At 32.8% G+C, this 127207-nt stretch overlaps 3 protein-coding genes across 3 annotated transcripts; 1 reads left to right on the top strand and 2 right to left on the bottom strand.

Moving 5' to 3' along the window:
* Window positions 1-6121: 6121 nt before the first annotated feature.
* On the bottom strand, window positions 6122-58112 carry LOC145239800 (conserved oligomeric Golgi complex subunit 6-like). The gene is made up of 19 exons (XM_080103322.1): window positions 57942-58112; window positions 53178-53321; window positions 43803-43874; window positions 41274-41332; window positions 39270-39381; window positions 38667-38749; window positions 36351-36421; window positions 35300-35393; window positions 32762-32838; window positions 31458-31595; window positions 27187-27251; window positions 25461-25552; window positions 23388-23502; window positions 18008-18139; window positions 15897-16064; window positions 14270-14371; window positions 11507-11560; window positions 8417-8496; window positions 6122-7749 (listed from the first exon to the last, which is right to left on the bottom strand). The coding sequence occupies exons 1-19, from the start codon at window positions 58077-58079 to the stop codon at window positions 7602-7604; spliced, it is 1944 nt and encodes a 647-aa protein (XP_079959448.1). The 5' UTR covers window positions 58080-58112; the 3' UTR covers window positions 6122-7601.
* An 11633-nt stretch (window positions 58113-69745) lies between these two features.
* On the top strand, window positions 69746-91407 carry LOC145239803 (RNA-binding protein 8A-like). The gene is made up of 6 exons (XM_080103325.1): window positions 69746-69900; window positions 77248-77307; window positions 82341-82418; window positions 83176-83312; window positions 86891-87021; window positions 91290-91407. Exons 1-6 carry the CDS (start codon window positions 69837-69839, stop codon window positions 91345-91347), a joined length of 528 nt encoding a protein of 175 aa, XP_079959451.1. The 5' UTR covers window positions 69746-69836; the 3' UTR covers window positions 91348-91407.
* An 18916-nt stretch (window positions 91408-110323) lies between these two features.
* LOC145239798 (uncharacterized) lies at window positions 110324-126596 on the bottom strand. Its single transcript, XM_080103321.1, has 2 exons — window positions 126466-126596; window positions 110324-112068 (listed from the first exon to the last, which is right to left on the bottom strand). The coding sequence occupies exon 2, from the start codon at window positions 111459-111461 to the stop codon at window positions 110562-110564; it is 900 nt and encodes a 299-aa protein (XP_079959447.1). The 5' UTR covers window positions 111462-112068; window positions 126466-126596; the 3' UTR covers window positions 110324-110561.
* Between the last annotated feature and the right edge of the window lie 611 nt (window positions 126597-127207).

Raw genomic sequence — 127207 nt, 5'->3', positions numbered from 1 at the left:
TAAATGTTAATAAAAAATAGTTGTACTTATTACTTAGGTGAGTGCTAGCATATGAGATGCATGCAAGGAAGAGAAGCAAGTCTACCACACACACATATACAATATGGTAACTAAAAAGGGGCAAGATTATACACAATTAAAAATATTGAATGAACTTATTAAATGCTTAATATTTAAGTCTTAATGTAATAGAAAGGATGAATAAAAAAAATAAAATTGTAACCAACTAACCATGGAGACAGATGAGCAGCTAACAAAGATGAGTTAGGAGTAGGCAGAAAGAGAGGGTTGAGATAGCATAACCTAGCCTATGATACATGCACACAGAAAAACACTTTTTTTTGTTTTTTTGTGTAGCATGATTTTTGATATATCTCATAAAAATCCTATCTTAGGTGGTAAATATACACACAATGTATCATCGTATTTAAAAAAAATGTATCTTAGTACATCTGTATCTCCAAGTATTACTGTACACACTCTTCTCCAATTTAATCATTATTCTCAATTAGTTTTTAGCTTGTTTTTTTGTGGATGCCAAAACATGGATGTAATTTTTTTCACAAATGTGTTAAATTTGTGTCCAGTAAATCTGAATCCATTTGAACCAACATAGCATTCATGCATTACAAAGTTTGTTGGTGTTTGTAACCTAATCGGGCAAGTCTGTCTTAGAGTTGGTGTGCATTTGAAAATTTTACAAAAGTTAATATTTTGGAAAAAGGATATTTTTTTTTACTAATCAAGACTGTATGGCAACCAAGTTTAAACTCAAGTAGCATCATACAAGTAAATGAAAATCTTTCAATTTAACAATCATGTGAATGCGAGATTTGTTTTGAGAGGTTTCAAAAGAATCAGCATGGTCTGAAAATTGAATAACTTAGTTTTAGCATTAAAAAAAAAAAAGGGAATATCTTATATATAATCAGGTATGACATTTGAATCGTTTGACTGGTGATAGAATTGCATTAGCCATACTGGATGGACATCGTTAGTGAACATGAAACATATTGAGAACAAATATTTATTTCAAAATAATTATAAAACTCTTTGTGGTCCTTGCTTGAATTTGGTCTTTGACTCTTGGGTGACTCTATCTTTTCAACAGAGGATGACAACAAAAACATAAGCATGGTTCCACGGCTAAGGAATGAGTTGTATGTTTTGGTTTCAATTTTTAGCTGGTGGCACCCAAGTCATATATATATATTTTGTTTTTAATTTTGACCTCACTACTATGTATTAGGTTTAATATAATAATTGGTAGAGAATTCACTATAATAATAAATATGTAATCTGCATGAATTGCAATATCATATTTAAGCACGTCTTACGACTGGACAACCTGCTAGTGTGTGTGTATATCTTTTAGCACAAAATCAAATATAGAGGAGCCTGTATTATCAAGACTTTGTATGTTGTTTAGCAGTGTGCTATGTCTTCGAAAGCAACTGGCACTGTGACAGCAGACCAAACTTGTTAACCATTCCCAACATCTGTATCTGTTACACGTGAGCAAAGGCCTCATTGAACAGAAACACCTACTCAAATGTTCGCAGTGTCAGAATTATTTGAACTACAACTGTGAATGTGTGTCTGTGCATGTTTACTGCCCAGGTTGTGATCATCCACTTGTGCTGGTCTCAAAATGTTTGATTCAGACACTTGTTGCAACGTCAGTTGTGGCATTTCAGTCAGGGTTGCAAAAAAAGAATTTTCTCTCCACTTAAAATAATAATTCCTATTTAGAAATAAGTAACAAAGGATGACTTTCGAAAATATCGATGAAAAAAGCAACCTAGAAAAGTGCTCAGTTGAGGGTGAAGGAATTAATGTTTTTGGCCAATTTTTCGATATGTCGTCCGAAGGGTTGAGCTTCAAAATGATATTGATCTTGTAAAAATCTGTCGCCTCTGTCGAAAGTTTTTGCGATACATACATACATACATACATACATACATTTAGACGGGTGAGATTTTGTATATAGATGGACATGTGGCAAAATGGATCAAGTTATTAAGTATAATCAGTTTTAAAGGAGATTCTTCGGGGGGGGGGGGGTTAATCCTCACTAAAGGCACTCAGAATAAAAAAAATTAAAATTAAATAAATTCTCAACAAATAAAGCCAATGTAATGACTGGAAATCGAAACCTTAAGATCTTCAGTTTGACATTCAAAACTAACGTATTTAAACTTTTTTATAAGATAAAAACAGTTGTCCAAATCAAAATTTTGAATTTGCTTTTATCAATTTGATTCGTGTCCATATTCTGCTTGTAAACTGCATTATGCTTCAAACTTTTTGCTTAACCCATTAGCTTCCGTGGTCCTTTATTATGCCCCCTCCCAAAAAAAACCGAACCCTATTTCATCATCATCTGTATTATTTTTTTTTTTTTTGAGATATCTATAATTAGTCATAAAGTGTTAAAGTGTCTTTCAAATATTACATGTACTGTCTCATGTTTATTGGCAATATTAAGGTCTGTTTTCAGTAGACTATGAAATCTATGGTGGAAGGATACAATCAGTTTGATCAAAAATATTTGTACGTTAATTAGTCCTTATACGTGGCCTATATTTTAGATCTATTATAAATGAATGCTGTACCTTAGAAAATTAAATCTTTGAAAGTAATTTTACTTAAATATGATATCGTATTTACAAAAGAATTTTGGTAATGAATAAAAAAAATTTTTTAAATAGGGTAACAATGGTTGATTACACTTTTGCCTACTGTGTATTCCATGAAACTGCAGTAGAATGTTAGGATTGTTATACAAAAGTCATAATACATCATGCAACAATGCCATATGATGTATTCACCCTTGATATCAGATCTCCTCCAGAAACTCAAACGTGATTATCATAGAAAAATGGGTTCTTGTCTAGAATTTCCCCCATATTAAATAACAAAAATAAAGGAAAATCTGTATGTTATGAAATGAAAATATATTCCTAAATTTGATCAAGTATTTTTATAAAGAAAATCATTTTTAAGTGATTAGTCTCACAAGTTTGAATTATTGAGTTATCTCCTTTTGTTTTATTTATTTTTTTAAAATTGTTTTCAAAATACCCAACAAGACAGCAGCTCATCTGTTACTCAAAAAAATTTGATTTTCTTATTTAAAAATAAAACTACTTGATCAATTTGTGATTTTTGGAATATGATATTTTTGATCCATCATGGGTATGTGCATCATACATTTGTTTTTTGATATAGGGAAGGGAGAATTCTGAACAAGAACTGAAAAATACTTCCTCTTGGAGTTTACTGCTGTGCTCTGTACACTAAAAATTAAGTTAGATTTAAAGTTGACAGAAATTTGACAATCAACCGTTCAACACAACCCAATGAAAACATTCTATTTTCACTTTTAACTAATTTGAGTTATCTTTCCTAGGATATTTCAGCCATCATGCACGCATGTAATGACTTTTACTGTGTGACATATATAATTATCTCATATTAATAGAGATGTTGTCAGTCAGTTCAATTTTTTTAAATATAATATATTGCAGGACTTCTCGTTTCAAAATATAAGAAATCTTCATTTATTTTTTTTTTTTAAACGTCTATACATATAAAAGCAAAAATTTATGTATGTATGTATGTTTGTGTGTCTGCTAAAAACTTTTGACTGACGGAACAAAAATTCACAAACTTGGTCTCATATGAAAGCCCCACTTTCCGGACGACAAATATCGAAAAATTGGCCCAAAAGGACCATCAGAAGTGTGTCAACTGATCGATTTTCTGCAGGGGGGGGGGAGTGACATTTTAATGTTAAACATTACATGTTTTTAAATCGATTTATAACTGCCTCTTCTACATAAAGTGTACACTGGGCCGTTTATTTTGGATCAACTTGTATTTAAAACCCGCTGAGTCATGTCACATGATCTTGACGTCAGCAAGCTGTAATGGCAGTCTGAATTTAAAAACATTGTTGTTATCGGTAAAAACCTTTTTAACCCTCACACAAGCTAAACTATGAACTTCTACGCTATAACTTTACCAAAGTTATTAGCACGTTAAAAATAGTTAGATACGGTAGTTAAATGAAAAATAACAATCCAAAAATGTGAAGTAAAAAAAAAAAAATACGCTTACAAAAAATATTAACTGAAGTTTTTACAAAAAAAAACAGCCAGACACTATTTTCTTTTTTAGTAACACTCTTTAGAGTAAGGAAGACAAAGAGAGAGAGAAAAAAAACGTTAACTTTTTTCACCCTGAAATCGACAATTTTCGATGGGGGGGGGGGATCATTATCGCATGTGTCAGATGACGTTGTGACCTGATTTACTTTAAATAGTTGAAAAACCAAACAAATTTCATATAAGTCGCTTTAGCTCAGGTAGTTAAGGCCTTGGTTCATTATCTAAACGTTTTGGGTTCGAATCGTGGTGTGAGATGGGTTGTTTTTTTTTTTTGATTTTTTTTAAATTTAAATATTGAACCCTGTATTATTTAAGCCATTTTTCACGTAACGTTCGTTTTTCTGCTTTTTTTTTTTTTTTTTTTTTTTTTTTTTACTTCGCTTATTCTTAGCCAAAAACACCCGGGTACCCACCAATTTTTTAAATTTTAATATCGAAACAGGCTTATTTAAGCCATTTTTCACGTGTTCTTTTTTTTCTGTTTTCATCGTTCGTTTGCCTTACGTTAGTTTTTTTGTGTTTTTTTTTATTGTTTGATCGCCGCATAGCGGGGGAAAACAGAAACTGGCTTCCGCATATATATATATATATATATATAAAAGGCAAAATGTTTGTGACCATTTCATGTATGTCTTCAAAAGGCTTTTCTCGCACATGCTCCCGGGTTCGTTACAATCGCTTGCAACTGTTTATATAGGTCTTAGATAATAATATCTAAGATTTGGGAAAGTGTGTCGCGTCTAGATTTATTTACATCGACTTTTAGAAAATTATTGCTATTTTGGCTTCTCACGTGTTGATTCGGCTTTTTCGTATAAAAAGCGAAACTAATTCAAAGCTAAGTAAGGTTTCTCGACATCACGCCGGGAAACGTCCAGAAGCAATCAGCTTTGATCAATCTTGTATATCATACAATTGCTATTCAATCTGGACAATTGGGAGTTGCTTTCCCCCTCCCCAACATCTGTTGGGGGAAAAAACAGTCAAATTTGGGTAAACAAACCCAAACACTGCGTGACTTCTATTTGACCTTAATTAGGTCAAATGGAAGCAGCAGAGTTAACTTTTATTGCGCACGCCTGTTTTTATAGTTAAATAAATTCAAACCTGTCTACGTTGTATGTCGCGGTGGCCCAATGGTTAACGTCGCACTTTTTTTCTTTTTTTTTTTTCACACATTAATTTCCAACTCAAGAGTACGGGTTCGATCCTCATACTCACCTACCAAAACATTTTTTTTATTATTATTTAACACCCCCAGAGTTTTGATTTACCTCAAGACACCCAGGCATCGCCAGGTACCTCCTCCTCACATATCTGTTTAAATGTATGTATGTATGTCTGCCTAAAACTTTCAACAGAGGTGATGGATTTTCATGAGATTGGTATCTATTTGAAGCTCGACCCTTCGGATGACAAATATCGAAAAATTGGCTAAAAACAATAAATTCTTTCACCTTCAACTGTGCAGTTTTCTACATGGAGGATCTTTTTTCTTTTTGTCACCATTTTTGCAAGTTATTGTATCAAACTGTCGAATCATGGAGTATGGGTAAGGTTCGAGCCTGCCTGCTATATATATATATATATATATATATATTTTATTTTTTTGCTCAACACACACCTCCGAGCACCCAGGCTAGTAATAAATACAATACAGAATTTGTCTCCTTTCAAAATATCAACGATCTTAACTATTTTTAGAAATGGAGAATATTACAATAATAGTAAATAAATTCCCAACAAATAAAGTGGATGACATGACTGCAAATAAAAGCTGAAACATTAAAATATTAAATCTGAGTTTCTACCAACTGACTTATTTGAATTTTCTTATAAACAGAGATTAAAACATTACCTTAAAATAGCATGATGTCATAGATCTTTTCAAAACATAAGTTTAAACAAACAAAAAAAAAAAATGAATGAGTAAACAGCATTGGAACTTATTTGAATCATCTGAAACAATTTATTTTGCTTTATGTATTGTATACAGTTTTTTATTGGTTAATCTTCCCAGATGAGCAATGATGGACTAGTTCTTAAACAAAAACAGATTTGTAGCTTCACAAGTTGACAAAATTATTTGGAGTTAAAACAACAAAATAAATGTATAAAAATATTTTCTTTATTTCGAGAATTATTTACTTATTTATTTTTTTTTGTGCCAAAAAATAAATCCCACAAAATAAAACCCGTTATCTGACTGAAATTTGATCAAAGATTTGACTGTTTTCTATATCTAATTTATTCAAACCTAAAGTATCACCAGTATAAACAAAGAATTATGAAATGAAAAGAACAAATAAGATGTAGCAATATTAGACAAAATTATGGTGGCTTCTGAAAATAACAGGTTTAGCATGACACTATAGTCACACATGATGCCTTCCCAAATATAAGATTTATATTTACAACTGTTCCTTGGATTATGTTCTTTTCAGACAATTGGCCAAAGAACGAATACACTTCTTTACACCAAGAGACTGTGAAACCACAGGTATCGATGGCTGATCAAATAAATAGTGTTATTTGTAATACACATACGCATATTATGATTTCAGAAACTGTTTCTATGTTAGTAGACTTTGTCAGATAGACAAAACTAATATGGAAACAATTTGAAAATCACAGACTAACATTATTATTAGTACCAAAAAAAAAAAGCAAAGAAAGAAAATACGCTCAACCTAATTAAAATAGACTTTTTTTTTTTTTTTGTCTATTTATTATGCTGATTATCTTTTCCAAAATTTTAATAAATTTATATAAGTTAAACTAAGGTAGCAAAAAAAATTTTGTAAAAAGAACTTTTTAAATCACATTTTATGCATACATTTCTGATTCCTCCATGTGGTTCAGCCATAGTGACCAAACCAGCTGTTTGTTTCTTGGAAGTTGCAGTGATAATGTGGCAGCCAAAGTTTCTGTGTCTTTCTCACTCACTCGTGTTGAATAATAAAAGAAAGACAAAAAAACATTTTCTTACAGCACTGTGGTGTTATATGTAAGCTTCCGATCACTTGCTTCTCTGTGAGTGAACGATAAAAATACAGCTTTGGAAAAAGCGAACAAACCCAATCAGCTCAACTTCCAAGAAGAAAGACGTTTCTCTTCAGCTTCCTCCCATGATGTAACTTTCCGTATATGTACTTTTAAATGTATCCTTCACTTCTAAATTAAATTTTCCGTTCTCTGCTTAATTTTTAAATTTGTGAAAATTCCAAATTCTACACATTTTTATACATCCATATCTAAATATTGCTAAAGAAATATTTATTACTAAAGTTGAAAGCTAAAAAAAAAAAAACTATTGAAAAAAATTTATTTCCAATCAGATTTTAATGAATCTGTTTAAATAATCCACAGATTAAATAGAAATTTAATGAACTTGTGTGTATAGTCTCAAACAAGGAATGTTGCAAATGTTCATGATAAAAGTTTGACAACTTGATCAGGAGTCATTGGCACAATGCTCTGCGGCTCAGAGTATTCATTTTTTGCATCATAAATACATGCATAAATGTGTTGATATGCATTGCAAATCAGGTCCACAGACACTTTCTTGACTTTTTCCCTAGAAAATAAAATTGTAACATATTTCATTGATCAAATTTGTTTAAAACATTTTTTTTTTTAATTAAACAAAAATTAAAAAAGGATTCAACCAGACCTGAAGCTAAAGTTCAAAATTGCTGATATCTAGTCATCTTAAAAAACAAAAAAAAAAATTTTTTATTTTTATTTAATAAATGAATGATTTAACAAAAAAAAAAAAAGAATGTTTCACTTTTATTCCTATGGAATAATCCAAATTACATAGAAATTTTTGGGTGGATTAAAGTAATTACAATATTATAAAACTTGTGTACAATATTATTTTTACTATTAATGAAAATGCTCCCCAAATTGTTGCTCTTTTGCTTTCTCAATTACTTGCCTCACCACTAGGAAAAATTTGATATAAGGTCGGTTTTTAATATAGGAGCATCCAAAAACAGAATACTCTGGAAAGGAAGCAAAAATTTTAAATTGCCTAAGCGTAGGATCAAGGAAAAAAATAGACATTTTATCTTATATATATTTGGGAGGTGGGGTATTTCTGCATTTATTGACCTGGATTTTTCTGTAAATGTTATCTCAGGCTTGACAGGTAACAGAACTTTTCACAGAATTTTTGTTTAAAACTGCTTCAAGATATTTCTTTTCTTCAAGTTGTAAATAAGTGACTTTGTTTTTCTTACCTGACTGTGGTGCTAAGTAAGAGGCTGCACTGAGGAAGAGTGAGGGAATCAGGAGATGCCAAATAGTTGTCAAATTTACTCTACAAAGAAAAAAAATTCAGATTCATTATTTTCAAATGACAGGTTGAGAGAGGATAACCAATTAGTGCGCAACACATGTAAGACAATGCATGAAACTTCAGATATGGAGAAAATATATTTGGACGATAAAGCTATTGAGCTTGTTGGGAAATTTTGTTATAATTGGAGTACAGGGTAGAGTAAGTGCTAATGTGATTGCAAGAATTAGGGGTGGATGGAATAAGTTTGGGAAAATTATGCCATTAACCAGCAGAACATTATCACTTAATAGAAGAAAGGATCTATTAGGCATGTGTATGCAGTGTGATGATATATGGAAGGAAAACCTGACCAATAAGAGTTGAGGACATGCATTGCATGAAGAGAAATGAGATTGATATAACAGATGTGTAATAAGAGTGTTAAAGATGCGTTTGGATCTGATGAGTGCAGAGGAAGATTAAATCTGGACATTATAGGAAGATGTGCAAACAGCACTACGTTGGTTTGGTTATATTAAAAGAATAGATGAGAATGATTCGGTTAGGAGATGTAGGACAGTTGGGATAGCAGGGTCAGTTGGTAGGGGAAGGCCAAGAAAAAACATGAGATAAAGTGATAAAAATGGATCTGAGGGAAAGAGGGATAAATAAAGACCTGGCCAGAAATAGGTTAGTTTGGAATTCATTTGTCTCCATTATCGGTTATTATTTTCAGAACAACTTAATATGAAAAAGATTACTCTATTCCTCTATGTATTTAGAAAATGATCTTAGGAGTAATGGACTCTATTCTTAAGTACAAGTGATGAGAGCGTCCACATTTTTGTGTTTATTTTTATTCACGCTCAAGTGAAACATGGCAGTTCAAAATAAAATAGCAAAATATATGAATGTATTTATTGGTGAAAAATATTTGAGTGCACCAAAAATTACGGAAAATAAGCGAGTAGAATTCTATGAAAAATTCAAGTAAAATTTATTATTCAGAGTCCACGAATTTCAAATGACAAGACCACATGGCAGCTTCATATTAAAAGAAGGAAGATAATCTATGATGTGTTGGCTTGATACGAACGTCGATCAGAATTTGTGGACTCCAAATAGTCGATTAATTTTATTTTTTATTAAAATTCTACTCAATAATTTTTCATAATTTTTGGTGTACACAAATATTTTTCACCATAAGTTTTCCGGGTATTTTATTTTGAAATGACATATTTCACATTAAGTCTCAATAAAAATAAGCACTCATATTTTCTCTCAATCTATTTGTAAATAAAGTATTACTTTTAAAAAGATTTTTTATTGAGTTTGTAGTAACACGATTGGGTTCTTGTTCAGAATCTCCCCCCCCCCATATAAAAAAAAAAAAAAAATCAATGATGTACATACTGTAACAAAATGAAAATATATTCCAAAAATCACATAAATTAATCAAGTAGTTTTATGTTTAAATAAAAAAAATCAAACTTTGTGAGTGACAGAAGATCAGCTGTCTTGTCTGTCATTTTGAAAACAATCTAAAAAACAAAGGGAGATAAATCTCACAAGTTTGAATTGAGTTGTTGTAATTTCTACAAATTCCCAGTATTTGCTTAAAATAATTTTCTTTATAAAAATATTACATTATTATGCACGATAATTGGTCAAGTAGATTTACTTGATCGATTTATGTGATTTTTGGAATATGATATTTTTGTTTCATCACGAGTACATACATCTTACAGATTTTTCTTTTTTTTTTTTTTTTTTTTTTTTTTTTAAATATATTGGGGAAATTCTGGACAAGAACCCAAAATTGGAACCAGAATAACAATCTATATCATTCTTATATCGTGTATTTGATCTTTTTTCGTCATAATTCGTTATAGATTCTTCAGAAATTTTTTTATTTACACATTTAAAAAAAAATTTATTTTATTTACACATTTAAAAAAAAATTGTTTTCATAAATTATTTTTATAGCATTTTACAAAAAACTTTTTACATGCTTATTGATTTATACATACTCTTTAATAAATTTTCAATAATTGTTTTTGGAATCCAATTTTGAAGCACATATGCTCTCAATACTATGCTGCAAAGATACTTTTCTTGCAAGTGTTTTTCACCATTAATGAGTACTACACTCTTTAATCCTTATCCTCGAGTGGCCTTCTGCCCTTGATATGGGGTGACTCCCTTGTTAAACAAAAAAAGTGATACTTTGCTCTCCACTTAAGTGTTAAGAAGTAAAAAAAAAAAAAAAATCTATAACAAGAAAATACGTTTATCAGCAGAACAAGAACCTAAGATTAAAACAATGTCTATGTTGCAAATCAAGATTAGTAGAAAGACATTGGGGAGGAAGGTGTTCATCAACGCACACTAAAGGAAGCTGAAATAGGATTGTTAATCAAGGTGTGGCAGCAACTAGGACAAAAGATCAGACAAAGGTCGATATATTTAAAGTTATTTTACAAAGAGTTTTAGAAGTGACAGCAAGTTTTGTGACAATTTACGATAATTAAGAACAGTTCAGTTGTGACAGTTTCTAATTTGAACCAGATGAATACAGGTCGTAGCTCGGAGCAGATCGAGATGAGCTAACTTCAATTGACTAACACAACCTCAATAGAAGACTAAGATGTGAACATTAACATTTAAAGTGTTGTTTTCTGTGATGGTGTCACACATGCACCCAGAGCCCAATTGATATTTATGGAATTAATTTTCTCTTGTGTTGTTTGTGTTTTTTTTTTATCTTTGTGAATCCGTGCTCACCTCCTCAGCAGTCACCAATGTGAGAGACAATGACATGGCCAGAAAAGAAGATCACGGCACACAGCATTTGAGTTGGTGATTGTTGTTGAAAGGGGGAGGAGGTATGTGGTTGTGTGATAATGCTTCTGAAACAGCTGCCAACATCAACCGAACAATCCTGCCTCAAATATGACTCCTGCTTTTTGCGATAAAGTTTATCAGCTGCCAGATAAACTGCTACATTGTTAATTGCAAGAATTAGAAATCATTTTATATGAACACTTACCATTGCTGATTTCATAGTGGCACTATCCATACCTGGCATGGTTGACACTGGCGTCTAAAAGGAAAAAGTAATAAACAGATAAATTTCTTGAGCTGAATTTGTAAAAATGACCTCCTTTTAAAAATTACTACAATAGTTCTATAAAAGAACCGAAACAAAAAAAAGTTAGTAAAATTATATAATTCCACAGTTGTATTGCTGTACAAGTTTATAATATATTTCCATTCTATAAATGTTGGGTGCAGACACAAGCTCTACAATATTATTGTAACACTTTTGTTCACACTGAGACATACTTATCTAAGTACTGGTAAAAAAAAAAAAAAAAAAAAAAAAAAAAGTGTTCTAATCAAAGGGAAGTAACTCTGAATGGATAAATACAGAGTAACATCCTTTTTTTATGATGGCAATCATTTGAAAATAATTCTGATTCACACAAAGAAAGAAGCAAATTGAATTATAATTTATTCTTCATAAATCAAATATTGATTTTGTCGGAAGAAAGCTATCGAGGACAAAAATAAAAACATTATTTCATAGATTAGCTGTAATACTTATCCAGGATGAGTTCATAACGAGACACATACGAAACATGTAACACTAGTACAAAATCAGACGCCCAATATATTTCAAAGTAATCACAAACATACATCTATGATAAGCAATACAAATGAAGATTACATGACTGAAGTTATGGGATAAGTTTTAATCTTTCATACTTTATGTAAAATTATAACAGATTTCTTCAATTTCTGAGAAATAGCATCATTTTATCTCTGCTCTAAATCTAAATAAAATAAAAGCTTAACAAATTTTTAATGTGATTTCTTATTTCATGTCGTGCCATGCTTTGTATGTGCTATTGTATAAGATCCAGATATGTCTTCAGGTTGAGTACTGCTGTCCTATCTGGGAAGGTGCCACTTGGAACAATCTTTCTCAGCTTGACAAAGTATAAAATCGACTTCAAAATCTAGTGAGCGATGATCTCTTCTCGTCCCTACAGCCTCTTTCACACAGAAGAGATGTTTATAGCCTCTCTCTACTGTATCATTATGTTCATGATAGATCATCTACTAAGTTACAATCCTTAGTCCGTTCTCACCTCCTTGCAAAACATTCACAGCAAAAACTCGCCTTACTAGAATACCAGCAAACAACTTCGATAAACAAAGTCTCTTTTCTAGAATATTCTATCTGTGAAACAAGATATCACGGGTCTGCTTCCTAACCAACTACAGTAAGGTTATTTTCAAGTTTAATGCAAATAAATATTTGATTAGCTATCCTCTTGGATAATCAATTCATCTAAAGTAATTTTCTGCCCATCCCACCTATTGTTTCTAGTCAACTTGTGGTAGTGATCATCGTCTAACTAATGATCTCTTTAACCCTTATCCTCGAGTAGACCCCTGGCCTTGATAAGTGCTAACTCATTAATAGAAAAAGAATATATATAAACGCAATATTTATACATAGATTAAACATACAAATAAATATGTTGTTAAAAATCACAGTAGGATCTCAAGTATAATAGAAACCCTTTTAAAGAAAAAAACCCCTAAATTTTCCTTTTTGTTTTATACATTTTTTTTGATAAAATTGTTAGTCTGAAATTTGATTTTTAATCAAATTAATTTCAAAATATTATTGTTAAATCATTTTTTGAATTCATTCAAATAAAAGTAATATTTGCTCTTGCAGCAAAAATGATTGAAGTAATTAAATGTTAATAGACTACAAATGAACGGATATTTCTTACAAAACAGAATTAAATATGATTAAGTCATAAATAATCAAAACAGATAATTATCATGATTCAAAATTATTGAGATGAAGATCGATAATTTGAATTATTCAGACTTTTGTCAGCTGGATTTTTTATATTAACAATGTTTTATCTGATGTAAAAAAGAATAAGTTTTCAATTCCGTACAGATTTCCGAATCCAAGTACACATTTCTAAGTTCAAAAAGATGCATCGGATCAAGGTCAGAGGTTACATCAGTCGAAATAGGGTGAAAAAAAAAAATTGAAAATAATAGTGGAAATAATCAAGATAAATGTTATTTTCAAGAAAAGAAATAATAGTCAACCTAAAGGTTAAAACTGGAATTTCTGGTCTTGCATTCCCATTACTGTCAATTTAACTCCTTACAAGAATCTTAATAGATGCAGAACTAAAGTAAACCAATTCTTTGATTCTAACAAATATCTTTGGTTGGTGTCTTATAGTACACAACTGAAGTATCAATTTGTTGACAGTTGTTGCTCAGTGAATAGTGATGTCCTTTTTTTTGCCTTGTTACAATTGTTTCCTTAATAACAAGTGTAAAAGTTATTATAAATGACAATAACCATTCATTCTTTTTTCTTTTACAATATATGGTATACATAGATACATAATATCCCCAACCCATCCCCATAGGGAAAGGAAGCAGCTCTCCCAAAGAGAAAGATTTGATCAGCTTATCTGTCACATACTACTTCATACTTTCTGTCTATTATGCAATATCCTGACATGTAGCCCTAATTCTAAACTTTTAATTCTACTGGAAATTTTCACTTTTCTGCTTAACCAAACCTAATGTGAAAATTTTTGTTATTAATCTGATTTTTGTATGTCGACCTCTAATCTTTCTACATTGGCAGAGGATCATTTCTACCCAATTTAAAATTTGTAGGTCGTATAATATAAAAGTACTTATCAAGCACATACAAGCATATTTCATATTAGCATTATGTAATTAGATGACTACTAACCTGTTTGTCTGTTTGTATTGTGGCATATGCATGAGTTAAATTCACTTTATTCAAGATGAAGGCAGCCTGTTCACTGACTAACGTATCCACTTGAGCATCAATCTGCAAAGTTAGAAATCAAATTCAAACAAGATTTTTAGTGCACTCCATACTTTTGCTCCAAGCTCTGAACCCCTTATTAACAATTCTATTCATAAATAAATAAATTTTTTAATAATTTTAAAAATTACATTTCCCTTTTATGGTTGTCAATAATGAACACAGACCCCTATGCTAATGTCGTATCTGTTTGATCAAAATAAAATATACTTATCAAAGTACTTTCAGAATATGTATGGGTATGGGGTCCATCTACATAACACTAAGAGTTTATAAACCCCCAACCCCGAAAAACACAACTTCATCTATTGAAACAATGGAGGAAATCATTTATAAATATATATATATATATATAGTTTAAAATATAATTATTCACTGACATGTGTTTCATTGTCTACGACTCATCAGAGTGGCTGAATCTAGCAAGATTCGAAATTGGGACCCCATGGAAAGAAGTCTAAACCTCTACCACTGGCCTATTTCATGTGACTGCTGGATATCACAATTGATTTTTTTATGTAGATGTTATTTGTTTTTGTTCATAAAACTTTTTGAATGAATTCAATTATTTATATGTAGGTACATTTTTATCTGAATGCGAGTTGGGAATAATTTTCCCTTTTACTAATTTGGTACCTCCCAATTCGGTATATATAAATATATAAACATATATGTTTTCTTTTTTGTTATTCATTTAACATCCCTTTTCACTAAGTCAGGGTTCAGACGTTTTCTGATATTATGCAAGCTGACTTTCAAAGTGTCATGGTTCGTTGGGTCCCCTATCTCCAGATTTCATTCAACATGGTTTTGTCTAATCATTTGCTTCTTTTAATCAAAGTTTTTACTGATTTGATTAAAAAGAAAACTATATAATAAAGCAAATTTCTAATTATCATGAACCAAGGTTGATAACTTGATAAGTATACACCATTTCTTTCATTTTCACATTGTTTTTCATATTGTTGCCCTAGACTTTATTGTCAACCCCAGACTTGGGTTAATGAGGCCATGTTTTCTTTTTTGCTAAAAGCAAAACAAAGCACAGACTAAGTTCAGGCCAGCAATCTAGAAAAAAAGATAAAGTGTGAAATGTTCTAAAAAATAAAATTAAAAAAATAATTTCTTGTAACTCATAACTATGGCTATGACAAGAGAATATTCTTATCATTGTTTTGACTCTTGAGTACATATCCAACACATTTAGACACAGTTAATCAATCAAGAACTACATCACTCTATCTAAAAACATACAAGATATTAACTGATATATACTCGGGAGTCAAAATAATAAAAACAATATTCTCTTGTCATAGCCTTAATTATAACTCATCAGAAATTTTAGAAAAGTAATCCTGAAACTATTAGAGATTCGAGTAAACCTTTGCACATATGCACACTTAACAGAATCAATTGATCATCTTTGATTCGTGATAATAGATTTTTATCTAATAAAACTAATGTTGAAAAATAAAAAACAAAACATTTAGCCTAATTTTTTTCAGTAAAAAAATATAAATAAATGTACCTGCGCTTGTAACATTTCCAACCTGGTATCAGTGAATTGATAAAGGGCCAGCGCACTCTGTGTGAGGTAAATACAATTTACCATATAAGCAGCCATGTCAACTGTATTTAATCGACTGGCAGAAACAGAGCACATCTGCAGGACGGGGTCAACAACACAACAGACAACCTGGAAGAGAAACAAAATTCATTCATGGTGCATTTTCAAAAACAAATATTGGCGATACTTTGCAAATAATTAGGTTGTAGCAAATACCTTTAGCTTTTTAATAAGGAGGAATTTTGATCTCAGTATCAAGAAAGCTGTAGGCTCACTTTTTGTCGCTGCTATGTGATTTACATTTCAATTTTTTTGTTTACTATTAATTGAAATGACAAATATTGAGTTTTTTATGTTTACATTTTGTAAATATTTTGGTCAATTTTTACTTTGTTAAAAAGTTAAAAGAAAAAAAATTAAAAGTAGTCATTGTTTCTCAAAATATAAATAAACTTATAAGCTGCAAAAAAAAAAATGATGTTCTTTTAATAAGTTTTTGTTCAATGTCGACATGCATGCAGTCCTTGTTCAAGATGGCTGCCTGCAAGAACTCAGACCTAATACTATGAGAGAGTGATTATCATCATCCAATGTGTTTTTTTGGAGGCAGAACACTTCTGTTGCAGCATTAACTGAGACCACACGATTGACACTATGATCCAGCTCTGAATCTGGATTGACACCAAGGACAGTGCTGAAATCCAGCTCTAAATCCAGACAAAAATAACAAGCAGAGCATCACTGTCGATGCAGTGGACACACATAGATGCACACTGTATCATTTGAACCATTGTTCTGAATTTTGATGTTATTTTCATAACGTTTCATCCAATGTAACTGCCAAAATTCTTCAAACTTGAGAAATATTTATGTCAAACTCGGCAATCTGTATGCACCTGAAGATAGCCAGAGGCAACATTGGTTGAAACATATTGAAAGTAATATCCGAGATGAGAAGAGTAGTCCAAATAATAGGAATTATCAATCCTCATCTGAAAATTATGAAATATTTTTGAGGGCACTATTGAAAATCCCAATTCCAAATAAATTAACAGGAAAACTCTTTGATATTTTTTTTATTTATTTTTTTTTTATTACATTTTCACCCAAACAAGGCACATTGCCACTCAGGTGTAGGGGGCTACTATCAGGGTCAGCAACTACGGGGGCACTATGTAGGGATTTGGGCAGCAAGATGTCGGTTCACATTGCACTTGAACTTCTGCATGTCAGTACAGTTAGGGAAGCATGATCCTGGAATGGAATTCCAGAGTCTAGCGGTTCTGGGGAAGAAACTACTGGAGTAGAAAGATCTTTTACATCTAGGGATCTCTACTGTGTGGGGGTGGGATTTAGCTGCCTGTCGGGTTTGTCGAGGGTGTCTGCGTCGTGGGGGCACAAGTGTTTGCAGTTCGTCAGAGCATTCACCATTAAAATACTTGTAGAACAAGCAAAGGGATGCAACGTTTCGTCGATGGGACAGAGGCTGAAGCTTAGATGCCAGTTCAGGGCCTATCAGATTGGCGACTCTTTTTTGAACCTTGTCTAGGAGCGAGAGACTAGTAGTAGATGCACCAGCCCAGATGTGACAACAATACTCCATACATGGGCGAATGGTGGCCTTATAGAGATACAGGATACTTTCAGGTGTCAGTAATTTTCTAGCACGGTAGAGAGAGCCTACCTTTTTTGCAATATATATATATATATACTTACATACAAGGCAAAAATTCATATCTACACTAAAAGTTAGGAAAAATTATTGAGTAAAATTTGAATTAAAAATAAAAATCAATTTTATCGTACTTTGCTGACTCGCCATTGATAAGAGCGAAAATCTTGTAAAACAAGGGAAGATAAATGAGTCTGTCACTGAAGTAAATAATAATGAATGGTGGATTGACAAAATACCAAAACTTATCTTTATTTTTAATTAAAATTCTTGATAATTTTTCCTAATTTTTGGTGAGGGTACTTATGTTTGCATGATACGTAAACACATCAAAATGTTTTTACTTAGAATTCGATTTTTATTTGTGGCCCATACTGTAGAAGCACTCATTTTTTCTCACCTGTTTGAAATCTTGCTTCTTATTATCCAATGGCACAACAGAAGCATCTTGACAAGCTAGAACATCGCGAAGAAGCTGCAGGGACTCTTTTAATGATGATGTTGGACCCAAATCTGGAGGTGGTAGTTCCACCTAGAAAATGGAGAAATAGTAGATTAGGTAAATATTAAAAAACGAAAAATGTCAGAAAAATTATTTACAAAAGAACTAGCCTGGGTGCTCGGCATTGCCTGGATTTTTGGAAGTGTGTGTTGAGCAGGCAGGTTCAAACCCGTACCGCGAAGGAGAAAAAGAATGTGAAAAAAAAAAAAATGTAACATCTTTGCCGTTGTGTCCATCACCAAACTAGAAGTGGCAAAGGTTTTAGTTAAGGCTAGTCAATTGAAAAGAGGGGATAACTTTCGAAAATATCAGCAAAAAAAGCGACCCTTCCTTGTAGAAAAGTGCCCAGTTGAGGGTGAAGGAATTAATGTTTCTTAGCCAATTTTTCATCCGAAGGATTGAGCTTCAAAACGATACTGATCATGTGAAAATCTGTTGCCTCTGTCAAAAGTTTTAGGTGGACATACATACTTCTGGACGTTTCCCGGTGCGATTGCCGGGAACGCTGCCTTAGCTTTGAATTAGTTTCGCTTTTTATATGAAAAAGCTGAACGAACACAAGACGGGCTGAAATAGCAATAATTTTGTAAAAATCGACGTAAATAAATCTAGAGGCGACCCGCATTCCCAAATCGTAGATATTATTATATAGGGGGTATATAAACACTTGTAAGCGATCGTAACTCCCCCGGGAGCATGTGCAAGAAAAGCCTTTGCGAGACATACACGAAATGGTCACACACATTTTGCCTTTTATATATATAGATGATAATCATATCCGTCACTCGTGTAAGTTGTCCTTTAAATCGAAAGAATCAGTGAAAGCCTTTAGTGCTAAACCAGACTTGAAGTTTGTTACATTCCTGATGGTGTAAGGTGTTCTTTGTTATACTAAAATGATTACCTGTCCTTGCCCAATGGCATAAATAACAAAATGTAAGAGATACAAAAATAAATGTCTAACATTTTTCTTTTAAAGCTTCACTATCTACCTTTCATTTTGCTGTCCCTTTTCTGTCTGACAACTGGTTCAATAGGATTAAAAAAAAAAAAAAGAAAAAGAAATCTGAGTGATTATTTTTAACCTTGTTTCAGTATCTTTTTTTTTTTGAAAGGATGATCAGTAAAGAAATTTTTAACCCCATGTTTTACCTTCAAATTTTGGTTGAGTTTTTGCTTAAGCATAAAATTGGCCAGTTCCCAAGTGTTAGACACTAAAAATTCCATCTTCTTTTTTGTAAACATGTAGAGGCATATATTTTCTATGCTCCAGATTGGCTAAAATAAAATTTTTATATCAAGTAAAGAGTTGATATTTTTATAAAAATTCCTGCTCGAATAAGGTTCTACAATAGTACATTTTAAAATTAAGATACTATACTGTACACCTAGCCAAAAAAAAACAACAACTCCAAACTAAGAAAATTAAAATTAAGAAAAAGACACCCATGCATGTGAGAGGTAATAAGACAAGAAGTCATTCTTTGATGAAAAAAATCATCTAATTCCCCTACCTCCTTCGTATATCATTTGAAATTGCCTTTACAGCAAAATTACATTTTCAGTTTTCTGTGAAAAATGTTATAGAAGGAAAAAAAATAATCAAGATAAGCTGAAGAGAAAAAAATGAAAAGGGAATCATAAAATGAAAGAAAAGAGAAATAAAATCCAGCCAAATAGCAACAAAAAAGTAAGGAGGTAAAATATTAGTAATTTGACAGAAATCAAGTTTTTTTTGTCCAGAATTCCTTCTTTATTAAAAATCAAAAAATAAAGAAAAATATGTATGATATACGTACTTGCTATGGAAGGAAAAGATCATATTCCAAAAATTATGTAAATTGATCAAGTAGTTTTACTTTTAAATAAGAAAATTAAATTTTATGAGTATCCAAGCAGTGACTATGTGGCCTGCCATATTGAAAAAAAAATTAAAAAGAAAAAAAGAAAAACAATGGGAGATAACTCATTAATTAATACTTACTAGATTTATATTGTAATACTAATGAATTCCCATTAATTGCTTAAAATGATTTTCATTATAAAAATAAAACCACTTGATCAATTTTTGTGATATTTGGAATATCATATTTTCACTTTGTTATACATCATAAAGTGCTTTTTTTTATATAAAGGAGGTCACTTGAGAATAAGAGTTAATGAGTGTACGGTAGTTAATGGAATAAGATCGTAGTAGTGGAAATTTGGTAAATTGGATTACTTTAGGGGACAGCTCATCAAGAACTTGTTTACATTGAACTTAAAGATGACCAAATTGTAGTCAGCCGGAAAGTAGGTGAATGGAAGAGAGTTCCACAAGTGTACAGTTCTAAGAAAAAAGCTTTGTTCATGGAATCTACATTTAGGTTTAGGTACGGATAAAGAGTGGGGGAAATTATTGATAGTGTTTTCAGATAGATGAGTTTTTTTCGTGAAAGTTTGGCAAGGGGGGACCATAGATTAGACGAGTACTTGCTATGAAAATAACGATAGAGCAGAACAGGTTCGCAATGTTTCTTCCATGGGTTTTTAATATGGAGCAAATTCTGACCAAAAAGTAGAGAATTCACATCCATGGGGAGTTTTTTTTTTTTTTTTTTTTTTTTTATTCAATTTTCACTCCAAACAAGGCACAGTGCCACTTTGAAGCAGGGGGCTACTATTAGGGAATTAATTAGCGGGGTCATTATGAAGGGAGAAGAGTAGAAAGATGTTTGTTAACATTACACTTGAACTTCTGCATATCATTGCAGTTGGGAAAGCAGAATCCCGGAAGGGAGTTCCAAAGACCCGCAGTTCTGGGGAAGAAACTATTGGAGTAAAAGGCTTTCTTGCACCTAGGGATCTCCACTGTAAAGGGATGAGACTTAGTAGCTTGTCGGGTTTGTCGGGGGTAGTTACGTCGGGGAGGTACAAGTGTTTGCAGTTCGTCAGAGCATTCACCATTAAAGTATTTGTAGAACAGGCAGAGGGATGCAACATCTCGTCGATGGGACAGAGGTTGAAGCCCAGATGACAGTTCAGGACCTATCAGGTTTGCGACTCTTTTTTGAACCCTGTCCAGGAGCGAGAGACAAGCAGCAGATGCACCAGCCCAGATGTGACAACAGTACTCCATACATGGGCGAATGGTTGCCTTATAAAGGTATAGGATACTGGCAGGCGTAAGTAGTTTTCTAGCACGGTAGAGGGAGCCAACCTTCCTTGCAGCAGCCTTGGCAATGCTCTCAATGTATCTATTCCAGTTCATATTCCCTGTAAACGTTAGGCCGAGGAGTTTAAAAGAAGTACTTTCAGGCAATGTGTTCTTGGCCATTGCTATTGGTGGTAGAGAAGGTTTCTTGTAGTTATTGAAGGAAACAAGCTTAGTCTTAGCAGCATTGAATGAGACCAACCATTTTTGTCCCCATTCCACTACGGATTGGAGGTCATCCTCTAGTGTTTCTGCCATTTTCTTGGATATGTGTTCATTTGTTTTCCCCTCATATCTGTTATAGAGAGTGGTGTCATCGGCAAATATACCCATCTCCGAAACAATATTATCAGGGAGGTCGTTTATGAATATCAGGAACAATAGAGGTCCAAGGATAGACCCCTGAGGCACTCCCGCATTTATGTCATATTGTTTGGATGTACGTCCGTCGAGGACAACTTTGATTTTTCTATTACTTAAGAAGGATTTAATTACGTTATGAATTCTTCCAGTGATTCCATATGATCTAATTTTCCTTAGAAGACCATCGTGCCATACCCTGTCAAAAGCCTTAGATATATCAAGGGCCACCGCTCTACCCTCCCCTGTTTTATCCAATGAACGGTATATACGTTCAGAAACTACAGTTAAGATATCTGCTGTTGAACGGGCTTGCCTGAATCCATATTGTTTGTCAGTCAAGAGTTTAGCAGCTGTTAGGTGCTGGACTAGGGCTTTATTAACTAAGGACTCAAATATTTTGGCGAAAAGCGGGAGGAGGCTAATGGGGCGATAATTTAGTAGGTCAGTTCTTTCACCAGAATTCTTGAAGACTGGTACCACAGAGGCGGTTTTCCAGCAGTCGGGAAAACAAGATTCGTTAAGGCATTTATTGTAAAGTTTGGACAGAACTGGAGCAACCTCGGCAGAGCATTTTTTTAATAGCACAGCCGGGATGAGATCTGGTCCACATGCTTTAGAGGTGTCTAGGTTTTTTATAATAGCATGTACCTGAGAAGGGGTGATTTTCAAGTCGTCAAGTGTGGCGTCTGTTCGCAGAGGAAAATCAGGGAGTGAGTGGTGTACCGAGTTCAGTGTGGAGTTTGAGGCAAACCGACTGGCAAGCAGATTAGCCTTGTCAGTTGCCGTGCAAGCAACCTCATGATTGTTTGTTAGTGGGGGAATAATTGACTGTCCATTATTAACTACGCTGTTGTAGATTTTCCAAAAATCCCGGGTTCCTAATTTCTGTGCTTCGATGCGCTTTCTGGTGGTTTCAGAGTAATCTGACTTAGCTGTGTCTATCACTCTCTTACAATTATTTCTAGCTTCTATAAACTTCTGTTTATTTGAGCTGGACTTATGTCGGTTGAATCTGCGGAACGCATGCTGCCTTTGACAAATGGCAGCTGCACAAGCAGAAGTAAACCATTGGGGGGAGTGGGGCTTGCTATAGTATTTCCGTGCGGGAACATGTGCTTCAATAGCAGTTTTGAACCATTCAGTTGTCTCATTTGCACACTGTTCCGCTGGAAGAGTAAAGATATTTTGCCATGGGGCATCTCTGATGAGCTCCCTGATGGCTTCCCAATCAGCCTTTTTGTAATACCTCGTTGTTTTGAGTAGTGGGTCTTCAGTTTTAGGGCGAGAATTTAGGCTGATTTCTACCATTATCACAGCGTGATCAGCATTCCCGAGTGGGCTATGGGCATTTGTTGTACAGTCATTGGGAACTGTTGTCAGAAAGAGATCTAGAAGTGAGGCATGTTGATCGTGCTAGTCTGGGAAACGTGTCGGAAATGTAACCATCTGAGATAGGGAATGAGATATAGAGAAGCTATATGTGGCGCTACCAGCTACGTCTGTGTGATTTGAGAATCCTAGCCAGTTACTGTGGTGGACATTGAAGTCACCAAATACATGTATTTGTGCGCTAGTATCGAGGGAGAGTGCTATATCTACAATTCTAGCAATTCAAGCTGAATCCCTGGATTAAAAAAAAAAAAGGGAAATCTTGCTAAAAAAAAAAAAACCCTCACATTCTTGATTAGGTTAAAATGATGTTATCAATGTGATGGTTCTTACCTTATCGAGTAATTTACTCGCATGACAATTCAGACTATTGAAAAACATTTGATGACTGAGGACTTCCATTTCTTCGACAGTTGTTGTCAGCGTCTCTGATTCTCCAAGAATTTGTCTTTAAAAGAAGAAAGAGAATAACCAATGTTAAAAAAAATAATCCCGTTCTCATTTGTGGGCTGATCACGAAATAAAAATGATTCAATCTGAACATTTTAGTGTGAAAACTACAAATTCTTTTTTTTCTAAAGTTAAAAGAATCCATCTTAAAATAACAGAAAAAACACTTTAACAGTGCTTTACTATTATAACCGTAATTCACTGAATAAATTAGAAGACACAATAGACATTTCAGGTAATACAGGTAACAGTCGATGCTGCCAAAAACTAAGCTTCTTTCCTTAAATGATTACAAGAAACCTTCTCAACCACCGATACCCATGGCCAACGATACATTATCTGAAAGTATTTTATTCAAACTTCTCAGTTTAACATTCACAGAGAACACGAGTTGGAACAGATACATTGCGGACATTGCCAAAGCTGCTGCAAAAAAGGTAGGCTCTCTCTACTGTGCTAAGAAGTTACTTACATCTGAGAGTATCCTATACCTCTACAAGGCTACAATTTGTTCATGTATTGTATTGTTGCCATATTTGGGCTAGTGCATCTGCTACTAGTCTCTCACTTTTAGACATGGTTCAAAAGAGTTGCCAACCTAATACGTCCCACATTGTCAGTTAGGCTACAACCTTTGTCCCATTGACAAAATGTTGTCTCCCTCTTCTTGTTGTACAGGTATTTTGATGGTAGGTGCTGAGATGAACCTCCTCGACGTAAATACCCCCGACAAACCCGACAAGCAGCGAAATCCCACCCCTATACTGTAGAGATCCCTAGATGCCAGAAAGCCTTTTACCCTAATAGTTTCTTTCCTAAGACTGCTAGACTTTGGAATTCCATTCTGGGTTCCTGCTTCTTGGACTGCACTGACATGCAGAAGTTCAAGTGTTATGTAAACAAACATCTTACTGCTCAACTCTTTACATAGTATCTCTGCAAATTATATCCCAGATAGTAGCCCCCTATATCAAAGTGGCACTATGCCTTGTTTATGATGAAAAAAAAATACAAAAAAGAAAATATTTAGAACATTAAAATAGGATAATATTCTAAAAAGTTTTCAGCGTGCCAAAATATGTAAGTATTTTTAGTGTTTATATAGTACTAGCAGTTCAGCCCAACTTTGCTCGGGCCCCATGTACTGTTCATAACTTTATGTGCATATGACTTAATTTTGACCCCTTAACATTTATTATTTTGCTTTCAAATCAAAACACAAAGTTTTACCCATGTCCATGTTACCTACATCTAAAATTTCAAGTCTTTAAACCCAAAATTGGCAGAGGAATTTGGTAGAATCTGCAAAGGTTGACCTTTTGCCAGCCAAATTTTCGACCCAAAACTGATTAAATACTTGCCGCATGTTTGAATGCCTGTTATGTATAAATTTCAAATGTTTATACCCAAAATTGGCTGGGTAGTTTGCTAGACACCACAAAGGTCAAATTTTTTGAACTTTGACCTCTTGGCAGCTCAAATTTTCAAAAAGCTTGCCCTATCTCTGAATACCCTTTAAGTAAAATTTCAAATGTTCAGACCAGAAATTTGGTAGAGACTGCAGAGGTCAAATTTTTTAAAACGTTGACCCCAATTTTGACCCCTTAACATTTATTTTTCGGGACCCAATCAGATTAAAAAGTTTGATCCATGTTCAAGTAACCTACATTTAAAATTTCAAGTGTTTAGACCCAAAATTGGCAGAGGAGTTTGGTAGAGTTTTCAAAGGTCAAATCGTTCAACTATGAGCCCTTAACAGCCAAATTTCTGGCCAAAAACCGATTAAAAAGATTTTAGAGTCCTCAGCTGTTAACTATATTGAATGGATACAAAAAAAAGAAATTTCAACATGTCTGACAACTGCTTATGTTATTAGGTTTGCATTGTAATATAATACAAGGGAGACAACTATTTTCTGTAAACAAGCTCGGTTAAAAAATCTGAGCAAGAACTCACCCAATCGTGTTCCGATAAAATTTGAGTAAATTATTAAGTTTGTTCAGAATCACAGCATCTTGTTCTGCAGCCAAAACTTGATCCACTCTTACCTGTAAAAAAACAAATAAACAAATTAAATATTGCAGCAAATATAGAAAAAGAGAAAATAAATAAGTGAAGCATGTATGGTCCCCTGTGAGTGCCCTGTGAACGAGGCATAAAAAAATGACTACGTACGGCATTTGCCCCCCCCCTCATTTAGCACCAAAAGTCCCCAGGGGACGTCAAATCTTGGTGAAAATAAACAAACGGTGCAGTTTTAGATCTTAACATATGTAAATTTGAGTTCTGCACCACGCAAAAAAAAAAAAAAAAAAAAAAAAAAAAAGAAATGACTAAGTCCATCATTTGCCCTCCTTTCCACCATTTGGCCCCAAAAGTCCCCAAGGCCTTAACATATTTAAATTTGAGTTCAACACCATGCAAAACTACTAAATAGACATACACAGAGAATTTGGGACAAATATGGGAAAATAGTCCCAAAAATGGAGTGTTTTTAATTAGTTCTAAAAGAGCCCCTGGGGCAAACCCAAGAGTTATCACGAAGTATAGACAAACAAAATTATATAGAAATCAGTTAGTTACAACTTTTTAGAAAGTTTTATAAAAATCCAAAGCATCAATTTTTTTTAATAGTCAATTTTAGCCATTTTAACTCGAAAGGCACCACCAGTGGAGGGCAACTGGAGTTTTCTTGGAAAATCTGTTCTGTTACTTTTTTACTCATATCATGTTTAATGTTTGCACAAAATTTCAAAACATTCCAAGGCGTAGTTATTGAGAAAAGTGCGGACAGACGAACGGACAAGGGTGAATTTACAGGTCAACCCTACTTTTGTTGGGAGAACCCAAAAAATAATACATCAATAAACAAACGTGATATTATGTTATTTGGATCACTATTTTCATTTTGCTTGTTATTTAACATTTAGGCTAATATATTACGACACTGTTGCAAAAAAAAAAGTGGGTTCCCTCTACCAGGCTAGAAACCTTCTCACACCTACCAATACCCTATATCTTTACAAAGTTACCATTCGTCCAAACATGGAGTATTGTATCACATCGTGGCTGGTGTATGGATCACTAGTCTCTCCCTATTCCAGTCCAAGAAGAGGCTCTAAACTAATTGGCCCCAAACTGTTCTACCAATCTCCAGATTTTGTCTAATCACAATGTTGTATATAAGTGCTTGTTTTACAATTCTTCATTGGAATGTGATCCGACAAACTTGCTGTACTTTAATGCAAATATATCCAACCAACCCGACAATCAACAAAATCCCACCACTTCAATGTAGAGGTTCCTACAAGCCTGAAAGCTTTCTACTATTATAGCTTGTTATCTTGAATTATCTGACTTTGGAATTCCCTCCATGCTCCCAAATGGTACCAACATGCAGAAATTTAAATATAATCAGAAACAAACATCTCACAGCACAACTTTCCACTTAGGATACCCTTATAAATCTGACCCCTATTTCACAATAGCCCTTACGTCTTGTTTGGGATGAATAAAAGTAATAAAAAAATAAATAAATAAAGAAGTCCATATGAACATGTGGTGCAATGGATAAAGGTGTTGATTAACAATTACTTCAATCCTTACTACAGGTGATAAGAATAATATAATAATTAACATTTCTACGCTAGCAATAAAAATAAATGAAAATGGAAATGCTTACTTTAAAAGGTCGACAAACACCTTCACAAATGTGTCCTAAAATACTTTCAATTAGATTTTCTTCATCTGAAAAATAAACAAAATTCAATTTAACAAATTGTTTTTAAAACAAAGTACATGAAATTCATTAGTAAAAATAGGAACAAATAAAATAACCTGATTTATTTGGATTATTCAAACTATTGTTCGCATCTTGTGTGCTATTCTCATATTTCAGTCAATGTAACCTCTAACTTTCTTCGGGTCCACAAGGCCCTGTGGTGCAACAGATATAAGTACTAATTAATAATCAGTTCAAAGTGATAGTCTTCTGGAGGTTGAAGGTTCAATCCTCAGTACAGGCAATACTAAGAATACAATTATAAATTATTTAAAACTTTTACCCAATCATGGATGATAGAACAAAAATAAGTTCCTTCTGTGGATTAAATAAAGGGTTCAATTAAAAAAGCTTGACATTCCGGAGTTCAACAAGACAAGCCTGAATAAAGTCAAAGATTAAATCAGATGAAACATTGAGAAAACAACATCCAAGATGAGAATAGTAAGTTTTTTTTTTTGTTTTTTTACACAAGTTTCACCACTTATCAAGACCCGGAGGCCACTCAAGGATAAAGGTTAATGGGTTTACATTAGTCAATGTGATTATCGCGTAGTAGACATAAGAAGTGGAAATTTTGTAAATTGGATTACTTAGGGGGACGGTTCATTAAGAACTTGTTTACGTTGGACTTGAAGACAACCATATTGTAGTCAGCTGGAAAACTGGCAAACGGAAGAGAGTTCCACAAGTGTGCTGTTCTAAGAAAGAAACTTTGTTCATGGAATCTACGTTTAGGTTTAGGCACAGATAAAGAGTGTGGGAAATTATTGATAGTGGTTTTGGCTAGATGAGTGTTTTTCGTGAAAGTTTGGCGAGGGGGGACCATAGATTGAAGCTCAGGTGACATTTGCCATGAAAATAACGATAAAGCAGAGACAAGCTTGCAACATCTCTTCTGTGGGAAAGAGGTTGCAGGGAAGTGAAAAGGGCATCCCCCACTAAGTTACGAAGTCTATTTTGAACTCTGTCAAAGCAGAATAAGCTGATTCTAGCAGCTCCTGCCCAGATTTGGCAACAGTACTCCATCGTTCGCCGTGCCTGGCTTTTATATAGGTAGAGAATTTATATAGGAGGGAGATATCTACTGGAGCAGTAGAAGGATCCCACCATCTTTCCAGCGACCTTGGCAATGGATTTGATATATGTGTTCCATTTCAGATCGGGAGTAAAGGTCAAGCCAAGAAGCTTGTCAAAACATGAAGCCTCCCCAAGACGAGAGTCATTCATTTCAATTGATGCCAGATAGGCATCAGAGCGTTGATGATGTAAAGATAGAAGCTTGGTTTTAGATGCATTAAAAGTAACTAGCCACCTTTTTCCCTATTGTATCACATGCTCAAGATCAGAGGAAAGAGAATCAGAGAGAACTTGGTCGTTTACGATTTTTGATGTGCTACCATAGATTGTAGAAACAATCCAAATAATGCAAATTATCAATCATCATCTCAAAAAAAATAAAACATAAAATAACAAAAATCTGCAATATATTTATTATGTATCATTGTCATATTTGATTTAATGTCTATTTTACATGCTGGCAGGTATTGAACGGCTTTAAGAAATTGACTTCAAAACTAACCTATCTCTGACCAGGTCTTTAATTATCCTTCAGGTCCATTTTTATCAGTTCCTCCAATGTTCTCCTTGGTTTTTCCCTGTGAACTGAACCTACGACTTCAAAGTTCCATATCTACTAACCAAAGAACTTTTATCCATTCTTGCAACATAACCATATTATCAAAGTCTTCCATTTTGCATACAACTTCCTATACTATCCAGATTTGATATTCCTCAGAGGTCCTAAGAACTGAACCTGTATTTATGACTCACATTATGCATCCATTTTCATATCGTTTCTAGCCAATGAACCACAACACTCAGTAGCCACATTTTACTTCCATACATCATGCTGCATACATAGGCCCGATATCCCATGGGCAACAGTGGTAATGCTCTGCAAATTAGTAATGGCAGGTCCTCTGAACATCAACTCCTAGTTCTTACAATCACACTAACACCTGCTCCATACTATGATCCAATGGTATCACTAACTTCTCAACAACATCAATACTTTTGCCGTCTCAATATACTTTCTCTACATTTTGGACCTAAAATATTAACTGGACATCAAGTTGAATGATACACAGCCACAAGATTGACCGAACACATTTGCCTGGCTATGCGAGTTGTACACTAAGCTGGATACTCCACCAGACTAAATAAATTCTTGTCCTGAAATACAATAAAACAAAGAGACTAAAAGAAAGACAAATTATAGCATAGTTAACTAGTCAATAAGTGAGAGCAGAATTAATATTCATAACTTCTTTAATAACTCAACGTTTGAGAGATAAAGGAAAACTATAACAGAATATTCAAATGTATCTCATATAGAGATCCAATGTTAGCCCCAGGAAGTAGCCCATTGATTTTTGAAAACTTTGACTGAAATAAAACAAAACAAAAGTTGGAAGGTTCTGCTGAGGAACAGCTACTACACAATACAAAACAATGGAGTGTGATTATCTCCACTGAACGAGCTGTAAAAATGTGAACATCCAGTGTAGCAGCCAAGTCCTGGTAACATATATAAGAAAGAACTGTTGGAAATAAGTCAAACACCATCTATTATGACAATACTATCCCTACAACTACACATCTAGAAAATGGAACCGTTAAACCTGAAAAGGCGATTATGGGACAAGAGGGAGAAAGTAGCAACCCAAGTTGAAGTCAGTGTTCCTAATGATGCTGGCTTAAACAGAGCTGAGATAAAATACCAATGTCTTATGTACAACATGAAAAGAAACTGGAATCTTAGGAAGATCGTCATCATTCTCAGTAATTTATAGGAGCTACTGGGCTCATGAAAAAATATTTCAAAAACTACCTGGCAAATATACCCGGTGAACCAAGTGCAAGAGAGATCCGAATAATTGCACTTAAAGGATGGTTAAGATCTTAAAATTTCTCAGTTGAAGTCTTTGAAATAGTGAATGAATATTTGTCATTTGGTAGGATATCCCATCCCCATCAAAAACAAAAAAAAATTGGAAAAAGAAGATAGGAAGATATTAAATCAAAAAAAAAAAACAACAACATTGTTTGATTGTTTATTATCTATTATATAAAGGGTAGTTATCTGTTCCCTCCCTTTGTTTATTTTTTTTTTTTTCACTCAAAGTTGCCAAAAATCAAGGGACCCCACTTCTTGAGGTTAACACTTGATCATTATATGAGATACGTAGATATTCGAAACACGGAGTATCTAAAGAAGTTGGCAACATAATTTTCTTCTCCCCAATTGACTATTTAAATATGTTTTAGTATACCTTTTTTGTGGTTTCTTGGTCTTATTGGATTCCAAGGCAAGAATTCATCTTGTCTGGTCGAGTATCCAATATCGTGCTGTTACTTGAGGTAATATCACTTAAAGATGTACCATTCCTCATAAAAGCCAGTGTTGATTAGCCATGCCAAACTCTTATTTGGCCCACGAATTCTATGTGATTTTGAATATTTGATCAGGTTTTACTTCTAGGGAAAAATATCTTCATGCCAGGTTATCCTGATAAACCTGTGTATATAGAGAGCCATCTTAGACACTCGAGGATGGTGCCTTGTAGACATTTAAGTATTGTGTATGTGTGTATTTCCAACTAAAAGTAAAAAAAAACCTAAAAACCAAAGATTTTTTTATCAGCACTACCCTAGATAAATATTATCTAAAATGTACAAAAAATTATTCATTCTTTCGGTATAAACTGGACCAGGTTTTGTTGGGGTGAGATCATTTTATGTACTAATTTGGAAAGAAATTAGTAAATCTAGGATTACATATCTATTATATAAAGAAGAGTCGCCTGTATGAGTGTTCCCAGCTTGAGAGGAATGGGCTTTATGTCCAGTTAATATTTCAAGTCCAAAATGTAGAGCTGGGTTGGAGAGAGAAAGGAAGAACATGAGAAAGAGAGATGGATATAGAGAGAGAGGTTTCGATAGAAATATGTTACACTTTTGTACTGGGCAACGTCGGATAGCTTTGCTAGTTAAATTATGAAACACAAAACATATTTTGGACTTCAAATGTGAACATTCTGCTTGGTTGAGACACATGCAACCAAATTTCAGTTACTAAAAAGAAAGAAAAAAGTTTGATTAAAACTCACATTTGCACATTTTTATTAACGTTTGAAGATGTTCTTTCTCTGAAGCAGCAGCTTGATGTAACCAGGCCAACATGTCACCGACATAACGCAGAGGATCATGGGAATGTAATTCAATTGGCCGAGGAGTTCCACCAGGTCCTTAAATTCAGATAAAAAATATTTTAGAATTAAAAAAAAAATATAAAGAAATAAAATCCAAAATAATTTTTAAATTTGATGAAATTTTCTAGTATTTATTTCAATAGTGCTTAATACATTATTAGAGGTTTTTAATATAAAATACGGTGAATGACTACAGAAATATTTTGATCATAGATGTCATCAGACTTGAAAATTAGAATTCTTGATACTCTATTTCTAGGTTTTTATAGCGACCATATGTTTGGGTTTCTTTCCAAACAGGAAGTCACCATTTTGTTTTTAATTTACAATACAAAAAATGAATAAAATTGTAATGGTTTAAGTACAAATGAACTAAAATGCATTACAGTTGGAATTTAATAAAATTAGTGCATGTGAAGAGGTTTTATTCATGGATTCATTTACTTATCTCAATCCAATATGGTGATGTAAGACGTTTTCCACGTGTTTTGAATTCAAATTTTTTTGGAGGCAGGGGTGGGGGAAACTTATAAACACTATAATATATATATATATATATATATATATATATATATATATATATATATATATAGAGAGAGAGAGAGAGAGAGAGAGAGAGAGAGAGAGAGAAAGAGAGAGAGAGAGAGAGGAAGAGAGACGTAATAAGCAAAGAACAAGCTTAATAGAACAGGAAAAATTAACACAGAATCAAACTTGTTTTTCTTTATTTGATATTTTGTTTCAGTTATGAAATTTTGTCAAGAATAACATTTATTGAACAGAGTCAAATTAAACATAAAAAAAGTTAGAAATGCTGGCAAGAAGTACACAAATCCATGAAGGGGGTGGGGTAAATGTGTTAGGGTAGGAGAGAAGTTAGGCAGATAGTAGGTAAGGCATTGCGTATGTAAAAGATGATTGGTGGAAGATTTGGTCGTGAGTGTGTAAGTAGTTTATGACTAAATTATACTTTCATCACTTTATCATACTGTATTTGTTTTTATATTTGAAACCTTTTAATCATCTCATGAAACAAATTCGCAAAAACATTAATGTCTAATTATAAAGCATTTATGTTCTCTGTAATATAAAGATTAAGTTTAGTTATCCTACCATAATATCTGTGTTGTTAAAATATTGTGCAGAAAGAGAAAGAATTTGAATTAATGGCTCGATTTTTTTTTTTTTTTTTTGTGACCAACCTCCTCTTGTCAAGGCATCAATCAATCCTCGAACAACCGCTGTACGTCGGGCTGTACCAAATTCATCAAGTGAATATCTGGGAAAAAAAAATTTATAAAAAAGTTTTCATTTAAAAACAAGCATGAATCAGCATCATATGACTTTTAATTCAGTTGTTAACAATGTTTTCCTAAATTCCTTCTAGAATCACGTGCTCACAGGAGGGACAACATCAAAGTTGCCAACATCTGGAAGTGAAAGTGGTACTTAACACACTCTGGTCATAAGTCTACATTTTTATCCACTTTACCACTGCTAAATTCTATCTATTCCTCAAGGAAGCAGCATTTGAAGCTTATCGCAACCACAGGATGTAGATCTTAAAATATTGTGAAAAGAAGAAAGTACAACAAACGACTAATCCGTACCCCCCCCCCAAGTTGTGAATAACCAAGTTGGTTAGCACAAGAAATAGTTATCTTTTAACCATATTGTCTTTTTGCTTTGTGCTTTGTATTTTTATGGAAATAAATTTTGCAAGCAAGCAAAATTCTCTTTAAGTCCAACGTGAACAAGTTTCTGATGAGCCGTTCCACTGAAGTTAACAAATTTACCGAACTTCCAATACTATCGATTACTATATTGTCCCTTTTGACTACTCTACACGCTTTAACCCTTATCCTTGAGTGGCCTATCGGCCTTGATAAGTGGTGACGCCTATGTAAAAAAAAAAAAAAAAAAAAAAAAGCAAGCTGGCCAGGTGCAAAGAGTTTTAGTATAGTATATAAAGTAGAAGTGTACAAATCAACATGGCACAACTTTTTTGACCAACTTGATTTTGCTGTTGCATTTGTTTCCAAGATGGATCACATGATAGTTGCCAACACCCATAAATGAAAGTGGTGCTATGGAAGTGACAAGATACAAGCTTGATACACAAGGGTCATCACTGCACATTGGTGGCCACTTCACTGTTGCCACCATCCATTTTCATGAATAAACTTAGATAAACGTACCACTGTGACAATATCCCCATCAGGATCGCATCACAAACAACACAAAACGAGTATTGAATATAGATTTTGATATATATATATATATATATATATAGATAGACATAGGTTTTGGGTGGGTGCGTGGTACTGTTGTCTAATGTGGAAATAGAAACCCTGTCGTTGTCTGTGGGTATCTATCTAGTAGCTCAGTTCAACACTGACCTCGTCGAACTGATCACTTCCAAGACGAAATCTCAGACTGCCTCTGATTGTCCTAAAGACTGTCTCCTCATTAATAACACAGTGGTGTGTATATAAAGAATTCTACCAAATTTTCTAGACTCGAGTATCAAAATGTTATTTATACAATATGACTGTGATCTTTGAATTGCATAAACAATTCTGACATACAACTCACACAAATTGACTTTTGATTATCTCTGTATGAAAGGAAGCTATTTTTTAGAACTGACGTTAAATTTTAAACATCAAACTTTCTGTATTTTTGTCGTTTGATAAACATTCACCCTGCGCTTTCTCTCCTTCTGATCCATTTATAGTATCACATTGCGATATATTGTCTAAAATGAAACTGCATCAAAAAATTATTTTTTTCATTCATTATTTTGTTGTTTGAGGAACTTTAAATAAAACTAAATTGAACATATTCCAACTGTCCATTGCAAAAGAGAAACATGAGAGATATATTGTGACCACATTGACAATCCCTGCCCACAGGAGCAACTGGCAGTCATACCCCCCTCCTCCCAGTAGGATCCCAGGTCATCAGTCCACGTCAGTATCCACTTCACTATCACCCATTTTCATTAATAAACAAAGTCATGAATTAATGCGTTAAATTCTCTATGTGTTTACTCTTTCCATATAAATGGGTATGTGTTTTTGTGAACTTGGTCATCATGTGACTATAAGATTTCCCAGAATTCTCTGTCAAATGTAAAAATAGCCACTAAGTGATCCTGTGCGTTAAATAAAAATCAAACATGATGTAACTATGATTATGCAATTCCTACAACTACATATATAGAAAACAGAGCTGTTAAACCGAGCATGGTGGTATGGGACAGGGGGGAGGGGAAATATAGCAACCCTAGTTGAAGTCACTGTTCATAATGATGTTGGCTTAAACAGAGCTGAGAGGGTTTGGTTGTTTGACTGTTTCATTTTATGGCATACTATCCTTTGGGAGGGAGGGGGGGTATTTAATTTTGAATCCAGTAATTTTAGAAAAAGGTTTTGTGATTAAAGTTCTTTCTATCTCCAATTCAATATTTGGTTTGGTTGCTTTTTTTTGGAGGAAAACTGTTGTTTTTATGTTAAATTTTGCAGGATACAATTGAGTTTTGCAAAGGGACATACAAAAAAAAACAATAACATCAATGTTTGGTGCATTTAAGTCAGGATGCCGATATATTCTTGTCAATCCTAGTTCAGAGAAGTAAATATCATATATACAATAGTAAAGGAGTATGCAACAAGGTTTTAACCACGACTTACTTTGATTCAAAAAGAAAAACAAAAACGATAAGAATTTTAACTTACTTAAATAACACTGGTCGATCTTGAAGCGCTTCCATTGCCATACATATTAATGGGGAGATGTCTGGAGAATCTCCCGTCAATGTTCGGCATTCACCTTGAAGAAAATATTACAAAAAAATTGTTTATTCATATTTTCACATGTCATTGTTTTATAGTATTTGGAATACATTTTTTTTAGCGAAGGAAGTCTAATTAATTTACAAGCTGATGAAAAATATATAGTGTTAGGTATAAAAAAAAAACACCATTTTAAAATTAAAAAGAGTGCCGATAACTGTTAAAGTAAAAGTTTATTTAATTTATGTCCTCCCAATAGTTTTATATGGCCTTCAATGTATCACATGGACTAAACAACTAACCAATCGCATTGAGGTGTTTCAAAATCATGTAATGCGTTTCATTACAGGAAATTACTTGATTGAAAAAAACAACAAAATATCCACCCTCCATCAAACTACTTCCCTACCTCCTCTGTTTGATAAAATCAAAAGTAAAACTCTTAAACTTTTTGGCCATGTGAAACGATCAACCACTGGTCTGTCAAAGTTATAATTTGAGGATATGTTAGAAGGCAAAGGAGGCAGAGAAAAGCCAAGGAGAAGGTGGAGAGAAAATGTTTTTGATTGGACATCTCTCAACAGTTGGGCATCCATCAACCAACTTGTCTTGGATCAAAGGGAATGGCAAAAAATAAGTCACGTGGGTTCGCAATCTGCATCAAACAGAAGATGCAACTCATGATGATAAAAAAGAAATAAAGAATACTTATTTCCTTTGAAAGGAAAAAGGCAGTTATCGCCCTTGAATCGCGAGGAGTCGGCTATGACAGTTTGAGAGGTAAACGAAATGTAAACTTTAAATCATCATACATTTAGCAGTTTCACCATCATTTCATCTGTCAGTTCTTAAATATGTTAAAGGTTATGTTTCATCTGTTGATCATTTTTAAGTGATTATTAAACTGATAGCACTTATCAGACGTAGCATATATATATATATATATATATATATTAATCCAACTAAAAACAAATTAAATATAAAAATGGCTCACTTTGTGTCCAGCGATAAAGTCTCTCGTAGGCAGATTCTTGTTGAAGGGCCATCGATTCCATTATCTCTAACCTAAAACAAAAGCTCTTCATTTAAAAAGTAAAATTTGAAAAAACATTTTTTTTTAATTGTTAACATTATTTTTGAAACCAACCAAATTTATCAAATTTTACACAACATTAAAAACAAAACCAAAAAAATTACTAATCTTATTTAAAGCAAATTTACACTGTTTTTTAAAATTTGTAATCATTTATAAAAGTTGAATGAAAGAAAATTCATACAAAAAATCCCTTCAAACATGTGAAAATTTTCTAATATTTTAAAAGACTGTATTTAACCAAGTCCTTATTTACTTGCAGAGTTAGACATAAGTCAGTTTTTAATGTGAAGAAAACACAGTTCCCTAAAAAGAGGCACTGGATTGAAACAAAAATTACCTCAAGATTTCTTCTTCACTAACAGAAGACAGAAATGATGAAGTGTAGTATCAGAACAGATACTAAACATTTATTCTAGCAACAAATTAAATGTCATTAATGACCAGTTTAGCCTGCATCCCAAAAAAGAAACCTCAATTTATTTCTTCACACTGCAAGCATTTGCTAAAAGCATTCTTTCTCTTACTTCATATTAAGGTTTGTGTAGCAGAAGCAAAATTTAGAGTAAGTTATCGACCACAACTGATAGCTGTAGCAGTTTCATTGATGAAACCAACAATGTTTGATATGCAATGTTTTGTGTCAAATAAAAAGCAGACCATAACTAGTCTAGTGCCAGTAGTTGAGCTGAGAAAAAAAATCAGATCTTATTCTGAAGGATATGTTGTTTGAAGGGAAGTGATAATACGAAGGAGACAAATGTTTTATAGACAACAAATTATACAAATTTTCACTTGATCCCAGCACTTTTCTTTGATTTAAAACTTTTTGGCATTTATACAGTTTGGGGCAAAGATGAAAATCACATCCAAACTAAAAGTTCACTCAGAAATTATATCTTCATCAAACGTTAGGAAAAATTATTAATTAGAATCTCTACTATTATATAAAAGGAACTTTGTGTGTGAGTTTATTCTCTATGGACTCAAAAACGGCTGGGTCTATTCTTATGAAAGTTCACACAAAGGTACTTTATGTACCTGGCAGTGTTCTTAAATAGGTTGTGTATCAGAATGTCTTTAATAAGTATCAATAATCGATAATTGAATTAATCTGACAAAAGTTAACACCTTACACAGCCTAACATCAGAGGTGCATTTTAGAAGTTTTATTACAACATAAGTCGAAAGGCTCGACATATAAAATTAATAATAAGTTCTTTGATATGATAGAGATGCATTCAAAGTGAAGGTTTCTGTTTAAAGCACAATTGCACCATACTTGAGTTTTTCATTTTTCATTTAATTCAAGCTATTATCACCACACAATCAGTAAGGCCAGGTATATAAAAATCAACAATAAGTTCTTTGATATGACATGAACATGTTTGAAATGAATGCTTCTGTTTAGAGCATAGTTAAAGCATGATACTTGACTTTTGCATTTTAAACTTTAATGCAAACCATGATATATAAAAAATAATTATATAAAATGAACAGTAAGTTCTCTACAGTGCAATGTAGACTACAATGTATTGTGGACTAAGTCACTGTGGGGAGGCATATGAAGCTTTCTTCTGGTATACTGCCATGATTCCCCAATTAGAGCAGGCAATTAATCAATTTGATTGAAAAATGGATGATTTCATCAATTTTGATGACAATAAAAAATATGGGAGTGTGAAACATTCATTGATCATCATTCAATCCCAGGCAACATCCAGTTTTCTTGCTAGTTTTAATTAAAAATCAAAATCAGTTTTCACATTTTACCAATCAACCATTCATTATTACTTGATTAAATGATAGACTGACTTATCTGTCTCTGCTTTACGGGATTTCTGCTCTTATTAATAGCAGATCAGCAATAATGAATTTTATAACGATTTTTATTTTTAATTTAAATTCTACTCGATAATTTTCCTGATTTTTTGTGTAGATAAATATTTTTGCCTGATACATAAGTAAATGAAAGAATTTTTATGTGGAATAAAATTTCCATCTGTGTCCCATACCGTATTTCTTTTATTGCCTTTATTTTTAAGTTTTAAAGAAAAATATTTGTAAATGATTCTGAGGCTATTACCAAAATTTTCATAAGCTGATCAGGCAATGTTTTGGTATTGAAAATGAAAGCATAACACGAACATTATTTTAACAATTTAAGATTTTACTCTAAATAATTAAGATACAATTACAAGAAATTTCACAACTTACCCAGCTGTTTGTTGATTAGTTCGCAGTAAAACTTTGCAATCCGTATGAATTTGTTTGACTCTTGAAAGCACTTTAAAAAAATCCTAAATTAGAAAAAAGTTAAAAAAATATATTTTTTTAAACCACTGACATTATTAAATCATTTTATTTTTAATTTTATTTACAAATTCACATAAATAATTTAGATTATATATATATATATATAATAATTAATGTTGGGATGATTAATCAGAAATATTTTTGCTTATTTTCTGATGCCAAAAACGATTCTTTTAATTGTTTCATTTTTACCTTTGTTTAAAACTTAATTTTCCATTATTGGCATTACTAATAAAATAAATATTTATGTTGTTTGAATTACCAGTAAAATTAAAATCTATAGATTCCTACTACCCACGAGTGTATTTTTACGTTTAACAACTCTACAGCAAAATATTTAATGATTTAAAAAGAATTGGAATTGGTAGTTGTACCGGAATCAGTAATTAAAAATTCTGAAAAATAAGGAATTCAGCAAAATAATTAAACACCATTATGAATTAAAAAAAAAAAAAAATTATTTTAACATTTACGTGTTACGTGTTACAGAGAATCAAATCTTACTTTATGAAGACCTGCACTTTTCGATCCTCGAAGAATTTTACATTCTTCTGGTTTCAGTTGAAATTTATCCAAAAACGCATCAGCAACTTGGCCTTTCATCTGCAGCTTTAGGCTATAAATGAAAAAACCATTAAATAAATTTATCAATAAATTCTTTTCTTCAGGCAAAATTCTTGTTTCTATAAAGAAATTAATTTTCATTGTGATTTGTGTCATCCAGAAAAACAGCTCATATAATAACATATAATTGCATACTGCATAATATAAGATGCAGTATAATATTATATATACTATGCAGTATAATATTTATATAATAGCATTTCACCCCGGCTTTGCTCAGGCCCTATGTACTGTTCATAACTTTATGTTCATATGTATATATTAAAAAGTGTGTATATGTACAGTAATGCTTTTCTATATAATAGGCTTTCTTAACTACTAAAGAGAAAAGTTAGTATAGACTGCTGAGGTAAAAAGATTTTTAACTTGAACCCCAATTTTTACTCCTTAACATTTATTGTTTTGGGCTCAAATCAAATTAAAATATTTGACCCATGTCCAGGTAACCTACATCTTAAATTTCAAGTGTTTAGACCCAAAATTGGCGGAGGAGTTTGGGAGAGTCTGCAAAGGTCAACTACTTCAACCTCTTGGCGGCAAAACTTTCACCCAAAAACTGATTAAAAGCTTGCTACATGCCTGAGTACCCTTTATATAAAATTTTAAATGTTTAGACCCAAAATTGGCTTAGTAGTTCGCTAGAGACTGCAAATGTAAAATCTTTTGAACTTTGAACCCTTGGCAGCCAAATTTTCGTCCAAAAACCAATTAAAAAGCTTGCCCTATGTCTGAATACACTTTATGTAAAATTTCAAATATTTAGACCAAAAATTGGCTGAGTAATTTTGAAGAGACCGTAGAGGTCAATTTTTTAAGATTTTGACCCCTTAGCATTTATTGTTTTGGGCTCAAATCAAATTATAAAGTTAGATCCATGTCCAAAGAACCTATATCTAAAATTTCAAGTATTCAGACCTAAAATTGTCGGAGGAGTTTGGTAGAGTTCTCAAAGGTCAAATCGTTGAACTTTGACCTCTCAACAGCAAAATTTCTGCCCGAAAACCAATCAAAAAGATTTTCCCAAATCTCAATACCCCTTATGTCAAATCTCGAGTCTGTAAATCGAAAATTGACAGAGTTATTTGGTAGGGAAATGTAGACAGACATTTTCACTTTAATAGATATATTGATAATATGCAGTATATTATAATGCATAATATGCAGTATGATATTATCTATAATCTGCAGTATGATATTATAATATGCAGTATGATATTATATATAATATGCAGTATGATATTATATATAATATGCAGTATGATATTATATATAATATGCAGTATGATATTATCTATAATCTGCAATATGATATTATCTATAATCTGCAGTATGATATTATCTATAATCTGCAGTATGATATTATATATAATATGCAGTATGATATTATATATAATATGCAGTATGATATTATATATAATATGCAGTATGATATTATATATAATATGCAGTATGATATTATATATAATATGCAATATAATACTATAATATGCAGTATATTATTATATATAATATGCAGTATAATATTATATATAATATTCGCCTGGACGTAATTCCACGTGACCTATACAATGAAGAAACTGTGGCCTTTATAAAAATTCATAATCTATCATGCTTGGTAGAGTTCCACCACAAGTCATGAGTAACTAGTATGTATATTTTATGTTCTTTTATATTATGTTACATGCCCATGTGCAATTGTCAATATATAAATAGACACACAAAATTGTATTTTGCTGAAATTACCCTTCTTTGAGCTTAAATAGCATTAAGCTTAACGTATATTAGTGTCCTTTCTTGCGAAGTAGCAAAACTAACATACATTATTATTAACATGAAAAAATGAATTGAAAAATGAAAATTGTTTGAAATATTTACTTAACTGACCTTTCTGCTTGCAATCCAGTTGTTTGATTTAATAAATCTCTTGTTTGATCTTTTGCTGCCTGTAATAAGAACATTCAATAAGATTTATTCAAAGATTACAAGACTAATAGACAAAACCAAATAAGTGTTACATAGCGTGGATAACCGAGAGTTAGAAACTGAAAAAGTAAAAATTAAATTTAAATGTTTCGCAAAGTGTTAGCTGATAATTAGAAACTAAAAAAACTTTTTTTTAATTAATTTGGAGTCAAGAGTGTGAGTTCCATATAGAAACGCTGATTTAATTTGAATAAAATAGAATATGCATCAAGTGCGTTTGACAGCCAAATCACAACGTAATATTAGGAAAATAAACAAATATTTTACTTGTTTGAAATTTATAACATAAATATAGTTCGGAGCTATACTCCATCCTCAGTATGTTGCTTTTTTTTCTTTTTTCTTTTTTTGAAAGAAAAAAACATGGATGGAGTATAGCTCCGAAATATATTTATGTTATAAATTTCAAGCAAGTAAAATATTTGTTTATTTTCCTAATATTACGTTGTGATTTGGCTTTCAAGTGCACTTGATGTGTATTTTATTTTATTTTAATTTTGAGTGTTTCGAACTTTGCCTCACTTGGAAGATAAGATTCTATTTTTGTATTAAAAACTCTTTTAAATTTATTATTGCATTATGTTCTAACATCCACTTCATTTACAAGTATTGATGGTCAGGTTAGGCACTATTTGGTTTTCATTTCATTCTGATTTTACCCTTATTACAAAATTTAATGAGTGTTTTCATAGGGCTTGGAATGGATTAGACAATTTATGCCTTTCAGGATATGAAAATTTAAAGATACTAAAGCTAAGCCAGAACCAATTAATTTCATATCTAGAGGTTCCACTGTAATGTAGAGCTATGTCCTTGTTTTTTGAGATTTTTTTTTCAAAATGGCAGGCATGACAGTCACTCATCTAAAACTCAAAAGTTGATTTTCTTATTTAAAAATAAAACTACTTCATCAATTTACATGCTTTTTGGAATATGATATTTTCATTTTGTAACGGGTATATACAGCAAAGATTTTTCCGTATTTTTGCTTTTTAATTATAGGGAAATTATGTATAAGAACCATAAATTGCTTATTGTATCCATATCTATATGGTCATATTTCTTTTGTCAAGCATCTTATCCAGTGCGTTTCTACCTGCAAGACATCCTTGTAGAATTCAGGAAGCATACTCCAAGCTAAAATGAATTCCAGCAAAGATATAAACATTAATTTGTGACATTACCTGACTCTTAGCCTGCTGTCACAGTACGTCCTTATGACTTGCTTCCAAGTCAAATTCTAGTTTTCAAAAATTCTTTCTAACTTCCTTCACACTCCTCACTTTCATTTTGTAAACTTTGAATATATCTAAAGCCCCAACGTACTTGAACGTTTTTATACACATTTACATAGAAAGTAGCTGTGATATTAAGCTAACTAAAATACTGTACCTTAACTGTATAACACCATCTGTCAAAAATGATAGCAAATAATAAAATTTATTGGTTAAATTATAAAAAAATAAACAACTTATGTCATTTTGATTTCCACTTTCTATTTAGCAGAAGTCATGCCAGTGTATACCAAGGAAAATTTCCATTTTTATTAATGTTTATGTAATGCTTATGGTTTCATCATCACCATACACTGTAGCAGTTCTATTCTTAAAGATTCATTGAATCATGAATCACAATTAAAAAAACATGCTTATTTCCCTTTGTATCTTACACAATTGTATTTTTATTCTAGTTGTCAATTGAGAATTTTATGGGTTTTTTTTTTATTCGGGTCTTTTACTATAATAAATTGCTTTAGATGTGAAATATTTGAGATGTTTATTTTATATTACAAATAATTTGTTGAATTGAGATTTGGAATTCTAGAATTTTTTTTAATGCAACTTTAATTGAAGCGAGAGAAACTTTCATAGTCATCTGCAAGAGTTTCTCTGGTTCGAGCAAATTAAAGTCAATTTTGGGGGGAATATTCTTTATTGGATATATTTTTTATGATGTGTAATAAAAAGATACACCTTGATGTAAAGACTATTTTTTATGTAAACTTTTTAAAAATATTTATATGGTATATAAAACTATTCTAAAAAAAAAAAAATGTCAAAATAAAAACTAAAAAAAAATATATTTCGATTATAAGATATTTAATTAAAAATAAAACCATTCTAAAAAAAAAAGCATTTCAAAGTAAAGACTAATTTTTATGTAAGGTTTTAAAATTAAACTGAACATGAACATCAATCAGAAGGGACTAAACAGAAAACAGAAGTAAAAATGAAAAATATATTTAACAGGATCATTTGTTTTTATTTCTTCCAAATCTTCACTTAATGAATTTGGCACAGCTTGGCATACAGCAGCCGTTCTTTGGTATACACTAACATGACTTCCACTAAACGGAAAGCTGAAGTGAAAATGACGCAAGTTTTTTTAACTTAACTAAAATTATAAATAAGAAATGAAATGTGGGATTACCTTGAGTCTGCTTGTCATGTCAAGACAGCATTCATTCATGGCCTTCACATCGGTATAAACACCATTTAGTTGCTGAAAAATTAAAACAAATATTCAATGCAATCTTTTAGAAACATTATTTTCAATTAAACAGAATTTTGGTTTAAATTTAAAAACAATTTTCTTTTTTAGTTTTAAACACTTCTGAGCTAGGACTTTCACTTGGAAAACGTTTGCATTCATTAGTAATGATTTCAGTAGAGCGCTAGAGGCTTCCTTAATTTTATTTTGAGTTCTCCTAAAATGGTGTCAAAAATAATTATATAGACATTTTTTTATAGCAATAACATATTTAAAAAAAAAAATAATAATTTGTCTGGAACTTAAATTCTGTCAAGCTTCCATTCATTATTTTAGTTATATAGAATTTTGTTTAAAATTTTAAAAAGGTTTGGTTATTTTATTTTATGGCATATCAACTCTTTTTGGGTTATTTAATGCAGAATCTAGTAAGCCTTTGTTTCAAGTTCTTTATGTGTTCAAATATTTATTCATGGCATCTGGGTTAAGTTGTTCTGAAGAGGAAAATTGTTTTTGTTTTTGACTTTGCAGAACATGACTGAGTTTTGCAAATGGAAAGTGAAAAAAACAATAACATCAATGTTTGGTACATTTTATAGGTCATGAACCCAGTATCTTCAGACAGCCTATTCTGGTTGTGATGAGCATGCACAGAAGCACTCAAGAATTTTATACCAATGTCCAAGTCGGGCCTACCTACAGCGAAAATGAGTTTGTCCTAAAGCTATATAGAAAAAAGCAAATAACAGTCATTTGGAGAGTAACTCTCACGGTTGTTCTGATAACGTATCGTGTTGAGTCATTGCGTTTGGGATAGTGTCAAATTCTCTGAGGTGCTCGGGTTCAAATCGACAGAGTTGTTTCAGAATTGTGTTGTGTCAAATCGACAGAGTTGTTCGGGATCGTATTGTGTTGAATTGACAGAATTGTTCAGGATCGTGTTGTGTCAAATTGACAGTGTTATTCAGGATCGTGTTGTGTCGAATCGACAGTGTTGTTCAGGATCATCATATGTCGAATTACTAGAGGTGTTCAAGTTCGCATCGACGGAGTTGTTCAGGATCGTGTTGGGTCGGATGGATGAAATTATTTGGGACCGTGCTGCCACGTATGATATTTTTTTATTTTCTCTTACCTCATGAAGCAACACTGGTAGAACCAGTAGGAATGTAAAAAGAATTGTTTTCTAGTTTTAAACACTTAATAGGTGAGCTGACACTGCTGATTCTTAGCCTCCAATTTAGGAAGTGGTATGTTTAGGGGACAAGGTAGTGGATTTTTAGCAGAGCTTTGGATGCTTCAATAGTTTATTTTGTATCTTCTTAAAATTACAAGCGACTAGGAACAACCTGTGAATTTAACACTTGACACTTCCTAGGAGGAAGCTGGTTCAACCAGGCTAGAGTGAATGCTGTACAACCAACCAAAAAACAAAATAGTGTTGCAAAATATAATGCAGAATCATTTTTAACAGTAATAGCAAATTTTAAAAAACACACAAAAATAATGAGTATATGAACTGATTTGGTCAAAATTTAAATTTTGTCAAACTTTGAAAATTGTAATGATGTTAAATTTTATTATAATTTATTGAAATTGAATCATTCTGACTGAGTGATTAAAAAATGAACACAGTTTGTTTTCTAGTTGAAGAGAGGCTGTATTATAGATTGGTTAGCAGGGCATGAACACTTAGCTTTATCAGTTTTAACAAAATATAAAGTCAAAACCTATCTATATATTAATAGGATAGCGTGTGTGTTATTTATTTTGTGTGCCATGCTTACATCCGAGTGACTGTCGTTTAATTATTATGGACTTCCATTTCTTGTAATAAATAATTTTACCAAGAATTCTTCATAAGTTTTGGTTTCAGTTTTTTTTAGAACTGATGGCACTCAAATCATTTATTTTTTATAAATGATTTTACCAAGAATTCTCCATAAGTTTTGGTTTCAGTTTCGATTATAGCTGAATAAACTCAAGTTATATATGTATATATATTTTTTTCATAAGTTTTGGTTTTGGTTTTAGTTTCGATTCAAGCTAATGTATCCAAGTCATATGGATATATTTTTTTTTATTTTTGAAATCGCAACTTTATAATATAAAAATCAATAGAACATTAACTCTATAATAATATATACAAAATCTGCAAGATTTAAAATATCATATTTTTTTTTTTTTTTTTTTTTTTTTTTTTACAAAGGCGTCACCACATTATCAAGGCCCAGAGGCCACTCAAGGATAAGGGTTAAAGAGTGTACAGTAGAAATTGGTCAATATAGTAATCATTAGTAATGAAAATTTGGTAAATTTGATAACTTATATGGAACGGCTCATCAAGAACTTATTTACTTTAGACTTGAACACAACCATATTGTAGTCAGCCGGAAAGCAGGAAAGCGGAAGACAATTCCACAGGCGTGCAGTTCTAAGAAAGAAGCTTTGTTCATGGAATCTACGTTTAGGTTTAGGCACAGATAAAGAGTGGGGGAAATTATTGATAGTGTTTACAGCTAGACGAGTGTTTCTTGTGAAAGTTTGGCGAGGGGGGACCATAGATTGAAGCTCAGTTGAACACTTTCCATGAAAATAACGATACATCAGAGACAAACTCGCAACATCTCTTCTGTGAGATAGAGGTTGCAAGGAGGAGAAAAGGACATCTCCTACGAGGCTACGAAGTCTATTTTGAACTCTATCAAGGCAGGACAAGTCCTTTCTAGCAGCTCCTGCCCAGATGTGGCAACAGTATTCCATCCTTGGACGTACCTGGCTCTTATATAGGTAGAGAATAGCATCAGCAGTGAGATATCTACTGGATCGATAGAAAGATCCCACCATTTTTCCAGCGGCCTTGGCAACAGATTTGATATACGTGTTCCATTTAAGATCAGGAGTAATGGTCAAGCCCAGAAGCTTGTCAAAACTTGAGGCCTCATGAAGACGAGAGCCATTCATTTCAATTGATGACAAATGTGAATTAGAATGTTGATGATGTAAAGAGAGAAGCTTGGTTTTAGATGCATTAAAAGTAACCAGCCACTCATTTCCCCATTGTACTACGTGCTCAAGATCAGAGGAGAGAGAATTGGAGAGAACTTGGTCGTTTACTGTCTTAGATGTGCTACCATAAATGGTAGTGTCGTCAGCATAAATGTCTACAAATGATGTAAGGATATGATTTGGAAGATCATTAATGTAGATCAGGAAAAGAGTTGGGCCCAGGATGGATCCCTGAGGGACACCGGCATTAATACTGTGAGCTTCTAATTTTTGCCCCTCAACTACTACTCTTATGAACCTATCAGAGAGAAATGATTTAATAATTGAGAAGACTTTTCCAGCTATACCATAGCTAGCGATCTTATGAAGTAAACCTTTATGCCATACCCTATCAAAGGCTTTAGATATGTCAAGAGCAATTGCCCTAGAAAGATTGCCACCGTCGAGAGATTTGCTAATCCTATGCGATATAACTGTAAGGACATCTGCTGTAGATCTAGCAGAACGGAAACCATATTGAGTGTCACTAAGAAGGTCATTTTTGTTGAGATGTTTGATTACTTCTGTATTTAACACAGATTCTAGCAACTTACTCATGACGCACAGGAGACTTATTGGCCTGTACTGAGAGGGGGATGAGCGATCACCTGAATTCTTAAATACAGGGCATACTGATGAGATTTTCCAGGGAGATGGGAAACTATTCTCCTTAAGACAACGTTTAAACAGTTTTGTAAGTATGGGCGCTAATTCAGGTTGAAGTTTTTTGAGTACTATAATTGGAATACCATCAGGGCCAGTTGCTTTACTCGAATCAAGGTTTTTGATTAGCTTCGCAACATCACATACAGATATACGTATATCACATAGCGTGTTTTCTGATACAGGAGGAAATATTGGGGGTTGGCGGTCTTGGTCACAAAGGGTAGAATTAGCTGCAAAGTTCTTGACAAAGAGTTTGGCTTTGTCAGATGCTGAGGAGATTACCTCAGGTCCATTGATAATAGTTGGGATGGAGCACACGCTTCTGTTCAGGATTCTGTTTGCTATTTGCCAAAACTGGTGGGAACCAAGCCGCTGCTCAGCTACTTTGGACTTAACAGATTGAGCATACAACACTCTTGCGTTCCTTATTACTTTCTTACAATGGTTGCTGGCAGTCCTGAAAACGGCTTTAGTTTCCATACATCTATTACGTTTGAAGCAGTGGAAAAAGTGATTTCTGTGCGCAATGGCAGCAGCACATTCTGGAGAGAACCATGGCTGGCTGTTAGGTTTTTGCTGAAACTTTTTAGAGGGTATGAAATGGTCAATACCTACAATTAACCATTCAGTTAGGTCTAATACTATAGAGGACACATCCTTTTTAAACATGGAATGCAGAGGTAGATCAGATATAAATGTACGGAAGCTATCCCAGTCAGCCTTAGTGTATCGATATACTGTACGATGAAGAGGTACGTCTGGGGACTTATTATATTTCATTTTTATCTTGATTGATACAACAGAGTGGTCGGAAGATCCAAGAGGCGACAGAACAGAAACTGAACATAGTTCAGGGCAAGTTGTGAGAAAAAGGTCTAGTAGGCTCGCATACTGGCCGTCATTATCGGGCACACGGGTAGGTTCCTGAACAATCTGAGTGAGGTCATAGGCAATGGAGAAATCATGACAGAACCTCCCCTCATCATCGGTCTTGTTTGAGTGGGTCAACCATTCGACGTTGTGAACATTGAAGTCTCCACATATGTGAATGTTAGCTGAAGGATAAGTAGAAAGGACTTGGTCAATTTTCTCAGATATGCTTTGAAAGATAGTAACTCCGCTGTTGTGGGGGCGATAGAGAGTAAATATAAATGCAGTAGTGTGAGCTAAAGCAACCCGGAAGCACATATAGGGTAAGTTAGGATCTTCCCTGGAGATGTCCCTCCCACATGGAAAGCTATCTTTAATATAGGCACATATTCCATGCCCATGACGATCTTGGGGGTCAGTTTTAGAAGTTAAGTTAGAGTATCCTGAAATTGCAAACTCATCTAGGGAACTAGCCTGTCCAATGCCAGTTTCACTTAAAAAATAAAAGGTCTGGTTTAGTCTCCTGTAATTGGGTTTCAACCTCTGGAAGGTTAGAACGAAGACCCCTGATGTTGGAGAAGGAGACATGGTAGTAGGGGTCTACGTTGGAAGTTGGAGAACCGGGTTTAATCGTGTATTTTTTCTTGAAACTTGTCATGATGAAATTTTGGAATTTGTGGACTAGGTCGACCGATTTACTTAGAGCAGGACAGAGAGGGGAAATTAAGAGAGAAAAAGAAACGAAGAAATTTTTTTTTTATTTGTAGCTAATGATAAGGTAAAGCCGTAACAATTACCCACTAGTATGGCATCGAGAGGCCCCACCAGAAGCTACTGCATGGTCCAGAATCCATTCACCAAATGGCAATACAGCAGCCCCAGTACTTTGCACCTGCTGATAGGACAGCCTCCTTAGTGGTTAATCCAAGGTTCGGGTCCCTGACTATCAGGCGGATAACGTCAGCCCAGACAAAACGTTTACCTCCAGCACCCTTACTAGTGACATGGCTACAAGGATAGACATAGAAACAGAAAATTTCCGCCATCTCAGCAAACTGTTCGCAAAAATACTGCCAACCTAGAAAACAGCTTTTTCTTCTCCCTTTGTCCGAAAAATCACTCATTTAAAAAATGAAGACTGAGGGACAAATACTTTATAACTGGGCTATGCCCAATGTCCCTGCTAGCTTAGATAAAAACTTTTGCAGTTTTAACAAAAGAGCTACAATAATATCAGAGTGTCTCCATTTACACTGAACATCTACAGAATGCCAACATCAATATATTACATATAAACGAGTCCCCCGTGGAATTTCTACAGATCCCACTAGTTGCTTTATTATTTTAATTATACTGACTACAAAGATTTAAGAAATGTTAATTTTCTAGTTATGTTGAAGACAAGATAATAATGCAAAAAAAAACAAAAAACATAAAAGTAATAATCAAGTTAGATCATCAATTGATTTTAACTCTGGACAAATCTCTTCAAGCATATAAGAATGTATTTAAGGTAATTCAACAGCAATACAAGTTTTGAAATTTAACATCATTACCAAATTTTCTAGAACAACAAATTATTATAACTCTTTTCTTCAGCAAAAATAGAGTTGCTTACAGTAACAGGTTGACTAATAATTCCCTACACTGTCAAAGTGTGCAAATAAGTGTGTGTGTGTGTGTGCGTGTGTGTGTGTGTGTGTGTGTGTTTTAGTGATGGGACGATTCCAATATTTTTCCCAATTCCGATACAATTACTGATTTCGTACTAAATTCACAATTTCAATACAATTTCTAATTCGGATTCAGATTCTTAATAAATTTCTTAATATTATTTAACTATAAAGTGGCTATTTTTTTCTGATTATCATAAAAACACGTGTTAAATGTGCAGATATTTTCACAAACGTAAAAGCACACTTGTGGGGGATAATCTATAGATTTTAGTTTTACTGATAGTTTAAAATCAGTAAATATGTATAATTTTATCATTATTATCAGCAGTGGAATGTTTTGTTTTGAACAAAATCAAATTAAAAAAAAAAAGTATATTTAAAAGAATCGTTTTTCGCATTGGAAAATAGGCACAAATTTTTCTGATTTCATTATTCCGTTTTTTTCTCATTTCCGATTCCGATGAATCGTCCCAACACAAATATATATATATATATATATATATATATATATATATATATATATATATATATATGTATATGTATATTAGTAAAATAAACACAGGTCTCAATCAGACATATACAAGTGAAAATATTTTGTTGTTATACTTACAAATTCAATGTGTATAGGAATATGTTTTGTTTCTATGGCAAATACCATAATCTTAATCTTGGTAAAATAGGTATGTAATGATGTTTTTATTTCATTAGCAACCTGTTCCACTTTTGTTTAAACTCACAAATATTCATAATTTAATAATTGTTTTTTGTTGTCTACAAAAAAAAAAAAAAAAAATCAACCAACGTCTTGTCCGTCTTTCCATTAAACACACCTAACGCAGCACTACCTGACAATCGGTAGCATGGTAAATATATAAGCAAAGAAAATACATAAACGCTATAATTTCTCTATCAGCAGCAGCTGTGTAGCAGTCATCATATGAGTCCACGAAGGGAGGTGAGGGGCACACTGTGTGTTATTTATGCAGGATTGAACCCAAGATGTTCTGCTTTCAAGCTAGAATCTTGTCATTTTTATGTGATGACGAGAGTTCACACATATATATATTATTTGTTTTTACATAGAAGTTACCTCTTATCAAGACCTAAAGGCTACTCGTGGATAAGGGTCAATGGGTGCACAGTACTCAATAGGATAATATTGTAGTAATCGGTAGTAGTGGAAATTTGGTAAATTGGATTACTTAAGGGGACGGTTCATCAAGAATGTTTTTACTTTGGACTTGAAGACGACCATATTGTAGTCAGCTGGAAAGCCGACAAACAGAAGAGAGTTTCACAGGCATGTTCTAAGAAAGAAGCTTTGTTCATGGAATCTATGTTTAAGTTTAAGCACAGATAAAGAGTGTGGGAAATTATTGATAGTGGTTTTAGCTAGATGAGTGTTTTCCGTGAAAGTTTGGTGAGGGAGGATCATAGATTGGAGCTCAGATGAGCACTTATCATGAAAATAACAATAAAGCAGAGACAGGCTCGCAACGTCTCTTCTGTGGGAAAGAGGTTGCAAGGAAGAGAAAAAGGGCATCCCCCACTAAAATGAGCATTGTTTTGCATGGGCAGATTCTTGTTGAAATAAAGAGTAGAAACTTTCCTCCTAAGAAGAAAATGTAGTTAATGCAACATGTCGAGTGTTCAACAAGAAAAAAAGAAAAAAATGATTGAGTTGGAATCATTTTTGTCAGGTTATTCGATTAGCAAGATTCATATTTTGGATAATTGTTAATCAAAATTTTAGTGTCAAACTTTTTGAGAGTTGGCGTCGTCGTGTTTTGGAGAATTGTTAATACAATTTGAGTTGGATATTTTGATTTTTAGTGTTGCGTATGTGTTTTCACGTTTTACTACTACAAAGTGTGTGGGCACAAAGTTAAGACTCCTGACACTGCTGATCAAATCTGAAAATGATCTGTTGTTAGGGTTTTGAATCTTAGCATGAAAACACTTGCCATTTCTAACTACACTGAAGAGCCATGATATGACGAAGCAGCTGTTTGTGAATGGCTAGATATTTTTTTTAATTTTGTATTAATAGTAATTAAATGAACATTTTGATAAACAATAATTATTAGTCATAAATCAATGAATTATTTTTACCCCCCCCCCTCCAAAAAAAAAAGAAAGAAGAAAGTCTTGGTCATATTTCAAGTGTTTATATCTGCTGAACTGTGAATGATAGTAAGATGAAATTGGTATAATTTTAAAGATAAATGCACTAAGTGTTTTGGTAATGCTAATGATGTCTTTTCAGATTTTTTTTAGATCCAGTAATAATGGCATTCACTCAGCCAGAAAAGGCGTTTTTGCATTCTTGAATTTGCAGAAAAAAAAAAAAAAACAGACACTTGTTTAATGTGTATTTTGCAGAAAATTTGGAAAAGAGGAACCAGAAAAGAATCTATATATTAAGATTATATGGCAAATTTAGGATTGGTTGGTTGTTTTTGTTTTATGGCATATCAACCTTTTTCAGGTTATTTAATGCCGAATCTAGTTATTTTGAGGAACGATTTTTAATGGAGTATATTTGTTTTTTAAGTCGGATTCTATTTAACCCATAGTTGGGACCCTAACAGGTACTACCACTCCGGGTCAGAGTGGACCTGGGAGCAATGGCAATCAAAGGGTGGCTCCACACTCCCCAAGGCTCGCAAGGTGGGGCCTCACCATCGGATATAGTTTTAGGTCATATCCAGGACCGCAAATTCAGGAAGGATGAGTGTTTATGTCCAGCTAAAAGAACCAGGACACCTCTCAACTTCAGATGATATGGCTAAGCGAGTTTGAACTGCTTTTGAATGGAGCTCCTAAAAACTGATCAGAAGAGTCATTAGGGAACTTCAATTTCTTACAACAACTGTTTGGCGGGTCTTTAAAATACAACTACATGCAACACTTTACAAGCTACATAAGCCCATTAGTTGCAGGAAAATGATAAACGCTAAAATGTACCTACAACTTCTGGAACACTGTGTATAAATAAAAGCATAAAGAAATAGTGATGCTAATCAATAAAATAATATGTCAAAATTAAAGTTACCTCTTCGACAACTTGAAACGCCTGAACAAATTCTTCGTTGATCAACAAATTGCGTCTTTCAATGTCACTGCGCAAATTCCTGCGGGTCCTCAAACTATTCTCACCAAAGAATGTCGATAAGGCCTTGAGAGCTTCAAGCATTTCCTAAAAAAAATAAAAATTAAAATCCATCAGAATTAATCTGACAATCTCAGAGGAAACAAAAAGAAAAATCCAAGAGACGTTAAATCAAATCTCAACAAACATTATGCCTAATAAAAAGTTGAAGCAACTGAAAATGATAAGAAAGTTATCTTGCTTTTTGATTTAACCTGCAACTTTCACTCCTCTCTGAACTGTAAAATGCAATAAAATCAGGACAGTTGTTATTCATGTTAAATTTCATTGTTTTTCTTAGCTTGAATAATTTATATATATATATATATATATATATATATATATATATATATATATATATATAGAGAGAGAGAGAGAGAGAGAGAGAGAGAGACAGAGAGACAAATCTCACAGATAAGAAAAACATCTTTTTATAATATGAATAGGTTAGCCAAATTAATCATGAGCAGGTAACTAGATCCAATATCTGGAACATTTTTTGTTCTTGTGATTAAGGGAGGTGGTGTTTGATCAACACTGCTGGGAGCTATGATATAATATACTGTTTTTTTAAATGCTCGAAACAGTGTTTTATGGTAAACAACTGATGATCCCTTAAATTAACATTAAGACTATTGTGAATTCGAGAGAGAAAGTTTATGCAGTGATTGTAAGTGATTAAATGGCTTACTAAATAGTTTTCCAATGGATGATAAAATAATATAAAAATTAAATAAGTTTTTTTTATATAGTTTTAAAGGTTAAAAAACTTCCAAGACTATATATATATATATATATATATATATATATATATATATATATATATATATATATATATATATATATATATATATATAAGACACAGATTAAAGATCAGGTGAAATATTCTGATAGATATTACTTTGAGGTAATACTTTCAGGGTGATCTTAGCCAAAAAGGTAAAGTTCAATATTTAAAAATAGAGCAATGGTTTAGTGGTTAAAGTTAAATTCTGAAAATCAAAATACAAACACATATATTCGAATTAAGAATTTATTGTTTGACACAAGGAATATATAGAGGGGAGTTATGTTAATTTCCTTAATCCATGGATTTTCAATAATAGCACATATCATCAGAGGAAATGAAATGCGGTTAGCAAAATGTTCAGCTGTGAATAAACACGTATTTTGCTTTTCAGCACATATATTAAAAATGTTTTTTGGATGGTGAATAATAATTATAGGAAAATAATTATAGGAGAAGGAATTTCATACAACCTAGGCAGTCCATTATCGGAAGGAGTACAATATCTTCCAGGGTACTATTGCTAGGTTGGCAGAATAGTGGTCCAGGAGAGAAGGTAGTAATCCCATATAACAAGAATGTATGGTTGCTTCATATATATATATTTCTGTAGAAATATATTTTCTTATAATATGTACCAATCCTTATTTAAGAAGCTCAATGTAATTACAGAGCAATATAGTGAGTAAATGACAAAAAACTATATTCCAAATTTCATGATATTGACTATCTTATAGTTTATTCCTTTAATTCACTTGACATTTACAATTCTTGACAGTATCTGTTTTGTAGCACAAAATCAATCACTTAATTAATCAGTGAATCTATTATGCCCTTAACTCATCAGAAGAAATAGCAACAATCAATCCATCAAAAGAAAATAAAGTGTGATTTGACATGATTAATATCCAAAAATTGGAAGAGAAGCTGCAAATACCTTTAATATGTTTCCATTACGCCATATTGAATTTTAAAAATAAAGTCACTAAACCCAACTATTCATACTAACATTCTCTATTAATTTATGAATCTTCTACCAAAATGTTCTATTTGATAATTAGTAAATTTATTAATTCTAATTTGTGTATGCATACTTATGAAAATAACATCAATAATTATAAACTATTAGACATGTTTAGTGATTTTATTAAAAAAAAAAAAAAAAGAGAGAGAGGGGGGTATCCTATGTCAGAGTTGTAGTTTCTCTATTGTTTGGCACTTCCAGAGGTTTCTGGTGGGGAGTGGAGGCAAAAAGTAAGATAATTGAATGACATTTCCGGTTTCTGAAACTACAACTTTGACATGGACGCCATTTTTCTACAGTAAACCATAATTTATCCTGAAGAATTAACTAGCTATAAATTATTGATTTTAACTTTTCTTTTATTAAGTGCAATGAGGGACAAAACACTGGTTTTAAGTAACACTAAATTGTTTGAGAATTGTGCCGACAGCCATTTTCAGTTTAAATCATTTGCATGACTAAAATAGAGAATTTTCCTATTTTTAAATCCTGTCTTAATTCTTAGCTTTGTTTTTGATAAGTTTATAATTTTTAATACACATCTTTCCTATCTTCTCCAGGAAGAGGTGATGCAATACTTCCTTATATTTACACAGAAAGGGGACTGGCCAAAGGCTAATTGTTGAAACCTCCTCATGGTGCAAACAAGAGAGAGCGGGGTAATTTTACAGATCAAGTTCCATGGCTGCTATATTGGCTTAGTAAAATCTGGGAATGAGTAGAGCTAGAGCTATGACAACAATATTCTTTTTATTGTTTTAACTCGAGTATATATCTGACACAGTTAATCAACCGAGAACCACATCACTCTATATAAAAGCATATATCAACGGATACACACTCGAGAGTCAAAACAATGAAAAGAATATGCTGTTGTCCTAGTCCTAGTAATGAGTTACAACAGCTTAAAAACAACTACACAACATGAAACCAATGGGTAATAGTCAGATAACGTACTTCCTAACTTCTGGTGTGTCTCATGTGCAGTGTGCACGTAGTCATTTTTTTCTTTAAATTACATTTTCTGATTGGTCTCTTTTTATTTAATAATCATAGAAAAGTTTTTTTCGGTCTTATTTTAATTAAAAATTATTGAAATTAGTTTTATTTGAAAACACTTTTTGCGCTCTTAATTTTTAATTACATTTTTAAATGTGTTTTCAATAATTTATTAAAAAAAAAAAAAAAAAAACACAAATGCGCAAAAAGTGATTTGCCTTGTTACCGCTTCCAGTAGCAGATAGTGACAGTTAGGAAGTACGTTAGCTGGCTATTACCAACCAGAAAAACAAACACTTGTTGCTTTATTGGCATTGTCGCAGGTTTCGTAAATTTTTATCCATTATTTTTCTTGTCACTTTTGCATTTTAGGTGCTTGTACAAAGAGAGGCGACAGATCGATCTTTTATGCGTTCTTTTAAGCAAAAACAATATTACGTACTTAATTGACATGTCGAAAATAGTATTATATCAAAAAATCATGAAAATTTATCAAGTAGAAAGTTATTTATAGTTAAAAGTATTTTTTACGGAAAATTGCATCTTTCAGTCATGCTTTAGAGTAGACTGTGAAGATTGCAGAAATAGGGGACATAACTCAGATTGCTTTTACCATCGTAATGGCGGCCGTACTGTTTTAGCCCACATCGATAGATTTTTTTTTACTAAAATCACAATACGCGATTAATTTTCGTCATGTTTGGATATATTACTATTTTCGACATGACAAGTAGTCACTAAGTAATTTTTTGCTTAATGATTAATACTCCCTCCTCCCAAGTGTAGTACAAACACCTCCACCCCCACCCATGTTAAGAACAGCTTTTGTTCTTGAGGTTGGGAGTGTTTATACTATCGTAAAAAAAACAAAAAAAAAACTACTATTTTGTTAAGGTGATTACGTGTGAACACCCTAAAACACTTGATAGAAAGAAGAAAAATTATTTTAGAATTTAGAGTGAGAGATCGGTTTTGCAAATAAATTTAATGTAAAATGATCCCCTATTTCCGGGTCATTCTAACGTTTTTGGACTGGTAATTGTACAGTTTAATCAAGACATAAAAAAATGAAAAAAAAAAAAATGTTTGGCTAAATGTGATTGCCTTATATTATAGGTTAAAATAGCCCGGAAATTACTTTAAATCTATATGCGAAACATACCACTAGTCGTCCACTCACCCACACTAGAAAAAAAAAAAAAAAAAAAAAAAAAAAACGCTCATTTTCCGTAATTTTTTAGTGGTACACAAATATTTTTCGCTGAGAAGTTTCTTCCTATTATTTTATTTTGAACTGTCATATTCCCGCACATTTCAATGAAAATAAACACGAAATTATTCAACTCATTTTGTTGCGACGTGGTTTGTTGTGAAGTTCGTGTAAATCTAAATGAAGTTGATTGTTTTTATTTTTGTTTTTGTATATCGTTTTAGGAATCGTAGTTTAATTCTGTGTCGTGCACTTTCGATTGTTGTCATAACTTATCGAATTTTAAGGAGACGACATCGGCCGCCATGGGGACTGATCTATGACAGCACTAACAGTTAAATTCTTAACACGTTTACAATTTTCGGTATACCTAATTTTCTAACAGCATTGACAAACTTTTGACTTTTGCTTGTGTTGACAAATTAATATATTTAAATAGTTTTAAAGTTTTATAAAATAAACATTCAACTTCAAGTTTATTTCATAAAATCAAGTTAACTTATTCAATTGGAGTAAAAAAAAATTTAATATAGAAATTTAAAAACATTTTTTCATTAAAAAATAAAATAAAAAAAAAGGAAGTGAAAATAGCAGACAGCAATAGACACTGTCTCCTTAAAAATGTTTAAAATTATGCAAAGTTCAAACCTTATCATTATCGATCCTCGTTTCCAATATTTTATTTAATTTTCTAGCTAAAGGATTGTTATTATTTGTGCTTGGCAGCACAGGGAAACCGACATTACTCGAGTCCGCCGTTGGTGTACCGTCCTTGTTAAACGCCATGTTTATTTCTTCTGGGTGGGACTGGGAATACGGAATTCTGGTTATTATCGAAGCGTTAAAAGGGCAGATAACTCTCGACTCACACGATTATCGCCGATGGGATTTTATTTAGTTTTCTCCCACTGCAAGAACTTAGAAACCGGGGTCAGCAGTGGGAGTGAGAAGTCAGCGCCCCGGAGGAGTGGCACTTTAACCTGCAAAAAGTGTCTGGACAGGCCCGTCGGTATTCCCCGATAAGGGTGCCTCAGGCAATTATCAATAAACTAACTCCTTCTCAAAGAGAGAAGGCAAAGCCTGGAAGGGTGGATCTCCTAGAACTGCAGACTGCACAGAACTAAGCCTCCCCTGCAAAATCAACAAGGTCCGGATCGTATTGATTTTGGGGTCCCAGGATAAAAATCTCTAGTTGATAGGACTTTGGAAAAATATTACTTATCTTGTTTTTTTGGCTTCAATTAACCTCCAACAAAGCACACTGCCGCTGAGACAAAAGGAGCTAATATGAATTAGGGTTCTTATTTATAGTAACACCCTGTAAAAAGTTGTGATTCCAAAGACAAATAGTTTGAGGGAAAAAGTTACATGTATAAGAATATTAGGTTGGGAATATTAGGTTCTTGCAGAATTTTTAATTTTGATTTCAAATGATGTATTTTCTAATAATTTTTCGTTATAATACCTTTACTTTATATATCATTTTAAAGAGCGCTTTTCGTTATATCTGTTTGTTTAAATAACAATCGTTTTCAAACAAGTATGTCTTCTTTTCAGAACGTTGAATACAAGATGGAAAAAAAGTAAATTTTCACACTTTTCTTATTTCAATTAAAGCTAGGCCGAAAAACTGCTGAAACAGCTTGCAATATCAATGAAGCGTTTGGCCCAGCAACCACTATTCAACACACAGCACAATGGTGGTTTAAGAAATTTTGTGGTGGCAACAAGAATTTTGAAGATGATGAGTGTAGTGATCGGCCATCGGATGTCGACAACAATCAATTAAGAGCCTTAGTTGAAGCCAATCCATGTACAACTGTTTAAGAACTTGTTTTTGAATTAGATGTAATGTATACAACGATTTCCAACCACTGGAGAGAAAAAAACTTGATAAATGGGTGCCTCACGAACTGAATGACAACCAAAAGAAACGCTGTTATGAAGGGTTATCTTCTCTTCTTTTATGCAACAAGAATAACCTGTTTCTTGAGCGGGTTGTGACTTGCGATGAAAAGTGAGTTCTTTATGACAACAGGTGATGCACAGCTCAGTGGTTACACGCTGACGAAGCTTCTCGACACTTCTCAAAGACAGAGGTACACTAAGAGCAGGTCATACTGGCTGTTTGGTGGTCTGCAACTGGTCTCATCCGTTACAGTTTTTTGAATGCAAGCGAAGCCATTACGGTGGAGAAATATTGTTAACAAATGGATGAAATGCATCAGAAACTTCGACAACAACACCCAACATTAATCAACAGAAAAGGCTCAATTGTCTTCCATGACAATGTCCAACCGCACGTTGCTAAACCGACCCTGCAGAAGTTGAACAAATTGGGCTAAGAAACTTTGCCTCATCCGCCATACTCTCTAGACCTCTCACCTACTGACTACCACTTTTTCAAACATCTCAACAACTTTCTGTGTGAGAAATGCTTAAAATATCTAAGCAATATCGAATACACCAGTGACTTTATGATCATCAGAACACAAGATTTTTACGTTACTGGCATAAACACACTTGTTTACGTTGGCAAAAGTGGGTTGATTCTGATGGTGCTTATTTCGATGAATAAATTTTTGTTTGAGTGGAGATATGTTCATCTGAATTTAAAAGTTAAAAACTGCAAGAACTTTCTTGTCAACCTGATAGAAAGCCTTTCAACATCTAAAGACCATTACAGGGAATGCACAGGATTTTGCTGATTGTCAGGTTGGTTGCGAGTATTTATGGTATGGAGGCACATTCTTCAGAGCACATTCCATTGAAGTACTTCTAAAAAAAAGCACTAGGATGCAACATTGTAGCTATAAAACTAGAATCAGAATCTGGTAGATATTGGAGGACCTATTAGATTCATGATGTGGGAAGTTTTCCATCTTCTTTGTGGCAGATTTGGCAATATGTTTTATGTACGTTTTCCAATTCATGTAACCTGTGAGTGTTAGGCTAAGGAATTTGAATTTTGGACTCTCACAAAGGGTGCTATTAGCCATGGCAATTGGTGGTTGATAAGGTTTTTCATAACTGTTAAAGGAAAAAAGCTTTGTCTTTGTAGCATTAAATGTATGAGGTGCCTTCAATAAGTTTCCAAACTTTTTTTGTACAGACATTTAAAATTGTCATAGACCCTTGAAAATCCAGTATGTTATTGTTGTACATCTTATGAGATGAGTGACCAATTTCGATGCTTTCAGGTTCAAATGAACAACTACAACAGGAATTGAAATACACGCTACTAAAGCCTGATTGTCACAGCTGGTGATTTTCAAAAATGTAATCTGGACGTGAGGACACTTTAGAAGAATGATATGCAATAAAATTGTGTTTTAAACTTGAAAAAAAATGCCACAGAAACGTATGGAATGCTTCAGATTGCTTTTGGACCATTTGGCATGAATCGAGCATCAGTTTTTGAGTGACAAAAGAGATTGTCGGAACCGGACAATTAGCAAGAAGCTAAGTATTTATCAATTTTCATTCACTCCAATCTGCCCAACCCGCTCCCATGTCTCTATGCTAAAATATCATTCATGTTATGTATAAATTGACTTTTTGCCATGTGCAATGAAAGAAGAAATACGTGACTGCCTGATTCTAAATAATAACTGTGACTACATTTTTCTTTTCATTCAAAAAAAAAAAAAGAAAAGGAGGAGGAAAGAGACAATACATCCCCATGAACAAACTTCATTATCCCCCTCCGCCTCATCTTGACCCGTAATGTTGTCTGCACCCCCATTTGCATTATTGTTGTTTTATTTATTTATTTTTTGCATTCACCTGTATTACACTCATGTAAATAAATTAATGTATTTTTAGTACGTTGTGTCATCGTTGTTCTTATTGCCTTATTCTAATAATTAACCGTGAATGTCGTTAAGGTGTTTCATGACAATAATGCTGGTTCGAACATTGACAAGTGCCATTTGGTTGTAATATCGTCACAACCGGCACGCTGCATATTATTTTTTTATTTTTTTTATTTTATTTTACAATTTGCGTTTGGAAGGAGAATTTCACTTTGAAATTCCTAACCCCGGGCTATCGACACACGGGATTCCCATCCGAGATCCCAACACATGTCAAACCCCTGGGTTAGACCCAAAACCGTTACAAGAGATAATATGTGCACAGTTTGATGTCAGTGTGGAAACTGTACACACAATTATTCGTGAGGAACTGAAGATGCAGAAGATTTGCATAAAGTTTGTCCCAAGCGTGCTCGGAGAAGATCTGACTATTTAACCAAGATGAGCATCAAGACAGTTCCTTACCCTCCCTATAGTCCAGACCTTGCTCCCTGAGACTTTTAGTTATTCCCTAAGCTCAAGAAAAACTTTAGAGGCTGTTGTTATGAGCTAATTGAGATGAAAAAGGTTGTGACGAGGTCATTGACATGCTCACTCAAGAAGTGCATTGCAGTACAGAGGAGATTACTTTGAAAGTAACTAGAGTTTCATATGTGTACTATCAATAAAAGTGCCCAAACGAAAAAGTCTGGAAACTTATTGAAAGCACCTAATGGCTCCATTTCACTACATACTGTAGGTTATTTTCTAAGGATTCAGTATGCAGTCACTAGATCTGCTTTGTTGAGCATAGAGTCATCAGCCTGGTATCATCAGCAAATATACTTATCTCAAATGCGATTGAATCAGGGAGGTCGTTTATGAAAATCAGAAATAATAAAAGTGCAAGGATCTTTAGGGGGAAAGGTTTCTACTTTAGGGAATCCTCAGCTTTTGAAGGGTTTTCATTCGGAGTTTCAATTTAAGCAAGATAATTTTGGAATGAGCCGGTTTTGAAGAAATGTTTTCAGTGAAAAAGTTTTCTTTTTAGATTTATAATTGAATGTGAGAAAATGACATATGTTACACGATAAACAAAATAATCATTTCAGAAGCATACATTCACAAAAGAGATATTTTATACATGTTTAAAATGAAAGTTTACAGCAATAGGAAAGAAACATAGAATGTTCTTAAATATTTTTAGAGGTCTTGTAGAACAAGGGAATTCTTTAGCTGAAACATTAAATAAGTCTGAATCGATTAATTAAGAGCTGTGCGTTACATGGTGTAATCAAAACTTCTCTGCTTAAATTATATTCCATTAGATGTTATTGATAAGAGTTAATGTTCATTTGATTTCATATTAGAGAGTTCAGTGAGAAAATTTAGAATATTTAATTGAAAAGGTTGATTTTGATTGAGCAGACAAGAATGAAGGGATTCAAGCAGTTTGTGTAAATAATCTATAAATATAAAAGCGAAAATCTTTGTGTGTGTGTGTGTGTGTGTGTGTGTGTGTGTGTGTGTGTGCATTTTCGTGTATGTCCAAGAAAGGCTTTTTTCCGAGAACCGATCGGTCGACTCACAACTTCTTAAAACTTTTTATATCGCGTCTAAATGATAATATCTACAAGTTAACAACCGGGGTCGCCTGTCTATTTAATTCGCCCGACTTTGAAAAGATAAATATTCAACAATTTTCGATCACCGCATGTTCATTAAGCTTTTTCATTTAAAAAAAGAAGCGAACAGACTCGCGGTAAATAAAACACTGTCCCGCACTCAAAGTTGACGTCATTAACTCGTCAAAAACGGGCACCTGCCATTAAACATCGCATGTTTTTTTTCACACTTTATTATTTTCCAACTGCGCATCAAGGCTTCGTTTTTTTTTAAAACAAACACCCAGAACACCCGGCCAACGATTTTTCTTTTCATTTACCCAAAAACACACACACCTACAAACACCCGGGTAACGCCGGGTACCCCCCGCTAGTCTATAATATAAATCTCACCTGTCTGTTTAAATGTATGTAGGAATGTATGTATGTATGTATGTTTGTATGTCTTGCAATAACTTTCGACAGAGGCGACAAATTTTCACGAGATTGGTATCATCTTGAAACTCAAGCCTTTGGACGACAAATATCGAAAAATTGTCCAAAAATAATTATTCCTTCACCCTACCCTCGACTGGGCATTTTTCTAAAGAGGGGGGTCGCTTTTTTCGCCAATATTTTCGAAAGTCATCACCTCTTTTCGATTGTCAAACCTTAATTTAAACCTACGTCACTTCTGGCTTGGTGATAGGCGCAACAGCTAACGCGCCACTTTTTTTTTTTTTCACTTTCTTTTCCTCCTTTACAGTACAGGTTCGAGCCTGCCTGCCGATTACCACTTTTTTTTTACAACACCCTTACACACACCTCCACTTTCTTTTCTACCTTTGCGTCACGGGTTCAAGCCTGCCTGCCAACTACAACTTTACAAATTACAGGTGTTACAAAGGCAATATTCCAGCTCAGAAAACAAGCTTCACAAAGACATTTGATTGGCCAACTCAACAAAACATTTTTTTTATTACTACAGCAATAATAAGATCAGGTCAACATGCTTTGGAGGTGTCAAGGTTTTTTATGATGTTCATATCATGAGGAGTGATCAAATGTTGTTTCTGTCAGTAGTGGGAAACAGTTGTGGAATACAAAGTGGAGTGCAAAATGAACCACTCGGCAAAAAATTAAACCTTGTATGAGATTGTCCAAGTCCATACTGTTGATCAGTATATCTTACATTATGTTGAGTTGTGGTTCAGCTTGGCACATGTGCAGTGATGCCCAGACATGTAAAGGCACAGGATAGAGAACACTTTTCTACAAATTCAACTTTCAATTCTCACTTAGAGAGTTTGGTGCCAAAGATGATTCAGTTCGAAGATAAGATTTCATCTTGTTCTCATTCTTTGCCAGAGAGTCGCAAAACGAGATGGAACTCCATAGTTCCACAATTTGTTGCGATAAAGGCCTACCTATTGAGCAATTCTCTCTATATACCAATGTCTCCTTTGAATAAGTGGAAATGTCATGTTTTTCCTTGGACGAAGGTGACCATTTTCTTATTCAATATTCAATTGTAGTTAGATGCTTCCAGATACATCCAACGCGATCAAAATGGCGTCTTCATCTTAGCATTCTTCCAACATACAATCTTACCACTTAAAGTCTTATATGTTACCGTGCAAGTAAAACATTTTTGTTAATTTCTATTTCAATCAGCCATATTATTTCAAGTGAAATGGGTTTTAGCATTACTCCAAAACAACTTATTTCTACTTAAACCATCCATCTATATATATATATAAAATTTTATTATCTATATATATAAAATTTTATTATCTATATATATAAAATTTTATTATCTATATATATAAAAGGCAAATGCGCGCTCATTTTTTGTATGTCTCGGAAAGGCTTTTTTTGCCGACGGTCCCGGAGGGGGGGGGGGGTACTATCGCTTAGAAGTGTTTATATACCCCCTAGATAATAATATTTACGATTTGCATCTAGATTTATTTACGTCGACTTTTATGAGATTTGCATTATTTCGCTCTGTCCCCTGTTTGTCCTGCTTTTTAGTATAAATACAGTGAAACTAAATTCAAACGGGTCATGTTCTTGGTTTTCGTGCCGAAACATCCAGAAAGCAATCAGCTTTTGATCAATGTGGAGTTTCTCCTTATATCAGACAATTGCTATTCGATTTGGACGATGAGGAGCTGCTTTTCCCCCCCTTCCCACCATCATCTGGGGGAAGCAATGACTAAAAATACTGCCACGTCATCGTAACGATCTTGTGGTGACCTCATTTAGCATCTTCCTGTCAATCAAACCTCTTTCACTCGCTTTATAAGCCTTAACTTAACATGCTAATCAATTACTCTCACTCGTGGTCGGGACGGTTAAGTAGTTGGCTTTTGTTTCCACCTTTGTGTCAAGGTTTCTGAGTTCAATCTCGCCTCCCGGCTAAAACTATTTTTTTTCTTTTACACCTTTAAACACCCGGGCAACGTTTTTTTATTACTTCACTTATTCTTTAGTTTAACCACGGCCACCGAGAGTAAGAAGAAGGCCTATTAACTGAAAAATGTCTGCAGGCAATGTAGGTAAGATTTGTCAGACTGTCAGTACTATATGAGGGCCATTTGAAAAAGAGCAATAAAACATTTTTAAAAAGAAAAAGGAACACAGTTCGATTACTACTTAAACTGAACTTAATTCAATATAAAATATAAATATTATCTATGTAAAATTAAGTAATTTTAAAGCAATATACAATTTAATACTGATAAAACTGAATTATGAATTTAGAGAACAAACAATTAAAGAAACATTAAACAAATATTTTTTAGCCTTCGGAACAAGATCAGTGTAGCATCTGTTTTGATGCTACACTTTACCTTTTCTGTCTTCGGTCGGTGGAGGAGAAATCTTTCATGACTGAGATTATTTTTGTTCCTATCCTGAGTGCCCCTTATTGGGAAGCTGGATTTTCTTCACAAGATTATATGTTGAAATATTTAAATAACTATTACTTTAAATACAGAAATTATATTTAAAGTTTTGGTTTTCTGTTCTTCTATGCCCATTTTTTCCCCATGTTTTTCATCAAAATGTGTAGCGTATTAGTTGTCTCACAAGCCATCATCAGTGATTGCTCACTGGCAGTAACCTGTGGTGTTCCCTGGAGACCAAGTGACAAGTCTCCCCAGATTTCCAGTGTTCTCCACCTTTTGACCACTTGTGCAGATGATTGCATGTTATCGCAATAGCCGTTGTTATTGATTTCTCATTGGCATCGGCCATTGGTGTTTCCTGGGGTTTGGGTGACAAAATGCCTCCCCAAGATACCAGATTTGAACTGCACACTTCCAATGGAGATTTGGTCTGTACTCTCTCACCTCGGTCTTTCCATCCTTGCTAACCCTTCACAACTAGTTGGTGTGGTGTGGCGCCAGTCGATGTCATCTACACCAGTTTTTTTATTATTATTACTATTATTATTATGATAATAATAAGGGTGCTTGTGCAGTGTACGCACGTGTTTTTAAATATTATTTTCAAGTTAAATTAAATTTTAGGTTTCTATTACTGTACACATAGATTCGAAAAAGTTGTCAAAAAACAAATATATCACAAATAAATGTTATCAAAGGCAAGATAAGTTACTCTTCTACCTATCTGGGAAGGTTTTTAGTGGTTTTACTCACTTTAAAACGTGTAATCGCTTCGAAAATCATACAATGTTTATCAATATATTTTGTAACTTATCTTGCCTTATAACATTTATTTGTTATATATTTGTTTCTTGACAACTTTTTCGAATCTATGTGTACAGTAAAACAAACTCGTCATGTAAATTATTTACAGTTAAAATGTTATAAAAAACAAAAAATTGAAGTTTTAAATATATTTCACAGAAATGAATTACGCCCCATGCTAAAATATTGATAATTCACCAATCGTAAAAAAAAAAAAACACTGCCGTGAAAAATGCTTACTTTAAAAGGGTTTGTATTACTGTACACATAGATTCGAAAAAAGTTGTCAAAAAACAAATATATAACAAATAAATGTTATCAAAGGCAAGATAAGATACTTTTCTACCTAACTGGATATATTTTCCGTGTTTTTATTCAATGTAACATGTTTATTCAGCTCGAAAAACATACTGTGTTTACCGATGCAATATGCATTGGAAAATTCAAAATGGCGCCCGACTCTCTCTTTAACACGGTAAGTTTGGGAAAAGGTGCTATAAATATAAAACTAGACAAAATACTGTTAGAAACTCGCTCAATATATATTACCGTGACATAGGTTAACATATATTCGGTGTTTTTTTAAGAGTATTTTGTCTAATTTATTATTTATAACATCTTTTCCCGAACTTACCGTGTTAAAGAGAGAGTCGGGCGCCATTTTGAATTTTCCAATACATCGGTAAACAATGTATGTTTTTCGAGCTGAATAAACATGTTACATTGAATAAAAACACGAAAAATATATCAAATTTGGTAGAAAAGTAACTTATCTTGTTTTTGATAACATTTATTTGTTATATATTTGTTTTTTGACAACTTTTTCGAATCTATGTGTACAGTAATACAAACCCAAAAATTGTTTGTTTTGCAGTAAAAAAAAAAATAAATAAATAAAATGAAATATTCGACTTTCTCCAATAAAAATAAAAGTTCAAACACAAATTCACTTACGATATTTTGATTAAAATTATCCCAAATGTGCAATTATAATAATTATTTTCCGAATGGAGAATTGTTCTTTTCCTTTAGAATATACATGGACAATCGGTAACACATATTGGTAGCCATATTTTTTTATGCCTGTTAGCATGACCACGTGGTTGAATACCGGAAGCTGTCTATACCTACAACTTAATTAGGAAGTGACGTTACGCTGTCATATGCATCGGCCTTCTTTCTCGGTAGCCATGGTTTAACCCCCTTCCCCCCTCCCCTATACACACAGGTTCGATCCGACAGGTTTATTTATGCCACTTTTTTCCGTTTTGGTTTTGGTTTTTCTGATTTTTTTAACATCATCTTTTTTATAATATTTAAGCAGGGTTATTACTTAACTCTCCCCCCCCCCATACACACACCTACAAACACCTGAGCAACGCCGTGTACCCCCCGCTAGTCTATATGTATAAAAGGCAAATGCGGCGCACACATTTTTGTATGTCTCGAAAAGGCTTTTTTCGCCAACGGTCCCGGAGGGGGGTACTATCGCTTAGAACTGTTTATATAGCCCCTAGATCATAATATGTACGATTTGCGAATGCGTGTTTCGTCTACATTTATTTACGTCGATTTTTACAAAATTATTGCTATTTCAGCCCGTCTTGTGTTCATTCAGCTTTTTTGTATAAAACTGAAACTAATTCAAAGCTAAGAATTGTTCCCGGTAATCACACCGGGGAACGTCCAGAAGCAATCAGCTTTGATCAATGTGGGGCCAAACTTCTTATATCAGACAATTGCTATTCAATCTGAACGATGGGGAGCTGGTTTCCCCCTCCCCAACATCTTGAGGAAGCAACCAGTCATAGTTGGGTAAACAAACCCAATAGCTGCCCCGCAGCAAGAGTTAACTCGGCTACTTCTATTTGACCTCATTAATGAGGTCAAATAGAAGTAGCAGAGTTAACTTTTATTGCAGGCACGTGTCAATTCTGTTTTTAATACTTAAATAAATGAATTCAAACATGTTTCAGTTGCTCTTTGTTGGCCGAGCGGGTAACATGTCAGGTTTTTTGCACACTTTCTTTTCCACCTTCGCCCCAAGGTTTCGGGTTCGATCCTAACTACTTACCAAAACTGTTTTTTTTTTAAAGCCCCCCCCCCACACACACACATAAACACCCGGGCAAGGATTTTTTTTTTTTTTTATATATATGTTTTGATTACCCAAACATGCACACCTCTAAACACCCGAGCAACGCCGGGTACACCCGCTAGTTTTTTATTAAAAGAAAGAGAAATTTATAGATAAGCATTCTCAGCTAGATTCCTCACCTTCCTAAAAAAATGTGATTCTACTTTTTAGGCGATTATATGTAAACATCCTGTAAAAGATTTTAGCAAAGAGCAGAAGGAAACTTATGGAATGATAATTTTGTGAATTAGTTCTTTAACCAGAGTTTTTGAAAACTGGTGCCACAAAAGCAGTTTTCCAGTTAAGGAAACAAGCTTTAGCAAGGCATTTAATGGGCCAACTCAGCAAAACATTTTTTTTAAATTACTATAGCAACAAATAAGATCGAGATAAGCATTCTCAGCTAGATCCCCCCCCCACCCCACCTTCCTAAAAAAAAAAATGAGATTCTACTTTTTAGGCGATTACACATCCTGTAAATTATCAAAAAAAAAAACAACAAAAACAAAAACTTAGGAATTTAAAGGGGGCAAGTATCAGTTTTGCATATAAATTTAACTTTAATAATTTAAATTTAATAATTTCTAGGTCATGTCTAGCAGCGTCTTTGCAGTTTACCGATTTTTTTTTTTTTTTCTAAAGGAGATAAATTTTGAGTGTGTGCGTTTTAGGGGGGGGGTTGTGATTCATTAATATTGCTTTTAAAACTATAAAATGTTGGTCAATTTTTACGACGTGCCCCTGCCTGCCCCACTGCCACAGCCTCAGCATATTATAAGCACCCCAACCTCCCTATTAAGAACGGCTTTCGGAATACCCCCACCCTCGAAAGCCGTTCTTAACATGGGGAGGTTGTGGGGGTGTTTATTCCAAAAGCCGTTCTTAACATGGAGAGGTTGGGGTGTTTATAATACGCTGGGGCACGTCGTAGAAATTGATTGACCCAAATGTTTATTTATTTTACCGTCCAGTTTTTCACGTTGTTTACATGTAATTACAAAAAAAAGTTCATTTTCATGTTTCTTTTTGGGTGAACTGTCAGATGGTGTTAATAACCTTTTTTCACTGTGAAAATTTAAAAAAAAAAAAAAAAAAAAAAAAAAAAAACACAGCCCAGAATAATTTTTTCTTTCTTTTTCTTATTTTAGACATTTACTTTCGTTTGGGTTTACAAAATAATCTGCAAATTGACTGTTCCTGTTATTTCGCTCTTTAATTCTACTTCCGGGATGAAGCTTCAAGGGAGATAATTGTAATAAGAATTAAGAAAAATTAAAAATAGACAAAGTAAAATGGCTGATGTACTTGATCTTGAAGAAGCTGCTGAGGAATTCGAAGTAGACGAGGAGGGAGATCGTAAGTATATTTCAATTTCTCTCTTTTTTTCGGCAGTTGTAATGGTCGATCTATTTTATTTGCAGTTTATGCCAAGAAAAAAGGCCCCGTGTTATCATTAATAGGAGACGCGATTACTTTCGACGACATGAATTATTTTCAAGAAATTGAAATTATTTAAAGTGGTAATTAGTTTAAGATATTTTGTTTTTTAAATAAATTCATACTTTATGATTTGTATGTTTATTTTTAAAAAGTAAATAATATCATATTTAAGGAATAATCGAGATTTTAAAATAAAATTGTTTTCATCTTAGTGAGGTTCATTTCGGAATTTTATTTTTTTAATTTTACACCGGCGGTAAAAAAAAGGGGGGTAATTTTATCGATTTACTCCCGACTCAAATCGGATGGTTTTATAGATTTAACTCTAACTCGGGATTTATAATTAAAAATAAAAAAAATTATAAATAAAAAGTAGTTTACAAACTGGAGGAAAACCCGAGGTGCTAATGCACTTATTGATCCGCACTATTTTTTTAATAGTATTTTCAAGTTTAATTAAAGTTTTATATCTGTTTTTATTAAATTGTAAGGTTAAAGTACAGAATAGGTACAAAACACCCTTCCCCTCCCCATGTTAAGAATGGCTTTTTAAATAATACGTTGTTATTTCAGCACCGATCAATAAGTGCACCAGTACCAAATCCGGTTTGGAGCCGGGGGTGATTCTATTAAAGTACCTCCTCTGTCCCAAAAGAGGATTCGGGTATGTTAATACAGCAACAAAAGGGATATGTATCTTCTCTTCTTCTCTATCTCTATCTTCTCTATATAAATAAAATGAACTCATTTTTCCCGTATGATTTTGACATTAATAGGATTAAAAATCAAGATATTACATGCAAATATAATATGCACAAACGGCAGAACAATATCTGAGATGTGTTATAGGCTTATTATTTCTCAAATTCCTCGATAATCTTAGATTTCTATACTTTTTCTGCTGAGAAGTCACGGCCAAAATCGGTTAAGATCAATGGAAGTGGTAAAATATTTTCTCTCTAATAAATTCCTCCTCCCCCTGCCACCACTTAACACCGTTTGGGGATCGTTCACAAGGAACAGTTGAGAAGAGAACACCGGTTTGGCTTCGTAGTTCTTTCATGTGAAGTTATTTAAAATCACTAAAGCTGCAGTGCTCTGTGGCGTAGTGGTTAGCGTGCTGGACAATTCACATTATATTTTCACGTTCGCGCCGACCTACCGTAGTCGTTTTTTTTTTTTTTTTTTCCTAAACAACTGGAATGGACTTTTCTTGGTGGCCGAACTGTTAACGTGGCAAATGTTTTTTTTTTTTTTTCACACTTTATTTTCGTACTTTTACTCATGACTCCGGGTTTGATCCTTCCTACTTACCTACCATAACATTTTTTAAAACTCCCCCCCCCCCGTCCCGGAAACAAACACTCGGGAAACGCCGGGTACCCCCGCTAGTATATAATAATGCAATAAATAAATGTTACAAAAGGCAAGATAAATTATTCTTCTATCTACTTGGACACGTTGTTTTATGTTTTTAACACCTTTAAAGCGTTTTGGTGTTCAAAACAAACCGCGTGTTTACTCTGTTCAGTTAGAATAAAAAGATAAAATGGCTGCCACAAGTATTACACAAGGACTCTTAATATCATTCAAAAAGTCGAAAATTAAACAAAATACTAGTTGAAGATTACATTTTTGGTTTGTATTACTATACACATAGATTCGAAAAAGCCGTCAAAAAACAAATATATAACAAATAAATGTTATCAAAGGCAAGATAAGTTACTTTTCTACCTAACTGGATATATTTTTTGTGTTTTTTATTCAATGTAACATGTTTATTCAGCTCGAAAAACATGCAATGTTTACCGATGTATTGGAAAATTCAAAATGGCAGCCGACTCTCTCTCTGTAACACGGTAAGTTCGGGAAAAAATGTTATAAATAATAAACTAGACAAAATACTGTTAGAAATTCGCTCAATATATGTTACCGTGACATAACTTGACATATATTCGTTGTTTTTTTAAGAGTATTTTGTCTAGTTTATTATTTATAACACCTTTTCCCAAACTTACCATGTTAAAGAGAGAGTCGTGCGCCATTTTGAATTTTCCAATACATCGGTAAACACTGCATGTTTTTCGAGATGAATAAACATGTTACATTGAATAAAAACACAAAAAATATATCCAGTTTGGTAGAAAAGTAACTTATCTTGCCTTTGATAACATTTATTTGTTATATATTTGTTTTTTGACAACTTTTCTGAATCTATGTGTACAGTAATACAAACCCTTTTCTTTTAAAAAGAGTAAAACAAATTACAGTGGTTCTTTCGTAGAAGTTTTGTTTACAATTTCTAACTGGGTGCAAGTGTATGAAAGGGACCCCAAAGTAAGTACTTTTTGACGGACCGTCTTTTTAAAAATCTACCAAAAATCAGGTAATTATCCGATCAATACGAAATTTTCAGCGATTATTAAGAGAAGAATGAACTTTATAACAGTGTACTTATTTTTCATAAACGATATTTATATATATATTTTTTTTTTTACTTACAAAACCCCCCTTGTTTTGAGGTGGTACAAATATGCTTAAAGTAATCATCTGAAACTGAACACAACATATTGTGTTGTTGTAAGGACAGAAATATAGATTTAAAAAAAAAAAAAAAAAATTGTTTGCATACCTTATTTTGACGTCTGAATATCAGAACTTCGATTGTGTTTAATTATCCCGCTTTTGAGTTTTGAAGTGTGAAATTTGGTGAATATGTTAAGTAAAATAATTAATTTAAGTTAAGCAAAACAAAAAATATTTTTTAATATTTATACGAAAAAAGCCATTTTAAAATCTTTGATAAATAAATTAACAATTTTTTTTTTTTTTTTTTAACTAGCCGAATAATGCATGACCATTATTAAACAGGGCATGCTTTGAAGAATCGATACAAAAAAAAAATTCGATAAATATTGTGCCCTTTGTGTTAAAAATAGCATTTTTTCGATCCCGTTTGAAAACGTTTGCCGCCTTTCGACTACGGTGGACCAAACGCGCTTAAATAATTTTTTTTTTATTCTGCTTTAAATTGCCCCTCCCCCATTTTGGGGAGCCTGGCCGCCACACACATACACATTAAAAACCAAACTCATACAAATGGTCACCCATCTGGTACTGGCCAGCCTCAGCGTTAATAATACATTGAAATTTTCGTTACTGAAAAATAAGTTTTTTTGGCCTGTTTGGTCTTCCATAGTTTGCTTTTTATCGAATACAAACGTAAACAGTGTCGATCTAGACTCTAGATCGACGCGAAGTAACTGGTTGTCTATATGAATAAGTGGAATTATTTGAAATCCAAGTACTTATATTATAATATTTTTGCATATTCTCATAGAAAATCATCCTAAATCTTAGACAACAAATAAATAAATTAATTATTTCAAAAACCTTTTTTAAAAAATATTTATGTACGTTTTTTGTGCAAGACAAAAAATGTCAATTGTTAATTTTTTGGGAAAATTTAACATTTAAAATTTAATTAAAAATAGAAAAAGTTTTACATTATTCTGTTTTCTATATGATAAAATTCAGGGTTTTATCTTTCTGGAAAAAAAAAGTTACTCAGAAATAATGGATTTTAATAAATGTAATTTCGTTTTAAAAAACAACAACAACTTGATTTTTCGGCCATTTTTGGCGGTGCCTACTCTAATTTCTATTTTAGAGGTATTCGAGGTCGCTGAAAACGAATCTGATAATAAAACACGTCGCAAATTTACCGTTTGCATGGTATGAACCCCTGGATCCTGGGACTATTTTGCGCCATTTCACCACCTTCAGTAGTGTTTTCTTATAGTGAAGTGACTTATTGCGGAGGAATCTTTAGCAGACATTTAAAATAACAAAAGTTTAAAAAAAAATGTTTTTTTTTTTGTTTTTTTTTTGTCTGTGTTTTTAACGCTTTTTAATTGATCTAAAAAATGAACTTTTCACAAGCGGTTTACAAAAACATATTTTTATGTTTTTTGTTCTTTTTGGGCGGTATTCAATTATAAAACTTGTGTAGTTTAACAGGCTTCCGCAGTTTAATTAACTATTTTTCTGTGAGTAACGCGAGTAGAATACAATTTAAGATTTCACAAAAATTCTGTTTACATTGGGACAAAGGTGGGGTGGTGTGGTGTGGTGTGGTGGCGGTCTACACAAGTTCTATAATTGAATACCACTCTCCCCAAAAAGAATGAAAAACATAAAAATGTTTTTGTAAACTCGTGAAAACTTTTTTAGATCAATTAAAAAGCATTAAAAACTACGTAACACAAAAAATGAACCATATTTATTTATTTTTTTGAAAACTTTCTTATTTCAAATATCTGCTAAAGATTTCTCCGCGATGTGATAAGTCACTTCACTACGCACGTGCACATCGTATAAGAAAACACTACTGAAGACAGTGATATGACGCAAAATAGTCCCAGGGTTCAGGGGCGCATACCATGCAAACGGTAAATTTGCGGCAGGTTTGATTATCAGATTCGTTGTCGAATACCTCTAAAACAAAAAAAGCAAGATTAGAGTGGTCGGTGTTGTGTTGTGGCATAAGGTAACATTTATCATTCGATAATTTTTTACTCTTTTCACTTTTAACACTCATTTTTATTATGACGACTTTTAAAAATTTGGAGTATGCTGAAAACGAATTTCACATTTAAATTTGGCATAGACAAGTAGTTTTCCGGATATTAAGATCCTTATTATGCAATGTAATCTCTTATGTTATCACTGGTAGCCATTTTGTATGAAATTGCGAGAAAGTAAGCGAACGATATAGCAACCAATTTTTACAACTGAATCCCAGGAAATATTAGCAGGAGTTAATCTAGTTAGCATCTGACAACCTGGATCGGTGTAACAACTCAATCTGACTCTTTTACTGACTAACTGAAGAGTTGGCACAATCAGCATTCTTTTATAGTTTTGGTGAATGAAAAGTTCCAGAAATGCTTCAAATGGAACACCACAACTTGGAATATTCAAGATCTCAAAAAAGAAATGTTTATATTCTAATTTTAATGCAATATTTTTAATGGTAATAATTATACTTTTTTAATAATATAAGAAATTATAATATCTTAATATGTCAAAATGTCCTCCCATGACATGACTTTGATAACATTTATTTGTTGTATATTTTTTTCATCCCATTTTTGTTAGTTTTGTTAAAAATGCTCCAAATTTCCATCTCGAAAATAGACATTTCAAAGAGAAATTGAAGATTTTTATAAGGAAATAACTTTGTGCCATAAAATTGTCTCCAAGATATTTTGAGCAAATTATTGTCATTGAATTTGACCCACCGGCATTGGGAAACACTGATGGATGTTTGCTTAGAGAGACAATTAAATATGTTGTCATTACAAGGGCTAGGACAACAGCATATTCTTTTCATTGTTTGCACTCTTGGGTGTGTATCTGTTGATATCCTATGCTTTTATATAAAGTGATGTGGTTCTCGGTTGATTAACTGTGTTGGATATATACTCGAGTCAAAACAATTAAAAGAATATTGTTGTCATAGCCCTAGTCATTACTTAATAAATTTTTTTAATTGTATTTATGTAATAACTAATTATAATTGTTGGTCTATATAGAAGCATTTTCATCCAATTTATTTCTTCATATTTCCACAAAAAACACTTTATTTCAACTAAATTAAATTTAAGTAATGCCTTTATGTTGATGACTCCTATACTTATAAAAGGTCATTTCACTTCAACTCAAAATCATACCTTTGTGTGTCGTGATGATCAGACAACTGATAACAATTTCATAACTACAGTTAAAAGTCATCTTATGCTTATTACATTAATTAATTCAGCAAAGGATTTTTTAGAAGATGGATATTTTATTCATATCATTCAGTGAGCTGCAAAGTCTGGGGAAGAGAAGATAAGAGAAAGAAAGCCAATTACTTATTTTAAACTCATGTTTAATTTTTTTTTTTTTTTTTTCTTTTTACTATTTTATCAGACCATCTTAAAATGTCTGATTTGATCAAGAATTTAGCACGGAAAATAATGGAGGATTAAAAAAGGAAACAGCATTGACATCAACTTTAACCTTCTGAAATGTTCTTCAAAAGATTTATTTTCCCCCTCAAACAAAAAAAAAAAAAATGGAGCCACCTGTAGGCTGTGGGTGGCAGTATGTAATGCCTTAGGACAGGATCTTAGTAGCTTTATCTCTTGCTGGACAGTAAATTGAAATGGTCCAGTCTAATCAATCGGTGTAGTATCCATAAGTTGATCCCAAACTGTATTATTCAATCAGATTCTTCAAAATGCTAAAAAACGGTGGCTGAGGTTTAATCATTCTGAGAACGAAGAGGATTACCAATGCCGAAGAATGTTTTCTGGGAGTGGTGTCACTGGTTGGGTGCTTCCTTAGGATGCTCTGTTATCCTGTTTTGGGGAAATTTCCTTCTAAGACTAATATTTTCCGAGACAAATGTTTTCTAGGAGTATAAATAATTCTCCTACCTATAGAAGTTGACATTTTTATTTGGTATTAGCAAGGTTGCTTGGCCTTGCCCAGTTGTAAAAGACGCTTAAATAAATTTTAATTCATGCAGATTTTGTATTTATTATTACAGAACCAATTGACTATTTAATGTTACACTGTACTTAATATACAGTACTGATTTCAAAAGATTTAAAAAAAATGATTTGGATGTCATCAGCTAGAATTGAAACCAAAACATTTAGCACTCCAACCATGTTCTCTTCCATTTGAGCTATTGACAGATAAAAATAATTTTTTTTTAATTAAACCACTTCAAACTATAAATGAATTTGGATAGGTGCAAAAGTAATAGAAATATGTCAGCAAGTTGAAATGAATATTTTGCATTTCAACTTGCCAACATATTTCTGCACGTGTTATTCATCCATCCAAACAAAGATTTTACTTGTTATAAACAATCCTTGATGTATGATTACTATTTCTTATTAATTTCAATGTTATGTGAGCAGTTGTTTAAGAGTTTATTGGTTATATATTTTCAAACAGGCACAAATATATTTACCGTTTCATTTATACAGTTTAAATAACCCTTGGATGGTTGATATTTCGTAAAACAAACCAAATGGAGAAGGTACCAATTTTTTGCCATCGGGACAACATTAAATGAGGATTAACAGTATTAACGTAGAATCTTAATTAAAATTTCAATGCGACTGAAATATGCTTCTTAATAAGAATTCTTTTTTTTTTTTTTGTTTCTACATGGTTTAAAAATATTTGTTTTCTTCTTTTCAGAGGGTCTTCAGAAATTAAAAGAAAATGCTAAGAAAAGGAAAGGCAGAGGATTTGGAGCTGGTGAGTTTTTATTTTCAATATTTCATTCCTATTCTTTTCTATGTCAAATAATATAAAGAATAACCTCAGGTGTGAGGCTATTCTTTATCTCTACAAATCTACTATCAAACCATGTATGGAGTACGGTTGTCATATTTGAGCTGATGAATCTGTCCCACTTGAGTCTTTGATTAAGTGCAGAAATGCATCTGTAATTTGGTCGGTCCCATCCTTTGTTCTCTGCAATCACTTCAGAATTGTCTGATCTATTCTCTGCTTTCTTTGTTCCAGCTCATTTGATTTGGTCTAGTGATCTCTGTCAAGTTACTGTATTGATACCTTATTTTTAATGTAGTTTTTTTTATTTCAGTAGCTTCTTTCCAAGAACTGCAAGCTTGTGGAACTCTCTTCCTGCTGACTGTTTTCCTCCTAGGTATATCCTGTCTCTGCAATAGTCATCTTTCGTTCTTGTTAGCGCCTTACATCAAGTGATTTCACACCTTGCCTGGAGTGATTTCCATGAAAAAAAAAAAAAAAAAAATGAAATTGTTTTTGTTGCAGTTGTTGATACATGTTGCTCCATAAAGTCGTGCAGAGATATTAATATTTTATAATTGCCATTGCACAAATCTGACGAATATGATTGATTCATCTGGAGCTAAACAACCACACTGGCTCGCGTTTGTCTCGGCTACTTCAGCTTATATACACAACCATTATTCGTTTAACTATATTAGAATAAGGATTTGTCAATGGCGACAGTATGGCTTTGATTGTAGAAAAAGCAAATAAGAAGACACAGATAGTGAGAGGAAAGACAGTTGGATGCAAATGGTAAGAAAAAGTTCTGTGGGAATTAGACTGAAGAGAAAGAAAATGTACCATCTAATAAACGTTAGTTCTTCATTTTGACAACCAATAACAACCATTTAATAGCATATTACTATTGTAATATTACATTTAATAACTTTAATTAGTGGAGTTTTGCAGTAGAAACTGAGACATAAAGTAATCATAAAAAAAATTGTGAATATTTTTCACTGCTTACTATCCATTAAATAGTCTATCACTAATTTTTCTTGAATTTTTTTTCTAAATTTTGAAATTGTTTTCAGTTTGCTATGTGAACTTATTGTAAATTGATCCTTCATATTCCAACCAAAAAAAATTCATATCACTTGATAGCCTACTTTCTATACCTATCAGATGAAAACACTAAAAGGTTATGCAACATTTAAACTTTTCTCCATTAATTTGTAAAATAGACAATTTTTCCCATCTAGAATAAAACTTTATAGCAATACAAACACAGATGCCATATATAAATTCAATATGGTCACACTATCTGCCAATACCTGATGTAAGTTTTGCAGATATTATACGTTGATTTTATTAATTATTATAAATTCCTATTATATAATTGTCATAAATTCCTATAGTAGTTCTAAGGAGAGTCACTTTCTAAACAAATCATATTTACAGGTGGTAGTAGGATACTTACTCATTATTTTCTCCTCTCACTCTCCTCGGCGAGACTGAAGTTTTATACATTTGCCACATTTTTTCACAACTGTGCCGTCCGTGTTTACTTATTCCGTACATTTAGCATTCGTTCTTTTGACTATCCTACATAAATACAGACCCTCTTCTGGTCAATTTGATTGGTTGTTCACATTTGTTTATTGGATTAAGGGAATACAATGGCCGACAGTGGAAGCCAGATGATTTGATTTTCATCACAGTAGTCAGTGACTCCCTCTCTACTAACAACCATAGTTTAATTTGTTTATGATGGAGTAGGGTCCTTTACCGAATCTGTTCTGGCTTTGTGTCATACCTCCGTATTGGTGCACAAGTTCTGATAGCTTTTAATAAAACACAATATAAAAAAAAGCCAAAATTTATAGAATTCAATTTTGAGAAAAAAAAAAAAAAAACTAATTTCAAAATAATAAAATTAAGAGCTGTAAGGATCTATTTGCAATGAATTTATAGATGAAACAAAACTTTTTAAAATTCAGAAAACTAAAAATATTTGATCTGGATATGGACAAATGATATATTTGTTCTGAATTGTATATCAAGTAGTCTGAAAGTTTTGTTGATCCTACCCTAAAGCAATAAGAATAGAGCAACAATCACCAAAACACAGCTTCGTAAGATATCACACAGGTCATCGTGCCACATCGTTGTGTGTTCCAAAAACGAATAAACTAAATCCGTTACATGTCCTTTTCTATTTCCAAGCAATGCATAATCTGGGAACTGTCGTGGAAGTAATCAATCACATTAACTAATGAGAGAAAGGAGGGCAAAATAAAAGGAATGTCGTGAAAATGGATGAAAGATTCATTTTGACCCTATAGAGGTTGGTTGCAGGGGTTTTATAGATTACTAGCGGGGGTACCCGGTGTTGCCCGGATGTTTAGAGGTGTGTGTGCTTTTGGGTAAATCAAAACAAAAGAATAAAAAAAAATCATTGCCCGGGTGTTTGGGGCGGGGGAGGAAGGTTTAAAAACGTTTTGGTAGGTAAGTAGGAAGGATCAAACCTGAAGCCTTGAGGCGAAGTTGGAAAATAAAGTGTGAAAAAAAATGTGCGACGTTAACCACTCGGCCAGCAAGAAATAGTAACGGAAACATGTTTGAATTTATTTAAGTGTTAAGAATTGGCAGGTGGCCGTACTTAATGACTTAATGAGGTCAAGTTAATTTTCACTTTGGGGCAGTTTTTTTATTACTATTGGGCAGGTTCCCCCCCCCCCCAAGATGTTGGAGGGGGGCAGATCCCCATAAAAAGGGGATTGTCCAAATTGAATAGCAATTGTCTGATATAAGGAGAAACTCCGCATTGATTAAAGCTGATTGCTTTTGGCGTTCCCGGTGATCGTGCCGGGAACAATGCCGCCAGCTTCAAATTAGTTTCACTTTTATACGAAAAAGCCGAATCCACATGCGGCGATCCGAAAATGTAGAATATTTAGCTTTTCAAAGTCAGGCAAATTAAATAGACAGGCGACCACCCCGTTGTTAACTCATAGATATTATGATTTAGACGTGATATAAAAAGTTTTAAGAAGGGGCAAGCTGACCAATCACTTCCCGGAGAAAAACCTTTTGCAGACATACACAAAAATGCACCCACATACAAACACACATTTTCGCTTTTATATATATAGACTAGCGGGGGGTACCAGGCGATGCCCGGGTGTTTTGAGGTGTGTGTGGTTTTGGTTAAATCAAAACTCGGGGGGGGGGTAAAATAAAAAAAAAAAGTTTTGGTAGGTGAGTATGAGGATCGAACCCGAAGCCTTGAGGCAAAGTTGGAAATTAAAGTGTGAAAAAAAGACGTACGACGTTAACCACTGGGCCACGGAGACATACAAGGGAAGCACGTTTGAATTTATTTAACTATTGACAGGTGGCAGCAATAAAAGTTAACTCTGCTGCTTCTATTTGACCTAATTATTGAGGTCAAATAGAAGTCACGCAGTTAACTTAGGTTTGTTTACTCAACTTTGACTGTTTTTTTTCCCCAAGATGTTGGGGAGGGGCCTCATTGTCCAGATTGAATAGCAATTGTTTGATATGAGAGGAGTTTGGCCCCACATTGATCAAAGCTGATTGCTTCTGGACGTTTCCCGGCGCGATGCCGAGAACGCTCCCTTGGCTTTGAATTAGTTTCGCTTTTTATACGAAAAGGCGGAATCAACACGTGAGAAGTCAAAATAGCAATAATTTTGTAAAAGTCGATGTAAATAAATCTAGACGCAACGCACTTTCCCAAATCCTAGATATTATTGTCTACGGCCTATATAAACACTTCTAAGCGATCGTAACTCCCCCGGGACCGTGTGTGAGAAAAGCCTTTGCGAGACATACACAAAATGGTCACACACATTTTGCCTTTTATATATGTAGATTTACATATACATTACATAAAGCGCCGACAAAAATAGGCATAGTGGGAGCTGCAAGGCTCCATACTCTTAAGGAAATTACAAGTAAGGTGCTAGTATAACATTGCAGTTACAAAGAAATAAATAAAAATCCGGGTCGGCATTTCTTTTTTAACATAAGCATTTATTACTGTTACTTTTGGTACCACTTAAAAAAAGTCTCTTGTTGCCACATGTTTATTTTGCCTGGTTGCGTTTCTCCTTCCTCCATTTGCACAGCAATACACATGAAAAAATTGAAATAGCTTAAAATATTTCAATATTGGCATCTACCGAAAGAGTTTGATGAGATAAGAAAGAATCTTTTTAAATTTTTTATATCCAATTAAAATTAAGTAAGTTATGACTATTTTTGTGCTTCACACGTTTGGATATTTTTCCCTCTTATATGCGTTTTGTCACATTTTTTACACTACTTTTTCAGTAAAAATGCTATATCTTTGTTAAAACAGAAGATTAAGCAATGAAATTAACCATATAAGTGTATTTTTGTGCTAGGAATTAGATTATGCTACTGAAAATCTCCAAAAATTAATGGTTTCCAAATAATCTGCAGTAAATGCACATAAATATGCTGCAATTCCTTAAAAATGCCATGTATCCATTAAAAGAAAAGAAATTCTTTATCGAAATTAGATTTTAAGGGTTTATGACGTTTTTTTAGTACTCACCTCACAAATTGGTTGTTTTTATAAAAACTTGTTCATGACTGCTTTTTCAATTTTCTGTCATTCTCTTATATCCCATCATCTTTGGCGTTTTCTGGTTCTGACAACCTTTTCACACATTTATTCAAAACTTTTGTTTCCTTTTGATTATTTTATTTCTTTTCTTTTTTTTTTTTTACACCTACATAACATGGTGATGATACAGCAGCTGGTACAAAGAGCTAACATTTAATGAAGTAAAACTTATCTCTTTATTTCCATTAAGTATTAATTTTTTATGGTTTCTATGGGGATTGCAGAAGTACACACAATTTACTATCAAGAATTATGACTGTTGATTTCAAATACTTCAGTTTATTTGTTTTTAAAGAAAAACTACTATGGTGTTATTTCATAAAATGGAACATCTAAACCTTTCTTATTTTGTTAGATGGGCAGACGAAAAGTGGTGTTGAAGACTATGAAGTCATGGATGTTGATGACGATGGAGGGCCAGGTCCACAACGATGTAAGTATACATTCAGATATTGGTACTTGTGCAGTTTACAGGCCATGCTGTTTTTTAGGTTGGATTTTCAAGTTAAATTCACTTTTTACTATACTTTTTGTTTAAATTGTTAGGTGAAAATTCCTTCTCTCTTAAGAATGGGTTTCTAAGTAACAAGTATTATTTCGGCATGGTCTGTAAACTTCACAAGTGCTCTAATATTTGTTCCAATTAACTATTGTGTTAGGTTAAAAGTTTTGTAATGTTTGCTCAGAAAGTTTTTGAAATAAAAAGAAAATTTTGACATATAGCATAAAACAGTTTTCCTTTTTTTTTTTTAATACCTTGGTATAATTTGAGATTCTTTTCTAAATATCTCGTCTGTAAGCTCTCAATATTGTTCATGAAAACTGTTAATATTTAAAAAAAAAAAAACTGTTGATACTTTTAAGAATCTTGTTTCAATGATTAATTACTCTATTCTTAAAGAAATTCCAATATTTATTAGAGGTCTTGTTCCCGTGAAAATATTTATATAAAAATATAGTAGGGTTATCTGGCATTACCCACGGTATGGGTAACAAACAGAAAAGTGTACACATTTTTTAAATCCATCTCTTAGTTGCTTTGGAATTTCCACTAATACTTCTAATTATTTTTTTAAATATTCCTTTTTGAGTAAAAGATATTTTGATTAGTTGTTTTTTTTAAAAAAAATAAATATCCTTCATGAAATATTCAGTATCTGTACTATTTCAATTGTTTGCCTTTTTCACAGCTGTGGAAGGTTGGATTCTTTTTGTAACGGGGGTGCATGAAGAGGCCCAAGAAGATGATGTGTATGACAAATTTGCTACGCATGGCGAAATAAAGAATCTCAACGTCAACCTGGATCGTCGAACTGGTTTCATAAAAGTAAGTGAAATACACAATTACGATGTAAAACGATAACAATAAGTCGTATACAAATGATCACGTTTCTCGGACACTTCTATCCTACTTCTGATATTCATCCTACTGCCTTTTAACCATTGTTTTGAGTCATTTACTTCCAACAATTTTTCCTCTTTTAAAAAAAAAAATTTTTTTTTAATGAATTATTATCTAATGCTCTCAGGATTCTGACTCTCTGTGAGGGTGGGGGGGGGGTGACATTCATAGTATCATACTCGTGTCTCCTATCAATAACAACCACGTTATGCCTGTGGATTAACCTTCATTTGCATGCTTGAATACAAACTCATTCACTGCATTGGTATAAAAATTACCGTCAGAAGATGTCTAAAAGTTTTTAGTCATCTTCTAATATATTATATAATTTCATTTTTTGACTTTTCTCATGTTAAAGTCAAGACGTTTCATTAATGACTCTCTGTCTGTTTTCAAACTTCACACGTGCTGTCAACCAGGATCAGATCATCACATGTTTTAAAATGGCCTACCACATAGCTTTGAACCATTCAACGTGGGGCACATTTTGAAACGTTTCAAATAACTGACCGTGCGTGATATGCATTCTTGTAGTAGAGTGAGACCTGCAATTTTCTCTATCCACTGCACTGCAACCAGGTTCATGCCCTTTCATCGTTGACCACATTTTGCAGCCATAGAAAAAGTAAAGGTTATGTATGTTGTATGCTGACACTACCACGTACAATTGGATTCTTGCATTTTGTGAAATTGTTGACAAAACCATCAAAATCCCACATTTTCTACTCTGATAATTTCTTCCCTTAAATTGCTAGATTTTGGAATTTCCTCCCAGTTTCCTGCTTCCCCAACAATACTAACATGCAGAAATTTAAATGTAATGTAAACAAACATTTCGCTACTCATGTCTCTGCTTAGAGTGTCTCTGTGGGCATGAACCCTAATTTACAGTAGCCTTTTATGTCTCACTGACAATGTGTTTTGCTTGGGATGAATATAAGTAAAGAAAAAAATTGTTGACAGCTGCTTGAATCTTCTCAATGTGACAAATATACGTCAGCTTACTTGTGTTGGTTTGCCGACTGAAGTCAATTGTGTTAGAAAGGTAGATGAATTTATTGATTCGTTCTTTACCTGCAATAGTTTTTCTTTCCATGGGAGTCAAGTTTCAACAAGTGATGCGAATAAACTTAGCTGCATCTAGAATTAGTTAAATCTAACCATGATCACAGGGTCGAACAATAAAAGTGTCGCACTAAAGAAAACAACTCTACAGCTTTATTTAAAAAAAACTTTACTGAAAAAAATCAATTCAGGTAACTTGATTATGTAGTCGAGCTGACATCTATTCAATGTAGCTACTTTCAGCCTCAATCACAGGCCAGAACTGGGAGCATGCCTTTTCCACAAGTACCAGCGGGAGCTCTGTGAATACTCGGTGGATGGCAGCGATCAAGCTGGCTTTAGTGTTGTGGGAGGTCATGGGATCTTCCAGAAGTTGTTGGAACAGTACAAATGCATTGCAGCCGGAGGAGATTACTTTGAAGGGGACGAGAGTTCATCAATAAAAGTGGCCATACAAAAAATGTCTGGAAACTTATTTAAGGCACCTTGTAAATCCGAATAAAATATGTACATGCTAGAAGGTAAAGTTGAATACAATTGTAAATAAATTAAAACACTTTTAAGATATTGTAATTCTTCTATTTTTTTCTACTATAGTTTTTGTTTTCTTAAAACTATTTTAATAATGAAAGGAAATTGAAAACTAATGGGGAAAAATAGAAAATCCGTAAGTTTGATTCAAACAATATTTAATATGTACGTAAGTGTATAAGAAGGCTGTTGGCAATGTAGGATACTGGGATGTTGAAATGACGTGATATATGAACAAATATAAACAAAGGTCTCATTTAACTTTAATTTAAATTGAAATTTCCACTGATCCTGCTAGTTATTTTTTAAATATTCCTTTTTTGAATCTTTGCATATTTATTCTTCAAAACCTTTCACACATAAATCAGTAGATATGGAGTCACTGCTTAATACAACCAGAATGGTAAAATGTTATTGATAATTTCGAGAGATACCTTTCCTTTTCAAAAAGAAAACAAACCAAAAGATTGTCGTGAAACGGAATAAGGAATACAAATTCAGGACAGTTGTCACACAGACAATAACAGGGGAGCAGTGAATGAAAATTTATTTATTTTTATATTATTGTTTTTGTTAATTCATATATTAATTTGTTATTAATATTATTATTCCTATTATATTTTTTTACCAGCAATGCTTCAAGCAAATTACTTCTCCCTTTTCTATATATAGATTATCATTCCACCCTAAGGTTGACTGCCTCTTAAAAAAAAAAATACTAGTTTGTATAAGCTATTCTGTCTCTTTCTCAGTTTGTTGGAATGGGGGAGGGGATTACCACCCAGATTTAGTGGTAGAGTTAAGGGGAAGTACTTTATTCACTATGCCACAGGTCCTTGCAAAAGGACCCATGGCATAGTGAATAAAGTACTTGGTAAAAAATTCAGTTGTAAATTACACTCTGGAAAAATCAATCCTCAGTGCAGGCGATACTCAAAAATACAATTACAAATGACTTAGAACTTCTATCCAGTCATGGTTAACTTTTGACAGAAAGATGCCAGTTTGACAAGATATACTTGAAGAAGATTAGAGCTTACATTGACTTAAATGTGAAAATAACACTCAAGATAAGTGTCCAAAGAATCCAATTAATACGAAATTTAAATAACATTTTTTTTTTTTTACTTATTTATTTTTTCGCAAGTTTCAAAAATGCGAGAGGAAAAAGGGTGTTCTAGATTTTGTGAGTCTGGAGATGTTGCGATCATCTTAGTTTGTAATTTGGTAAAAAAACAAATAATAAAATTAAAATATTTAGCAACTTGAATGTTATACAGAATATTACCAAAGAAATTGCTTTGTCTACGACAAACTTTTACACAGTAGATTGCCTTGTCACTGCTACAAAAACTGCACAAAACTAGTTGATAAAATGTGCCAGTTTCTTTTGCAGCTAACCACTGCCAAATGGCCAACCTTTTTATATATTTATTTTCTTTGTTCTTGTCTAGAATTACCCCTTTATTAAAAAACAAAAATGGAGAAAAATCTGTATCATGTACGTATTCGTGACAAAATGAAAATATATTCCAGAAATCACATAAATTGATAAATTAGTTTCATTTTTAAATAAGGAAATCAAATTTTATGAGTAACCAAAAAGTAGCCATCTTGTCTGCCATTTTGAAAACGATCTAAAAAAATAAAAGCAAAAAAAAAGGTGAGATAACTCAATAATTCAAACTTGTGGGATTTATGTTGTAATGTCTACAAATTCCCATTAATCGCTTAAAAATAATTTTCTTTATAAAAATAAAACTACTTAATCACTTTACATAAGTTTTGGAACATGATAGTTTTTTTTCGTCATGGTATGTACATCATATATTTTTGTATTTTAATATAGGCAGAATTCTGAACCTGAACTTCTGTATGAGACAATTTTGTTTTCTTCTTTCTCGCAGGGTTACGCCATGGTAGAATATGAAACTTTTAAAGAAGCCCAAAATGCAATGGATGCTTTGAATGGTTCTGTGATGTTAGGTCAGAAAATCAATGTTGATTGGTGTTTTGTAAGAGGGCCAAGAAAAAGCAGGTAATTAAGTTTGTTTCTTTTTATCACATATATATAAATTAGCAGGGCTACCTAACATCGCCCAGAATCCTAATTTCCATATATTACATAAATTACAGAAAAAAGTAAGACCAAACAATCCACTTTTTATGGCAGCATTCTGCTTTGAGATATTTAGATTCACTTTAGGACAAAACTAGCCGTGGAGGCACCCAGCCTTGTCCGACCGTAAAGTGCGCTTAAATATATTTTAATTCATGCAGAATTCATATTTATTATTACAGAGCCGATTCTCTTTTGAATATTATATTGTACCTAATATATAGTAGTGATTTGAAAATATTTTTTGTAAAAAAAAAAAAAAAAAAAAATGACTTTGGTGCCATTAGCTAGAATCGAAACCAAAATATTTAGTACTTTTACCAATATAGATATCACGAGATAGGTAAGAAAAATTTAATATCAAATGATTTGAAGAAATAAATTGAATTCAAGCATGCGCAGAAAAAAGTAAAAAAAAAAAAAAAAAAAAGAAATGTCTGCAAGTTGAAATGAACATTTTTGCATTTCTACTTGCTGATATGTTTCTGTATGCATTATTCACCCATCCAAACAAAGATTTTACTAGTTATAAACCATCCTTTACGTATGATTAGTATTTCCTATTAAATTCAGCGTTATGTGATTGGTAGGTTAAATGTTTATCAGTTAAATATTTACACATACATACACACATCTATTATTATATAGCTAAGAATAAAAAAAAAATATATATTTGTTTCTAAGATGAGGTTTCAACTCCTAAGCTCTCCCTTTGTATATGTTGTGATAACTGATTTGATCCAACAAATCAATTCTCTATAAAAAAAAAAAAAAAAAAAAAAAAAATTGTAATTACTAATAAGATCCATAATCCTTTCTGTAATCCAACCATATTTGGTATAGACTTCAGTCTGTCTGACTTGCCTTAGTTTCAGTCATGAATGTTTAACAGTCTTTGTTTTTATTACTATTCAATAATAAGCATACCTGTATGTAACATGCAAAATTATGAAAATAATTCCTCTCTGGGCACTGGTTGGGATGGCTTTCTTTAATTCAGTAATGGTCTAGAGATTGTTTTGAGATTAAAAAAAAAATCTAGCGTGAAACCCGTTCTGCTGAAACAATCACCATAGTGTCCCTGCTTATCATTGAACGACAATAAAACACAAGACTGTTTAAGCATGTAAGTTCTCCACTTTCTTAAAGCTAGAAAAGGCAGATTGTTTGGTCGAAATCCTTCCCCTCTCCCACCACTACCAAATTGCTAATGCCTTATTTTATTTTTATTTGGCTGGATATTCTTCCTCTTTTTCAGTTCTCACTAAATACTGAAAATTTTAATTTTATCATGAAAGCTAAAATTTTAATCAATGGAGTAAGGGAATTATATAATTTGTTGCTTCATCAAATAATGATTCCTTTCTTTACCCATGCACACATATGCACTGGTGTTTTTCTCTTAATTATAACTTCCCCAGTTAAAACTGATTGGAGTTGTTTTTCGGTTACGAGCAAAGATTAGCATCTGGACGTCATCTTTTCTGCCCTCAGTTGATGAGGGAGAGATCCTTCTAAACTGATGCAATTTTTTTATTTGTATTCTAATCTAGCCTGTGCTCCTTTTTACGGGAGCTGAATTTACCTCCACATTAAAAAATGATTTTGTGTTTAATTCTGCCCTTGTGGGGAAGGCAAGTAAATAGGAAGTGTAAATGCTGTCAAATTGCAGCAAATAGATGCAGTTATAAAATAATGCATTTAAATGGTTAAAGAAGTTCCTTATTTCTAGTCATAACTGCCTTCTCCACACATTGGAAAATTCATATCAATTTCAATTTTTTCTTGCTATTGGTCATTTGTATCCCTGACTATTGGGGATTCATAACTGAAACTTGGTGCGCAAATCGGGCATAAACTGAACTTTATTTAAATATGGTTCTGTTGCAGAAAAGATTGTAAATTTTAATGATTTCATGGATGGTATTTTGTCTGAGATCACCCTGTATTATAATGTTGACCTCTCTATGATACACCAAAGTGCCTCAAGTGACACTTGGTGACATTTTCTCTTTTCTGTTTGATGATGAGATAGATACAAAGAGCAACATAAACTTATCAGGACTGCTTTTATTTAATACAGAAAATGGATTTCTGTTTAAATTGCTGAAGCCTTGAATGGTCCTTCACTTTTTTGTTGAAAGCTGATTTCTGCCATATTGCTAAAACTTTCCCTTTTTTTGTTGCTATTTTGACTAGATTTTATTCCTTTCTTGCACTTTATTGTTTCCTGTTTTTTCTTTCTTCCTCTCCTCTCTATCTTGCCTTGCCTTCCTTTGCCATCTTCTCTCTGAAAATGCTAATTTTGCTGTGAAGCCTAAGACTTTAAATGATTCATGAAGTGGGTCGGAGAGTTAGATCACTTTTTTTTTTTTTTCAACGAATGACCCCCCCCTCTCCCCACATCCACCATCGTACTCAGTATCTTAATTTATACTTTGAGTTGAAACTAATTGATATTGTTTAGTTGCTCTGTCCACACAGAGAGGCAGCAAGTTGAGAAATTCATCTCGATTACAGCTTTTTTTTGACATTGGCTGTTTGTATCCTTATAAACGGATACACATAGCAACATAAATTTGTGTTTCCACCACAAATAACAATTTACTTACATACAAACCTTGTTAAATAAAACCAAACTCCCATTTCCTTTATAAATTTTGTTTCTCAACTTGCAACATTTATAATTAAACTAGCAAGGCTACCCGGCATTGTCCAGTTGCATATTGATTTGATCATATGCAACATCATGTTAATAATACTCTTAATTTAATGCTTATTAAATAGAGTAATTTTATTGTGTAACATTTTAGAATAGTGTCATTAACGTCTTTAATGGACATCTAGCAGCGCAGGACTACATCCATTATATGTTCACATGCAAACATGTTAATACACTTAGATTTAAGGTCCCCATGGGTCACTTAGGTGTAGAACGTAAATATTCGGCACATAGAAAGCATATAGATATTTATTTTTTCCATTGTCATCCCCAGAAAATTTTATACATAGGATTTAAATTTTATAAAACTAGGATATATTTGAAATTTTATGGGGATTATGCTTTCATAGCCCTTTTATGGGATTCAGGAACACTTTCATTGCATTTGCTGATTAATTTTTACATAAGAATACACTTATATTTTATGTATATTTTCTAACCTTTCTTTTTAGTTGGTGGGTTTAAATTACAGACAATACTAATAAAGCAGCTGTTGCTCGTGTTCATTCGAATATATACAGAATTACCTCCTTTACTATTAAACACAAAAGAACACTTATTGCCCCCCCCCCCCCCGACAAATGAGGGATTGGACGTAATAATTCACTCCTGTTCAATTGTTTGCACTTTTCTCAATAACCGCACCTTAGATTTTTTAAAAATTTTGCACAAACATTAGTCATGGTGAAAGTAAATTTTTGCCAGAACAGATATTCTGGGATAATTGGTTCCCCCCCCCCTTCCAGGGGCAATTATAGGAATAAAATTGCCTCCAAATTGTTTGTTTGCCCACACTTTTCCCAATAACCACTCTTTGAATTTTTTCTGAAATTTTGAACAAATATTAGTCATGATGAAAGTAAATTTTTCACTCATGGAGGGGGACCTTGCATGCTCAGCTTGTTTATACATATAACTATGAAAACAGTCAGTATATGTTATCATCAGTAAGCAGCAATAATATTGTTCACCCCTCCCCCCTTATATTTTATGTGTCATGAGTGCTTTCTTCCAAATTTGATACAATTCTGAGTAGTTTTGGATCTTTTAAATGGCTAACACAGATAAATTAATACCTGATAATGAAAATAAATTTGTTTCATTTCATATTTAATTTAAAATTAAAAGCCATGTTTAATTTTAGAAGAGTTTCTGATGGGTAGCCAATCTGTATAAATCATGAGACGAAGAATAGTTTTCGGTGGGTAACTAATTTTTATAAGTTTTGAAGTGTAAAAGTTTGCAGACAAAGAGCAAAAATCTTGCTTGTGTGGACAGGAAAAATTATGTGCACAAATTCTAAAAGATCTAGTACTTGGTTTCTGATTTGTCAATAGCAGAACGTGGTTCCATTTGATTGGTCAGTTCCTATCACCAGTGTCTATAAATAGAACTTTCCAATTTTCTTTACTCACATTGCAACATTTAATGTTTGATTTTATTATCATTTTCTTTTTCTCTTCAGGAGTCGGCGTGATCGTGACAGAGACAGAGGAGATCGTGAAGATAGGCGCAGACGCTGATTTTTGTATAAATTCATCATTTCCAATAAACTATTCATCTTATGTCTTTATTAAAAAAAATTGTTTTCTTATTATAAGCTTCTTTTTTTTTTCTTTTTTTTTTTTTCACAATACACAGAAGCAGGTCTACCAAACTTTTTGATATAATGTGTTGTTTGGGAAGACATGGAATCATTTGTGTAAATCAGCTTCACCATTGTTCTGTCTGGGTAGGGTGCAGCAGTTGGGGCTGCTAGATCTTGTGTGCCTCTAATGGTCCTGGTGGGACATTGGGAGACTTAAGCACACTCCTTGGTTGATATATATCATTGAGTTGATCCTCCTCTATGGTTATGAGACATGATCAATGAGGATGGTCAGTGGATGTCTTCAACAGTAATTCCAATGGGCTGACAATATATCAATTGCTGTTCTCTCTCCAATGCCTCAAACTGAAGTCTTTGGACATGTAGCTTATCACTCAGAGGGGAGAATATAATTTACAACGTAATCTTCCCTACTTCTCTGCTAGGGTGGCACAAGTGCATCAATGGGCAGCTGACGATATAGACGATAATGATTAAGGACTTGGTTGAGTTTTCAGGTCAACAAGTGGTTGAACTTCGACAGTGAAATCACAATTGGTTAACTATTTTATGTGATCTGCTTAAGCATGGTTCGGGGGTCTAGGTAAAAAACCAGCTCAACTCAATCAGGATGAAAGTCGTTGCAGATCGTCATGCTACATATAGTGTAATTATAACTAGCACGTTTGGACTACCACTATTGACCAAAGGGAAGAGTTTATGAAACGTGTATAATGTATTGGAGTGAAATCTGGCCAATAAGGGGTTGAGGACATGCACTGCATGGAGAGAAGTATGAGAATAATATGAGAGGTGTGTAATTTAAGTTTTAGAGACAGGCTTAAATCTGATGAACTCAGAAGAAGCTTAAATCTGGACAGTTTTGGGAAATGTATGCAGAAGAGTAGACTTTGATGGTATGGTCACGTTGAAAGAATGGATGAGTTCTTGTGTTAGTAGATTGTGATAAATATGGACTTGGCAAGCGATTGATTAGTTTGGAAATGAGTTTCTAAAAGTCAAAATGTAAAATGGATGTTAACAACTAAATATGATGATTGTAGTATAATTCTATACGGTTTTACAGTCAATGGCACAAGGAGTACTGCATGCTGAGTTTGAAATGTAACCCATATTATCAAACAATGCTTCATAGCTTTTTATTGGGTTTTTGAAAGGCTTATCTTTTGCCTAGCCTGTTTTGAGCCCAGGAGATTGAACGCTGGCAGTAGTGTCTTTTTCAGTCTAAGTTTGTTTGATAACTAAGCTAGTTAAGCACCCATAGTTATAGGGTAGGATCCTAATGCTTTTCTGGTCAACACTTTCTCAGGAGACTGAACTTAGAGGTAAGGTCCTTGATAGGCTTCTTCATCAGCACTCACTAAATGCCAGGATATTCTTAAGTGCCGTGTGGATACCTAGGTCTGTTATCACTGTCAGTTAAAAATTACTTTGTATTTAAGTTACTCTACCTTCATCCTTTTCGTTATTGTGCATCTTGATCATCTTTCGTTGTTTTTAGTTCCTTTACATCAAGTGACTTTTTGCCTTGTCTGGAGCAACATTCACTATAAAAAAAACAACTGCTGTCAAATTGTTCTGCAACCTATAAATATCCCATAGAGTAAGAAAAATGCTCAAATGCAATCGGAATAAATGAATCAATGAAAAACTATTTCAGTTTAATTGGGTGTTTATTAAAAAAAAAAAAATGAATAAAAACAATTTCATGATAATCTTTCGACACAATTGTAAAAGATTCAAATTGTAACGTGCAATGTAAAAAAAAAAAAAAAAAAAAAAAAAAAAATTGATTACAAGAAAATACAATAACAATTGCTAAAAAAAACCCAAAAAACTCCATCTCACCTCTCTTACATTCAATACAGTAGACAACAATATCTAAACTGATAGTAATTAACAGTAATAAAGAATAAACTTCAGAATACTCAATAATGGAACTCCAGATCATGAGTTTTTAGGTTTTACAAAACAATCTCAGAATTTTCACATCAGTTATTGAGTCAGCCATGATTGGTGAGAAAATAATAGATTCCCAAATTTTAAACTTTAAACTGCTGGTTAGTAGAAAAATTATGGATTGAATTAAAGGTCAAGTATTATTTTGTGTTCCAAAGGCATACTCATGTTGACACACCGGTTCCCGTCAGATCATCGAAGTTAAGCAACATCGAGCCTGGTCAGTAGAAAAATGGGTCACCATTTGGAAATTTCAGGTGCTGTATGTGCTCCGTGCTTATCTCAGCATGGTTTCCAATCAGTCTTGAGCGTCTCCTTGCCACTGGACCCAAGCAGTGCTGATTCAGGAGAGGTGTGGTTGTGGATTGCACAACGTTTGCTTCACAATTACATGTGCGGCTACCGTTATTGGGGTGTCTATTATCTCTTGAGACTGAATGGAGATATCCAGTCGTTCAAAGCCAAAGGAAAGCAGTAATTTTCAGACATCTCTGTGATAAAGAATTAGTTTTTGCTCCTTGTTTCTATATGAGAAATTTTTTGTTTCCAACATAATAGAATAAATAACCATTTATCTAATAATAATAATGGTATAACTACACAAACACAAGTGTCACCTAAGAATAAACAAAGCAGCATTCTACATAAAATCTTATTTTATATTATTAAATAAATCTGTTTTTTTTAATGAGGACTTATGACTATGAGAGTAAAAACTCCTCCCACATCTCCATTACATTATATGGTGAAAAGATGGAGTACTTTAATGCTTTTTATTGTGGAGGGGGGGGTACTGTGCAGTGGTCAACATGGCAAAATACTATTCAGATTTTGTAATATAATCAACTATATGTAAAATTCTAAGGACTTTTTTCCTAACTGTTGCAAACTTAAGCAACATAAAAGCTGGCCAGTACATGAATGGGTGACTGCCTTGGGTAACAGCAGGTAGAATGAAAGCTTGTGCAAAGCTGTGGAAACAACTAATATAGAAGAAAATCAACTATATCGACACATCTCATTATAAATTTATTTCAGCCCTATAGACAGAGTATCTTCAGATGATCAGGCTGGTTGAAAGCTGTAGCTTGACTAAAGAACAAAAAAACCTACCTGCCATCTTAATGTTGCTGAGGAGGGAAGGGGAAACAAGACTCGGCAAGATGCCAACCGCCCATACATATACAAATACATATACATTATATATAAATATATCTTATAATAAAGTTGTATTTTTATCTATCTGTTTGTTCACAAGTTAGTTAATACATACAAAAGGTAGATTGTTTCACAAATAGATTTTAATACTGAAAACAGACTCTTAATATACGTTTATACCTGCATAATTTCTACATATACTATTTATTCAAAAGGAATCAACATTCAAGAGCTTATCTCATTTGCATATCATATTAAAGAAAATCTGATTCAATAATTAGCTCTGAATTTTTAATGGAAATTAGTATTAGAATTGTTTTATGTATTTTAGTTAGAAATATTATATAAATTTAATTTATTTTTAATTATTTTTAATTATTAGTATAACTAACATCAACTGCGTTTAAAAATGGAAGTTTTCATTTAATTTGAGTTATTTCCCTTTAAAGTATGAGATTTTGGAATTTCATAGCTGAAGATGACTATGCTTCCAAAAATCAAAAATATGGTCAACTTTCAGGAAAATTGTAACAACTTACATTGGTGTATCTTAAATAGTTTGTTATTAAGCCCGGCAATATGTTTTTACCTGGCAACACCGGGTATGTACAGCTAATATATATTATGTGAGTGTGTGTGTGTACGTGTACAAAGTTAGTATCTAGTTGATCTGGTCAATGGGAATTATCATTGAGAAATGGTAGGTTAAGATAAACGGTTTATTCTGTTTTAAGTCAAGTTCAATGTAGATTTTTTTTTTAACTTAACACTGATTTAATGCCCTCCAGTGTTGTTCAATGAATTCATTGTAAAATACTTTATATTCTCATATGAATTAAAAACCACTTCATTTTCTATTTGATGTCAATCTAAATCCATTAAAATGCTTTTGTAAACTGGTTTTACAAAAGAAAGAAAGAAAGATCAGAAGAAAACTGATTACGAGAACGGCCCTGGCACCGGGTATAAAACACTGAAGTTTCAGATCGTGCTTTATATCAACTTGGTTAAGTTATATAATTTAATTTGATTTAATTGAAAAGAAAGAAAAGGAAAAGGGTGTTTTTCTATAAACAAAAGGAAAAAGTAATAAAAAAAAAAAAGTTAAAATAGTCACTAATCTTGATTTTGATATCTACATGGATAAGTTTTTAGTGTTTTAACATATTTTAAAGTGTTTATTCAGTTGAATGCTATGTGAGAACAAAAAAAATGGCAGAGATGAGAGGGTCACAACTTTAAAGTATAGATAATCGCTAAAAAATCGAAAATTAAACAAAATACTGGTAGATACCCACCCAAGAAATGTTACTGTGCCACATATTAGGTAAGTTTCTAACAGTGTTTTGTTTAATTTTATATTTTTGAGCGATTACCCAGACTGAATAAATACTTTATAAAATGTTAAAATGCTAGAAACTTATCAAGCTAGGTAGAATAGTAACTTATCTTGCCTTTGATAGCATTTATTTGTTTTTTAACTACTTTTTCGTTTTGTTGTAAAAATTCCCCTAAAATTTTTTAACTTTCAGAACATTAAAAAATATTTAATAATTCAGTGTTTTTTTTAAATCCCAAACATTTACAGCAATAACAGCAACAACAAAATTATAGAGCATCAGACTAAAGATCACAAAGCGAGATTTCTTAATAATCATCAATGCAGGGCTTTACGTTGTGAGTCAAACAGTCGCATTTGCGAGTGATTTTTCAAAGTGGCCACTAGAAATAAAATATTTATCTTTTAGCAATTGTTTTATTTTATTTTTTTTTTTGCCACTGACAATCTTTCAAAGCTTATTACCGATTGAAAAAGGTCTTTTCAACCTTTATTTTTTTTTTTAATAAAACAAGCAAAGTCAAATTATTTAAACAATAAAAGTTTAATAGAACAATATCTTTTTTTAACGAAGGCTGGTTAAAAAAAACATCTGAAGAAATTCGAATGTTTATACCTTCTAGTCTCAACATAAAATTCAGTGCATATTTAAAATTACATTTAAGAAAAACATGCACATACAAAAATCATCATGATGTACATAGTCGTTACAGAAAAAATGTCATATTCCAACAATCACATGGGTTTGGCTAGTAACTTTTCTATTTGGCTAGTAAACGAAAATATTTCGTTGTCAAAGGTCAACTAAAGATAAATTTTTCCGTCCAGCAATGTAAATATTTGTAGGTACTCTTGCAGAATTTGACCCGGATGCTCAGGATTTTCTGTTAATAACTAGTCACCGGATTAAGCCGAGCATTATTCAAATGTTGAAACGCTAAATCAACATTTTTTTTTTGTTTGTTTTTGTATAAAAAATGAAATTTTACAATTCTTTTTTAGGTGATGGGGGTATTTTTTCTGTTTATGTTTTTAGCATTTGTTGACAAAAAATAATTTGTAAATTTTCTTGAAAAACTTTTTTTACTGTAATTTCATCTAACAATTTACGGTTTTCATAGAAAATCATTTATAAAAACAACTTCTGTTTACATTTATAAAAACAATTTCTGTTTACAAAAAAAACCCCAAAAAACAAAAACGTTTACTGCCAATTTTCTTTTAAAAAAACAAAAACAAAAATAAGTTATCTTGAAAAAAAAAAACCCAAAAAAACTGTACTTTCACCTAACAATTTATGGTAAAAAAAAAACATTCATCTTTTCTTGAAAAAAAACCAACAACTTTTGTTGATAAAAAATTGAAAAAGCAATAAAAGTAGATAAACAATACAAAATGCAACTTTTCTTAGAAAAAAAAAAATATATTCAGTAAATTTACAATAGATTTTTATTTTTTATTTATTGTATTTCTATTTTTTTTTCAGTTTGCTTGTTTTGAAATTCGTCTGCATCTGTTATTTTGCTTGGCTTAATCCGGTGATTGCCGGTCAAGCCCAAACTATAACTGACGGAAAATCCTGAAAAGCCGGGTCAAATTCTGCAAGAGTACCTATTTGTGCTAATGTAGAATGGATTTTGAGTGTCGCATCATTCCTTGCAAAATAACTTTAAGACTGGATATAGAAAAAAAAACCCGCTCTTTCATGTTATTTTTTGCATACAAAAATGCATTAACAACTTGGCAGGGTTTTTTTTTTAATCTTAAGCCAAAATCACAAATCAATTGACTAGATCAATTTTGGGCTAATATCATATAAAAATCTGTGACACACATCTCCATTTGTAAATGCCTACTGCTGGACTTCGCTGTCCCTGTAGCCATGTCTCAAAGAGCATGTATTCGCAACATTCTGCCACTAAGCTTCACAGGTAGTTTCAATTAACAATTAATTTATTTTTGACAACCCACCATTTTTTTTTGGGGGGGGGGGGCACAGGCTTCAATCAACAATTAAGTTATGTTGTTTCTTCCAACCAGGTGTGGGTCTGTGTCGAGTACACCTAATCCCACAAGATAAACTTTTCTGTACATTTATTTTCAAAGTATTTTTTCACTTTATTAATGACTAGGTGTATCCATTCAATGAATTCATTGGTTGCAAACGTTTAAATTAAACAAAAAAAAAAAAAATGAAGAGATGAAAAATGCAGTATATGATGAGTTTGAAGAGGTAAACAGAATGCGATAAAAATTGTGTATAGGTGATAAAGGTGTTTTTTCTTTTTAAATATTACGAGGAACCATTTCAAGTTAACATCTATTTGGTATTATGTATGTAACCAGAAGTAAAACATGCTTGAAATGTGTAAATATGCTAGAATAATCAAGATTTTAACAAAATGGAACCGGAAGTACTGTATTTGCTTCATAGAACCATTTTTTTTTTTGTATCACTGAAGACAAAAACATATTATTGTCAATCTTAACATTTACCGAAAATGCTCAGTAATAACTCAAATAATGTAAAGGAAACGAACCAGATTTTAAGTTGCAAAGATTTATATCCCTTACTTTATTTGATTCGTTATTTAAAATTTTAAGGTATTTGCCCAAACTTCCCCACCCCCAGAAAAACAAAAAGTAAAGAAAAATCTATATGATGTACATACCTGTGATGGAAATAAAATATTGTACACCAAAAATCATGTAAATTGATCAAGTAGTTTTATTTTTTATAAAGAAAATAATTCTTAGCTGAATATGAGTTTTTCCAATGCCCTCACTCCCCATGTTAAAAATAGCTTTCTAAAATCTCACAAATTTGAATTATTTTGAGTTATCTCCCTTGTTTCTTCAAGCTGTTTTCAAGATGGTGTTGTGTCATTTAGCGATAAAATTTGATTTTCTTATTTTAAAATAAAACTACTTGATCAATTTACATGATTTTTATACAATATTTTCTTTCCATTTCGGATACTTACATCATACAGATTTTTCTTTGTTTTTGTTTTTTCGTTGGTGGCAAGCATCAATTTTCGTTATCATAATAAACTTAAAGCAGAATAATTTTAATTTTTCAATCCAATCGAAGTCAGATATTTTCATATTATAAAACTATGTTGGAAAAAAAGAAGAAAAATACAAAATGGTAAAGCAGAATTAAAAATCAATGTGTCAAATGAAATGTTATTTAGATCTAAATTCTAAAATCCAACAAAATAACTTTATATATTAGATAAGGCACTAAAGATTACAATTACAAAAAAAACAAAAAACAAAAAAAAACGTTTCTTTAAATAATATTACCTTTTAAAGAGGGGGTCGGAGTTGTTTTCAACGTTAATTCATGGTAGAATGAACCCTTTTTTTACATGAAGAAAAGTGCAGATTTTTATGAAGTGTTAATGGGAGGGGGGGGGGGTGTACATTTACTATTAACTATTAGCTAGCATGTTTTAGACAAAGGATCATAAAGGGGTCAAGGGATCGATCCAACCGAGTCATAGAAAATAGTGTTTAAAGGAGTGTCAGTTTTAAAGACTGCTTGAATAAGACAAGAAGAATTTTTTAAGGTGGTCTAAAAAACAGTTAATAATTAAGCTATGCACTTAAACAATAAATAACTCTCTTTCCCCTCTTCCTGTTGCTTTTCAGCTACAAGTGAACAGCTAGGAATGAATCCTAAGAATATGTTTGAATTAATAGAATAATTATATTAAGAAAGTATGTCAAATAGCTTTTAATTGCAGTTAACGGAATTGGCCACATTTCTTGAAGGCAGCTGATACACTATGTGTGTCAGAAACTTTGTGAAAAATATTGAATAATTCCACCCCCTGTCTTTCCAAGTTTATAACTACTCGAAAAATGTAATTCAACCCCTAATTTTTTTTTCAATTAAAGGAGTAAGGACCAAGGTTTCATTTAAAAAAAACAAAACAAAAAAAATGGACTTTACAGGTAAATTTCTAAAAAACACTACTTTTTTTTTGTTTTAAATTTGAATATATTATTTATTGATCTTTTATCTTCAATTTGAGATATATAAAACTTTGGTGAGTAAATTAATTATTTACTTTTTAATAGACATTTCAAAAGGGGGGTGGGGGGGCGTGAATTTAAAAAAAAAAAACGTTTGTCTAAAATATTATATTCAGTTTATTGCAAAGAGCATAAAATTTCACATTGACCCTGAAAATATCGTAAAAATAGAATCAATAGAAAATTTTTGATAGATTTTTAAAGTTTAAAAATTGAAAAATACTGAACTTGTAAAATTCACTTAATTTCATAACTGTTTTTAAAAAAATTAAAAAAATAATATTTCTATTACTTTTTATACAACTTTAATAGTTTATTTTGGAAGTTATAATCCATAAAGAAAATAAATAACCCACTTTTAAAAGAGAAATTACAAGTTTTTTTTATATTTTATTCGCAGTTTCGTGTTAGGGGTATCAAAAACTCCTACAAAAATTCTGATACACCTACTGATACACACATGCATGATGTCACAGTGGAAATAAAGGATCAGCACACCGGTTAATGCCAGACCACTGGAGCTAAGCAACACTGAGCCAGTACTTAGATGAATGACCATTGGAGAATACCAGGTGCCATCATTTAAGTGTATAAATAAATTACTGGGAGTATAATTGGTAACAAACTAGAATTCTGTCAATGGTTCCAGTTATCCGTTCTATTATATCAATCGAATAAATGAGGTGCGAAATTAGGAGTGTAGAGTCAGCTTTTAGTTGCCATTACTCTCACGTCCATAGAATGATAATGCCTGTTTTTCTTTATTCCCATTTTGATCTTCCAGCTACAAGACGATCATCTAGTTTAAATAAATCATTTATTCTCCTGAAAACGTTTGAATTGATTGAGTAATTATAGTAAGAAAGCATTTCAGATGATTTTCATTGCAGCTAATGGAATTGACCTCAGAAATTTCCAGATTGATATCAGGGGCACATTAATTCACTGGGAGAGATGCACCACCAGTCGTTGTTAAGATATGGATCTAGGAGAAGGAAACTCTGATGTAAAAACCTGTGGTCTACTGTATACTCTGTCCTGTGATAGTCATCTGCACCAACAAAGGTTAGCAGTGATACCAAAAAGTGTGGTTGGTTCTACACAAAGCCTTCACCACTATAAGCAAATCATCTGTGTGGATTTCCGAGCAACTTAATTGTTGTGGAAGAAGCTCATACGTCGAAATCGATGGGAGAGTCCATCATGTGTATAATTATTTACTACAATAATTATTAAATACCTAGAGACACTAGTGTTCCATGCTTTTTAACATCTGTCAGAGTGATCTGATATATATATATATATATATATTTTTTTTTTTTTTATCATTCTTTATGTAAATACAGTTACATCTTACTATGATGTACAGACCGTTTCGATCATAATAGATTTCATCAGAAAAGGAAAATTAAAAATGGTTCAGGACCATTTTTAATCTTAGAGGAGATATACTTTGCAATGACTGGCTTAGAGCAAGGTGTAAGATCTTATCTATACATGTATAGATTATTAATTTTCTTGAAACATTAATCACATAGCAATCATAATGGATAAAAAAAAATTAGTTATGAATATAGCAATCAATATAAATATAACTAGGACTCGAAAATATTAAAATAAAATAAAAAATACGATACATAAAACATATTTATAATAATAATACATTTAAATACTCAAAGATACAAAAATAACTGAATTTAGTTAAGATGAATACAGAATGATGGTAACCTTCTTAGAAAATAAATTGGGGGAGTTATTTTGGTTGTATGAACTGTATAAATTGTGCAAAATAATGTTTTTTTTTCTATGTGATTAAGGTGAGCATCTGAAGATGAAGCGACTAAAAATGCAGTAAAGACATAATTTTGTCGACTTGTTAATTGTGGACGAAACAGTATTGTAATGTATACCTTATGAAAACAATAAATTACCAACAGAAAGAACTTGATCTTTGAAATTTTGCAAACTATTCTATTACTATATAATATAATAATATATTATGTAATATATAGTATATATTATATTATATATGTAAATAAATAAAAATTTAAAAAATCACTTTAAAATTTTTAGTATGGGTAATTGGTCCAAAGTTATGTCGATTTATTTAAAAAAATTTTTTTTCAATGGTAAAAACAGGATTCCTACCAGATTGTAAATCATGAAAGTCCAAAAAACATCACATGGCTGCAAACCCCAACAAACTTGTGTGTATGTTACAATCATTGAAAAAGAAATAGTTCAATGTTTACAATGGCTGTTTTTTTGTTTTTAAATACTGTGTATTAAATCTAAAATCTTTGTACATCCATTTATCAATTAAAAAATTTTTTTTTTTACAATGGTTAGAATCAAAGTAAAATACTTTAACATTTCCTTTGGTTGTAAAGAGTATTTTGAAAATTACAGCCACCTTAAAATTGTGGATTGTCTCAGGATGCAGTGGCAATCATGCTGTTTAAAAGTATTATTTGAAAAAGAAAAAAACAATATCTGAATTTTCTTCCGGAACAGTGAACCATTTTAGGTTAGATTAAAGAATATCCAGGGATTGCAACCATACTTTAGGTAAAAAATACAGAAGGGCAGAATTTAAGCATATAACGCAACAAAAACAAATGAAATTACAGGAAAAACAGCTTCCTTGACGTTTTGGCTATAAGCAAAATGTAGTATATGTATATTCATGAACAATAAATTTCAAATCAATTTAAGAATATCTTAAGTAGGACAACCAATAGTGTAAATGTGGTATTGTGGTGACTGAGATGATTCTAGTTAAGAGTAGGATGGATATTTGTTAGTATTTGTAACCAAAGATGACTAATGAAACCCATTTTTCCCCCGACACACGAGTGGCCTTGTACCCAATTTGTTGTTTAATGCAACTTTAAAAAAAATTATTTCTGCAAATAAATAATGCAAAGTGTAGTATCTATTCTGATGCTACAGATAGTCTTTTCTGTTCTTAGTGAAGGAGAAATCCGTCTAGAATGAGGCAAATTTTATTTTTTATCCCAATCCAAAGTGTTTTTTTGGGGGGGAGCTGAATTTTCCCCACATTAAAAAAAATCGACTTTACCCTCATAGGGAGAGAAGTAAGTAGAACCAGCACACGATTGAAAGTAAAAACAAAACATACCCCCTCCCTCACTACAAAAAACAAACACAAAAGCATATCATCCTAAAATTTTGCTTAGAACCTAAAAACTCCTGAAGAGTCATTTGTTTAAAGTATGGCCAAGTGCAAGATGCAATATTACAGGAAATAGATGATACAGTTAGGTATGCCCAATTCTATATCATTAAAATAAATGTTTTGCGAAAATTTCAATGCATGAAAAAAATAACTAAATAAAAATTCTCACCAGTAGCATATAAATTATCTTGTGAGATTTTAAAAGTTAGACCTAAGTAGCATTTAAACTGACATATGAAACTTTGATTCTGACTAGCCAATTTTCATTTGTTATTGTTGTACCATGATATTGGCACTATAATAACATATTGCTAGTTTAATTTTTAAATTATGCGATCCTGCCTAGACAATTGACAAAATGGAAATATTTTCAAATTATAACTGTAAAATCAAAATTGGCAAGAAGAATACCTCATTTTTAATGGAAGATATAAAAATAATTGTCTCCCTTACAACTACAATTTTATTTCTTTTTCTGTATAAGTTTAAAAAAACATTGAGCAAGCAAATAGAAATTAAAAACTAAACTGACTTCACTGGATTCTGGAATAGATACAGTTAGTACTTAATATAAATAATTATGATTGTTCATGAATTTTAAGCATGCGTTTAAGAAACAAAAGGGAAGATTACTCTAATGTGCTTATTAACTGAAATTGAAGAAAATAGAGGGTTTTAAATCGGGGAAAATGCTTCTACTACATATAAAACAGGACATAATCATGGACGATTGAAAAATAAACAGTACGCAGAAAATGTTTGTGACTTTTGGAGATTTAACATGTGTATAATATTATTTTGCATTACAACGGCAACACATGTCACGTTATAACATAACGAACTCAGCTTTATTCTTAGTGAATTAAAATGAATTCAAAAGACAATTTTAATATTTTCTTTCTAGAACCTTAAACAGCAAATTATTTCAAAGGAGTTTGGATGGGTATACAACTGTACATTATTTTATTTTTTTTTTAATACATCCTATTAAACAATCAGTAAATAACAATGCTCTGCCATAAAAATACATACAGATGGCTTACAATTTTTTATGCAAGAAATCAGGAATAAAAAAAAACAATTTTAGTCAAAGGAAATGAAAGTTCATGGTGAAGTTATGCAAGGAAGCAAATGGAAATTGAGATCTTTTTTCTTGATATCTATATCTATATATATATATATATTTGTAGATACATAATTTTAATAGACAATAAAAACCAAATAATATTAGGCTCATCCCTTATCAAGCTTCTATTATCTTTACCCTCTCTCACTGCCATGACTATCAATGGTTGAAGTAATTGTTTTTATTTTAATTTATACTAGCATGGGTACCCGGCGTTGTCCGGGCGATTGTAGATGTGTGTGGAGGGAAACAAAAAAAAAGGGTTCGTAGGCAGGCAGGTTCGGACCCGTGATGCGAAGGCAGAAAACCTGAGGTCTTAACCGCTGCACTATGGTGACAAAGGAAGTGGACTACGTTTAGATTTAGCGATTAAAAAGTTAAGTGAATGAGTTCACACAGGTGCGTAAATTTAACGAGGTCAAACATCACACCATAGGAGAAGAAAATGACACACTTAACTTTGGCTCCAAGCCAGTTTAAGCTTTACGATCCACAAGATGTTGGAGCAAAAGCAGCTCCCAATAAGTTGATGAAAATAAATGTAGACGCGACGTGCATTCGTAAATCATAGATATTACAATCTAAGGAGTATATAAAAAGTTCTAAGACATAGCCCCCACCCCACCCCACTGAAAAAAAGCCTTTGCCAGCTTACAAAAAAATTACACACACACACACATTTTCGCTTTTATATAATAGATTATAAGAGAATAGAGAATCATGAGAAAAGTAACAAAAAAAATCACTTTGAATTTTCGATGCTTGTTAAGATAAGAGTTGACAGAGTGATTTTTTTTTAAATATGTGCTTTTAACTTTTGCAATTTTTTCATAGTGATAACAAAATGGAATGAATCAGTAAGGAGTACGATTAGTGGGATTTGATTAAAGAAAAAATAAAAATGTAGGAAGTTGGCAGATAATATGGCAACACTTGCAAATAAATATAGGACCTCACTAGCGACACCAATTCTTTTTTGTTCAATTTTAATCAAATCCAATAAGAATCTGGCTAGAGCCTTACCAGCGACACCATTTTTTTTTTTTTGTTTTATTAGCATTTCAAGGGATGTCAGATTGATAACGGTCAAAGCGAATATGATAGATTAATCTTCATTCTCATAGATATGTATAAGAATAATTACGAAAAGAAAAATGGGCAGTCGACCCTTTTCAAGGCAGCCGTTGACAATGAAAGGGAATAGTAATCTTTTATATAATATAAATTTATTATTATAAATTATTATTAATATAAATTTTATATAATATAATTTAAAATAAAATAAAAACTAACCTCAACCATTGATAATATTATTTGATTATATATATATATATGATATATATATATATAAATAATGATATATATATATATATATATATAATGATATATATATATAATTATATATATATATATATATATATAATGATATATATATATATAATGATATATATATATATATGATATATATATATGATATTAATGATATATATATATATTATATATATATCATAATAAAGCTGAGTAAATTTTGTTGTTTGTTTATTTCTCTAAGGATTTTTTTCTATATATTTTAATCATACAAAATACATGCTAAAATACTCCTCAATTTGAGGATTGAGATTTAAAAAAGAAAAAAAAAATCATTTTTAATTGTTCTAGTTAGCTGCAATTTGTAACAAGCTCACTAATTGACCCATTTCATACCAAACTTCTATCTATCATTTTCACTCTTTCTCTCACAGTATATTATTTACCCCACCCCACCCCTCCCACTCGAGCCGCTCTTACTCTACAAGATATCTATCACTCTTGTTTGCGACACTGTCTTTCATTTTCCGTTTATTAACAGTCGAGGGTAATAAAGAAATGAGCGAATAAAAGGATTAAAATAATCCATTATAAACAAAAGAAAATATCACAGCTTGTAGTAATACTATTTACCTCATACTTGTAGAGGGAAAGAAGAGAGAGAGAGACACACACTAATTTTGGATTTTGTGTTTATTTTATTTACTTTTTATTTTTCTTTATATTTTACTTCTATATAACTCAAAAATAATATGGTAGAAAATATTCTGCAACAAATAAAAATTAAATACTGAAGATACAAACAAGGTTTGCATACATGATGGCTAGAGGAGACTCGTTGACTAATTTTTAATAAATATTAGAAACTAAAGTTATATGTTGATAAATTTTACCAAAAATGATTTTTTTTGGGGGGGGGGGCAATATAGATCCCAAGACGGAGGTAATTTAAAAGGATAGAAATCTGAGGTCAGATATCTTGTTCTGGTAGAACCACATTTTAGTGGCCTGAACATGAAACAATGAAAAATTCTGTACAGGCGATAAATATTGTTTTATCTATTTATTTTTTTGTTAATTATTAGTAAATGAGGAACCACTTTCAGTTAAAATCTATTTAGCTTTACACTTGTAAAAATAAGAACACATGCGTACATAGGCTGAAATAATTGCTAGAAAAAAAAAAGAAAAACAATAGAGTCGTCATACAAACGGAAGTTAGCGATTATTTCAACCTATGTACACATTTCAAGCATGTTCTTATGATTACATTAAGAGAAGGAATCTGAAGAGAATTTCGAATGGAACCCTTTATTTATTCCATGGGGAATTACAAAAAGAAAAATGGACAGTCAACCCTTTTCAAGACAGCCGTTGACAATGAAAGGGAATAGTAATCTTTTATATAATATAACAATAGATACTCTTGTTCCGTCAGCCATGACTAGGTAGAAGTTTTAAGTAATCTGTAAGGATCCCTGGCATAAAGTACTAAGTGAAATTCGGTTTTAAGCAACATTCTTCTGAGAGTTGAAGGTTTAATTTTCAATCGTGGCAATACTGAGAATACAATTGCAAATTAGTTAATTTCAATAATTACTACCCTTGCAATGAGCTACAGCTGAACTTGAGGGAGGGAAGAGTAAAGCTTCAACATGTTTCCTTTAGTTCCATCTGCATAATATAGTATAAGAGGAATCCGTATTTGTTCCCAAGGAGTACAAAGGGAATCCTCACATTTTCCCAAGGAGTATAAAAGGAGATCCTCGCTTGTTCTCGAGGAGTACAAAGAGGATCCTCACTTGTTCTTGAGGAGTCCTTATTTTTCTCCAAGTAGTTCAAAGGGTGTTCTCAAGAAATACAGGAGTTGCTGTTCTCAAGAAATACAGGAGTTGCTATTACATACTTAAAAAAAATGTTCTTCCCTTTAAAAACGCTTCATTAAATAAGATGATCTAGTTAACATTGTATATAGCATAACCTCAAATTCTGTGCTTTTGTTATTGTCCGTCTAAATTCTGGAATTCACATTCTAAATAGCAAACCTCTATAAAACATTTAATGTTACTATATACACATATATATACTATATACAGTATCTCACATGGAAGACACCCAAAGAATACATTTGACAAAACATAGATTTATATTCGAATCGTAAAAAGAATCTACACTTTACCTCAAACCAATAAATGTTTTTAGATTTAAAACAATTCTAAAAAAAATTTTTTAAAACATACACTATAACTATTGTATTAAATATTTGACTTGGTAAAAATGTATAAAAGTTTTTAGTCAATATAAATAGAGACTTTCTTGTAAGTATTTTATTTTTATTATTATGATGTGGATAAGTTTTTATCAAGAAAAAAAATTGGTCGGTCTCATTGTTTAAAATCTTATTATCAGTGTTCGCAGGGTGCACATGTGTATATTTATGCAAAGATAAAATAAAACATAATAAATTCACAGGTGTCAAGGGTGATAGTAAAAATATCAGTTTAAAAATTTGGCAATCTTACAGTATAGTTAACAGTTAAGAAATGTAAACAAAAAAAAAAAATAAAATAAAAAATAAAAGGAATTATACAACAGCATTCACCAAACACAATAAAATTTTATTTTCTACCGACTTGAATACTTTTCATTTTCTGGAACTGATTAAAAGTTGTTTCTTTATTTCAAAATAAGTTGTAGCATTATAGATCCCCAGTAAAAAAAAAAAAAAAAAATCAAACTACATTCAAGAGGAGGTAACTGTTCTGTTTCGTGTAGTTACCTCCCCTACTTTTACATTTGTTATGAGAATTCTCATGTGGAGATGCGAGGATGAGACAAGACAGACACTGGCAGGCACCAACAAAAGAATGACTTTGAATGCAAGTAAATTAAAATAGAATGATATATTACTTCTGGTTGTGATAGTTATGAGACACAAACTCAAGTAATAATGGACTAAGACCGATAGATGTAATTTGTATCATTCTATGTGTTGCCTCCTTGTAAATAGAATGGGTGCGTGTTAAGTTGGCAGATCAATTTTTTTTTTTAAATACATGGTTTTAAGCAAAAACGACAGTACTTAATTGTCATGTCGAAAATAATAATATATCTAAAAAATACGAAGATTCATTCAGTAGAAAATTATTTATATCTAAAAGTAATTTTACAGAAAATTTGGGGAAATTGCATTTTCACTAGATGTGAACACTTTGCAAATTATGAACATATGGGATATACTTATCTCCCTTTTCGCCACTGTAATGGTCGACATAGTATTTCATAACGTAGCAATGAACTTTATTTTTACCAAAAACACAATGGATTTTCGAAATTTTCAGATATATTTCTATTTACGACATGAGAGTAGTTATTTTTGCTTAAAAACCACATATTTAAAAAATCGACCTGTCAACTATCTTAACAAGCACCATAAAATGGCTACGTCAAGTTAACTATAGGAATCCTCATTTCTTCCACTAATTCCTGTCATTCTTGTACTACACCCATCTTCAGACATTATCTTCTGCAAGGCATTAATAGTTATGACATGCCAAAACCCTCATTCATAACACATGGCTAGCAACATATTTTGTTCCGTCTCAAGATCTAATTAACAGCCAAAATATCAATATATATATATATATATAAAATGTATGACAAAAGTCTATATTCCAAAGTTCACGATGTTGACCACCTTACAATGTATTCCTTTAATTCAGTTGACATTTACAATTCTTGACAGTATCTGTTTCGTAGCACACTTGTCAAGAATTGTAAATGTCAACTGAATTAAAGTAATAAATTGTAAGATGGTCAACATCATGAACTTTGGAATATAGACTTTTGTCATTCATTCATTATATTGCTCTGAAATTACATTGAGCATCTTAAATAAGGATTGGATATATTATGAGGAAGTAAAGCATATTTCCACAGATATATATATAAAATATAAATTTTTTTGGTAAAAGTTATTTGGTATATATATATAAAATATAAATTTTTTTGGTAAAAGTTATTTGGTATATATATATATATATATATATATATATATATACACACATACACATACCAAATAACTTTTACCAAAAAAATTAATATTTTATTTTCTACTGACTTGTATACTTTTAAACTTCTGAAAATATGTTCAATTGTTTTCATTTTTTATAGAAAAATTAGAATTCATTCGAAGTTCCTTCTTTCTACACAAGACAAAAAATGGCTGTTTGGCATTCATTGTCCGTGGTACTTTAATCCTTAAAAAGAAATAAATAATAAAAAAAAAATGACTTACCCTCCCACAGTATGGGGAGTGGGGTAGAACTCTGACTTTGGTTAGTATTCAATGCAAGTCATTTTGTTTCTTGCATATTGAAACAAAGAGTTTTGAATGAATTCTAATTTTGAATTAAAAAAATAAAACCAACTGAACATATTTTCAGAATGTTAGGGTTAGTGGTAGGGTAAATTATTTTTATTATCTTTTCAGCCAAAATTATGCCCCCCCCAAAAAAAAAAATTTAACACATTTTTTTTTTGTTTCAATAAGTCAATGCAATGAATACAAATTCAGAAATAACAAATCTTATAATCAGTTTCCGCAATTAAAAGTATACAGGCTGGTAAAAATTAAATTTTTATTTGTTTAGTAAAAGCTATTTGTTGTATATTTATATATGCTCCCCCGCCGATTTCTCTGCTGTTAACTGTTAAAGATTACCAAATAAATTCCATTCTAATAAATTTAAAGTACATTTAACAAGACTCATAAGGTTTAATTGAATATAACAAAATAGTAACGTCATCAACAATCATAAAAGGAGAACATCCATCAGAAAATATTAAGCCATTTTCTTTTTTTAATTTTAATTTTAGATTTTCTGAAATTTTGATCCCACAAATGCGGGAAAGGCAAGCTTTAATACCCTTGCTTGGACTGATAATATCTAGACTTTGAAAACGACGAGACTGCCACAATGAAAATACTAAAACTCAGCAATTAGCTTCCTCTAAGTGCACGCCGTGTATATGGTTCTGTAAGACATCCGTGGCACTTTTAGCAAAGCTCTTAACTCCCATTCCTTCAACCTCGATAACTTCGCCCTCGGCATTCACTCCGCAACAACAATGCGACCCGCTATTAAAAACCCCACCGCACGCCGTGCAGGTCTCGCCAACGCACGCATACACGTCCGGTTTTACATCTATGGGTAGTGACAAGGTTGCGGCGCTGACAGCGGTGGTGGTTACGCTTTCTTCAGAGGCATGTCTGCGCTTGTGTTTGACAAGAGTCCCACAGAGTGCGAAAGCGGCCCCGCAGAAGTTACATTCAAAGGGCTTTTCGCCTGTGTGTGTTCTCTGATGTATTTTCAGGTGCGACGAATAACTGAATGCTTTCGTGCAATACTGACATGTAAAAGGCTTCTCACCTGTATGCACACGCTTATGCATTGCAAGGTGTGATGAATATGCAAATTGCTTGTCGCAGTAGTCGCAAGAGAATGGCTTCTCGCCCGTGTGTGACCGCTTGTGTATCTTGAGGTGCGACGAGAAACTGAACGCCTTGTTGCAGTAGTCGCACACAAATGGCTTCTCGCCAGTGTGCAGCCGTTCGTGCATCTTAAGGTGCGATGAATACGAGAACGTCTTCGCACAATAGTCGCAAGAAAACGGCTTCTCCCCAGTATGCAACCGTTTATGCATTGCCAGATGAGAGCTGTAGGCAAAACCCTTGCCGCAGTAATCGCAATTTAGCGACTTGCCCGCCTCCATCATCAATACGGGCTGCTGCGGTGATGCTTCAGGCTCTTGCGTCGTCGACCCCGCAAGATTGTCCTCTGTAGGGTCGGATGACGGAGTATCTTCTGGACAAGTTATGTTCACACTCCACATATGCAGTGTTGGATAAATAATCAAGCCAGGTGAGTGTTAAGATCTTTTAACGAGAGATATGACTGAGTTGTAGTTTGTATTTCAGGAATGTTCACATGATTTTAATCTGTTTCCGCTTATGTCCAAACATTAGCAGCAGTGCTAATAAATAATTAAGCCAGTGTCCAGTTTAATAACTTTTGACGAGACATATGACTAATCAATATAGGCTGTAGTGATGCTTTGGGTTCTTATGTTGACTCTGCAAGACTGTCCTTAGGGTCAGATGATGAAGTATCTTCCAAGCAAGTTATTTTAACGTTTCACATATGCAGTGCTGAGTAAATAATCAAGCCAGTGTCCAGTTTAATATCTTCCAACAAGAAATACGACTCAGTGGTGGTTTGTATTCTAGAGATGTGCACATGGTTTTTATTCTGTTTCCGCTTATGTCCAAACATCAGCATCAGTAGTTATAGTCCTGGATGATTATTTTCTTTGTTGGTTCTTCAGTAGGTAAATGTTCCAGCATTAAAATTTATTTTTATTTTTCAGAAAAGTTTTTTCGGGGTGGAACGACAATTGTAAAGACTCTTTAAGTCAACACGCCAGTTAGAAATACAGACATCTGAAACCGTAAAAGAAGAGAAAAAAAAAACATTAGAAATAAAATATGATGAATACAAGCATAGTAAAGTACGTTATCAAAATTAAAATAATAAATGTGTTGTCCGGAGAAATGGGTTGTCGGAATAATGGAATATTTGAATGATAAGTAAACAAGCTCATTATACTATTTATTAATGGCAGAAACATTAATTATTTACAGAACGATATGCATGAGTTAGTACAGCCGCCATCTTGTCTCTCTCTCTCCTCGAATCTATAAAAGAGCAATAACTCTTACTTTCTTTATAAGAGTTATTTCCCTTTTAGCTTTTTATCGCTATAACAAAATACAAAGGAGGTGAATACGACAAAAGATCTGGGTCTCATTCTTTTTCTACTCTATATCAACGACTTGATGGATATGGTTGATGGAAATGTGCTCCCATTTGTAGATGACGTCAAATTAGCTCAAGTCTAGCCTCCACCGTGTCCGGAGACGATCCATTAAGTGGGACTTGCACCACAATATCACTAAATTCTGCCATATTGCAGTGGATACTTCTTCCAATTTTGTTCCTATTTCAACCAAGGCACAGCTTCACTCATAATGAACAAGGCATAAGATTTTGCCGACTTTGGTGAACTTGTCTATCAAGCTATCTAAACTTTCTATTCACCTCCCTATTTTTCATTAAATAGTCCTTTTTCTGCAAAATCAGTCCTGAAATATTTCTTACATTTTATGTTTCCTTTGTTAGACTGCAGTTAGCCTATTCTCTGTATTTAGTATGCAATATTCGACACATGGAAAGAGTCAACCGACTAGCTACTCGAATAGTGCAGATACTACAGGATCTTTTACTCCTTTGATTGCCAATGTTTACACAGTGACCTCATTTTGGCCTAAAATCTCTTCATTAATCATTATAATCTCCTGCTTCAGGAAGAATCCATGTGCGAATTACGAGATTTCATTACTGATTTTGATTGAAGCAAATCTATAAACTTTAGAATGGACTCCAGGTGTAGTAAATAATGCGGAAATTCAAGACAAATTTGAACAACGTGCTCGACTACTGTATTCTCTTCTGTGTAAATTTCTACCACCCTTTACCTACTTGGTAACTGAAGCATGTTTGATTTTTTGTTTTTTAAATTTACTGAATTGAAAAAATATGAGCTCAGTTCAATAAGTGTGAATGCAGCATGGGCAAAATTTTGTGAACGGCCGTCTCTGATAACATTGCAAGCTGTGCCTCTCTACATCCGATTTGGTTGTTTTGTTTTTCAGCATATCAACCCTTTTCAAGTTATTCAATGCTGAATCCAGTAATTTTGGAAAAAAAGTTTTTATACTTCAAGTTTTTTTTTTATCTTCAAATATTTATTTATATGTGTTTGGCTTAGTTGTTTTGTTTTATGGCATGTCAACCCTTTTCGGACTATTTAATGCCGAATCCGGTCATCTTGGCAAAAGTTCCTATGCTTCGAACTCTTTATATATATTCAAACTAGCCGTACCCGGCCATGTGTTTGTGTAAATGTTTGTGTAAATGGAACCCCCACCACCAAAAAAAAAAAGATAACATTCATTTTTTTTTAAGAAGAAATTAGTGTGGCAAACTGTTTTTTTTTTTTTCATTATAAAAAAATATCCGTGAATTAATTAATAAAGAAAATAGTTTATGCATTTATTCATTTGCAGACTATTATCCTTATAGCTGTTGTTCCACAACAATCTGTGAATATGTAAGACAAAATGAAAAGTAGGTAGATGAATTTTTTTTTTTGCTTTTGTGATAGCAATTTATCGTAGCGAGCGGCATGGTAAAATGAACACACGGACACAGAAACATGCAAGAGAAATAATAATCAGAGAGAGTGAGAGAGAGAGAGAGAAGAAGAGTTGGGAAAAATATATACAGAGAGAGAGAGAGAGAAAGAAAGAGAAAGAGGGGATGAAAATCGTTGCAGAAAATGTTGACGCTGTAAGATGTTTGTTTTTTATTTCGGCAGAAAAAGAAATGTAAAAAGTGAGCAAGAAAGAGAGAGAGGAAATAAAAACTGTTGTAGGTAGTTTTGACGCCGTAAACTGTTTTTTTTAAATTTTGGCAGAAAAAGAAATGTAAAAAACGAGCGAGAGAGGAAATAAAAACTTGTGTAGATAACGTTGATGCTGTAGAATGTTTGTATTTTTATTTCGGCAGAAAAAGAAATCTAAAAAGCGAGCGAGTGAAAGAGTGAGAGGGAAAGAGAGAGAGACTTGGAAAGGATATATATGGGGAGAGAGAGAGAGAGAAAGAAAATAAAAACTGTTGTAGATAATGTTAAGACTGTAAAATGTTTGTTGTTTTTTTCTTTGGCATAAAAAGAACATCACACGGTGAACAATATCTACAGCAGTTTTTATTTCCTCTCCCTTTCTCTCTCTCCTAGTCGAAAACCTATGATTGATTTTTTTTTTGCTTTTGTGATAGTAATTTATCGTAGCGAGCTGCATCGTAAAATGAACACACAGATACAGAAATATGCAGGAGAAATAATAATTGGAGAGAGAGTGAGAACAAGAGTTGGGAAAAATATATACAGAGAGAGAGAGAGAGAGAAAGAAAGAGAAAGAGGGGATGAAAACCGTTGTAAATAATGTTGACGCTGTAAGATGTTTTTTTTTTTTTTTATTTTGGCAGAAAAAGAAATGTAAAAAGTGAGCGATCGTGTGAGTGAGCGAGAAAGAGAGAGAGGAAATAAAAACTGTTGTAGGTAGTGCTGACGCCGTAAAATGTTTGTCTTTTTTATTTTGGCAGAAAAAGAAATGTAAAAAACAAGCGAGCAAGAGAGAGAGAGGAAATAAAACTGGTGTAGATAACGTTGGTGCTGTAGAATGTTTTTTTTATTTTGTCTGAAAAAGAAATCTAAAAAGCGAGCGAGTGAAAGGGAAAGAGAGAGAGACTTGGAAAGGATATATATGGGGAGAGAGAGAGAGAGAAAGAAAATAAAAACTGTTGTAGATAATGTTATCGCTGTGAAATGTTTGTTGTTTTTTTCTTTGGCATAAAAAGAACATTACTCGGTGAACAATATCTACACCAGTTTTTATTTCCTCTCCCTTTCTCTCTCTCCTAGTCGAAAACCTATGTGGACAAGATAAGTAACATGATTGAAATCTAGCTAATCGTAGGAAAATATGTAAGTAATTTAAAGCACTCACATTAAAAGTAAATGTAAAAAAACAGTATAAAAAAGATTTAAAAATGCCCCATTACAAAACAATGTAAAAGAAAACAAAAAAAATAGCATTGTGTAAGGTTCGCTAAGCTGCTCCAAAATCGAAAAATAAACAATGGTACCCATAAATATTTTTTTTTTCAGGGTTTGTTTTTTTTTTGGGGGGGGGGTATTGTGCCATGTTGTTAATGTGTGCATAGTTAAGTGTAAGGTTATCAGTATTTAATTTTCTGCTTATGAGTGGTTATTATGTTTCTATTTGGTTTATTTTTTTAAAACGATTGTCTCTTGTAGAGAGTGCTGCCATATTTGAAAAGTTCTGGAGCGTTCGTTTATGTATTAAGAGGTAAATTCCAGAATAATGAAATTGTCACCTCTCAGCCAATGAGAATGGGCGGGATTTGAGAAGGGAGAATTTATTATTTTTGAATCGGGAAATGGAAAGACTATGTTATGTCCATGTGTTTATGATCCAGTTACGAAGGGTGCAGAATGTGTATGTTTCCTTCCGGTTTTGAGAAGGGGAGGGGGGCGGTAGGAGAACTTAATATTTGGGAAAAAAATAGGAACTACTTCCTCTAAAGATGCAGTGATTGTGATGGTGTTGCTCCTAGGATGAAATGTAGGATTTTATTATAACGACTAAATGGGTCTAAATAGAAAAGAGGCAAGCCTCTTTTCTGTTGTTCTTGGCCTTCGGGCCAAGATCAAGCTGTTTTTCTTCCAAATTCAAGAACTTTTTATTTTCCAATGAATTGAACTTTTTTCACACACACACACACATTTTATTTAAAAAAAAAAAATGCACACACACACACATACAGAAATTGTATATATATCCTTTTTGCAAAAACGCTGGGGTTTTCATTAGTTAATTTAGAGTCCACAGAGTGAATGAGGTATTGTGGTAAATGTTGCCAGTCAAGAGTAAAGTCGCCAAAGACTCCAATTTTTACTTTAGTTACAAAGACCCTGCAACACTCCCCTCCCCAGATCTTATAGGGCCTTGTGCCTAAATTTGTTTTGTCTTTTGGAGATTTTATTTTTTAAAATTTTTTAATTTTATATTGGAATTTTTTTAATTGTAATATTTTCTTTAAACAAAATAAATTAAATATAAAGATCAAAGTGTAGTATCTGTTCTGCAGATGCTGCACTTAAGATAATTTGTACCAGTCAATGGAGGGGAAACCCTCTATACTGGGACAATTATTATTTTTGGTAACCAGAGTGCCCCCTTTTTGCTTACTTTTAGGGGAGCTGGTTTTTACCCCACATTAAAAATGGCCTTGTGCCTAATTTGTTTTGGTGGGGAAGCAAATAAATACACTAAATGAGTCTAAAATGTTGTTCTAAAGTTACATAAGATAGTGGCTAATAGCCTAGACATAATAAATCTGTATGTGGCATCTCTTGTTGCAAATCTATAGTACTTTGGTCCAGAGGGGAACTTCTGCAAACAAAATATTACATATAGAGATATACAGGGTGTCCCAGAAGTCGCGCACCATATATTTATATGTATTCAGGCTGAAGGTGAACAATTGGAGCATCTATTGTGATTTTGATTAATAAAATTGATATTCATTGATATTCATATTTGTTTTTATATAAATCTACATGGTGCGCGACTTCTGGGACACCCTGTATATTCATAGTGTTTGATTTGGTTTTATAGAGGAAAAGTGTTGTTTTTGTTTTTTACTTTACAAAACATGATTGACTTTTGCAAAGGGAAAAGAAAAAAAAAGAAAAACATCAATGTTTGATACATCTAAGTTAGTGTGCGTGAGCGTTCAACTGTGTATGTGCATTGAGAATGGACGAGGCTTCCCTTGACTACTTTAAGAGAGTGAAGGCAACTGAGCTTTATGGCCTGATTGCAGCACAGTAACAGATCCAGGATTGAATATATCAGCAGTGTGAAATCTGATAAAATCTTTTTATTTATTAAAAATTGTAACAATTTATGTCTTTTGAAAATAATATTCGGTTATAGTCAGCTAATGTACTTCCTAACTTCTGGCATAGTGCTACCGGAAGTGGTGCCAAGGCAAATCAGTTCCTTTACTTTTATTGTTCTTCGGTATTTCCATTGTGAAGTGATTTATTGAAATAAAATATATAAGAAAAGGACATTATTATTTTATTTACTTATCTTTTTTTTTCTTTACAAAAGTTACCACGTATCAAGGCTCAGAGGGCATTCGAGGATAAGAGTTAATGTGTGTATTGTAGTCATTGGGATAGTTGCGTAATAGTTATTTGTAAAAGTAATTTGGGATGATTAGATCATTTATGAGGATGGCTCAACAAGAACTTGTTTGCATTTGACTTGAAGATAATGATATTGTAGATAGCTGGAAAGTAGACCAGTGGAATAGAGTTTCACAGGCGGGCAGTTTAAGGGAAGAAGCTCTGTTCATGGGATCCATGTTTAGGTTTAGGCAACGATAGTGAGTGGGGGAATGTTTTGATAGTGGTTTCGGCTAGACAAGTGTTTTTTTGTGAAGGATTGGAGAGGGAAGACCGTAGATTGAAGTTGAACACTTGCAATGAAAATAGCGATAGAGCAGGGACATGCTCGTAACGTCTCTTCTATGGGAAAGAGGCTGCAAAAGAAAAGGGCATCGCCTACTAGATTACGAAATCTGTTTTGAACTCTGTCAAGGCAGGATAGGTGCTTCGAGCAGCTTCTGCCCAGATGTGGCAACACTATTCAACCCTAGGACGTACTTGGCTCTTATACATTCTTCAACAGTAAGATATCTACTAGAGCGGTAGAATGCTTCAACTATTTTTCCAGCGACCTTGGCAACGGATTTGATGTATGTGCTCCATTTTAGATCAGAAGTGAAGGTCAGACCAAGAAGTTATCTAAACATGGGGCATCCTCAAGGTGAAAGTTGTTCATTTCAATAGGGGCCAGATGTAGGTCAGAGCGTTGATCATCGAAAGATAGAAGTTTAGTTTTAGATATATCAAAATTAACAAGCCACCTTTTTCCCCATTGTACCATGTGCTTAAAATCAAAGGAGAGAGAATCAGAGAGATCTTAGATGTTTCTCATCTTAAAAGTGTTGGCATAAATGGTAATTCAACTGCATAAATGCCAACAAATGATCTAAGAATGTGATTTAGAAGATCATAGATGAAGATCAAGAAGAGAGTTGGGCCTAGGATGGAACCTTGAGGGATGTCAACATTAATACTGTGAGCTTCTTATTTCTGTCCATCAACCACTACTCTTATAAACCTATCAGAGAGGAATGATTTAAATAATCCAGCTATTCTGTAGCTGTAGACCTTGTGTAGCCTTTGATATGTCAAGAGCAATTGTCCTAGAAATGAAACCCGCGTTGAGAGATTCACTAATCCTGTAAGATATTACTGGTAGCACATCAGCTGCAGATCTAGACAAGCGGAAACCATATTGCATGTCACTAAGAAAGTTGTTTCCGTTGAGGTGGTTGGTTACTTCTCGGTTTAACATAGATTCCAGTAGTTTACTCATGATGTACAGGAGACTGATTGGTCTGTACTGAGAGAGAGATGACCGATCACCTTAATTTTTAAATACAGAGCAGACTGAGGAGGTTTTCCAAGGTGTTGGGAAGCATTTCTCCTTAAGACAACGTTTAAACAGCTTTGTAAGTGGGGGGGGGGCTAGTTCTGTTTGAAGCTTTTTTGAACACTATAATTGGAATGCCATCAGGGCCAGTTGTTTTACTAAGATTGAGATTTTTGATAAGCTTGGTAACATCACACACAGTTATTTGTATGTTGCATAGTGTGTTTTCAGACACAGAAGGAAATAGGAAAGGTAGGCGTCCCTGATCGCACAGGTTAGAATTTGCTGCAAAGAATCTGCTGACCTCGTTTTGACAGAAACATCACTCATTCAAGATGAGGACTGAGGAACAAATGAGGAGAAGCAAGAGTTACTGGGCTGTCGACAACGCATGAACAATATGTTGTCTACTCTCCATTATTGAAAAGTATACAATAAAAATTAACAAAATTATACAGATAAAAATAACACAATTAGTCTTTATTTGCACTTAAATGAAATTATTGAAATCAAAATAAATAACTTTCAAAAATTATAAAGAAAACATATCCAATACATAATAAAAAATATATGTTTATGAAATTATAAAAATAAAAGTTTTTTAAATTTAAAAAATAAGTTTTTTTATTTGAATTTATATAATAAATATATGGTTATGAAAGTATAAAAATAATATTATTGAAATCAAAATAAAGTTTCAAACACCATTAAAAAAATGTATCCAATACATAATATTCCAAAAATAGTTATTCTTTGTGTCACCACAGGAATTCTTGCAAATCACGATCGAAAGACTAATTCTGTTATTGTTATCTGTATAAATTTTATAAATTTTTATTGTATACTTTTCAATAATGTTCTTTTCGTGTATTTTACTAGCCTGAAACCGGAAGTGATGAATATTTAAATTAAGGCTAGACAATCGAAAAAAGGTGATGACTTTCGAAAATATCAGCAAAAAAAGCGACCGCTCCCTGTAGAAAAGTGCTGAGTTGAGGGTGAAGGAATTAATATTTTTAGCCAATTTTTCGATATTTGTCGTCCAAAGGGTCGTGCTTCAAAACAATATTGATCTTGTGAAAATCCGTCATCTCTGTCAAAAGTTTTAGGCAGATATACATACATACATTTAAACAGACAGGTGAGATTTATATTATAGATTTCAATAAATTGTATCATAGAAATACTGAAGAACAATAAAAGTTAAGGAACTGATTTGCCCAGACTTTGGAATTCCCTTCCAGGCCTCGGATTCCCTGACTGTATTGACATGCAGAAGTTAGTGTAATGTGAACAGGCATCTCGCTGCCTAACTCCCTACATAGTATCCCAGCAAATCTGGTCCCAAATAGTAACCCCTTATGACTTAGTGGCACTGTGCCTTGTTTGGAGTGAAAAAACAATTTTTGAAAAAGTTTTTTTTAGAGGGAGGGGGGGGGGCGGATGTTAGGCTTGTTATGACCATCTGATTAATTGAATCAAGCCTTTCTAACCAATTGTTAGTCCGGGAAGGCTCAAAGTGGAGTGTTGCAGCCAACAGGTTTTTAGTGCCATAGTCATTAGCAACTCAGACACCAGGATCCTTTCCTCAGACATCAAGTGACCCCATTAAAAGTTGGCAGCGGGGTCTTAACCCTCTGCAAAGTAGAAGTCGGTAAATAACTATACACTTAACAGTAAACAATGGCTGGCTCTTTAGTCTCTACTGGAATGTTTTAAAGTGTATAAAATACGGGATGCAAAGTGGGTGATCATTTTATATTAAATTTGTATGCAAAATTGATTCCCCGGTTTAAATTCTAAAATAATTGCATTTTATTTACAAGTTTTTTATAGGATGTTCACATGTAATTTAACTGAAGGTCCTTATTGACAATAATACCAGAAAAAAAAAAAGAAAACTGTTTGTGGCAATTCACGTTCAAACATAAATTTAAAATTAATAACAGTTATTAACTACCCTGGTTCTTAAAGTACTTAGTTGTAGGAGACTCAGTGCTTTGCTCACATTTCTCTATACTGTTCAGATGTTTAATATGCCCCTGAGCTCATCAGATGTCCTCAACCCTCACCATCTAGATTTCACTTCCATACATCATCACACTGCATTTACTCTGTCCAATCCTAAATCTTGCAATTACACTAGCACCTGCTCCACCCTGTACTCCAAGGCTATCACCAAGGTAACAATGATTCTTGACAACTTCAATGATATTGTTTTACAGAAAAAACAAAAATAACACACCGTATGCTTTCCATATATCATCACATTGCGTCGATATACTCTTCCCTTGGTTGACAGATAATGCTCTGCTAGTTAGTAATGACAGAAGTTTCCTGAATCTACTCCATCCACTCCTAATTCTTGCTATTACACAAGCACCTGCACCTCCTTGTGCTCTAATGGTATCATCCAAATATAGTTTCTCCATATCTGAGTTCTCATCTGTCTCTATAATCTTACAAACTGGTTAATATCTCTCAACCCACCAGTTATTTCACCACAGTTTTTGTATGCCCAATGCTTGCAAGTAACACAAAAATCTAAGTTGCACCTAATTTCCTTTCCACAAATTGAGTAGGGTAATTTTTCTTTCTTTGGTGGATTTCCAACACAACTGTAATGTAGCTGATACATGTCTCCATTCGGGATCCACACGTTGTATGCAGACAGTCACAAGGAAGCAAAATCATGGAAAGTATTCGACTCACTTTTTGTTTCGATTGAAACAGACATTTATTTACAGGTACTTCCAGAATAACGTCTTGTCTTTTATTCAAAAGTCTTCTTGAACTCTAATGAGTTTAGTAAGACTCTGCCGTGTCGAATATGTGGTGCTCTGTTTTTGTCCAGTCATGTTTAGGACACGTCTTTTCCTTGTTGCTCACAAGCCACGTGTGGAACACATTTCTGATTTCAGATCATCAATTTGGAGTTGGTAACCTTCATTTTCAGACCTTTTCATAATATCCCTTCCAAGTTTATGACAAGTAAACTTTCCATTCTTTCACAGACAAATCTAATTTATAAAACTCACTATGTCTGTCTGTATATTTTCAAATTCTATCTCTTCCGAAACTAAAAATCACAGAGCAGCACTAGGGGCCTCAAATGATTGGGGTTTTTTATGGACCATTCTTTTATGGGTCTTTAGCCGGTTAAAATAGTTTTGAAGGGGTCAAAATTGAAAAAAATCGTTATACATTTTGTACATTCATCTTAGTTCATTTTTAATCAGTTCATATGCATGTCACATTAGTACAGTGGTAACGTCACCAGCTTTGAATGCTATAGTTTTGCTTTCGGTTCTAGCTGATGGCATCCAAATAATTCTTTTTTTACTTTTGAAATCATGACTATAATAATATATACATAATCTGGACAAATTAAAATATCATATTTAAGCATATTTTATGACTGGGCAAAGCCGGGCCCACTCCCTGCTAGTATAAAATAATCAGCATACAGTATCTCTTTCGGACAACCCATATGAAACTCCCATGACAATGCTTCTAAAGTACACCTGTAAAGAAATAGCCTCAGTACAAAATCCTGATGAACGTTTACTTTAACATTAAAGTTATCATTGCATGTGCTGTTAATTCTCAGGAAATTTTCTATTGTTATTGCAACAATGAAAACAACAAAAATAACTAGTGCTGATGGTGGCTAAGTGGTTAACCCTCTGTTAGTCCCATGGGGTGTTTTGTCACCCCAATTTTTCTTAAGTTCATAATGCCTAGTTGGCAACTTATTTCTTTTTCTGCCTCCCAGTACTCTCCTGACTCGATGAGAGTGTAGCACAATTGTATCAAAGGGAATGGTGCAGTTGTGTCTCAGTTTTCCTTTGAGGTGAATCGGATTGAAAAGTAATGTTTATGTAATGAATTCATAATCATTTTTTTTTGCTATTTCAATTTATGGGAACATTTTGTGTTTACATTTGAGAGGACATTCATTTTTCTTGCTATTTCAATTAATGGAAACATTCTGTGTTTATCATAGATATTAAAAAATAGCACAAACTGGTGTATATTGTGGGTATTTTTACATAAATGTGATCTAAATCTAAGATTTAAAAAATGTTTTCCTTAGTTTTATAATTTATTTTATTGCATCATTTTTTATATCAATATCAGCAAGAACTGTAGATACATCCTCAACTAGCAGGATATATTTTACAAAATAATAACACTACAAACATTTTCGGATTGGGGTGTATATAAACAACCCATGGAACTAACCATGTTTGGAACATCCAGGTGAATAACACAGACTGAAAACCTGGGTGTTCCAACTTCAAATTTAGTGAGTTACACAAAAACACTTTCAAACTTACACCTAACCTTTAAAATTTTTTTTTTTTACTCCAAACAAGACATATTGCCAATTGGAACATAAAGAGGCTACTATTTGGAATTGGTGTCTAACAAGGGACTGTGAGGAATTGAGCATCGAGATGTCTATTCACAGAAAACAGGAAAAGAATTCCAAAGTCTAACCGTCTGAGGGAAGAAACTATTAGATCAGAAGGCTTTCTGGTATCTAGGGACCTCAACAGTGAATGAGGTGGGATTTTGCTGCTTGTCAGGTTAGTCGGGAGTATATCAAGGGGGTACAGTGTCTAATCTCCTAAAGAGGAGTTGAATAAAATAACCAAAAATTGCTCTCATGGGATACAATTTACAAAAAAGATGTCATGTAACTAAACTTTAGAAAAATAAAATTAAAATAATTACAAAAAAAATGCAACAATTTACAAAAACTATACAATGTAATATATTATAAAAAAAGAAATGTTAAATTTATCTCCAAAATAAGATCCTACTTTTTTATGGCGATTACATTTGAATCAGTTTCACATTTAAATTTAACTTAAAATTATGCTTCATTTCCGAGACATTGCTGAACCAGATAATGTTTTAGGGCAGTTTACTAGAATTTTTTTATTTTTGCTAAGGAAGATAAAATCTGTGACTTTTTTTTTCTTTTGGGGTGGTAGTGGTGGAAGCTCCTTTAACCAAAGTTTGAGTGGCAAATGCCCTCTCTCTCCTCCAAAAAACAAAACAAAACATTTATCACTACAAATAGATTTTAGACTTTGGCCAAGATCAAAGTGTAGTATCTGTTCTTCAGATGCTGCACTTCCATTTCTTGTTCTCTGTCAGTGGAGGAACAGCCCTTCACAACTGAGACAATTTTTTATTTTTGTACCTTTTCTCCACGTTAAAAAACGACCCTGGTGTCTAACTCTGTCCCGTGGGGAGGCATTGTAAATAGGTACAAATAGATTTAAGTTTGGATGACAACAGCCCCCCCCCGCCCCAAAATACCCTTCCGTAACTGTAAGTCGGTGATGGTACCCCTAAAAAAGTTCTAAGAATTAAATTAAAATGATTACACGTGGGTGATCATTTTACGTTAGATTTATGAGAAACAGATCCCTTATGCTAAATTCTAAAATAATTGTTTTATTTATTTTTCTCCAAGTTTCTGTCCGGAGTGTTGACGCATAGTGGCCTTAATATATATATATATATTTTTCATTTTTTCAGTGGGGGAGGGGAGGGGAGGGGGTAGCTGAGGGTCCTCATGTACAATAATACCAAATAAATAAATAGAATGCAGTGTTCGACATGATCCCAAATAGTAGTCGTTTGCGTTACAAATGGATGCCTTGTTTCGGGTGAATTATAAGTAAAAAAATTATAATTAAAAAAAAAAAAAAACGTGATTTTTGTTTTCCGTTTCAGCAACCAGAATTTTATTTTGTATGGTCGTCTTTTGGCCGCTGGCGTACCTCATTAACAGGTTTTACCGAGCCAGCAAACATGGGGGAAGTACTATAGACTACTACTAATCGTAGTGATAATTTTGTTGTTGGGGAGGGTGGGGGATATATTTAATTTACCCCTTTAAAAAAAAAAAAAAAGTCATGTTAATCTTTGGAAGATTTTAACGACTGGCTGGATGGCATAAAATGGTCGCAGATGTTCAGGTTTTATGGGGTCGTCATTGTTGTCACCTCCAATGTGAGCTTTAACCGTAGCTAGTGATTGTAATATTATTGTATTATTGGTTGCTGTTGGTGACGTGTATACAGTGAAGCCCATGTGAAAAAAAAAAAAAAAAAATCATGCCAGTTTTTAAGTAATGGTTTATTAAGCTTTAAAGCTATCGGTGCTTCTACAGAATTTGAACTAAACCAAATCGACTTTTACTGCATTAAATTAAAAGGTGCTTATGTATTTTTGGTGCTGTGCACTGCTGCTGCTGCGGAGTGAGTGCGCTATTTTTAAATAGTTTCTTCAGATTAAATTCAAGTTTCACGATATCTTTTTTTTTTGGTATTATTATACAAACACCGTGACAGCGTTAGGGTTAGGATTAGGGTTAGGGTTAGGGTTAATTCGCTGTCACGGTGTTTGTATAGTTTTACCTTTTTTTTTTTCCATTAAATTGTTAGGTAGAATCACAGATTAGTTACAAAATACTCTCCAGTCCCCATGTTAAGAATGGATTTCAAAATAATAACGTTATTATTTCATCGCGGTACCAAAAATACATAAGTACCAACTAAAAATTTGAATATTAGAGTTAGTTAAGGGTTAACGTAAAAAATAAAATAAAATAAAATAAGTTTAAATTCTGTAGAAGTATCCAAACGAAACATTGATTTTAAGTTAATAATTAATTTCAATCACTTTTAACAGCTATCCCAGTCAAAAACCATGTTTTCTGAAGACTCACTCCTTAATACGATTAAAACCTTTGTTTGTTTTTTTTTTCTTTTTCAAAAAATATTTAGGTATTGTGCAGAGAAGGTATCGTGCTATTTTTTAAAATAGTATTTTCTTGTAGCTTTTGTTTATTAAATTGTTAGGTGAAAGTATAGAATATTTACACCCCCTCCCTCCATATTAAGAATGGGTTTGTTAATAACATTATTTCAGAACTTTCTCTGTATAAGTACCAATATTTATTATAGATTTCAGTTATTTTAAGCGAATTTCAATATTTCTCAATAGTACTCAAAGAGTCCTAGTAATATAGAAACGTTTGCGTTTCATCCCAAAAGGAATTCCTCAGGATAAAGAAAATCCTGACGAACGCATGTCATAAGTTAAAGTACGTATATATTGTTTGTTTCAGTATTTACTTCAATAGTGCTCAATACATGTGGTGTTAGTATAAAATTATACTTATGGCAAGTAAGCTTCACACAAACATTTGTTTCATTTCATCAAGTGAAATTCATTTAGCCTGGAGAATTTCTTCGATAGAATGAAACACGCATTTATGTATAGCTCTCTTGCCATAAATATATCTTTGCACTACTTATATAATATATACACGCTAACCACTATTTTTGTTTGGTCGAATATCGGGGTAAAAAAAAAAAAAAAAAAGAATGGAAAGAGAGTGTGTATCTGTGTTACGCTGTTTTAGTAGTTGTAGAATATTAAGGCAAGCGATTCATTTCTCGCTTACATCACTCTTCCTTCCCTGGAAAAAAAAAAAAATAGATTTAGAGGCCACAACAAGATGGATTCCCATCTCTGGTAGGAGAACCAGCGATAAATAGACAATATGTTTGCAAAGAAGAGGAATATACGCACCCACTCTCTTTGCATTTACGGTTCTCGGTCATCAGTTTAACGATTTTTGTTCAGTGTTATGGCGGACATAATTCCCATCTTTTTTTACCCCTTTACGAGATCACTTGGCGGTGTAAACCAACCGATGTCCCTCGTGAACAAAGGGACATGTACTATTGCTGACGCTACTTTGAACAAGACCGATAGCCATTAGCCGCGTGCTCTCGTGTAATGAATGAATGGATGAATGTAGGATTGACATGAAATTCTTAAAGATAAACTAAAATGGCCGAAAAATGGGCTGAAATGACTTAAATAAATAAAAATTTCAGGAAAAACTAATGGACGGTTATCCGTCAATCATCCGAAATAACGGACAGACGGACTCATTGAAAACATAGGTCACTCCCTCTCTTATAAATCGGGGGACAAAAATGTTACTCCATACCCCTTGCTTAAAAAAATAAAATGAAATGTAAATGTGTTACAAACCGACCGACGAAGTGACTTGCATGCCACTAAAAATGCTAAGGAAAAGTTACAAATGTAAGTGCAGCAGTAGCACTACTGCAGCATCTGTTAAGAACATATACTACACTTTGATATTAGCTATGTGGCCAAGGAAAAGTTACAAACATAAGTACAGCATGTAGTAAGAACAGGTACTACACTTTGAGATATTAAATCTTTTATTCAGGCAAAAAATGAACATGAACAAAAAACTTAGGCACAAGGCCAACTCAAAAGGGGGGAAAATGGGGGT

Source organism: Euprymna scolopes, chromosome 19 (genome assembly GCF_053919585.1).
Source record: "Euprymna scolopes isolate OS-2025 chromosome 19, ASM5391958v1, whole genome shotgun sequence".
Classification (NCBI taxonomy): Eukaryota; Metazoa; Mollusca; class Cephalopoda; order Sepiida; family Sepiolidae; genus Euprymna; species Euprymna scolopes.
Note: the sequence above shows the minus strand (reverse complement) of the source record. Positions and strands in the feature narration are given on the sequence as shown.

Coding starts and splice junctions, on each gene's coding strand:
- LOC145239803 (XM_080103325.1), top strand. CDS start 69,837: ATGGCTGATGTACTTGATCTTGAAGAAGCTGCTGAGGAATTCGAAGTA. Junction 77,308..82,340: donor AGGCAGAGGATTTGGAGCTG/GTGAGTTTTTAT, acceptor TTATTTTGTTAG/ATGGGCAGACGAAAAGTGGT. Junction 87,022..91,289: donor AGAGGGCCAAGAAAAAGCAG/GTAATTAAGTTT, acceptor TTTTCTCTTCAG/GAGTCGGCGTGATCGTGACA.
- LOC145239798 (XM_080103321.1), bottom strand. CDS start 111,461: ATGTGGAGTGTGAACATAACTTGTCCAGAAGATACTCCGTCATCCGAC.
- LOC145239800 (XM_080103322.1), bottom strand. CDS start 58,079: ATGGCGTTTAACAAGGACGGTACACCAACGGCGGACTCGAGTAATGTC. Junction 35,394..36,350: donor ACTTTATCGCTGGACACAAA/GTGAGCCATTTT, acceptor ATTTTCTTCAAG/GTGAATGCCGAACATTGACG. Junction 32,839..35,299: donor GATCGACCAGTGTTATTTAA/GTAAGTTAAAAT, acceptor TTTTTTTCCCAG/ATATTCACTTGATGAATTTG.